Source organism: Geotrypetes seraphini, chromosome 12 (genome assembly GCF_902459505.1).
Source record: "Geotrypetes seraphini chromosome 12, aGeoSer1.1, whole genome shotgun sequence".
NCBI lineage: Eukaryota > Metazoa > Chordata > Amphibia > Gymnophiona > Dermophiidae > Geotrypetes > Geotrypetes seraphini.
Window position 1 is genome coordinate 15,974,402 of NC_047095.1, and position 144,179 is coordinate 16,118,580.

At 42.2% G+C, this 144,179-nt stretch overlaps 1 protein-coding gene across 2 annotated transcripts; it reads right to left on the reverse strand.

Annotated features, from left to right (window-relative positions):
* Window positions 1–7,982: 7,982 nt before the first annotated feature.
* Window positions 7,983–105,741, reverse strand: PLPPR4 (phospholipid phosphatase related 4). Of its 2 annotated transcripts, XM_033916595.1 has the most exons (7): window positions 105,664–105,741; window positions 65,664–65,849; window positions 46,535–46,664; window positions 34,571–34,766; window positions 25,456–25,513; window positions 15,535–15,708; window positions 7,983–9,821 (listed from the first exon to the last, which is right to left on the reverse strand). In XM_033916595.1, exons 1-7 carry the CDS (start codon window positions 105,739–105,741, stop codon window positions 8,487–8,489), a joined length of 2,157 nt encoding a protein of 718 aa, XP_033772486.1. In that variant the 3' UTR covers window positions 7,983–8,486. The 2 variants fall into 2 exon arrangements, with proteins under 2 accessions (XP_033772486.1, XP_033772487.1); XM_033916596.1 differs by lacking the exon at window positions 15,535–15,708.
* Window positions 105,742–144,179: the final 38,438 nt, after the last annotated feature.

The window sequence follows — 144,179 nt, forward strand, 5'->3', positions numbered from 1 at the left end:
ATGTATCTAGATATCTTAACCCAACCCTTCCCCCTTCTCCTAGATAAATTCTCCCCCAAAACCTCCACTTAAATAATCTCTTCCTCCCCAAAACACTAACCAAGTATTCAGATCCCTGAAATGTAACGTAATCTTATTTGTACTCTAACTGTAATCTATTTGTTATATCACACAGTAACGTACAGTCAATTTAATATCCAATTTGCAAGTTCTTCCGGAATTAATCCAGGTACCTCTCCTCCCTTGTAACCAAAAAAAAACAAACCCCAAAACTGTTGTAACTTCACTGGAAATGTCCAGTTAGCTTTTTTGTAATCCGCCTTGAACTGCAAGGTATAGGCGGAATAGAAGTCCCTAATGTAATGTAATACCCAGTTTCATTAATTCACACATAGCAGATGCCAACTTGGAGAGTTCTAGCTTTATTTTTGTGATGTTTAGCACAATAAATTCACACAATAGCATTGATCTTTACTTGTTTAACAAAATACATTTATAGTCATTTACAAATTTCTCAGTTTGAAAACCTTTGCATAACATTTTATGAAACACAATATTTTACATGTAGAGTCCTTATATAGAAAGACATTTAGTTGAATTTGCACAGGTGTTATCTGTAATTCACAGCTTAACAGGAGATTGTATCAGCTAAGCAAACTTTGAACTTTAAAAAGAAGATGGCAATGCTTTAATGATTTTTTTTACGTAAAGGCTCAGTTTAATGTAAACAAAGATTAGCTTTATAAAATCATCTTTATCAAATATTCATGCAAATGCCAGTTTATATTTTCATTTTTTAATCAATGTTTTATAATAATACATCATCATTTGATTAAGCCATCTTCAAAAAGAGTAGCATTTGGCACTTTCAGTATAAAATGTATCAATATGTATGTAAAGAAAAAAATTCTTAGGTATTAACTAAATGACTTAATATTTTATTTAAGCAATAGGAAAACTTGTATTATAAAAACAATTCTTCTGTACTTTAAATAACACAGCACATTTCAGATGACTAGAATGGAACTCTCGAGATGAATTACTCCTACTGAGAGAAGTTAATGAACCAAAAAGAAAACCATAAATGCAAATTGCCTGATGCAATACTGAGCAATCTTACTCTTTTCATCACCTTTTGTAAGAGATTAATATAATAAAATCTAACTACAGTGTGTAGGAAAAACACTGGTCACTGTGGGTAAAATGAAATCAGATATTCTACATCAGTTTTCACATACTGGCTACCACTCAATATCTGGATTCAGCGCTGACCTGGCTGTGTTATTCATTTACCCTGAATTCTATATATGATGTCCAAAGATGTGTGCACAATGGGCCATATTTTATAAATGGTGTCCCGATTGTAGGCAGTGGTAGGTCTCCTGTCGCTGTCCAACTAGCCAATAGGGATGCACATTTTCTAAAAAAAAGCAACCTGAGGTAGGCCGCCTACACTAAACAGAGTCTTGGGCCACTCCCATTGCATCCCAGAATGCACTGGGAAGGAGGCATAGAACTCCGGTTGACCCAGGTGCCTAAAGCCCCTCCTATGGGAGGAGCCTTAGGTGCCTGGGCCAAGCAGGATCTTAGGCCCCTCCCTGGTGTATCCCAGGATGCACCGGGAAGGGGAAGGCTAGCCATTCTGAAGAGGCGGGCCTGCCAGCCAGGGGGAGTAGGCATCCCTCCGGCCAGCCTTCCTGTCAAAGGTACCGGGGGGGAGGGGGGGTGGTCAGCAGGAGGGAGTGGGCATTCTCCTGCCAAGGACAGTGGGTGGATGGGGGAGGAGTTCAGGGGTGATGACGGGAAGGATTGGGCATCCTTCCTGCCGGCTGACTTGCAGTGGGGTTCAGGGTTTCCCTGCTGCTGCCGCTCATCTGATTGCGGCAGGGAGATTCCCTTGCCGGAATCAGCTCAGCGGCAATGTTATTCTCTAAACGGCGTCAGTATGGACACTGGTTAGAGAATCGGGGGTGGTTAAATGGGGTTAGGTGTTGTCCGTTAGGACAGACACGATTCTGTATAGGATGCCCGCGTGCAATTCTCAAAAGCCGCTTATGCGGCTGCTGAGACCGGGCGTTCTGTATAGAATCTGGCCCAATTTGTGCACATTGCTGATTTGTGTGCACAGCTTAATTGTTTCACAAACCAATCAGTGTTGATAATTGCTAATTCACAATTATTGGTGCTAAATTTGAATTTATGCGCACAATTTATTAAGCACATTCTATAAAGTGTTCGCATAAATTCTAGGGCATGGATCTCAAAAGGGGGAGTGGCAAGGGGGTTGGCCATGGGCATGTCGTGTGTGTTCCTAAAAGTTAGGAACACTGTTAGGCCCATATTCTACAAAAGGCACCTGACATAAGTGTCAATGCCATATAAAAGTGATTTAACGTAGTTTTAAATAAAAAAAAACTGTAGGTGCCTAGAGACATCTGCAAAACCAGCAGCTAGATCGCATTTATGGGGGTGCCTTAGAGCCCCTATAGATATAGTAGGAGTGGCTAATGCCAGAAATGACCTTAGGTGACCTTAGGTGTCCTTAGATGCCTCTGTAGACGCGATTCATGTCAATCATAGGTGCTGGACATTTCCGGTGCCTATGTTTGAGGTAGCTGCGATTCTACAAATGGCGCTGTTATGTGATTGACACACGATTAGTGGCTATTTTTTAGGCGGCCACCAATATCAATGCCGTTTATAGTAACATAGTAACATAGTAGATGACAGCAGATAAAGACCCTAATGGTCCATCCAGTCTGCCCAACCTTGTAGAATATGGCCAATCAGTGCACAACTCAGGCGTAGGCATTTGGTCCTGGCTGTGCCTATATGTTTTTCATGTGGATGGGCACTGTGTGTGAATCTATAATCCACGCCAGAGGTGGTTTATAGAATAGTGCTAAACATAGATTTTTTTTTTTTTTTTGGCACAGTTTTTTTTTGTGCCATATATAGAGTTTACCCTTTAGTGACCTCATTCGGGAACCCTTTAAGTAGAGCTTAGTTCAAGCTTAGCATGTGCTAATAGACATTAGTGTGCACTAAGGGTCCGATTTAATATATAACTCCTAAAAATTAGGCACTGGCTAGTACTGCCCTAAGCTTGACTTTATAAAAGTTATACACACTTTATAGAATCACACTTTGCACCACCTAAGCATGCTTAAGTGTCATCAGGTGTCTGAAATTTAGGTGTACCTTATTTACGCCAGGGTTTCCTTTGCCTAAATGCCTGGGCCTAAGTTAGAAATACCTAACTCAAAAACATGCCCACAATCCACCTCTAACCATGACCACTTTTAGGTAGGCACTTTGGATTAGGCACCTACTTTTTGAGTCAGGTGCCTAACTTTGAATTAAGTTGGGTAAGATAACTGTGTAATATTATTCAGTTATCTTTAAAAGGATATTTTGCTGCTTTATCCCAGGAAGGTGTGTGGTGGAAAATCTGGATAAGTCGAAGTACCATAAATTTAAAAAAAGATAGGGCCTGATATTCAGCAGGCTGAATCAATCCTGGATACTCAATGCTGGGGTATATCTGACCTCTTGCACTGAATATCCAGGTTAGTAGTACTGGGCACTGGCTGAGATTGAAAGTGGTGCCTGGTTAACTCAGCTTTTCAGCTGTCCTAACTTTTTCCGCTCACTTAACCGGTTAGCAGACTGCATATCACTGTTAATTGCTGGCTCCGCCTATACTCTGTCCCCAGACCCAAACAGCTAGTGCTTTGGCAGTCAAAGGGGATATTTAGCAATGGAATATCCAGGCCTGGCCTCCTCGGGTTGGAGGAGATCAATAGCAGCAGTGATAAAGAAGCTGGAGTTCAACCAGAGACAGAGAAGTATGTTGAAAGTGGATTGTCGGGCTAAAAGACGCATTTGCTAAAAAGCTAAAAGACGTGTATTGTTTCCAGAGAATAATAATTTTTCCATGGCTTGATTAAAGAGATTTATACTTTTTGTATGTTTTGATTTTTACTTGTAATTGCTTTGCAACTGATGATTACTTTTACTATGTTAGTTATATGAAATTTTGTTATGATTTTTAGGTGACTGTGTTTTACGTGTGTTCTTTAAAATTTTTGTTGTATATCGTATAATATACTTTTTGCAATTAGTTTTTAATGATAATGCATTCTCCCCCTCCTTTACAAAGCCACGTTAGTGTTTTTAGCACCAGCCGCCGCAGTGACAGCTTCAATGCTCATAGAATTCCTATGAGCGTCTGAGCTGCTACCATGGCGGCCGGCGCTAAAAAAACGCTAGCGTGGCTTTGTAAAGGAGGGGGGTATATAATATACAGTGCTCTCCCGCGAATTCGCGGTCCTATTCATTCGCGGTATTTTCTGACCATGAAGGGGAGGCAGCAGAGGGTAACTGGAGAGGCAGGAGAGGACAGCCGGAGTGCCGGCGAGTGAAGGAAATTACTAGCGGTATGCTCTGACCGCCTCTTCCTGTACTAAAGTCGGGCCTCACCAATCAGGAGCAGCGTGTCAAAGCAGCTCCTGATTGGTGAGGCCCGACTTTAGTACAGGAAGAGGCATTCAGAGCATACCACTGGTGATTTCCTTCACTTGCCGGCACTCCGGCTGCCCTCTCCTGCCTCTCCAGCTGCTCTTTCCTGTCTCCCCTGCCTAAAAACTGTATTCGCGATTTTTCAACATTCGCGGGGATTCCTGGAACGGAATCCACATGACTATCGGGGGAGTACTGTAGTTTATTTAAAATGTGGTATTGTAAACCGCTTAATCATATTTCTTATAATTAGCGGTATTTCAAATAAATAAACCAAATCAGATTGGATAGTGCTCTATAGAAAAATGAAACATTGGTTTGATGTCCTTCTGTATTTGTAAGGAAATACTTTTTGGCTGTTTTAGAGATAGTTGGGAAAGCAACTGAGGATTGAATGTGCCCCTGATACAAACAGTTGCTGAAATGGAGCCTATGCGGGTTTTATGTATATTCTTTTGTGGATAATAAAGTTTCTTTACACACACAAAACAAGAGAATTCAAGTAGATTCAAAAACACATACAGCAAAATGACGACAAAAAGGATAAATATACTGTAAATGTAAATATAAATGTATGCTCAGGGAAAGTTAAGGGGAGCTTTCAGAACCATTTGGATTTTACTGTTTTGGATGTGGAGTGTGTATGGACTATTTTTTTGGTGCAGTTTTGTTTTGGGCTCGATTGTCACTGACGATTTGGGGACTGAGGAACACAAGATTTTGTTTGCAAGATAAGACAGAACAGCATGGCACATTTACTATTACCTTCCTGATCAGGAGACGACATCAAAGAAAACAGCTGAGATAAGTATTTTTCTTACCTTTTTACTCTGTTTATTCATAATTTGAGGTAGGCAGGGCGTGTGCTATGATCTACATATTTAACATCTTTTTATATTTAGCCCTTTTGTCATCATTTTGCCATATGTGTTTTTGAATCTACTTGAATTCTCTTGTTTTGTGATTATATTGTTTTGAGAATTGAGCTATATATTTAGTTTAAAAAATTTTTTTCTCTCGATTGTATTTATTTTTGGATTAATAAAGTTTCTTTGCCATGCTATTTTGGCTCCGGTCAGCTGAGTTTCAGCTTCTTTATTGCTGCAGGTAGAATTAGGCTGGTGTTACTGAATGAATTTAGCTAGTTAGCATTGAATATTTCCTAACCTGCTAAATTTGAAAACTTACCCTAGGAATGCCTTTTACACACTTCTTTTTATTTTTTTTTTACCCAGGTTAAGGTCCATATATTTGCTACATAGGACAACTGCAGTACATGCAACTGAAGATGGAATGAGTACACCCATGTTACCTGCTGGTGCATTTAATGTGGTTGCGCCCGTGCTGCTCCTAAGTACAATCTTCACTTCCAGTCTTCCCCCAACATATCCTACTCCCTTACACCCCTCCCAGAAGTTCTACTGGGGCATGATGGGAATAGTCCTCCTCCTCTCCTGCCCCATCTGGCTGTGGGTATCAAAATGGCACCAATGCCCCTTAGCAGTCGATTTGTGCTATTAGCACTAAGGGATATCATTCCTTCATTTAAAAGGGAAAGGGTCATTATTATCTAATACAAGTGTACATATTTCTTATTTGTAATGTGCCTTTACCTTTTTTTTTTTTTTTTTGAGCATGGTGCTATTCTTATACATTGAGGTTCTCTTCTTAAAATAGCTATTTAGTTGTTCCCTTTTTGTCTAGCGGACTAAATATCACTACAGCAGACTCTCAGTTGACCAGCACCCATGGAAATTGGTAGATGCCGGATAAATGCAGTTTCTGGTTACATAACATAACATAATAGCAGATTTCTAGACCGCATAGCCATGAGTTCAATGCGATTAACAAAAGATTATGCTATGAAAAATACAGGAATAATATAATATACTGAAATCTAATTGATCAGAAATTTAGAAAAAAGAAAAGTTTGCAACAGTTTTCTAAAATGTTCGTCAGACGTGGATCTAATTAATAATGGATGGAAATCTTTGTCATAGTAAGCTGCTTGGTAGGAAAGACAATGCCTATGATGTTTCTTTTACAGCCCTTGGCTGAAGGGAACATAAATAGAGCATGAGATTTTCTACGGTTCTTATGCGCCACAATAACAAATCTGTCGGCAAGATATAATGGGGCAACTTGAGAGTTACTACTAAAAATATGCCTAATTAATACTATACCCCATACTGTGCCATACCATAAACTGTTCCAGACAAACTACTGGACATATGATTGTCATGTCAAGTTTATGCTTAAATTTCCACCAGAAATTGATTTTATTTTCATTTTTATTTAAAGTACAGTATTACATTATTTCTTTAATTTTTTTTCTGGTTGCTTAAATTTTTTTTCTGGTTGCTTGAGTTCCGGTTAACAGAGAGTCTACTGTATTTGGCTAAAGTCAGGAAATATCATTTAAGGGAAGTTGGGCTATTTTAGCATAGGGTCTAATTGCATAAAATGAGACCGCCTGCTACAATAATCCTACTTGTGCCAAAACTCAACTTAACAGTAGCCCACGTTGATAGCTTCCTTCCTTATTCTGCAAAAGATGTCTTAAACGGACACATTTATCCGAATAAGGTTTGTTTCCTGTATGGTGGAGGATCTTTTCTTGCGAGTAGTTCTGCTTTCCAGCCCTCTGTTGTGAACATTCTACAAGCCTATTTCTTCATAGCAATAACATGGAAGAAACACTTTAATACAGATTGTCATTGAGAAAGGAACATTACACAAACCTAATCGCCTATTTAGGTAAAAATGGCATTGACTTTAAGATAATGTAGTGTTTTGAACTTAAACCACAATATGCTGAGCCCAAAGTTGCTAAATCTAAGGTTGTGAAACCTAAATTTATGTATAAACTGAGACTATTTTGGTATAGTCTTTCCTTATCAGTGTGCCTCATGCGTGCAACTGCTATTAGTTTTGTGGAAAAAAAAAGGAGTCATATGGGATAGAAAATATTTGCAACATGAACCAATGTTTAGTATTTCAAAAGACTCATTAAAACAGTAAACTATTTCCACAAGTTCACCTAACTGGAAACAATTTTAGTCTTATCCTCACTAAGCAAAAGTTGAACAGTAGCAGCAGAACTAGTCAACGAGAGACAACTACTCCATTCTGAGTAGCACCCACAGACTTTAGTTGCAGTAAATAGGATTTCAAAGAACTATGTATCTTTCAAATGGGACAGGCTCACTATGATCTAATAAAAGTGTAAATATTTCCTATTTCTAAAGTAATGCAATCATCATTAAAAATGTGATCTAAGCAACTTTACTTTCTACTGAATGGCAGGTGTGTTTTGTAGATCTTAATGAACATGTAGATTGTAGGTATATAGTAAGCACCATCATTTTTAATAGCTTTTTAAAAAAGTTTTTATGGTGCAAAACCTGCAAATGTCAATATAATTACAGACTTACTGTAAAAAAATGAACTTATCTCCACTTAATTATAAAATACTTCATTCTGCAAAATTCAGAGGTGTTAAAAAAAAACCATGCACCAGGGATATTGCCAAATAGTCTCTAAGCCAGGTGGACTATCTTATTTGTAGCATAAAAAAGTGTCATGAGCTGAAAATTTCCAAATATTTGTTATTTTAAATTAGGTTGAAGAATTTTGCAGAATTTTAACCAAACGGAAGAAAACAAGAAAACATGAGTTGGCACATTGAGGAAATAAATTGTCCAGGAGTTATCATTTTGATTGATATTATACTTCAAAAAATGTCACTAATCTGAAGAAATTGATTAGGAATTCTTCTGATGCATCACATGATCAGGCCCTTGCATTGTGCTTATTTTTCTCCTTTCTTGAAATCCACAAACGCATCCATGCAACATTTATCTGTAATTTGTCTGGCCTTCATTAATTTCACATGTTGCAAATTTATTCTCCACTGGCTCTAAAATGAAGCATTTGTTTGACCACAGAAGACCAGGCCTCTCTGTTCATTCTTTGTAAACTCGTGTAGGAGATGTTCCTTTGTAGAAGATATTTCTGGTATTTTCTGGGCTGTTTCCTCTTTCAGGGATTAAAATAATATTTCCCTTTCTTCTAAGGGTTGAATCACGGCTAGAGGAAATTGAGACAGTCTCAGAACCAATTTCACTTCCCTCAACTGGGGTGACCCTAATTGTGGTGAAGCCGTGATGGTGGTGGTCATTATCAATGTTGCTTCTTTTCCTGTCAGAAGATCCAAAACTGTCTTTTAGGGATTCACAGCTTTCAGAGTCTCTGTTGAGATCATTCAACTCATAAGTTTGGCGCAAGCTGCCTTTCTCAGGGGCTTTCCATTTCCATGATCCACTTCCTTCACCTTCACCTGACATCTGAATTACAGGTCGGTTATTTTCTGGGTGAGCTTCAACTCTCACGATACTAGCTGGTTCATGCTCTGTTAGAGCTTTATACCTGATGGATCCAGTACATGTGACCGTACTGCTTTCTGAATTCTTAGGGCTGCTCTGAAGCATTCCTTGTTGCTTTGACATGGCTATAACTTGCATAATTCTTGGCTGACTGTTACTTCTACAAGCTACGCTTTTCTCAGCCACTTTGAGCCATTTGGATCGAGCAGAACTAGCTTTAGGGGATGTGTTGATGTTTTCATGCGTTTCTTCAGGAATATGTACTAGTTGTGAAGATCCAGGACGAGATGGAATAGAGACTCGAGGTCCACCAGACATGCCACTGTTGTTGCACCCAGGTATACTGCCAGGCTGCATTTTTAAATATGGATTGCCTGGACCATGGTGCTCTCCATTTACACCCACCCTAACTGGTTCAGAGCTAGATCTCATTTCCATGACTCGCTGAGGAGAAAGGCCAGATTCAGTTTCAATGACCTGCAAAGACAGCTTTCGGCTTTCATGCTTATTTTTCCACTGAGAAAGAAGCTGCTTAGACCGTGCAGAATCCATAGAAGCATGGATGCTTGCATTTCTTCGAGCTGTCTCGTCCATTGATGAGTTGTTCACCCTAGGTAAAGTGTTGCTGAACGTGACCATGTTTTCCTTTCCCATGGGACTCCGAGGAGTTATGATCTCAACATCAGCGCTTGCTCTCTTGATATTTGTGAGTGATCCGGTTTCTCTGTGGTTCCTGTTCAGAATGCCTTCTGAATGATGAGAAGAGATTCCATCAGTACTGCTGCCATTTTTGCCAGGCAAAGCTCTGTTGGTTTCTTGACTGAGATCCGTTAAGGATCGTAATGGTTCTCTGTGCTGATTTTGATAAGGCATATTCTCTTCACTCGGCTGAAAGTTTCCCACCGCATAAAGGCCCTAAATGTGAGAGTAAACAAATATATAGACTATAAATTAAATCTTTCAAAAATAAATTTCTTATTAAAAGAATTCATTTAAATTCACAGAACTAAACTAAACTAAACCTTAAGTTTGTATACCGCATCATCTCCACAGAAGTAGAGCTCGGCACGGTTTACAAGAATTGACATAGAAAGGAACTACAATGAAAAGTAGAAGGACTTAGTAAAGAGAAGTTTAGAGGGACTTAGTATATCGAAGAGGGAGGGGTCATTACATTTGACAGCATTTTGAGAGTATATAAGTTTCACATGCAAATTAATGCAGTATATAAAGGGCCCATAGCACACTTTTTAAAACCACGGTGAAATCAGTTAGTTTAGCGGGGTTAAAAAAAAGAAAAAAGACTTGAATAATTTCCTAAAAGAGAAGTCCATAGGCCATTATTGAGATGGCTTGGGGAAATCCACTGCTTATTCCTAGGATAAGCAGCATAAAATCTGTTTTACTATTTGGGATCTATCTAGGTACTTGGGTTGGCTACTGTTGGAAACAGGATACTGGGCTTGGTTGACCTTCGGTCTATCTCAGTATGGCAGTTCTTAAGTTCTTATGTACATGTCAATTTCACATTAGTAATGATTTTCCCTAATTTCACCTTTATATTTCTAGCTCAGCTGGAAATGGAACTGGGATTTGGTTTCATGAGCATTTGTATCTAAATGGGGTATTTTATCCCCTATTTTATATATCCTCCTAGCACTCTTGCAGGTCTACTCATATGAAGCTGCTTTGGGTGTTTAATAAGAGTTTAGTGTGCATTAAACACTTAGGGCTCCTTTTGCAAAGGTGCGTTAGGGCCTTAACGCGTGGAATAGCGTGCGCTAGCCGCTACCGCCTCCTCTTGAGCAGGCGGTAGTTTTTCAGGTAGCGCGCGCACTTTTGTAAATGGAGCCCTTAGAAGCAAATTCTCTAAACAGCGCCATCAGTTATGTGGCCGTGAGCGCCCTATCGTCACCTAACTTGATCGGTTTAATTGGTTCCATCGGCACAGTAATGGATTGTGCCAATTAAAAAACCAATTAAAATTCTGTTAAAAAAAATAGAGGCCATTAAAACCCTGGCCTACTTTCTGGTGCCTATCTTTCGCGTAGCTGCAATTCTCCAAACGGTGCCATTGCATGATTCACCTGCCGATGTAGGTGCCGTTTGGAGAATCTGGCCCTTAGAGCCCCTTATACTAAGCAGTGCTAGTAAATGGGCTTTCCGTGTCCTAACACAGGACTCCCCCCACATGCTAAGCCCATTTCTAGCATGGTCTGCAAATCTGGATTTTTTTTTTTTCTTCAATTATTTCATTTTCTAGTTATGCACCATTGTTAGCATTAGTGTGCAGCCACGGAAAAAATTAGATGCTGGAACACTTACTGCCTCCTATTTAGGAGCTGCTAAGGACTCCTGCGTTGTCAGTGTTATTTAATTAGCCCACACTAACTGTGCTAGCTGAAAAACACTTCCAAGTCCATTCTCTGTCCCTGACATGCTCTCTCCCCTTCCCCCCCCTCCAAATAAATAAAATAAAAACAATGTAAATGCCTTAGTGGTTAGTGCATGCAACTGTCATAACTAATGCAAAAAGCTTTACTGTATTCTATGTTGAGTCATTTTTCTTGCATTAAGTGTGTATTAGCACTTAACACAGTTTAGTAAAAGGCGGTGACATAGCCAGACAGGTAATTTTGGGCAGACCTGAGCCCAAAGTGGACGGGCACAAAGTTTTCTGTGCAGCAGCCGCTCTCTTTCTTTCCCTCTCTTCCCCCCACCCCAGCCCATGCTGCATTTCTTCTTATGCATTTCTTCAGGTCACCAGCAAACACATCACATAAGTCACCAGTAGCGCATAGGAACCACTGCCAGTGACCTGGAGAGAGATTATCTAAAGTTCTCCGCTGGTGGGTGCATGGGTCTGAGCTCCAACTGGGCCCACATAGGCCTGCCTCTTGGCTATGATCCTGGTAAAAGGACCCCTTAGAGGGTAGCTTGAAAATTGGACCCCACTATTCAAGGGTCCCTGAGGAAACATGGAAGGAGCCTATATCATAATGGCACCTGGGCACACAGATTCTTTTATAGAAAATTAGTGTAACTTTGTATCGGTGTGCCTAACCTTTATGTCTCTGAAGTACATCAGTCATAGTGCTGCTGAATGCCAAGATTGTCTGAGGGAGTTATGGCAGGTTGCAGATATCTACAATAGAGGTCGACCAAAATTGGGGCTTTTGGGATTTGTCCCAGATCAAATCCATGGCTAAAATTTGTTGCTTGGTTTCAGCAGGAACCAAATCTGAAACCAAAACCACTGTACCTCCCCCGGCAGGAGATGGGTTCCACCAGGTCACTCCCCTGGGTAGACTGTGGGTCCTCCCATGCCGCTCCCCTGCTGGATAGCTGGCACTCCCCCTGAGCAGTCTGCTTCTCTGGGCCTACCATAATAAGTCCTGGAGGTCTAGTGGCCTCTTCAGGGCAGGAGTGATCTCCACTCACTCCTGCCCATGCCAACCTCATGAGACTGCCAAGGGAGGTCACAGCAACCATTTCGAGATTGTCCCTGCCTATGTCATTTCCAATCTCCAGTCACTTCTGCTTCTATCAGCTCCAATGTAAAAACGGTTGTTGTGACCTCCCTCAACAGTCTTTCAAGGCTACCATGGGAAGTTGCAGCAGCCATTTTGATAGTGTAACGGGCACAGACGGAAGTGAGTGGGGTTTGCTCCTGCTTCAATAGGCCACTAAGTCTGGGAGGGCCTATGGGTGGCAAGGGTTGAAGAGTGGTTGCTGGAGGGGGGGGGGGCACTGGTATTTTCATCTGAAACCAAAGAATGGCTTTTTGGAATGTTGCAGTGCTAAAACTGAAATGTACTCGGTCCCTAGTCTTCAGCTGGCAGGGCTTGTGCTTATCCAACATCTAGTTCCATGGAGCACCACTGTTGGGTGGGTATTAGGTAAAAGAGGTGGACCCAGTCCTTCCCAGGCCCACACATGGTTATGCCCCTTAAGGCACCATTTTGGAGTAAGGTCCATACTCTAAAATGTGCAGGCCTCGGACTGGCAGGCACCTTTTTTGTACTCTGATAGGGGCAGGGGTGATTGGGCATTGCTTCTACCTTTCAAGATTAAAAAATGGGGTAATAATGGGTGACTGAGGGAGCTGTGGAGAGGGAGGGGCTGTGAGTAAGCCCAGGAGAGCTATATGAAAATATTGGTAGCACTTCGGTGTTGTTTTTGTAGCCGGGGGCTGAAGTTAGTGCTGGCTGCAGCTCCAGTTTGAAAGTGAAATCAAATAAGACATTTTGTTTGAGCTTTCTTGTTTGCTTCAAACAAAAGCAAATCCTTAGTCTTCATAATTAACAATGAATACCCTTCCCAAAGGGAGTTATTACTATATGACAGTTTATTAAAAGAGGCAATTATCATTAACATTGTGAACAATTTAGTAAGGTGAGTCATTTTTGCAAGATTAATGCCCTGTCTTCCATCCAATTAGATTGTTACTAATTATATTAAATAGAGTATCATTTAGGGATGTATACAGAGAAAAATATCTTCAATTTGTTTTCAGAATTTTTCACAGTTTTCAGGTATTAATTTTGGTTTTTGATTTGTTCACACTTTCATCTTATTAAAGTTTTTAGAAAAGCACATTAGAGATTTTTAATGCATGCAAGCCAATTGAATACATTATTTCATAGGCTAATGTGCATGAAATCGACTTTTCACGTACTGATTTTTTTTTTTTAAGCACACTAACCAACCAACACCCCCTCACACACACATACACCTTTGACTAAGTTGTGGTAGAGGTTTCTACTGTGGCCTGGCACGCTGAATGCTATGATTCATTATAGATAGATTGTGGAGAAGGGAATTAAGATTCCAGGTTTAATTGTTCCTATATTTTAGAAAAGCTTTTCCAATTGCAGAGCCTCTTATAAAATTTGTATAAGGTTCTGCAGAACTGCACATGTATTTGCTGGCATGTCCAGTGGGATCAGTGATTAAAAAAGCTAGCACAAGTGCATACATCAGGGCTAGTGTAAAGGCCAACATCCCAATTTTTGACCACCTAAACCACATCCTTGACATCTGGATGTGATGTAGGTCTCCAAGCATAAATACTGGCTTTCTAAGAACTCCCTTTATGAAGGTGCACTAATGCAGTGTTTTTCAACCTTTTTACACCTATGGACCGGCAGAAATAAAATAATTATTCTGTGGATCGGCATTGGTCCGTGGACCGGCGGTTGAAGAACACTGGGCTAAGTCAAGGGCCAGACCCCGCCCATCTCTACCCAATCTCCACCCCAGACCCCGCCCCCATAATAGTACTAATTGCACCTTGCACATCCCGTGCCTCATCTGGAAGCCTTCCCTCTGACGTTGCAACGTCAGAAAGAAGGCTTCCGGTTCAGGCGCAGGATGCCCGTAGGAGCCACTGCCCATGGCTTTATGCACTGAATCAGTTAGGAAGAGGGAGCTGGCTCGAAGATAACGCCGCATCGATCGCACCGTGGACCGGCAGTTGAAGAACACTGTTTTGGGCCTGATGCACATGCTGGCCCTGTGGACTGGCAGGAAATTTCTATGGACTGGCACTGGCCCATGGACCGGTGGTTGAAGAACACTGCACTAATGGATTTAGCATGCACTAAATGCTAAGAATCCCATAGGAATAAAATGGACAACTTAGTATTTAGCACATGCTCATCATTAGTTAAAGGAGCCCTAAAATTGCTATTTGTATGTGCGACCGATCTACATGTGCAAATACCTCAATTTATACACAAGTATACTCTTAAAATAAGGACCTATACCTCATCCAACTTTCCATCCATATCATTTAATCCTACTGCAATTGATAGTTATAATGATTCATAGACAAATTAATTTTGTGTGGTTTTCTAAGACTGAGCATCTCTTCTTCATCTTCTCGAAGGCAGAGAAGAATATAATAATGCTTTAACAACTGGATAGAATAATTTTTTCTCAACTTCACATTCATATGTCTACCTTCCTTTTCCTTTCATCTGATTTCATCATACACTTCTCCCTCAGTATTCGCGGGGGATGCGGGCAGAATATAGCCCGTGAATACCAAAAAAACGCAAATAACTTTTTGCATGCTATTCACGTTTTTTCGGTAAAATAGACCTGAAAAAGAATAACCTGACCTTCGATTTGCTCCGTACAACGCTGGCAGCGATTTCCTCCAGGAACCACCAGGAGCAGTGATTTCCTCCATGAACCACCGGGAGCAGTGATTTCCAATGTGAAACGCCGGGTTCAGTGATGAAAATTAGGGGGCGGAGTCAGCAGCTGAAAAATCATGAATAAGCGAATCCGCAGATACGGAAACCGCGGATATGGAGGGAGAAGTGTATATTTTTGGGTGCTTTTAACTGAAGTGAGAATACCTATTGGGGAATCTCTTTCTGTGTTTCTGCCTGTTTGTATACCTATAGGTAGGTTGTAGGAACCATGACTATGGCCAACAGGTCTTTGCATAATGCAATAGGGAGATGAGGAATGGGGAAGGGGATAGAGGGGAATAAAGAGAAAAGGGGAAGGGAGTAGAGATGAGATTATAAAAGGGACAAGGTTTTGAATTATGGAACATACTATCTTGTGTTAACTAATATTACCTGTATCTAGATGACAATAATGTGATATTTACCAGATAGACAGCAATGCCTCCTCCCAATAGAAAGCCACAGTAGACATCAATTGGATGATTCTTATACTGCGTGATGCGTGTCAGTCCACATATAATGCCACAGATGATGAAAGCAAAGACCAGGAGTGGTTTCAGCAGTTTGGAGGAATCTGTCAATGTGGCATTGAAGTACATCTTTAAAAAGAGAACAGGAAGACATTAAAAAAAATATTTTGAGATATACTTTTATTTCGTTTATATTAGGTAATTAATTTCCTAGTGTTTGATCTGAATAATACTCTAGGAATTTTACCATAGAAACAGAATGGAGAAACTCCTGGAGAAAATCTACAAACACATTGTCTGGCATGAATTCATAGAACATACTACTCACCATTGCATAGTGCTGTTATTTTCCCTGAGTCATGAAACATGAAGCTTCTTTTATATGATGTAACAATTTTTGTTTTTGTTCATGGGTAATCAGTGTTCTTTCTTAATTGTCACAAATGTCTATCATTTTCTTCAAACTTTGCTTTTGTGACCAGAACATTGATATTTTGAAATTTTCCTTTTTTGTTCTAATTTTGGTCATAGTTCTTAGTAAAAGGGCCCCTTAGAGTAACTTCAGAAACGTTCTAGAACTTTCCATCAATATAAGTAGTTGTACAGTATAACTATAGAGATATTAAGCTCAGTTCATTTCCAGCTCCTAAGTGGTAACATATCTGCATTGTTGTAGATGGCATCCAGAGGCTGCAAACATCCAGCAGATGCATTTTGCTATATATGTGGCCAATTTATCAAGACGAGAGGGAAAAAGTACTTCATAGAAGCATCTGCTTAGATGTGCGATGCCCACAAGGCATATTTCAGCATGCTTGTTGGGGATCAAGACAAACTTTGGGCACCTCACTTCACAAACTAACGCTGCCAAAATACTCTGAAAGGTAAGACAATTTTGTTTCTCACTAGACTGGTAGTATTTTGTGCTCTATAATTTCTTAGAATGTTTAATTTTAAAAAATATTTCTATTTTTAAATTTTCAACGTTATTTGAAAATATATCATCTAATATAATAAAACGCTAGGCCGCGCATGCGCACTTCCTATGTGTGCGCCGGTTTTCCGTGAGCTGTAGCGACACAGAGGAAGTGCGCATGCGCGGCTTACGCTCTGTCCTGCTCCCTGTTGAAAGACGCAACGTCTCCCTTACACTAACTTTGCCGTCGCCGCCTCTCCGCTCTCTCTCTTCCTCCCCCCCCCCGAGGCGGATGGCCAGCGGCTTACGCGCATGCGCTGGCTTGGCGCACCAGAGGGCAAGATGAAGGAGGTGCGGAGCACGAGTCCCCCCTCCCACATCAACTGCTGCTGCTCCTGTTTGAAGTGGCCTGCTGAGGTTTGCGGCTGGCTGTAGCGAACCTCGCAGGCCGCTCTCCACATGGAGCATGTTCCCTCTGACGCGATTGCGTCAGAGGGAACATGCTACCATATGGAGAGCGTCCTGCGAAGTTCACTACAGCCGTTCGTGAACCTAAGCAGGCCGCTTTGAACAGGAGCGGCAGCGGCGGAAGCAACCATGGGTGGATGGAGGGAGGGGAAGAACGGGAGGGGAAGCGAAAAAGAAGGGCTATGGAGCAGGCAGGAAAGAGGGCTGCTTTGGGGGGAGGTGTGTGCTGGGGCCAGACAGCAAACGGGGGGGAGGAACAGATGGGGGGCCATGAAGCAGGCAGGCATTGCACAACAGGGGGAAAGGGGGCTGCTTTGGGGGGAGAGTTGTGCTAGGGGCAGACAGCAATCGGGGGGAGGGAGGAACAGAAGGGGGGCCACGAAGCAGGCAGGCATTGCACAACAGGAGGAGAGGTGAAAGGGGGCTGCTTTGGCAAGCAGGGGGGGGGCCAGGGAGACAGACAGAAAGAAAGACGCACAGACAGGGGACCTGGGAGAGACACAGACACAAAGAATGACAGACAGACAGCGTCCAGGGAGAGAGACAAATGAAAAAAACAACAACACACCATATATACAGACATCTACTCTAGCACCCGTTAATGTAACGGGCTTAAAGACTAGTATATAAAATATTTTGTTAGAATCTCATACATTATTCATAGGTGAAATAAATTGATTGGAGTCTTTCAAATGTCAAACTGACACGCATGCATCTGCAATCACATATCTGAAAATTCCTTCATCCATTGCCCCGGTGCTACATTGCCCTGAGTTCCCCAAACCTACTCCTCCAGAGAGAGAGTAGTTGTCTTCAGAAGAGAGCGGGAAGTCAGAGAGTGAGGGAGATGATGTAGATCCAGTTTACAATATTAGTGATTCAGCTGATGAGAGAAACCCATACTATCCAAACCAAAAAGACCTCAATGACTGAACAGAGATCTTGGTCTCACCAAGGCCAATGCCGAAATTTTGACATCTAGGTTCATGCAATGGAACCTGTTAGAAGAAAGTGTGCAAGTCACAGATCACCCATTAAGTTGGGCTCTGCTTCTGCCACAATGGGACCAGTCTGTTTGAGGCAATTGGAATCAACTGAACCCCAAAAGGGTGACGGGTCAAAAGCGCGCGAGGACAAAGGTGCGCCGACAACCCAACGCAGACAACTGAGCGCAGGGCTTGATCATGCTGAAGAAAAAATGTATTTTAAAGGGCTCTGACAGGGGGTGGGGGGGGAACCCTCCCACTCTACTTAATAGGGATTGCGCTGCCTCATGCTGCCATTTTGGGGGTGTGGGGGGAAAAACAGGGAAAAAGTTAAGTTTCCAGTATCCAAACCCCCTACAATGCCAGCGTGATCTCTATTAAGTAAAGTGGGGGGGGGGGGGGGGTTCCCCACCAACACCCCCCATTGGAGCCCTTTAAAATAAGGTTTTTCTTCGGTGTGATCAAGCCCTGCGCTCAGTTGTCTGTGCTTGGTTGTCAGCGCGCCTTTGTCCTCGCGTGCTTTAGACTATGAACCCCCCAAAAGAGTGGCATCTCTTCATTGACAGCTCACCCAGGAGAATCAACCTGCTCTGTCCAAAATAGGAACAAGAAACTGCCTCTTCCACTGACTCACTCAGTGTATCCCTAGAAGTTAAGGAGTTGGAAGCCTTCAAGTACTTCAAGACATCTTCCCTAAGCTATCTGGGGCAAAGGTCAAAGCTGGTGTCTTCGTCTTGCCACAGATAAAGAAGATCCTGGAGTGCAAAGGAATTTCCCCAAGCAGCTAACTAGGGAGGAGAAAGTGGCTTAAAAAAGTGGTTTGAGGCTTCCTAGGCAATCACAAGGCTGAAAACTGTGTGTAGTTGATTGAGAATCTGGTAGAAAATTACAGTAAAATGGTCTGTAGGATGTCTCTCAAAGTCCATGTCCTTGATCCTCATCTTGAGACATTCACGGAGAACATGGGAGTGTACTCAGAGGAGCAAGGTGAGCACTTCCACCAGGCTATACTGGACTGCAAATGCTGCTACTAAGGACAATATAATGGGAATGTAATGGGAGACTGCATCTGGGGGGTTGATTTGTGAAACTGACTTACAATATCATCGCAAATCTAAAAAAATGACTTACTTCTAAATCTTCTGCAGGGGGAGTGTGGTGCAGTGGTTAAAGCTACAGCCTCAGCACCCTGAGTATTAGGTTTATTAAAGCAGAAAGTGCCTAACAGTTTCTATAGCAGTGGTTTTCATGTCTGGTCATCAAAGGCCACCAATAGGCCAAAGATTCAGGATAACCCCAATGAATGTGCATGACGTAGATTTGCATACATTGGAAGTAGCATGCATACAAACCTGTCTCATGTCTGCTTATCAAAGCTATCCTGTCAAGTTAACCTGTTTTCACTCTTTTGAGGCATGTCAGTGAATCTCACAGTCCTTGTGTTAAACTATCCAATCTCCTCTGAAACAATCTCTGCCTTCCCCATATCACTACTTTAAGCCTGAATCCATCTTTCCATCCTTTGTGAAACCCTACTAGCAAATATCTGATGGTCCCCCTTATTATATAGCTGAGCGGTCAAAACTCTTGTCTATGTGATTGGTGAGAGAGAGAGAGAATGATTTTAGTACTGTAATTAAACTCTGGGATTTGTTGCTGGAGAATGTGATGAAATCAACTTAGCAGGGTTTAAAAAAGGTTTGGATAATTTCCAAAAAAGAAGTCCTTAGGCCTTCTAATCTACTGCTTATTCCTAGGATAAGCAACATACAGTGGTGCCTCGCATAACGAACGCCTCGCACAGCGAACGCTGCACACAACGAACTTCATGTCTTGATTCATACAACGAACTTCGTTTCACACAACGAAGTCGCCCGAGCTGCCGATGTATTGCATCCTTCCGCGCAGGCACTGCAGGCAGTCGTTAGTCACTGCGCTTAACTGCCCTCTCTCACAGCCCTTCGCCTGGCTCCCTGTGCAGTGGCGGACCGTCGGCTCGCCTCCTTTTATGGAGGGGCCCGGCGCCTACTGCTGATGTGTTGGGGGGGGCGGAGCTACTCTCGCCGCTTCCCCGATGCTAGAAAAAAAAAAAGAAAAGTTAAGTCTCAGTTTTTGCCGCTGAGACTCTGCCCTCTCTCACTGTATACAGTCGTCCTTTTAAGATAAACTCAATATTTTTTATACATCATGGCTTCTAAAAAAAGCAGGAAGGTGATTTCTGTTGAAATGAAACGGGAAATAATTAGAAGGAGTGAATGTGGGGTAAAACAGTGTGACCTCGTCAAAGAGTTTGGCCTCAGCAAGACCACCATTTTCACCATTTTGACAAATTTATCTTTTTTTATGTCATCTTAGCATATTTTATGCTGCAGAACGAATAATTTTTTTTAACATGTATTGTTATGGGAAAACGCGTTTCACATAACGAATTTTTCGCATAACAAACTTGCTCCTGGAACGAATTAAGTTCGTTGTGTGAGGCACCACTGTACTTGGGATCTAGCTAGGTACTTAGGACCTGGGTTGGCCACTGTTGGCAACAGGATACTGGGCTTGATAGACCTTCAGTATGGCATTTCTTATGTTCTTATGTGTGGCCTCAGCATCCTGGGGTTGTGGGTTCAAATCCATGCTGCTTCTTGTGACCCTGGGCAAGTCACTTAATCCCCACATTGCCCCAAGTACAATAGATAGTGCCTGCAGGGACAGACAGGAAAAATGCTTAAGTACCTGCATAAATTCATGTAAACCATTCTGAATGCCCTTGGGAGAACAGTATAGAAAATTAAATATGATTGTATGTGTCTTTGAGCAATGTGTGAGTTACTATTATTTATTATTTCTACTTTAATTAAGGTTTGGGTTAATTCAGGGAGTCTCAACATAGTCTGTGCTGCATACTTAGTCTGATTTCCAGCATATTCATAATAAAAATGTATTTTCAAGCTCTGCCTCCGTTGTGTGAAAATCTAGCTCATATTCAGTGTGGATCTACCCTAAAAAGCAGACTGGCCGAGGGTATCCTGAAGGCTGGGTTGAGAATCTTGGCTTCTCTGTCTTTGGAGGTTCTAATGGTTTCATCAGTAAATGGAGAATTGGAGATGCCCAGCTTCAAATCCCACTGGTGCTCCTTGTGATTTGGAGTAGAGAATGTCAAGGGAGACAAATTTTCCCCCGTTCCTGCAGGAACTCAATGTCCCCATCCCATCCCCGTGAGCTTAGTCGCTGTCCTTATCCCTGCCCTATTCCTGTAAGCTCTGCCTTAACTGCACAAGCCTCAAACACTTATGATTTTAAAGTGTTTGAGGCTTGTGCAGATGAGGATGGAGCTTAGGCATTGGCGAAATGAGGCATTATGACATCACAATCTGAGCTCTAGAATGTTGCTACTTATGATTTTAAAGTATTTGAGGCTTGTGCAGGTGAGGACGGAGCTTAGGCATTGGTGGAATGAGGCATTATGACATCACAATCTGAGCTCTAGAATGTTGCTACTTATGATTCTAAAGTGTTTGAGGCTTGTGCAGGTGAGGACGGAGCTTAGGCATTGGCGGAATGAGGCATTATGACATCACAATCTGAGCTCTAGAATGTTGCTACTTATGATTCTAAAGTATTTGAGGCTTGTGCAGGTGAGGACGGAGCTTAGGCATTGGTGGAATGAGGCATTATGACATCACAATCTGAGCTCTAGAATGTTGCTACTTATGATTCTAAAGTGTTTGAGGCTTGTGCAGGTGAGGACGGAGCTTAGGCATTGGCGGAATGAGGCATTATGACATCACAATCTGAGCTCTAGAATGTTGCTACTTATGATTTTAAAGTATTTGAGGCTTGTGCAGGTGAGGACGGAGCTTAGGCATTGGTGGAATGAGGCATTATGACATCACAATCTGAGCTCTAGAATGTTGCTACTTATGATTCTAAAGTGTTTGAGGCTTCTGCAGGTGAGGACGGAGCTTAGGCATTGGCGGAATGAGGCATTATGACATCACAATCTGAGCTCTAGAATGTTGCTACTTATGATTTTAAAGTATTTGAGGCTTGTGCAGGTGAGGACGGAGCTTAGGCATTGGTGGAATGAGGCATTATGACATCACAATCTGAGCTCTAGAATGTTGCTACTTATGATTCTAAAGTGTTTGAGGCTTGTGCAGGTGAGGACGGAGCTTAGCCATTGGCGGAATGAGGCATTATGACATCACAATCTGAGCTCTAGAATGTTGCTACTTATGATTTTAAAGTATTTGAGGCTTGTGCAGGTGAGGACGGAGCTTAGGCATTGGTGGAATGAGGCATTATGACATCACAATCTGAGCTCTAGAATGTTGCTACTTATGATTCTAAAGTGTTTGAGGCTTGTGCAGGTGAGGACGGAGCTTAGGCATTGGCGGAATGAGGCATTATGACATCACAATCTGAGCTCTAGAATGTTGCTACTTATGATTTTAAAGTATTTGAGGCTTGTGCAGGTGAGGACGGAGCTTAGGCATTGGTGGAATGAGGCATTATGACATCACAATCTGAGCTCTAGAATGTTGCTACTTATGATTCTAAAGTGTTTGAGGCTTGTGCAGGTGAGGACGGAGCTTAGGCATTGGCGGAATGAGGCATTATGACATCACAATCTGAGCTCTAGAATGTTGCTACTTATGATTCTAAAGTATTTGAGGCTTGTGCAGGTGAGGACGGAGCTTAGGCATTGGTGGAATGAGGCATTATGACATCACAATCTGAGCTCTAGAATGTTGCTACTTATGATTCTAAAGTGTTTGAGGCTTCTGCAGGTGAGGACGGAGCTTAGGCATTGGCGGAATGAGGCATTATGACATCACAATCTGAGCTCTAGAATGTTGCTACTTATGATTCTAAAGTGTTTGAGGCTTGTGCAGGTGAGGACGGAGCTTAGGCATTGGCGGAATGAGGCATTATGACATCACAATCTGAGCTCTAGAATGTTGCTACTTATGATTTTAAAGTATTTGAGGCTTGTGCAGGTGAGGACGGAGCTTAGGCATTGGTGGAATGAGGCATTATGACATCACAATCTGAGCTCTAGAATGTTGCTACTTATGATTCTAAAGTGTTTGAGGCTTCTGCAGGTGAGGACGGAGCTTAGGCATTGGCGGAATGAGGCATTATGACATCACAATCTGAGCTCTAGAATGTTGCTACTTATGATTCTAAAGTGTTTGAGGCTTCTGCAGGTGAGGACGGAGCTTAGGCATTGGTGGAATGAGGCATTATGACATCACAATCTGAGCTCTAGAATGTTGCTACTTATGATTTTAAAGTATTTGAGGCTTGTGCAGGTGAGGACGGAGCTTAGGCATTGGTGGAATGAGGCATTATGACATCACAATCTGAGCTCTAGAATGTTGCTACTTATGATTCTAAAGTGTTTGAGGCTTCTGCAGGTGAGGACGGAGCTTAGGCATTGGTGGAATGAGGCATTATGACATCACAATCTGAGCTCTAGAATGTTGCTACTTATGATTCTAAAGTGTTTGAGGCTTGTGCAGGTGAGGACGGAGCTTAGGCATTGGCGGAATGAGGCATTATGACATCACAATCTGAGCTCTAGAATGTTGCTACTTATGATTTTAAAGTATTTGAGGCTTGTGCAGGTGAGGACGGAGCTTAGGCATTGGTGGAATGAGGCATTATGACATCACAATCTGAGCTCTAGAATGTTGCTACTTATGATTCTAAAGTGTTTGAGGCTTCTGCAGGTGAGGACGGAGCTTAGGCATTGGCGGAATGAGGCATTATGACATCACAATCTGAGCTCTAGAATGTTGCTACTTATGATTTTAAAGTGTTTGAGGCTTGTGCAGATGAGGACAGAGCTTGCAGGAATGTGGCAGGGACAGGAAAAGAACTCGCAGGGGCGGGATGGGAAAAACGAGTTCCCGCAGGGACAGGGTAAAATTTGTCCCTGCACCATTCTCTAATTTACACCAACTGAAACCAGGTGTAAGTCCTTGTGTGCAAGTAGGGTGCGGAACCCACAATTTCTCTAACAGTACATGTATTTTAAGGGAACACTCCTGACCTGCCCATGTCCCGTTGCTATGCCCCTTTCCTATCTGGGTGGAAACACACAGGCGCTATTCTATAACAAAGCTCATAAGTGTAGTTCTGTGCCGAACTGCTGTTTTGGTGTCTTGCTTCTGTTATAATGCTGAAAAATTGGCGCTTGACACCATGTACCAATATAGAATTTCCTATTACGAGCTTAGGGCCTGATTCTATAAATGCCTATAATTTAGTCTTAAGTTAGGCACTATTTATAGCCATGCCTAGCGACACCTAAAGTGGACTTAGGTGCCAGTAGGTGTCTAACCCTTAGGCTCATCCTATTTATGCCAGGGTTTTCTTGGCCTAAATACCAGTGCCTAAGTCCAAAACAGGAACTTATATGCAAAACACACCCACGCTTTTCCGGAGAATGTTATAGGGGAAAACACTCTCCAGGGATTCAAGACAAAGTTAGACAAGTTCCTGCTAAACCAGAACGTACGCAGGTAAGACTAGACTCAATTAGGGCACTGGTCTTTGACCTAGGGGCCGCCACGGGAGCGGCCTGCTGGGCACGATGGACCATTGGTCTGACCCAGCACCACCCAATTATTTTTAATTTAATCCAATTATGAGGTACCAATTGCTTATCAGTACCGATTAAGCTTTTTAAATAATTAAGTTAGGTGCCTAGATTGAATAGGTATGCCGATCTAGGTGCTTAATTTTAGGCATCGTTTATAGAATCAGGGCCTTAAAGTGTTTTTCAACCTTTTTACACCTATGGACCAGCAGAAATAAAATAATTATTCTGTGGACCGGCATCGGTCCGTGGACCGGCGGTTGAAGAACACTGGGCTAACTCGTGGGCCAGACCCCACCCATCTCTACCCAATCTCCACCCCAGACCCCGCCCCCATAATAGTACTAATTGCACCTTGCACGTCGCTTGCCTCATCTGGAAGCCTTCCCTCTGACGTTGCGACGTCAGAGAGAAGGCTTCCGGTTCAGGCGCAGGATGCCCGTAGGAGCCACTGCCCGTGGCTTTGTGCACTGAATCAGTTAGGAAGAGGGAGCTGGCTCGAAGATAATGCCGCATCGATCGCACCGTGGACCAGCGGTTGAAGAACACTGTTTTGGGCCTGATGCATGTGCTGGCCCTGTGGACCAGCAGGAAATTTCTGTGGACCGGCACTGGTCCATGGACCGGTGGTTGAAGAACACTGATTTATTATATTCTGTTGTTGTAATTTACTGGTTTCACATACAGATTGTTTTGGTTCCCTTTCAGGAAGAAACCCAGTATATAAACCAAAACAGCAAATGCAAGCTTTATCAGTGTGGAGGCATATTCATACTAGTAATGCATTCTGCCTGTGAAGCTGTTGTGCTAATTTCTATCTTAATGAATTTCAGTATGAATCCCAAGTCCTATATTATCTCAAGCATTTTCAGCAGCAGTAATGAGAAAAATGTAATACTTACAGAAATGTACACAGCGGCAAAGGCTGCAAGGGTGGCATGTTGAGAAGGAAATGACTTTCTGCCAAGGAAGGACATTCAAATTACATATTCAATTTCACACACACTTCTGTTCTGTAGCTTTAACTTGCAAAGCAGATGCATGGTAGAGAAATCATTATGCGCACTTTTCGATTCTATTCAAAGCATTCTGAAAACACTGGTCATCTTATGCATGCTAACGGAGTCCACAATCACATTAGATTTTGGACATTTTTCTTGTTAGGGGATCCTTTTACTAAGCTGGGGTAAAATGAGGCCTTAGTGTGCTGTTACATGAATCTTTCCTGCTCTAATTCTGCATTAATTTGTTAGTACCGTGTTTGCCCGAAAATAAGACACTATCTTATATTAATTTTGGGCCCAAAAAAGGCACTAGGTCTTATTTTCAGGGATGTCTTATCTTTTTTATGTACAATGATCATCTCTCCCTTCCTCTCCTCCACCCCAGTTCTTCCTATTTCCTTTCTCTCCCCCACATGTGCAGCATCTTTCCTAACCTCTCACCCATCCCCTTGTGCAGTATCTTTCTATCCCTCCCTCCCATCCCTTGTGCAGCAGAACCCTTGCAGCTTTTATCGCTCCCTCCCATCCCTTGCAGCTTCTATCCCTCCCTTCCTCCCATCCCCCTGTGTAGCATCTTTCTTTTCCCCCCACCACCGCTACGCGCCTCCCGTCTCCTCACCCCTCCACCCCATCTCTCCCTCCCATCTGAACCACGAAAACAAAATAAATACCTTATAACAAACCGGCAGCGTTGGCAGCAATCTAGACAGGCTGCTTCGCGGCCTTATATCGCCTGAGCGTGCTGCGTTGCTGATGATGTAATCAGCAACATGGCAGAGGAACCCCGGGTGATAGAAGGCCGTGAAGCAGCTTGTCTAGATTGCTGCCGACGCTGCCGGTTTGTTATAAGGTATTTATTTCGGTCTCGCAGTTCAGATGGGAGAGGGAGATGGGTCGGGGATGGGGGGGGAGTACTACTGCTACTGCCAGCGATTAGGGCTTATTTTCAGGGGGAGGGCTTTATTTTCGGGAAACACGATATATGCCCCATCCACTCTCTTCCCCTTCTGAGAAAAAGGAGCCTTCAAAGTAGTGCAGCAGTGCTGTTATCTGATGTGCAGCACTGTTTTAATTAATTTTGCATGCATGCAGAACAAAAGGCATAAAATTTGAGTAAGGCTATTGCTTACAGTGTTGCTTATATATGTTTAATAGCAATTGTAGTGGCAGTTAGGGCTTTTTTTTTTTTTTTCCAGAGGGTGATTTCTGTGATTAGTAAGGGGGGCATGGGGTCAGTCCGCTTTGGGACCATGTCGGTGGGGGCTCCGGCACCCCTCCTCCTCTCCACCCCCCTGACTCTTCCCATTCCTCCCCTCCATGCATGCACCCCTTCCCTTCTCCCATATTTCTAGTTGAAGTTGCTGTTTGCAACGGTTAACAACATGTTCTTCGTGACCCTGTTGGCTTTTCTGCTGATGTCACTTTTTTTTTTTTTTTTCAGTTTTTCAGCTTTCTACCATGGCGCCTCGGATGTAAAGCAAAACTAAAACATTCCAGGCACAATTTGCGGCATTTGCAGAAAAGAAAGAACCCCCTGAGGAAGGCTTACATTGCCGAAACACGTGTCGGGTCTAAGTTTCAGTGCCTGTTTTCATAAATTGAAATCAAGTATTTTGCATTCTTAACTCCTGTGTCCAAGGACTGGCTCCATGTGGTGTGCTTTGTGGATGGCTCCGATTCGTTTATGGAAGCCTGGCCTTTTGCCTCTGTTTTTGGGATCGCTTATCTCACAGTGGCCCCTTTCAGCAGATTTGTGGATTGTGCATTTAATTTCTTTGTGCACAGAGCGACTAAGATGATAAAGGGGATGGAACTCCTCTCGTATGAGGAAAGACTAAAACGGTTGGGGCTCTTCAGCTTGGAAAAGAGACAGCTGAGGGGAGATACATTTATGATTGAAGTCTACAAAATCCTGAGTGGAGTAGAACGGGTACAAGTGGATCAATTTTTCACTCCGTAAAAAATTACAAAGACTAGGAGACACTCGAAGTTACAGGGAAATACTTTTAAAACCAATAGCAGGAAATTTTTTTCCACTCAGAGAATAGTTAAGCTCTGGAACGCGTTGGCAGAGGATGTGGTAAGAGCAGATAGCGTAGCTGGTTTTAAGAAAGGTTTGGGCAAGTTTCTGGAGGAAAAGTCCATAGTCTCTTATTGAGAAAGACATGGGGGAAGCCACTGCTTGCCCTGTATTGGTAGCATGGAATATTGCTACACCTTGAGTTTTGGCCAGGTGCTAGTGACCTGGATTGGCCACCGTGAGAACTGGCTACTGGGCTTGATGGACCATTGGTCTGACCCAGTAAGGCTATTCTTATGTTCTTATGGGCTACAAATGTCTAGTAGTACTCTAGAAATGATAAATATTAGTAGCACTGACAGAAATTTAAATGAAATTAGATTTACAATTCAAAGTTATTACTGTAGGTATGACATACAAACTTAGGGGAAAATAGCCAACCAGCTAGAAGCCCAGAAGATCTTATAAGGCCAGTTTTCCTTATAAGAAACATATCTAAACACAACTCCAAATGGAATTGGCAACAGCATAACATTCTTTGGGACCTGTTTATTAAATTCCATTAAACGCACCTGGTAACCTGCTCATGTGCTACTGCACAATGTTTAACACAATATTCTCTAAGGCGGTGTGTGTTGCAAATTTTTAAAGCTGCGGCACACTAATCTCGAGGCTGTGGCTGGAAGGCACCCGGAAATGGGTGGATTTTGACGCAGTGACGTCACGTGCATGTGTGACATCATCACGTCGATGCCCACACACGCGCGCGTATGTCTTCCAGCTGCGGCCCTGAGCTTCCTATTACCGCCGGTGGGAGAAGTCCATAGGCCATTATTGAAATGGCTTGGGGAAATCCACTGCTTATTCCTAGGATAAGCAGCATAGAATCTGTTTTGCTACTTGAGATATAACCAGGTGCTTGGAACCTGGGATGGCCGCTGTGTGGCAATTCTTATGCCCTTATGAGGACAAGGAGCAGAGGCGTTGGTGAGGATGAGAGGTGCTGGCGCCTGCTGACTGAGTACAGGACGAGCCTCTCGCCACAAGTGGCACGTCCTGTAAGCAGTAAGCTGGCACCAGTGCTTCTCCTCCTCGCCAGCATCTCGAGGCACACCTGGAATCTGCTGGGGCACACTAGTGTGCCACGGCACATTGTAATACACTGCTCTAAGGGGATAAGAATCAGTGTCCTGCCATAGGTACAAGCTCTGCAAGTAGTTTTTACCCATAAGGGCCTAGGCTCTTCCAGGCCCAGCTTTGGCTAAGCTCATCCACCTCAGGTGCACCCAGCAGAGGCACACTATTAGTGTAACTGGTGGGAATCTCCAAAGCCCATCGTGAAGTCAAAAATTGCAGCAGTCAGGGCAGCAGATATCAGTATCCTGCAAATGCTCTAATCTCATGCATGCTAAGTTCATGCAAAAGAATTGAGCATGCATAGGGTGCTGGCATTAGGAGTACTGACTGCTGACGTTTTTGTTGGGGGTTTGAAACTTTAGCAGGTTGCTGATGTTTTCTCCTTATTGGGTTTGGGGATCCCCCACTAGCTAAGGTATTTAATTTTAAAGTTTGGTGGGGGAGTAACAGGTGGGTTGGGGGCATCCAGAGGGAAGGCATTGTGTGTGTATATTGGTAAGGTGACCATACGTCCCGTTTTCGGACCAACCGTCCCGTTGTCCTGACCCACCGTCCCGTTGTCCTGACCCACCGTTGTCCCGACCGAAATGTCCAGTTTTCAGGGACAGCGTCCCGAAGCTGTGCGCGGGGACACCAGGACGGGCGATTCTAACCCTGGGCCACCGCTGCTGTTTCTCCGGGGAGAGGACGTTCCGGGCCAGCCAATCGCTGCCTGGCTGGCCCGAACTTCCTCTCCGACGTCAAAATTGACGTCAGGAAGAAGGGAAGAAGCAGTGGTGGCGGCCCAGGGTTTGAATTGGCGCGACAGGGAGGCAGACTGGCAGGCAGTGGCGGTACATGGGCGGACGGACGGGCGGTTTGAATCCGGGGGGGGGGGGTTGAATCGCGGGGAGGGGGGGTTGAATCAGGCACTGGAGGGAGGGAAGGAGGTAGGCAGTAGAGAATGACACGGTGACAAAATTCATCACCGTTCCCATCCCCGCGGATAACCGCGGGAAATAATCCCATGTCATTTTCTAGTGTCTATTTCAACTTCAGTCCTTTTACACCAGCATTCTTCAAAGCAAAGCTTGTGGGTCAGTGGTTGTGGCCATTCATACTCTGATTCTTCCCTCTCTCCTTAAAGAATGACATGAAGATGGTTTCCCGCGGGATGGGAACGGTGATGAATTTTGTCACCGTGTCATTCTCTAGGCAGGCAGGCTGGCTTCGGGGGAGGGACAAAGGCAAGGGAGGCACTGGGAGTACTATGGACATGGGAAGGAGGCACTGGGGCACTAGGGACTTGGGAAGGAGGCACTGGGGGCACTACGGACACAGGACAGGCACTGGGGGCACTATGGACATGGGAAGGAGGCATTGGGGGCACTAAGGACACTGAACAGAGACACTGGGGGCACTAGGGACACAGGACAGGCACTGGGGGCACTATGGACATGCGAAGGAGGCACTAAGGACACTGAACAGAGACACTGGGGGCACTAGGGACACAGGACAGGCACTGGGGGCACTATGGACATGGGAAAGAGGCATTGGGGGCACTAGGGACACAGACTGAGGCACTAGGGACACAGGACAGAGGAATTGGGGGCACTATGGACATGGGAAAGAGGCACTGGGGCACTATGGACATGGGAAGGAGGCACTGAGGGCACTAAGGACATAGAAAGGAATGAGGGAGGGAATAGAAAGGGACAATTGTTGGGCCTGAGTGCAGAAAGAAAGAAATGAAAGAAAGGATACACAGTCAGAAAGAAACACAACCAGAGATTCATGAAATCACCAGACAGCAAAGGTAGGAAAAATGATTTTATTTTTAATTTAGTGATGAAAACATGTCAGTTTTGAGAATTTATATCTGCTGTCTATATTTTGCACTATATTTATCTATTTTTCTATAGTTACTGAGGTGACATTGCATATTTTAAAGTCATTTGCCTTGATATCTTTGAAACCCCCCAAATATAAATGATAATTAACAGTGTATAGTGTGCTTTGTAGTTTTTTCAATTTTAAGGTTACCATTATGAATTAATATGAAGATATTATGTGTACATGAAAAATGAATTGAAGAAATTGGGGGCGGGGCTAGGGCGGGATTGGGTGCGGGACTGACAATTAATAGATGTCCCCTTTTGATGAAAAAAAATAAATGGTCACCTTATATATTGGGAATGGCAGGGAAAAGAAATAAGTGCCTAGTAAACCCACCCCTTGGTCCATCTAAAAATTGACCTCTGGTTACACTGCTGGTTACAATAATTAAAAAATTAGTTACAGTCCATTCATTATTTACATGCTCCCGATGCGCAATTTTACATGCCCATGGCTGCATCTATTCTGATTAATATTCCCTATTTGTGCCACTGTGTTTGCGTATTCATGAACCTGCTCTTAAAAAAAAAAAAGCTTTCTTTACTTTCATTTTCACTTTGCGTCTGACATTTGCTTCAAAATATGGCCCTCAAGTGTCTAAAGAGTGAATTACAAGCATCTACAGTGCTGTTCCATGCAGGAACCTAACCCTATTTTCTCAATAGAATCCACTGTTGACTTTCCGCAATTTTGAGGCGCAATGGGTACTGCTGGAACCTAACCTCTATTTTCCCATAGACTCAAAATTTCATTATTTACGATTTCACAGTTCATGAACATGTTCGGTAACCATACTACCGTGAATAATGAGAACGGAGTGTATACAGATTATTCTGCTTTGATGATTGCGCCTTCAAAAAATGCTTGCAGGCATTTGCGCCTAGAGGTAGTTTTTCTGGCCCTGACAAGGCACATAGTTTTGAAATTGCAAACACATGCGTCCTGTTGCCTTCTCCAACTGAATCTTGCCTGATGGAATACCTACAACCCACATGAATAAATCATGTGCAGTGTTTAACAATGTCTGTAATTTTACCTGCATGGATGGTGGGCACTTTTCAAAAAGCCCTGTTTTTTTTGAGTATGATGAGGCTTTACCTGTGGAAATGTTTGGAATATTATCTTCCGTCCAAAAGTGGCCTTGATAGACAGTATATATTTAATGTAGCAATTTAAGAATTTTTAAGGTTTGCTGAATTTTCAAACTAGAATAGTTTAGGAGGAGGTGGAGGACCAATGATTATATTATGGTTTTTATTCAGCTGAATAGCTGTTTCAGCTGATTTATATGATTAAAAAACCTGTCTGAGGTCCTTTCTCTTTGAATAGAAATAATGATTAATTAATTGAGAAGAAACCTTCTCCTTTTGATTGATCACATATTTCTATTTTTGAATTCTAATTTTGAATTCCACTTTTGGACGTAATTTGTTATTTTGGAGTGTGGAATTTGCATAAAAAATATTTTTTGGTTTGTTTGTGGAATATTATCTTCTATAGACTTTGCATACTTTAGTGAATAGTCAACATAAATTTTTATTTGGCTCTCACCTTTTTCGGTTGTACTCAAGGTGAATTTTGAGTACATAGACCCCCCCCCTCTTTTACAAAACTGCGATAGCAGTTTCTAGCGCGGGGAGCCGTGTTGAATAGCATGCGCTGCTCTCGACGCTCTTAGGAACTCAATGAGCGTCGGGAGCAGTTTCATAAAAGGAGGCCAGAGTGCTAAGAAAGTATAATTTATATAAGAAAAACAAATATTGTGGTGTGATCAGGTGCCAATATCTTTTATTAAGTCTCTATACATGTAGGAAGTAGTTCTATAACTTACACTCTTTAAATTAGGCACCATAATGGGATGCAATGGGAAGAGTAGTGAATGGGAGGAGTAGCTTGAGGGTTAATGCAGTGTCTTGAGAATCAGGGGAACTGGGTTCAGTTCCCACTGCAGTTCCTTGTGACCCTGGGCAAATCACTTAACCTTCCAAAGCCCCAGGTACAAAGGACGTACTTGTATATAATATATATACCACTTTGACAGTAACCACAGAAAAGCAGTATATGAAATCCCATCCCCTATATTCAGACTGCTAACCAGATGAAGTTAGGACAGCAAGAAGGCTGTCACAATTAACAATTTATGGTAACAGTGGCTTGCGTTGACACAGATTTTTGAGTGATTCACATTGAAGTGAATGATGTGGTAAGAATAATTCAATATAATAATCAACATATTTACCTAGTAATACAAAAATTCAGACATGGGATAACATCCACATTAGCATGCATTAATGCTAGGTTAATTGGTGTCAATTCCTAACACATTAATTATACAGTATTTAGTAAATTGGCCACTGTTACTAACATTCTAATAGAATGTTAGAATGTTAACAGAACAAAACTAACATTCTGTAGAAACTATTTTTTTTAAAAAAGATTTTCATACTTTGAAAGACACACAATGTATAGCATGGGGCTGATATTCAGAGTGATTTAAACGAGGAGAACCTCGTTAAATCACTTCCAGTCACCTAAGAAGGGATATTCAATGGCACTTAACCAGAGAGTGCTGCTGAATATCCCCTCAGACTGCCCAACTAAAAAGTGGGCAGGTCAAGGGCAGCGCTGGAGGCACCAATGTCCTAAATCTGGCCGCTTAACTATGTGAGTGCTGGCACTGAATATTAGGCCAGCACTCGCAGAACTATTTTAACAAAAAAAAAAACCCTCCTAACACCCCCATGGATCTCTTGAAGCCCCTCCCTTCTCCAGTGATGTTCCAACTCCCCCTCCCCCTAAATGAAGCCCCCTCAGGCCTACCTGTTTACCTGGTGGTCTAGTGGGGATCTTCAGGGGCAGGAGAGTGGCCCCATCATTCCTGCCTCTTCACGGTTGCTATCCAAAATGGTTACCACATTTCATGGCTGCTCGCGGTACTTTCTGTAGTACCATGAGCTGCCACGAGAAGTCGCAGCAGTCATTTTGGATAGAAGCCACCTGTCCCTGCTAGACCATCAGGTACACAAGTAGGTCCAAGAAGGTCTACTGGATATCGGAGAGGGGAAAATGTGGTGCATTTGTTTGGGGGAGGGGTGGGGAAAGAGGGACTTGACACATCGCATGAAGGGTGGGAGGGGGGCTTCGAGAAGCTTGTGGGGGAGCCAGGAAGGTTTAAAAAATAGTTATGCAGTTCCGGTTCGATGTTGAGCTGAATATCAGCTGGGTCCACATAAGTTCTGGTAGCCTGCTCACTCTCAAATATTCAGTACTGGTGCCCAGACATGGCCCAACACTGAATATCGGGGGTTAATTCAGTGGGTGATGGTAAACATTTAAAAAAACACTGACCACTAATACCTGAATATTAGGGGGTATGTTTATATTTGTCCTATTCCAGTTTTGGACCTGTACATTAAGAGTTTTTATGAACAAGGATGACTTAAATGACCTTTGATAGACTTTGGGCTCCTTTTACAAAGGTGCGCTAGTGTTTTAAACGCACGCACCGGATTAGTGTGCGCTATATCGCGTGCTACCCAAAAAACTACCGCCTGCTGAAGAAAAAGCGGTAACGGCTAGCGCGTGCGGCATCTTAGCGCGCGCTATTCCGCGCGTTAAGGCCCTAACGCACCTTTGTAAAAAGAGCCCTTTATCTTCCTTCACATTCTTGAACAACTCATTTGTGATTCACTGACTAATAGAAATTGTGCAACAAAACTGGTAGAGCATGCTGCAGTCACAGTGTTTAGACAAAACAACCAGGTTCCAGTGTAGACCTAGGCCTCAAGTCCTAGATGCCTATATATGTCTTTTCCAGCAAACGAGACTATGGAAAACGCATGTCAAAGAGTCAGACTGGAGCAAAGTTTGAGACAAATTGAAATGGGCAGCATGATGGGAGTTTTAATACTACCGAGTCTCCTGTAGAAAGATGAATCATTTCTCATCGAGAGGAGAATACTAACATTGACCGTCACTAACCTTCCAGCATTGATAACAGCAGGATCGGAGCCAGAGCAGATATCTTCCAGCACATAAGAATTTTCTTTGCAAGACACATTCAGGGATGTATAGTTGGGTTTACAGACGGTCAGGAAGTAAGGTGCTTGATACCCAGTTGATAGTTGTATAATATCAGTGATGAGAGCAGTAGAACAAAGGCCAAATATATGAACACCTATCAAAAAAAAGGAAAGAATAGGAATGGTTATTTATCCATCGAATGGTTATCCATCGAAGATCAAAAGCTGCAACAATAACAATTCTTTAAATGTTATATGAAGGGGTAATTATATCAATTCAGTGCTAGGTATCAAGTCTATTCACCACCTATAATTTTAATGAGTCCCCTTGGAGAGTAATTTGACAGTATAATAGATTACCTAGGTTTGGAGGCCAAATAGGTTTGGAGGCCAAATAGGTGCAAATATGGTGCTTATTTCTGAAGCTCATGGATATTTCAAAAGGCCAAAATGGACATCCATGTGCTTGAAACACCCAGATGCAGACTAGAGACGTCCAACACTGCAATATGTTCAAATAACAAGGGGGCATGGCATGGGCCTATTTTGGGCAGGTTTAGAAAGCACCTGAAATCTGGACATCCAGGAGTGATTACTGAAGGGGGAGAAACATCCATTTTTTTAAAAGGAGGATGCCCTTATTTAGACCTGTTTCGGGCATAACTAGGGTACAGAAAAGTGCCCTGATTGAGCAGCTGTTCACTGGAAGGATTAAGGCATGACACCTCCCTAATTCCACAGTTATTGCTGTTACCCTTCCTCTCCCCTGAAAATGAAACCAAAAGGAGATACCAGGATCTAGGATAGCTTCAGGCATTAGGGACATGCCTAACAAAACAGAAAACAGGTCTGAGGAGATACCTAGTGGTGAGTTGCAGTGGTGTATACAGTAAGGGACCTGGGTTCAAATCCCACCAGCTCTATTTTTTGGTAATTTATTTATTTTTCTATGCTGTTCTCCAAGGGGAGCTCAGAACGGTTTACATGAAGTTATTCAGATACTCCAGCATTTTTCTCTGTCTGTCCCAGTGGGCTCACGATCCTGTCTCTGCTCTGCCCATATTTGCAAAAGTAATAGAAAAGTTAGTACTTGGTCAGACCGTGTCAGTTTTTAGAAAAAGCTGCAATTTTATAATGCTTTCCAGTTTGTATTTTGCTCAGCTCAAAGCACAGAAATATTACTTATATCAATGACTGATGTTATTTGGCAGGGTCTCAATCAGTGTGATAGGTATGTTATGAGGTTACTTGATTTTCTACTGCTTTTGATACAATTGATCATATTTTATTGAATCATCTTCGTATGTTTCATGTTCAGCATACTGTGTTTCGTTGGCTTCAATCGTATTTAGCAGTAATCTATCTTCCCCTCAGAAAATTAGTAAAGGTATCCCATAAGGGTCAGCCCTTTTGGTGATTCTTTTTGATATCTTTATGTTGGAAGCTAATGGAACTAAGGGAGAAATTCTAAAAATGGCACCTATATTTAGATGGCTAAGTAAATTACAAATGCTGTTTAAAATGGCAAAAAGGGCAAAATTAAAGTGCCTGCTAGAGCCTAAATAATACACACTGGAATCATGGCTAATGACGGAAGTGGCATTAGGCAGCCTTAAGCACCTACATACGTGTGATTCATGGGATAGGCAGGTGCTGGAAATGTAGGCCTGGAAAATCCTAGACTACATTTCTGGTGCTTATCTTTCACAGAGGCGCAATTCTGTATAAGGCACTATTACGTGATTGCAGTGGTGTACCAAGAGGAGGGGTGGGGGTGGGGGGGGGTGGTCCGTCCCGGGTGTACGCCCCAAGGCGGTGCACAACTGGCCACCCACCGGGGAATAGGCTGCCACTGGGGAAAGGCTACCACTGCCACCAACTACCACTGCCGCCCAACTCTCGCCACCCGACATCAATTCTGACGTCGGAGAGGACGTTCTGGGCCAGCCAATCGCTGCCTGGCTGATCCGGAACGTCCTCTCCGATATTAGAATTGACGTTGGGCGGCGAGAGTTGGTCGGCCCCGCGGGGAAGAAAAGCAAGGAGGGAGAACTTGGCGCCGGCCTGTTCCCGATGGCTGCAGTGGCAGCCTTTCCCTGGTGGTGGTGGCATCAACAGCATGTTTCCCAATGGCATGGGGGAGGGCAGGGAGAAAGAAAGAAAGAAAGGGGGCAGGGTGAAACAAAGAAAGAAAGAAAAAAATGGGGCACGGAGACAGAGAAAGACAGACATAGAGAAAGAAAGGGGGTATGGAGAGAGAAAGAAAGAAGGGGGCAGGGTGAAACAAAGAAAACGTTGGGGGAGGGAATGAGGTCTGGAAGAGAGGAAGCATACAGGAGGCTGAAAGAAGGGAAGAAATATTGGATGCACAGTAAGAAGAATAAAGTGCAACCAGAGACTGATGAAATTACCAAACAAAGGTAGGAAAAATGATTTTATTTTCAATTTAATGATCAAAATGTGTCTGTTTTGAGAATTTATATATGCTGTCTATATTTTGTACTATGGCCCCCTTTTACTAAAGTGCAATAGTGTTTTTTAGCGCAGGGAGCCTATGAGCGTCGAGAGCAGCGTGGGGCATTCAGCGCAGCTCCCTGCGCTAAAAAACAATATCGCGTTTAGTAAAAAGGGAGGGGGGTATATTTATCTATTTTTGTATAGTTGTTACAGAGGTGGCGTTGCATAAAGTCATCTGACCTCTTTGAAAACCCGCGGAATATAAATGATAATTAATATTTTCTCTGCGTACAGTGTGTTTTGTGTTTTTAAAATTTTATTGTTGGTAGATCATTTTGACTTGGCTACAAAGTTAAGGGGGAGGGAGGGAGGGGAGCTGCTGAAAGACATCTAGTAATCCTTGCAGACTTGACTGTGCAGGGAATTCTTTTTGTAAAATCATGTTTTGTTATGTGACTGGCATTATTTAGACTTTAATTTCTATGAATGAATAGAATGAAAATGATATAAAATTACTTGCTTGTTTTTATGTGCATGCGCTGAAGGAAAGTGGAGAGAGAGTGGGCTGAGGACGCTGAAAGGAAATGGGGAAGAGAGAGTGGGGAGAAGACGCTGATTTATAAATTGACAATTGTACAGAATATTGTTTCTTTTTATACTTTAATATAATAAGTTCAATATAAAACAATTCAAGGCTTGTGTGGATAGAATCAGGTGGTTTGCGGGGATGGGGACCGAGCTTACGGGGATTAGTCCAATAAAATGGTATTTTCTTATTTCTCATTATTTGTTTTATTTTTATTTGTTAATTTGTAAAGTGGTGATTGTTATGTATCAGTTTTTTCAAATTTACATCTACTGTCTTTATATTTTGCACAGTATTAGAGGACATGTGTTACTGTTTTTGTGGTGTTGTGGTGTTGCATTGTATGCAGAGTCTGGTTTCTTGGCGGTTCAGTTTAACTTTTGTCTACATATTTCTATTTTTAGTTTGTGATTATTCCATATTGGGCGAGGGTGTATCTCTGTTCTGTGTGTATGAAAAGAAGATAGTTTTCAGTTGGCATTGACTACAGGATCAATTGACTGTGCGGGATCTGGCTTGTTTAGTTTTACAATATATGTGTTGGTGTTCACTGCAGTGTTTAAGATGCTGCCTTTTCCTAGGTACACTCTTGTGCGATATGTGGATTGTTACTAAAAATCATATTTTTCATATAGATGGGGGGTGTGACAAAAAATGATGGGCCTTGGGTGTCACATATGCTAGGTAAGCCACTGCGTGATTGACACATGATTGGCGATCGCTTTTTAGGCGGCTTCTGATATCAGCACAGTATAGAGAATCGGGGTCTAAATGCCAATAATGTTCAGTTCTCTTTCTCATTTGGTGACGTTGTTATGAAACCATCAGTGTTTAGAAAATATGTTGGCTATGAAATTAAAAGAAAATAAACTTGGGCTAAAATGATCAAAAACAGAAGTTTGTAAGTATATCAAGCTCATTAGATGTTTTTGCCCAGATTGATTTATGTGGGCAGAAAGTTAACATAACCATCCAAGTATTAAAGGGTTGTTTTATCAAGCTGCGCTAGCGAGGTTAACGTGTCGGACATTTCATCACGCGCTAATCCCCACGGCCGGCTAAAAAACTAATGCCTACTCAATGCGGCTAGTGTGGCAGGTGGTTTAACGTGCAGTATTATGCGCGTTAAACCCCTACTGCAGCTTGATAAAAGACCCCTAAGTTTAGGAGTAAAATTGGAACCTAATCTGTTCTTTAAGCCACATATTCTTAGGGCTCCTTTTACTAAGGTGCTCCAGCGTTTTTAGCGTGCGCAAACCACACGCTAAACAAAAAAATACTAGCACACGCGGCATTGTAGCGCACACTAAGTGCGTGCTAAAACCACTAGCGCACCTTAGTAAAAGGAGCCCTTAACTTTTTCCTGTCGTAATAAATTTTACGTTACGCTGGTTCCAATCGTAATTATTTTAGCAAAGTTTTGTATTATTCACGGTTATCATTTACGGCTATTGTAAACATAATGTAAATAAGTCATAAGTCTGTAAATTCAAATATTTTGTGTTCCTGTCGTGTACTGTATGTCCCATGCCATGGGACATACGATGGCAACGACATTTTTGGAATGTCCCGTTAGCCGGGACACATGATAGGAAAGGGTTAATGTAGTGAAGGATTTTATATTGCTCTATATCTTGGCCTCCCATCACTGATGCTGCAGCCACTTCCAAAGATAATGAATGCCATAGCTCAGCTACAGATGGGATCCTCATGCCATTCAGTTGCACTGGTAAGTAGTGGAATTCCATATTAAATTTAAAATCTTGTTATTAATTTATAAAGCTATGAGACAAAATGTCCCCGTATTATCTTTCTGCCCCACTGAAGAGTTATCAGCCAATTTGTTCTTTATGAACAGATGGAGCATGCTTACTGACAATTGCTGCTCTAAGAAAGATCCATTTTCAAAAGGCCAGGAACTGTGCTCCCTATGCAGATCAGACTGCAAGTGGGAAATATCCACTGTAGGATTTCTTTTTTACAACAGTCTTTGGACAACTTGAAAACGCTAGAAAAGTGGAGGGTTTTAGTTTAGGTTGCTGGAGCTGGGAGGAGACTCAGGGCTCCTTTTAATAAGCCGTGTTAGGACTTTAACGCGCGGAATAGCACGCGCTAGACCTTGACGCCAGCATTGAACTGGCGCTAGTTCTAGCCGTGTAACGTGGGTTTAGCAGGTGCTAAAATGCTGTGTGTGCTAAAAATGCTAACGCAGCTTAGTAAAAGGAGCCCTCAGAGTATTTTTAAGAATATACTTTGTAATTTTGTATATTGTTATTTGCTGGGGAGAGTGCATGTGCGATTGGGGAGGGGAATATAAAGTAAGGACGTGTTTTTCGTAAAGAAATCAAAACATTTCTTTTCAAAAAAACACGTCCTTACTTAATATTCCCTCCCCAATCGCACATGCACTCTCCCCAGCAAATAACACACTAGTCATCCCCTTGAACCTCATTTACCAAAAATATCCAAACTCCTAAATAAGCATCTCCCTTAGGTATCCACTTAACTGATTCCTTCAAAGTTAGGTATCTTTCTTCAGTTGCCTATATTGTTTTCCTCACTGAACCTTGTAACTACTTGAACCCTGTCAAGTTATTCTATCGATAAATCCAGATATCTTATACTTGTATTTCTATACCATAACATGTAATTTACCTAAATCGTTGTAATGTAATTCTCTCGGTAATGTCCTGATCTCTTTTAACTGTAATCCGCTTAGAACCGCAAGGCACAGGCGGAATAGAAATCACAAATGTAATGTAATGTATATATTGGCAGTAATCAGTCTATGGTTTGATGGATGAATTTATATTTTTCATTGCTAATTATAATGCAGGAAATGCAGTGTAATAGTGAGCCCTCCAGGAACTTTACCTGAATATACACCACTTCTATAGCGTTAGGCTTGCAGGTGGGTTATATATTTAGGTACAGTAGATATTCTTCTATTTCTGGAGGGAGAGTGTGGCACAGTGGTTAAAGATACAGGCTCATCACCCTGAGGTTGTAGGTTCAAATCCCACACTGCTCCTTGTGACCCTGGGCAATCCTCCATTGCCCCAGGTTTTGTTAGATAGATTGTGAGCCTACTGGGACAGATAGGGAAAAATGTCTCGGTACCTGATTGTAAACTGCTTAGATAACTTTGATAGGCAGTATATAAATACCTAAAACAAATAAATAACTGTTCATATCCTGCTGAATATTAGCAGTTATTCAGCTAAACACTATCTGGCTAGGAGCTGTTGCTGGATGGTTCAATTGCACTGAACATTGGGGAGGGGCTGTAAAAAATATTTTTCCTGCCTCTGCACATTATTATTGTTTATTGAAGAAACTATCTTCAATAAACAGTTGATTCACAACCATTGCTTAAAATGGACTGAATTAATGGGAGAATGAAGATAAAAGGAGTGTGTGTGTAAAGTTGCTTATTAAAATTTGATGTGCATGCAATGTCAAATATTTCAAAGCGTATTAGAAATTAAAAATAGGGAATAAACCATATGGTAGTTTATTACAAAATAATACATACATACAAAATTCAGTACAGATACTAAAGGAAAGGGGGATGAACTACAATCGTTAAAGCAGAAGGAGAACATTTATGGGTAACACATCGGGGGAGGGGGGCAAAAAAGTGAAAGATAAAGAATGAAAGAAAGAAAAGAGAGAGAGAGAGAGAGAAAAAATTAAGCCCAATAGATGAGGACTGATTAAAACTGGATGTTAAGATATAAAAATATAAGATTTTAAACTTAAGCTGGTTGTCTTGTCTATGCCTCAAATGCATCCTCATACAGAACACTTTTTTAAAAGCCTTTGAATTTTCCTAACGAGGTTTCCCCACGCAAATAATTTGGTAAATTATTCCAGAGCTGAGGAGCTATAACTGAAAAAAATAGTAGATCTCCTAGTGCCTATAATTTTTAGGGAGGGGATAGGCAAAAGATGCTGTTCTGCTGATCTGAGTGTCCTAAATGGAGTATGCGGTATAAGAAGACGGTCAAGAAATATTGGTGCATTTGATTGCCGGATTTTAAAGGCTAATAATGCTCAGGTCCCAGCTTATGAAATACTGGTAAGGGGGTTATGCAGGCATTGGGCATATAGTAGGCGACTGCCTACCAAACTTGCTTCTTACATGTACTTTATAGAACAGTGCATAGCTGGATTTTTCTTATTTACCCATGCTTGTGTACTAAATCCAAACAAACATAAAGGGATATCAAAGACATAATGGTTACTGAAGATGGGCAGACTGGATGGGCCATTTGGCTTTTATCTGCCATCATGTTTTTATAATATCACAGGACATACAAAAAGAACACATAATGGACCTTAATAATGGTAAAATAGGGTACTTAATTAAGTTAACCCGACAAGGCCCATAGTTTGGCCAGAAGCTTGCAACAGGGAGTCTAAGGGCTCCTTTTACTAGCGTTTTTAGCATGTGCTAACCCCCGCGCTACGCGGAAAAACTAACACCAGCTCTATGGAGGCGTTAGCATCTAGCGCGCGCTAAAACCGCTAGCACAGCTTAGTAAAGGGTGCCCTAAGTCATGATGTATGCATGTTCCACTTAAGTTTAGGTGACTCCTTTTTGGAATTTCCTCCTTTTTCCCTAATTTTGCTATGGTGATGTTTGAAGCCTGTAAAGATAACCAGATATTTTTTCAGATTTTCTGCTTTGAATAAAAAAGTGTTCTGACCTAGCTCAGCTGGTCTGCAATCTTAAGGCCTCAAATATCACACATTCTATCACAGAAGGGTAGGACATTATTCCACGTGCTCTCCTGTTGCAACAGAAATGAGTCATTAGATAGTCTGGTGTAAGAGAGTCCTGTGAAGGAATAAATCACTTTTCAGTACAAAATCCTAGTTTTAGGGAGTGTTCTACTTACAGAGGGTCTTGGAATACCAGAAACTCAGGCGAGAAAGAGATTTATTTCAAAAGGAAAGATATCAATGGTTCTTTTTGTGGAAATAAAGTAAGTTCATCTTGAAAGAATCTAACATCTGGGGTACAAGGCAGAATGCCTGCTTTAACCTATGATTAACTGAAAAAAATGTAAAGATAGTAATTTACATCAGGATGCCACTAATTTCCATAATAGCTTGCTTCCATTACACAGAACTACTAGTCTCCAGTTAGAGAATGAATGGTATATTTCAAATAGGAACAAAATTACTGTTAATGACTAGATTATGAATCCTAACATGGGAGAGGTGTGTTACTAAAAAAGGGTGAGCATACATTAAGTAAAAATGCGGAATAAGGAATGACTAGAGGAATCCCTGCACAGTTTCACATGTAGAATCAGTAGGTCCTCCTCTAGTTAGATCTAGCAAAAATAGTGAGTCCACACTTGTTATATCGATACCTCATGGCTCCTTCTGCTATTAAATACTCTTGCCAAACATAGACTAATAATATAGGGATAGGAAGTATAAAAATAAAGATTTAATTTCTACCAAATATTTTTGGAAAGCGAAAATGTTTACATGCAGTTAAAACATTTTAGGGTCTGATATGCTAAATATTGGTATTAATCATCTAAAAGGTGTTTTTATTTTTTTTTAACTGCATATGGTAAAATAGAACTTATTTATTCCAATTTCTATTTCACTTCAGTGCACATTTACATAGATGTCCAAATCCTGATTTTTCAAAGCCAAGATATGAACATCTAAAACCGCAGAATGTGCATCTGGTTTGGGGACGTGGTCTGAGTATGGGCGGGCTAAAAATAAGGCTGTTAATTCCCCAGAGCAGAAGGGGAAAGAACATTCATGTCCATAAGATAGATTTTGGAAGTTAGATTTGCTATATGGATCTTTGTTGGAAGGGTCAGTAATTGTTTACACTTATGCTGTGTAAAATGTAACAAAGGGTAAGTAGAAAAGCCTGGGTGGTACATGTAGGGAATGTGCCCAGCATCTGCCCTGCATGTACTGCACAGGTCATATAGAACCCCCCCCAAACCCTACATACTGTGGTGGTACACTCCCAAACCTATATCCATACATCTGGCCACCCCTCTGGCAGACCCAAAGTGCCATCCTACCCCCTCCGTTAACAATTGTGATTCCCCTTCTAACCCCTATGGATTGCAATCCTCTTCATAACCCTCCCATGTGTTCTGATCTCCCTCCAGCCACACCCCCCCAGGTGTTCCAAACCCTCTCCTGACACCCAAGTTCTGATCTACCTCCTGACCCCACCATTTCCAATCCCCCACTGGCCTTCTCCAAATGAATCCCAACCCCTAAACAAAACCCCGCCCTGGACAAAAGAGCCACAGCACCCCAACCCCTCCCCCACCCACTCAGGGGTACATTAGAAGTACATTGTGGATTCCATTGGTCCTGAGCTGCAATGAACAACTTAAGTTTAGTGGAGTTGATTGGTCCTTAATTTATTGATTTAATGATGAAATCACCCATTCATAGTGTTGCAATGGATGCTTAAAGGATAGCTTGGAATGAATTTAACTCATTTAGAATCAATTGACCTTGTGTTGGAAGGTTCTATTTAAGTTGTGTAAGTTCTCTGTATTGATTAACTTGTAATGATTTATTAAATGAATAATCCTATGCGGTCTTTATAGGGGTTTTAATAAGGAATTACATATTTCAAGGACCCTGTTTACCTGTAGTAATACCTTTCTTTGTCTTCTACAAATCTATGTCTTACTGTATATATATTCATTGTATTCATTGTATTAATCCAGAAAACTAAGCAGGCTAAGAGACAGCTGGGAAACCTTGTTTTGTGAGAGGCATATAAAAAATTATTCACAGGACTACAGTACTTCTTATAGTTCAAATATCTGTTAGGATAGTGCTTCTCAACCCAGTCCCTGAATATGCATGAGATAGGTTTGCATGCGCTGCCTCTTCAGTAAGCAAATCTCTCTCATGCATATGTACTGTGGATATCCTGAAAACCTGACCGACTAGATGCACCCGGAGGACAAGGCTGAGAAGCACTGTATTAGGACAATAAGAAAAATGTCATAAGGTAAATACTGCTCTCCCTACGGATTTGCGGTTTCACTACTCGCAAATTTGATTATTTGTAATTTTTTTGCAGGCTGCCCGAACCTCCCTGGACCTTACCTGGTAGTCTAGTGGTGACGCTGGGCATGAGTGATCTTCCTATGCTCCTGCCCCATGCAGAGCCATTATCAAAAATGGCTGCCGTGAGTTCCCGTTGTAATCTCGTGAGACCACGGGAATTCACGGCAGCCATTTTTTATGACAGCTCTGCACTGGGCAGGAGCATAGGAAGATCACCCCTGCCCCGTGTCACCGCTAGACCACCAGGTAAAGTCCGGGACGCAAGAGGGAGGCGGGAGTGGGTCAGAGCTGGCCCAAAAAATTATTTGTAATTTTTCCCTATTCGCGAGCTGGCTCTGCACCTAACCCCCGTGAATACAGAGGGAGAAGTGTATTTGAAGATAATCAGTAGTTTGCACAGTTCAGGATTCAGTGGCACTAAAGCTTTAAACAAGGCTTAGTGGAAATCCCACATTTAGTTGGATTTTAGGGATACCCTTAATAAAATGCATGAGAAATTTATGCAACATCCGCTGAATATGTAACCGGCTATAGGATTCCACGGATAAGTTTGGGAAGTCCTGCCCTAAATGATCTTCACTCACTTTGCGCTCAGGTTTGGAAAAGATATGGAATTAACCCCCTCCTTTACAAAGCTGCGTTAGCGTTTTTAGCGCCGGCTGCCGTGGTAACAGCTCCGATGCTCATGGAATTCCTAAGAAGCATCTGAGCTGTTATCGCCGCAACCGGCGCTAAAAACGCTAGCGTGGCTTTGTAAAGGAGGGGGTAAGGGAGAAATTCATCAAAGGGTGCTAATTGTGTTTGCACGTGCTAAATGTTAATGACACCTGAGCTCAAATGGTATAGAAAACTGAATAAATAAATGCAGTGGTACCTCGGAATCCGAACACCCCAGAACTCGAACAACTTGGAATCTGAACTATTTTTTAAATTAATTTTTGCCCCGGAATCCGAACGCTGCTTTGGAATCCGAACGTACGGAAACTGCAAGTTTTGCTCAGCCCAAGGCATCCCCTCTGATGCAGCTTCCTGTTTCCGCCTGGGCGGTTCGCATCAGAGGGAAGCGTTGGGCTCAGCACCACTTGCAGTTGCCATTGCCGATCTTGCTGCCTATGCCGGCGGGGGCCCGATCTTGCTGTCTCTGCTGGGGGGGGGGAGGGCTCGATCTTGCTGTCTATGCCAGTGGGGGTCCGATCTTGCTGCCAGGGGGGCCCGATCTTGCTGTCTCTGCCATTGTGTTTACTGTTAAATTTATTTGAAAATCTGAGTTTGAAGGACCAAGGAACAGATTAATCCAGTTTCTATTATTTTCAATGGGAAAAATTGTCTTGGAACTCGAACGTTTTGGAACTCGAGCAGGGTTCTGGAATGGATTAAGTTCGGATTCCGAACATAATATTCCCATAGATGTCTTTAATGTGTAGCATGCGCCAGCATGATTAGCGCCCTCTGATAAATTCCAACCTAAATCTAAAATCCAAATCTAAAAGAACCAATCCATAAATGTTGCAAAGTTTTTACCAAGTTTACCACTTACAGTTTGACAATTAAAAAGAAGAATATGAAAATCACATTTTTAATTGTCTGTCCAAATCATGGAGCTAACTAGCCCCCTCTTTTACAAGCTGCTTTTAAATCCCTATGGACTTCAGGGCAGTTACCTTCGTAAAAGGGTTGGGGGGGGGGGAGTTAGATTATACAGTTAGAACAAACATATCATACTTTCACATTTAAGAAACTTATTTCTACTGTTAGGAACATTGCACTTGATGGAATGTATTGTAAACTGTGACCCACCTATAAACCTGACAGCTCTTCTGAGAAAAGAGTTGAAATTGCAGCCTCCTGCGTTGATGTTAGCCTCTGCTCCAATCCCGTTTCTTCTTTTAGACAAGCAGCAGTACAGTACACCTTCTCCCACCATTATCTAAAATGGGAAAAGCATAAATTGGTCAGTTTGAATGAGCGAACTGCACTGAGTAATCCTAAAAGGTTATTGTTCGCACCAAGTATAAGTTCACAGGTCATAATAACATAAGAATAGCCTTACTGGGTCAGACCAAAGGTCCATCAAGCCCAGTTGCCCGTTCTCACAGTGGCCAATCCAGGCTTAGTACCCGGTCAAACCCAAGGAGTAGCAACATTTCATGCTACCGAACCAGGGCAAGTAGTGGCTTCCCCCATGTCTTTCTCAATAACAGACTATGGACTTTTCCTCCAGGAAATTGTCCAAGCCCTTCTTAAAACCAGCTGCACTATTCGCTCTTACCACAACTTCTGACAATGCGTTCCAGAGCTTAACTATTCTCTGAGTGAAAAAAATATTTCCTCCTATTGGTTTTAAAAGTATTTCCCTGTTCTATTGGCTTTAAAATTATTTTCCTGTAACTTCAATCATATCTCCCCTCAGCCGTCTCTTTTCCAAGCTGAAGAGCCCTAACTTTTTAAGTCTTTCCTCATATGAGAGGAGTTCCATCCCCTTTATCATCTTGGCCGCTCTTCTTTGAACCTTTTCTAGTGCGCTATACCTTTCTTGAGATAAGGAGATCAGAATTGAACGCAATACTCCAGGTGAGGTTGCACCATGGAGCAATACAGAGGCATTATAATATTAGTCTTGTTAACCATCCCTTTTTTAATAATTCCTAGCGTCTTGTTTGCTTTTTTGGCCTCCGCCGCACATTGGGTGGAAGGTTTCAATAGAGGCGACACTGCGGGAGAAGAAAAAAAAAGATTTCCCTGCATTTTAAAAAGGGTTCCATAGTTCCTGATAGTAATCATTTCAAGGGATGGAGGAGGGGAGAAGGAGACAGATGTAATGCAGCAGAGTCAGGTCTATCCAGATTACATCAGGCTGATTCAGCAGGTTTTCATGTAAATCTGGAAGAAAAAAAGGAGGAGCCTAAAACACTTCCCTGGAAAGATATAACATACTCCTTAGAGCCCCAGAGGGAAAGGGTGTGACCTCTAGCTTAAAAGATGCTGGAGCAATAGTTTAAACATAAAGAAAACAGATCTTTTTAAACAAAATCCAACCCACAATTGTAATAATCAAAGCAAAATAGGGTCAATCGGAAATATAAATATCCATTCATTTAAGTATAATATTTAGCTCACAACAATTCTTCAAAATTTTCTTTATTTAATCAAATAAGAATTCAACATTTTTCTTCTGGTTGAACCAGTGTGATCCCGATTTGAAGTACACATTTATGTTTCACGATTGGCATATCCATTTTTTGGATTTGAAAATCACATACAATGAGGGGTCTTTTTCATATTCAAGTTTTAGAAAACCCACCGATAGGAACACACTGCTACATTATACAAGTCGTCATCCCTTACAATTGCGACAAAATATCCCGGTAGGTCCATTTCTTAGATTGCGACGTATTTGTTCTACCATAGAAGATTTTGAAGTTCAGGCAGAAATATTAAAAACTAGATTTTTGACACGAGGTTACCCATCTTCCGTTGTAAAATGAGCATACAAATGGGCTAGATGGGTCAAGAGGACATACCTCCTACAACCTCAAATGAAAGAACCATCTACACGCGTCACTCACATGTTACCTTTTGTCTCCGGGATTCATAACATCAAGCGTAGTATTTTAAAATTTTGGCACATAGCTTAGTTCCATGACATTTTTTTTTAGAGATACCTCAATTTGCATACATCAGAGGGAGAAATCTAAAGGAATTTCTCTCACCCTCCTTTCTACCAAAACAGGATACCGTTACAACAGCTGATAGTATGCTGGGGCATTTCCCTTGTGGTCAATGTAGCTTGTATAAAGGTTTTTTTGCAAGCCAAAAATTAAAATTAAATGCACTCATCTTAGTACTCAGCCATTGTGCTACCTGTACAACAGCTCAAGTAGTGAATGCCATTTGGTGCCCATGTAGTCTGGTATATAAAACTGATTGATCATCGCTCACATTTACAATAATGTGACATTGCTGCTTCTATCGTATCCCACTGACTAGAATTTAGACATTTCGATGTTTTGAAATTTGTGGTATTAGAGCGAACATCGGAGCTATCAATTTGTATGAATGCATGAGGTTTGCGTTAGGTGACGTCAGCCCGGTGGGCACGTTGTTTTCACGTTGCCACGTGGTGACGTCCTTAATGCGCGGCAGCGAACACAGCGTTACAAATGGAGAAGATTTTGGCAAGCATTTTTCAGCTCAGGAGAAACGCAGCTTGCCGCGCGCAAGAGAACATCTAATGACTGTGAATAGTTAGGTTGAGTCCCTTAGGAATGATTTGTTTGGGCATGATAGGTTTCCATTATCAATTATAAATCTTGGTAAGGTATTTTAACAGTATAACACTGGTATGTTGGTGGTTTATTCACATAAGAATTGTATGGAAGTAGGTAGCTGCTTGAATGGCTTGATTGTGATACATATGCATATTTTTGTTTTTGTTTTCAGTAATACAGCAACAATTATTTCCGCTGATGAAGGTCAGATGACTGAAACGCTCAAGCAAAAAGAGAGCGTCGGGTAGTTTGAACTTTGAAACCAATTGGCTGGATTAGCCAATTGCTATTTAAGTTAAGTGTTGCTGATTGGCAGAAAATGATAAGATTTTTACTAATGAGAGAATTTTACTAATGAAATTACTATAGTAGTAAGGACAGATGAATCAATTTTATCTAAGACATACAAATTATATTTTAAGTAAGGGAAACACACCAATAGTCCTACACAAACATATGTAGAAATGTTCACAAGATAAGGGAAGGTATGAAGGCACCGGTATAAATGATTATTGTTTGAAAAAAGGACAGAATGTGGACTTGTGATAACGTCGTACGTTATGTGAGGTCCTATGCACTGAAAACTGTCAACAATGTACGATATACCTGCCTCCTACTTGACCCCTTGAGGGTTGTCTTGATGGCATTTGTTATGTAACAGAAGGAAAATGTTGAATCCTTATTTGATTAAATAAAGAAAAATTTGAAGGCTCGTTGGGAGGGAACTAAATATTACTACAAACTGCTACACTGGTTACCAATAGAGGCATGAATTTTATTCAAGTTCTCTTGCTTTTTCTAGAAACTGGTGTTACCTCACTTCGAACTATACGCCCCCCAAAGGACAACCAGAAATCACAACCTCTTTGTCTATCCGAATACAGGATTGCAAATACAGGACCTTTCTGGACAGAACTTTTAAGTTTCAAGCTGGTAGACAGCAATACTGGTTAGGCAACTTCATTGATAAAGCCAGATCGACCTATGGCACTTTCCGGAAAGAAATTAAGACCGCTCTGTTCAATAGATTTATTACCTAGTTAGACAACTCCCTCCTTTTTTAAAGCTAATACTCATCATGTTGATACTGCGTATTCTCTTTAATTGTACCTGTACTCACTGAACGTTCAGTGACTTCCTCACCAACTGTATTCTGAAATTTGCTGGCTATCCAGCCCCCTTCACTGTAACATGTTGATATTATATTGTAACATACAAATATTATAATTCTTACTATTCTGTACTCTATAATCACTGACTGCTCAGTGACATCTTTCCCTATTTGTACACTGTAATTCGCTGATTGTACAGCTCTCTTCACTATGAACCGCTTAGATGTCGCAAGATTATGGCAGTATAGAAAAAATAAAGTTATTATTATTATTATTATTTCCGATTAACCCTATTTTGCTTGAAGCAATAGTTTGAGCACAAAGCAACCCTTGAACAAATGGATATAGGAGTTTCTCAGCCCTGTTGACGAGAACTTTGACACAAGGCAATTTTTAGAAGGCAGTGCCCTAAGCAGCTTGAGCGTGGAAAAAAAAACTTTCTTATGCAATTGTTTTTCTGAGGTCTAATGGTAATGATGAATCCAAAATTACTCTCTTTAGCTGAACGATTAACTGGCAGATCGAATGGAATAGAATCTGGCAAAATCTCAAAAGAATGTCTTAGCGGAAGAAATTTTATTTTATTACTTTTCAATTTTCACATTTGTGAAAGAGTTCAGATCTTTATCTTATTCATGCAATTTACTATCTCCCTCTTTTACTAAGGCGCGCTAGCCGATTTAGCCCCTGCTAAATGCTAACGTGCCCATAGAATGGATGCGTTAGCATTTAGCGCATGCTAATATGTAGCGCGCCTTAGTAAAAGGACTCCTATATGCGAATAGGTCTGATTTAAATATACAAGAGCTCCATCTTACATATTTCTTTTTTTTTTAAATTCTTTATTTAATTCTTTTCATTTAATACAATAATCTCAGTTCAGCACACAGTTAGTATGAGTATAATTTATAAACTAAATAAATTAGAAAAAACAGTGCATCTTATTAATAGTAAAGTTAAAAGAATCCCATTCCCTATCGCACCCACCCCCCTCCCGGGAGACCTGGTTCCATAATGATAGAATAATTATTTCATACCGCTTCTTTTTCTAGTTCGATATAACTCTCCCATATGTCATTAAATTTTGCCTATTGATTAGTTAAAAGGGCCGAAAGTCTATATTTTTCACAGACTATTCCTAAACGTTCCCTCACATCTCTTAAGGTAGGTACATTTAGCATACGCCATTGCTGGGCAAGTGTCAATCTAGCAGCTATAAATGCTAAATCCAAAAGTTTAGATCAAGAAGGTGTTAGCATCTTACATATTTCAAACAGTTTGAACTGCGACAGCTGATAGGATCTGGCCAGGGAGAAGGGGAGAGAGAAATGTTGAAAGAACTGGAAGAGATATTGACAGTGATAGCAAGTAGAACATGGCTTGGGATGCTTATTTAGGCCCCCTTTTATCAAGATGCAAATGATTACCAAGAACTGGAAAATTGGGACAGACTTAATTTTTCCTTTTGATGGGAAACTTTATGTTTATGTTATAAATATGAAAAAATGAATTCAGAAATATCGTGTCATAATAAACTATTTAAATTAACATGGGGTCCATTGACGAATTTTGTTAACTCTGATTAGTCGGATTATGCCTTTATTTCCTATTTGATTTGCACATCCAGGGAGGGGGGGTAATATATTTTGTTGTATTCATTGATCGATTGTAAGTGCTGTCTATGAGGTTAATTGTATGTATATATTTAATGCACTGTTCTTGAATTGCAAATTAATAAAGATTTATTTATTTATTTTTTTTAAAGATGCGTAAGAGTTTTTAAAATCTCAAACCACTGCGGTAAAAGCTCTGACACTCATAGGAATTCTGTGCAGCGGCCTGCATAAAAAATATGGCTTGATAAAAGGGGGCCTTAGCGAGGAGTGAAAGGGAGTTGTATGTAATGTGCTTGGTAGCAGAAGGTTGATGGGATCAAGAGAGGTTCAGTGAAGTCAGCTTGCTAGCCTCATAGAGGATATTGCCGTGGAGGAGATATGTCTTGTTTGCCTCTATCCTACGCTAATATCACCAACCTTATAAACCCTTAGTCCCATTTGCTGTCTCTCTTCAGCCCATTGTCTTTATCACTGGTGTCTGAGTGCCCATGTACATTTAATCTAAATTGCACATTTTGAAAGGACTGGATTAATGGATTAATCAGAAATAATGGGGCCCAAATGATATCTAAAAAGAAAAATCAAATCATGCCTGTCTCATACACACAGTAACAAATCTGCTTGCTTGCAGAATTAAGGAAGTATGTAGAGAGAGAGTTAAGACAGTTAATGGGGCTCGCACGAACAAGCAGCCAGACATATAGGCAAAAAAGGAGAACTTAACATCTGAATAAAAGGGAACTAAGAGAGTTGGCTTTTAAACTGGTTTACAGCTAGGCTTTGCAAAGTTTTGAATATTTATCCTTAGCAGAATTTGCAATATGTAATTAGGTCTAATTAAGGTTTGGAACAAAAAGATGTATAAGCAGTAGTGTAACATGAGAAATGTGGGGAGTTATACTTCCTGAGGTAGAGACGTCAGTCCCAGGATGTGCTCCCCAATCCTTTGTCTCCTTGTCTTTTGTAACTTTGTGCTCTGAGAGTGTGTGATTGTAGTGGTGGTGTCAGACCAATTTATTTTCTTAGTTTGCTGGTACACTGAATAAAGAACAAGAAAAAGATTATTGTGTGTGAGTGATTGTCTGACGATATCTTTTGTGTTACAAACCGGAGAGATTGGTAAGTTACGTGGGTGTAGGTGAGTTTTAGTCTTATTTACTGGCCCAGTGAGAGGCACTGCAAACAATTTCTATTCTGCCTAATTAAAAATCAGCTCAAGAAAGGGTACAATAAATAGGAACATTCTAATCCCACTTTGTATGGGTTTTGAAAAGCTTCTAGCAACAAGTGACGTTGGGACAGCATCTGAGCAAAGTGGGGACGACACGCACATGCGCGGATGCAAAGCGGGGACGACGCGCACATGTACGGATGCAAAGGGGGGGGACACGCACATGCGCGGATGCAAAGGGGGGGGGACACGCACATGCGCGGATGCAAAGGGGGGGACACGCACGTGCGCGCTTAATGATGTCTTATTACTAGAAAATTCAACCATCTAATACGTATATATGAATCGGGGCAGCACCATGTCAGATTTTAAATAAGCACAATTTAAAATATAGTTTTAGCAGATCCTGGCAGGCAATGCGATCGAATTAAAGAAGGTGGTTGCTGGTTCAACTGCACATCCATTAAAAATTAGTTTAGTGGCTGTGTTTAAAACAATTGGAGTCTCAACCTCTTCTCTGACAGCAGCCTCTGATATTTATTTATTTAAAAAACTGAATATACCACCTGGAGTCACAGCAGTTTCCAAATAAACATACCTAAAGCTATAAGATGCCACAATAATCAGATTGAGTCAAAACTATTTCTTGTACCAAGATCCTCAGATGTTCCACCAGAAGGCACATTCCTGTCCATTTGAAGTATCTCGGTTAAAAATAAACAAAACAAAACACTTTCTTCACAACATGGGAAATCTGAAAATCCATAAATAAAACAGAGTCTAATATTACTGCCAGAATCTTCAAAGATATATACAATACAGTTTCATCCCTAAGCTTTGCGAGCCTTCTCCGACCCCGACCCGATTCACTAACCTCCTGGCCGATCAACCTCCCACCTGATCTGATCCGCGCATGCAAATGAGAGGAAATGGCATGCAAAGTCGGAAGGCAGCGATTCACTAAACAGAAGAAGGGACACCGATAGGGCTGGCCGATTCAAAAAGAAGCGCCTGCTGAGGACCAGTTGCTCATGTCCTTGCCGACTGTCCTTCTCTGCTGCCCTGAAATCCCAGCCCTACAGCTTTGAATCCAAATATCAAACCAAAAATAAAACATTTTAAACACATCTCCCTTGTGGAAAAAACACAAGAAGACAAGCTCTGCCGACTCTCCTGCTCTCTGCTGCCCTGTTCCTGCCTACTCCCTTGCTCTCTTCCCTGCAGTGCGAGCCTGCAGTTTTAACACGTGGGTTAAAAGCATGTTCTGTTCCATCTGCAGCGTGTTCTGTCCTGGCTAAAGCGTGTTCTGTTCCATTCGGCATCAGCGTGTTTTGACTAAAGCGTCTTCTGTCCACTCAAAACTGCAGCCAATCCCCTCCCCTTTGTTTTGACCTCACTTGTGCGGTCTGCGCATGCGTATGGATCGCTCTGCAGCGATCCGTGTGGTCGGTATGGGGCGTGCCTCCGATCAAATAATTTGTGTGACAACTGTTTAGTGAATCGGTCGTCCAGCAAGACTCGGCCACGGATCGGATCAGAAAGGTAAGTTTAGTGAATCTAGGCCTTTGTCTTCTCCTAATTTAACTTAAGATGCCGGTGACTCAACTAGCCTGCAACCAAAGCATCGCTCTTATTTAACAAAGATCAGAACATCACTGTTTATTGGTCATCCTTAATTATTCACATCTATGTTTCTGTGAAACTCATGAGCTTTTTTTTTTTAGCTAGATTTTGAAGAGTACTAGGAGAAATTATTGCCTTCAGGGGTGGGATAGGTGAATGCAGGGCGAGGGGGAGGAGCTTTTGTACAATATTATGGTTCTTTTTTTCTTTTTTACTTGTTCTGTTAGGTCTGTGTGTATTTGGCGTGTGCATCTGGTGTGATCGTGTCTTTTCTGTTGTAAAACTGAAGTTCCTTTCTTAATTTAATTATGTTTTAACTAGTGTTTAAGCCCGTTACATTAACGGGTGCTAGAATATATGCCTGTCTGTCTTTCTTTCTTTCTTTATGTCTTTCTCCCTGCTCCTGTCTCTTTCTTCCTTTCTTTCTGTCTCTCTCCCTCCTGCTATTTTTTTTTCTCTCTCTCTCCCTGGCACCCTTTGTCTGTCTGTCTGTCTTTCTGTCTGTCTCTCTGGTCCCCTGTCTGTCTTTATTTCTGTCTGTCTCTCTCCCTGGCCTCCTTTGTCTGTCTGTATTTCTTTCTGTCTCTCCCCCCCCCTTTCCTTTGCAGAAGCAGCAGCGGTATTTCCCTTCCCCTCCAGGTCCCTGCTGAAGCAGTAGCAGCATTTTCCCCCACCCCCCATTCCCTTCTCTCCCCCCCCCCACTTTCCTTTGCAGAAGCAGCAGTGATATTTCCCTTCCCCTCCAGATCCCTGTGAAGTAGTAGCAGCATTTCCCCCCACCTCCCATTCCCTTCTCTCCCCCCCCACACTTTCCTTTGCAGAAGCAGCAGCGGTATTTCCCTTCCCCTCCAGGTCCCTGCTGAAGCAGTAGCAGCATTTTCCCCCACCCCCCATTCCCTTCTCTTACCGTGAGCTGTCTTGCTCCATTCGGCCCTTCCCCCTTCCCTTCCTGCGGGCTGGCCTGCAAGTTTCCAAAGTACCGGCGGCTCTTCTCACGATCCCCGTGGTGGCTGATCCTCCTGTAAAGAGCAACCTGCGATGGTGTCCGGCTTTAGCGAACCTCGCAGGCCGCTCTCCAACTCGGTAGCACGTTCCCTCTGACACGATCCCGTGCGTCAGAGGGAACGTGCTACCGAGGGTGGAGAGCGGCCTGCGAGGCTCGCTAAAGCCGGACACCATCGCAGGCTGCTCTTTAGAGGAGGATCAGCAGCAGTAGCGGCGGCGGTGGCAGCGGAGAGTTAGGGCGGGAGGTGTGTTCCCTGCTGAGGACGCGGCAGGGAGAGAGCTTGCCTGGCTTCCATGGCGAGTGAGGGCAGGAGGAGGGGAGTGGCCAAAATGTTACCTGCCGCCGGATTGGCTGCCACGGATCAGAAATCACAGCGGCAGGGATCACGAAATTTCAAGAGCACATGCACGCTCTAGGGTTTTATTATATAGGAAATTGTTAATATACAACAGGAGAACCAAATCCACAAACTCAAAGACGTGAAGCTGGGAGTGGAAATGTCCCCCAAAAAAGGTGGACAATATTTGATTTTAAAAAACCTTTTATTTATCCAAAAATGGCTCAAAAATTCAATGACTCGACATGTACATGTTTCGGACAAACTAGCTTGCCTCAGGAGTCTGGTGAGTCTTCAGATACAAGGATATATTTATCCAAGCGCTTAATGTATAGACGCTATAAATACAGCTACTAGTAATCAAATACAAACTTGTAAGGCGAAAGATGCTGGAGCTGGGATAATCCTATATCCTATCACCAGACTCCTGAGGCAGGCCAGTTTGGCCGAAACATGTACATGCCGAGTCATTGAGTTTTTGAGCCATTTTTTGATAAATAAAAGGTTTTTTAAAATCAAATTGTGCCCACCTTTTTTTTTTTTGGGGGGGGGGAGGGGACATTTCCACTCCCGGCTTCATGTTTTAAAATTGTTAATCACATAGACTTGTGTGGCAAACAAGGTGGTATAGAAAACTTTAATGATAAAAAATTAGCAGCTCCAAGGTTGTTGAATGCTCTTAATATCACACTTAAACATAAGCAGCAAAACTCTTTTTTGTTTGGGGGGCCTGAGAGCTCTGCCCCTGACCCAGCCCAATCTCAGACCCTGACCTGCCCAATCTCCGCCTTTGACCCACTCCCAGACCCCGCCCCTATAATAGTAGTAATTGTAATACAGTTTTTTCCATTCATTTTTCATATATACATACAATATAATCTTATTAATAACACATAATGGTTAACCACAAAATTAAACTACACAAAGCACACTGTATGCTTCTCAACATTCATTCCTACCAGAACACAGATAACCCCTAAGCAAATATGGGACTACAAACTAAAAGTACTAATATATAAAAATGAAACCCTAAGATGTAAGGCTCTGCATACAATGCAACACCACAGAAACAGTGACACATGTCCCCTAATACTGTGCAAAATATGAAGACAGTAGATGTAAATAGTAGTAGTAGTAGTAGTAAATTTGATATAAAACAATCACCACTTTACAAATTAACAAATAGAAATAAAACAAATAATGAGAAATAAGAGAATACCATTTTATTGGATTAATCTATTTTTCAATTAGATTTCAGAGGCCAAATCTTTCCTCAGGACAGTACAGTATACTGCTGTTATGGTATCCTGTCCTGACATGAGGAAAGGGATTTAGTCCCCCCCCCCCAAAAAAAAAAAAAATTCCTTATTTCCATTTCCTATTTATAAATTTTTATCAATACAGTTACAATATTTCTTGATTCTACAAAAAACAACAAAAAAATTATTTCTACCTTTTGTCGTTTCTGGTTTAATCATCTTCTCTTCACTTTATTTCTATGCAACATCTGCCCTCTCTCTGTACCTCTTCTACCCAGCCTCTGCCCTCTCTCTCTACCTCATCTACTGTCTACCCTCTCTCTGCCCCTTCCATCCACTGTCCGCCCTCCCTGCCCTTTCCATCCAGTGTCTGCCCTCTCTCTCTTCCATATGGCATCTTCCTTCTTTCTATGTCCCTTTAATAAACTGTATATCCTGTGCCCCTTCTCTCCTTTATACATGATTCATTTCAGCTTCACCCCCTCTTCATTTTTCTGTTTCCACCCCCTCACCTATGCTCTAACATCTCTCTCTTCTCCTTTCCTTCCTTCCTTCCCACTCCACCCCATGGTCTGGCATCTCTATCTCCTTTCCTCCCCATGCCATGGCATCTCTCTTCTCTCCTATCTCTCCAGCCATGCTCTAGCACCTCCTCTCTTTCCTTTCCCTCTGGTCTGGCATTTGTCTTTTCCTTCCTTCCCACGCCACCCCATGGTCTGGCATCTCTATCTTCTACCTTCCTCCCATGCCCTGGCATCTCTCTCCTCTCCTTCCTTTCTCTCCCTCCCTCCCTCCTTCCTTCCTTTCCCCTGGTCTGGCATCTGTCTCCTTCCCTCACCCCATACCCTGGCATCCCTCCCTCCCCCTCCATGGTCTGGTATCTCCTTTCCTTTCCCTGCCTCCCATGGACTTGGCATCTCTTGTTCCTCTCCTCTCCCTTTCCTAGTCTTCCTTCTCCCTCTTTCCCCCTCTCCCTTCCCAATTGGGTGCTGCAGCAGCATTCCCCCATGGTCTCACACAGTTGTCGGTAGCATTTCTCTCCTCCCCTCCCGGTCTCACACAGCCGTTGGTAACATTTCTCTCCTCCCCCCCCCCCCCGGTCTCACACAGCCATCGGTAACATTTCTCTCCTCCCCCCCCCCCGGTCTCACACAGCCATCGGTAACATTTCTCTCCTCCCCCCTTCTGGTCTTACACAGCCATCGGCAGCGCAGCATTCACAACTCGCTGCTCCTGCTTGCTTCGGGCCTTCCTCGCTGCCGGGTCCCACCTACTTTCTGTTCCTGCAAAGGCAGGACCTGGCAGTGAGGAAGACCCAAAGCAAGCAGGAGCAGTGAGTTGAATGCCTCCCTCCCTACCCTATCTCCCGCTGATGCTGCCCTAGCTAGCAAGCAACTTCGCCCATGCACCAGGGCTCTAACACTCTGCTTGCCGGCTTCGCTTCTCCTCCCTCCCCTCTCATAACGTAACTTCCGGTTTCATCGGAGAAGGGTCAGTAAGCCGGCAAGCGCAGCATTAGAGCCCCGGAGCATGGGTAAAGTCACTTGCAGGCTACTGCGGGAGATAGGGCAGCTGCCCTGTTTGCTCCCCTCTAATGCCGGACAATTTTTGAGGAGGCCATGGTCCCTGTGGCCCCCCTCTGTTCCAACGCCTCTGCACTTAAAGGTGTTAAAACATGTTTGAAAACTTGCTTGTTTCAGCTTGTTTAACCAAACTGTGATTAACCGTGAAGGATTGGGAAGCAATATTTGAAAATCTAATTGGTTCACTCTGTTCAATGCTCTCTGATAGTGATTGCTTTGCTAACGCTTTCTCTAATATGTATAAATGGAAACATATATGATATGATTGGCTAAACCTTTTCATGAGTGTTGGTGTTATAAGGGTAGTGGGGTTGCTCATTCTTAAAATCACATCTATAGTAGCGTTGTACCATTGTTCACCCTGTCAACTATAATTGTCACATTGCTGTGCCATTGCTGACTTTGACAAATTGCAAATGTGATCCTCTTTGCTCATGGGATATAGCAGGAGCTGCGTTTTAAATAATAATAACATGGAATTAGTCTCTTCCAATATACTTTGGGATCCTTTTAAAAAGTTGCAGTACTAAGGGCTCCTTTTATGAAGGCGCGTTAGCGGTTTAACGTGCGTAATAGCACACGCTAAACCACCGGCCACGCTAGTCGCTACCGCCTCCTCTTGAGAAGGCGGTAGTTTTTCGGCTAGCGCAGGGGTTAGCACGTGATGAAAAGTCGCGTGCGTTAAACCCGCTTACGCGCCTTCGTAAAAGGAGCCCTTAGTGCATTCTTATGTGGATTATTCCTGCATGCTACGGTAATGTTTACTGCAGTCAGAAAATGACCGATTTTCCATTTTCTGATTAAATGGCCTTATGCTAATGCTTCATACCATCACAGTATCCATAAAAATATATATAAATTTAAATAATTAAATGTGAAGTGCTCAGACCCACAACCAAACTATTCAGTGTAATCACCAAACTGAGGTTGCCATTGGGACCATCATCACCTTTACTGTCCCATTCTGCCAACAATTAATATTCAAAAAAGGAACTTATCTTGGCCATTACCAAATTTAGCACATGAGCCCTTACAGCCAACTACTTTGTAGGTGGTAAGGGCTCATATGCTAATTCTGCACATATCAGCTTGCGGCAATTTGGCAATTTAGATGCACTAACTGATTAGTGCAGAAACGCTGACTTTACTTCCCCAGATATGCCCCCTTCCAGAAAAAAAAAAATTAGTGCATGGTTTGTGCATGCATATTCAGAACTTACTATGGGATGCCACGGTGCACCCCATGGTAAGCCCTTTTAAGCTTTGGTAAGCCATGCTAGTGCATACCATAGCTTAGTATAGTTACCCTCTATCTGTATCCTTCAATCCCCTGGTTTCCTGAAGGTGAAGGGGATTGAAGGATACAGTTAGAGGGTAACTATACAGGTCACTAAACGAATAGGGAATACATGATTTAGGTAAAGGATCACTTACAGGTCATGGACCTGGGGGGCCGCCACAGGAGCGGACTGCTGGGCACGATGGACCCCTGGTCTGATCCGACAGAGGCATTGCTTATGTTCTTAGTATAAAGAGCTCTTTGGAAGGGAAATGTAGCAAAAATACTGTCTTCATATGAAAAGCATGAGACAACCATATCATATAGTTCTTCTTCAAAGGAACTATTAAATAAAGCAGGAGACAATGGAGAAGCTTGGGGAGCAGTGTATTATACTCTTCATTCCTCTGACATTTCAGAGCCCAGCTTAGATTTGTAAATTCTTTCCTTTACAAAATTTCCTAGACAAAACAATTTCCAATGCACTCAATTTCACCAATGAAAGCTCATGGTGAAATGCAGCAAAGACATACAACTGCATTCAAATAGCTTGCTTATTCTTGCCCAGGTGCAGGCAATCCTTAAACACGGTGGTTTCTGTGTTATGGATGTAAAATGGCATGATGGTCCAGAAATTGTTGTAGCTGTTTAGATACTAGAGCTTCTGTTAGATTCACTTATTGAAAGTTGGCAATAGGCCTATATCTTGAAGGATGTACTAAATTTTAAGTTAGGAATTTATGTCAGTATTATTTCACCAGTCAAACTGGGGAGAATGCCAGCATACAGAATAAAGGTCACTGACAAAGTCAATCTTCATAGGATATCAGTTGGAAGAGTTAAAAAATGATGTTGTTACAATTAGTTAATTTGTCAGTTCTCCAAGAACAAGCAGGCATTATATTTTCACATGTGGTCATCCATGGAACCTGGTATGGACACTGCCAAGTGCACTGTCGCTTTAAATCTTTAGGCAGTGTCCATATCATGTATGTGCCGGTGCCTTTCCACTTGACATCAGCTCGCAGGCCCATCAGTTCTAAGTTTTATGCAGAGCTGAGAAGTTGTTTGTTTGGTATCTCCTCAGCGTGTCAAGCTTTAAACCTTTTTGTGTTTTTTCAATATTGATTTATCATTCTTTTCTTTATAATTCTTCATTTCTATTATTTTTCATTATTTTCTTTGAGTTTATTTCATTTCTGTCAGTTTTCCAATTTTTGGCCTATGAGCCACTTTGAGGCCTTTTTTTCAAGCCAGGAAGCATCAATGTTTTTTGGAATACTTTCCACTCAAGCTCCTTGGGCCATCGAGTCATTTGACCACATCAGCTATTTTTCCCTGCATGTCAAAGAGGGTGCTGAGTGGCTTCAAGAAATGTACTCAGTGTAACCAGATCAAGTCAGGCTCTGACCCCAACAAGTGGTGTGTTCAGTGTCTAGATCCTGAACATTGGGGCATTTGTTATGAACTATTTCTACGTATGCAAGACAAAGTCCAACAAATTCAGTGTGATAAACTTTTTAGTTTAGCATTGACATTGAGCATGGTGGGAGATTCAGGGCTCGATGCTTAACCTTCATCAGCATCGGCATCAGTGTCGACACCGCATGCACTAATGCTGCATAGAGAGCGTTGAACATTGGACTCTCTTCAGATACAAGACTCAACATCCTCTTCATATATGCCTCATGCATCAGAGGATGCTTCATGTAAGAAAGCTAAGAAGCATAAACATTCCTTCCATTCTATGTTTGGCATGTCCTCTCAGACATCCATTTTCCTGATGCATAGTAAGCATTGACGGAGAAGGTATCACTATAGATAATGTCTTCTCCCAGGTTTGCCTTGACATCATGGTTTCCAATGTATAGACAACCAGCACCAATGTCGGCATCTGCACTAGAAAAGACTCTTAAGGAGGAGATCCAGACTATGCTCAAACAAGAGCTTTCAGACCTACTGCATGGCCTTTAAAGACTCCCATGCCTGCCTCAGCCCAGCCCAAGGATATGCTAAGGCATCAACTGAGGAAGAGGTCATGCACCCCAGCTCAACGTCAAGTATCGGGGTTGGCACAGTCCAATACACGATGCATGTTTAATCATTGAAGAGGAGTTATCTCCTAGGTCAGAGCATCAAACTCTGCCTTGATGCTCTTCAATGTACAGTTGACGCTCTTCTCAAATCATACCCTGTGTTTCATCTAGAAGAGAATATTTGGGGAGTCTGACTCAAATATCTCCAACTACTCTGATGAGTATCTGCCAGACTTATCAGCATAAAAATACTATTGCATACCTTCTGATCCTTCTCCTTCACCTCAAAGGCGTAAAAAGCAGTCCTCCACACCTTAGACTGCCAGTGCGCTCTGGCATACTATCTAGACTGGACTAAGCCTCATAGGAAATCCTCTCATCTCTTTGTAGCTTTTGACCCTAACAGATTAGGGATTGCTGTTTCCAAGAGAACCATCTCCACTTGGCCAGTAGATTATATCTCCTTCACATAATCTCAGGCTGGGCTGATGCTGCAAGGCTGTGTGACAGCCCACAATGTATGGGCTATGGCTGCTTTAGTAGCTCATTTCCGTTCTGTCTCTATTGAGAACATCTGCAAAGCAGCTACTTGGTTTTCAGTACATTGTCACAACCCCAGCCTTAAGGCTAAGCTTGTGCCAGGTAAATCTCCTCATAATCCAAGTCTTACCCTGAAAAGGGCTAACCAGTGTGACAGGTTAAACTCAGACAGACAGATAGGGTCTGAGTTCCAATTGAACCACCATGTTTCAGAACCCTGGGGAGGGGAAGATGAGTAGGAGAACAGCCTGGAGCAGCAGGAGGTGCCTTACAAAAAAGGACACAATGAGAGGCAGGCTCAGAGCTCAGGTAATGCACAACTGCTGGATCCAATTAAGGCCCAAAGGAGAACTCAGCAGAAGCAGCAGATTGCCCTTCCCTCTCAAAGGTTAGGGCGTGGCCAGTTCAGTGCTTTAGAAGCTGAGCTCAGAAAGACCAGATCAGTCTACCCTGGGTCAAAGGAGTGGGCTCCTGAAGTCCAACAGAACCAGGACATTGAAATGCTGGATGCAACTTCTGTCCCTGAGGCAAACCAGACAGCCAACCCGGATGCCATAGAGCTTATGGATACTTCCATGGAACCCGAAGAAATCCACATGGATGAGAGTTAAGTGGAATTTCCTGACTGTTTGTGGGTTTTGAATTTTGGTTTTTCTTTTGGACTGTCTGGAAGCACAAGGCGAGTGCAGGCAGCGTGAGCAGTGCTAGGCTCACGGCTGGATTTGGCGCCTTATTTTTGGGACATTGAAGGAAGTGTGTTTTGTGCATTTTTACTTTTGCCTTGTTCTGTTTGGATGGGACTTTGTTGCTGACCATGTGAAAGGGGTAGTAGTGGGGAGAATCCACTGAAGATCCTCGGGTGGGATTGTGGGGCCAATTTTTGGATTCAGCTACTCCCCTCCCCCACCAGCTGCTTGTTAAGTTGGCTGGGGAAGGCCTGTTAAAAACCAGGCCTGAGCAACACGTTCCAAAAGTGTGTAAAAATAGAGTGAAGAATCAGTATAAAGACTGAGTAGTTTTTGTAGCCTTATTTTGCCCTTTTGACTGTGGGACTGATAGGGCAATGCTACAATAGAACCATTTGGACACTTACCTGCAAGAAAGGTGTGGGCTGTGTTTTTGTAAGCCTGAATTTTATGTTCATGTTTTGAGTGCAAAGCCTAAACTGTGGCAGTTTGCTATTTAGGAAATAAAGTTGGACTCAAGTTCTTTTGAAAAGCTTTATTGTTCCTGACATTTTTTTTTTATTATACTCATCAGAACCAGCAGGACCTTCAACTTCCTTTGAAGGCACGTCAAGTTCGGTATTTGCTGAGCCCTGGTCAGTGGCCAGTTGTAAAACCCGGCACCGGCAGGCTCACAACATACATTACTCCTCATTACTGTTTAGAACAAAACTGCAGAAGAGACAGCCAGTTTGAACAAGCAATTCTGCAAAATCTTTTCACTTTCTAAGTGCCAACTTTCCCTCCAACCTTGTTGGCATATGTTTATTCTATATTTAACTTCTTCCAAAGTCATGATCCTGACATCTTGGGAGTCCCACATGTGAGAATAAGAGGCAAAATTAATGCCATCGAATTCTGGAACAAGGCCTCTGAAATGCTAGGTACCACTTCAACCAGCCTCTAGCTTCACTCAACAGCTGGAACAACATATTATAGCAAATCCTCAACTCTATTACACCATTATGTCGCAAAAGCCAAAAATCAACCAAGCCTTCACCGTGGTTCAAAGATGCCCTAAAATCAGAAAAAAACAGCCTTGTAGAAGACTGGAAAGACAATGGCAAATGATCAATCTCCCAGAACAAAAATCAGCGTGGAGATCAGCTATCAAAAAATACAAATTCAATATTGCTGAGGCAAGCTCCCCCCCCCACACACTACACCCTCGAAATTGAGAGCAAGAACTATAATATAAAAAAATTATTCTGCCTAATATGTACCACAACTTCACCCCTGGTGTTAGGTCAATCAGACATTGACTATCAACCTAATGTGTAGACCTTAGCAGACTTCTTCCAAAAGTAAATCAGAAGTCAAAAAAGCTACTGTCACTGCCCCTATATCTCTCTAATCAAATTATACACCTCTGGAATTGAACCCAGAAAACCGAATCTGGAGCACTTTCCAGCTTTTATCCCAAACAACCACTACTCTTGAAAAAACTGTCTACATGCAGCATTATACTTGACCAAGGCCCTAATTGCCTACTTGCAGAAGTCCTTGACCACATCATAAAATGACTAACAAAACTCTTAAACAATCTTCTTTATCATGGCCAACTTCCATCCCAAATGGGGCAAATTGCCCTCGTGCCGATCCCCATAACCCAGAACATAGATCTTTGAGTCCTTCTAATTATAGACCCAAAGCTAGAATCCCAATACTAACCAAACTTCTCAAAACGTATGTCTGTAGAATAAAATCTTTTCCAGAGAAAGGAAAATGGTAAAACCAGAGGATATAATTTGAGGTTGAGGGGTGGTAGACTCAAGAGTAATGTAAGGAAATTCTTCTTTACAGAGAGGGTGGTGGATGCCTGGAATGCGCTTCCGAGGGAGGTGCTGGAGAGGAAAATGGTGACAGAGTTCAAAAAAGCATGGGATGAACACAGAGGATCTCAAATAAGAAAGTAATGGTATATATTGAAGAACTAAGGCCAATACTGGGCAGACTTGCATGGTCTGTCCGTATATAGCCATTTGGTTGAGGATAGGCTGGGGTGGGCTTTGATGACTGGAATGGTTTAGATGGGCAGGAGTGAGATTTGATGGAGACTTCAGTAGATGGAACCTAAGCACAGTATCGGGCAGAGCTTTGAGTTCTGGCCCAGAAATAGTCAAGAAAAAGGAAAATGTTTATTAAAATCTTTATGTACCGCATATACAGCCAAAAAAGATCAAAGCAGTTTACAAAATTTAAATTAAATCCGTAATTTAAAGAAAGGGTAAGGTTGGATGGACCATTCAGGTCTTTATCTGCTGTCATTTACTATGTATGAACAGCCCTTTACAGATGGAAAAGCAATAAAAAGTCTTGAGTTAACAAATTTTTTTAAAAAAAGATCCGTAAGATACAACAGATATCCTACCGTGGCTGCAGGTCCAGCAAAGGCCAGGCTCAGCAACATCAGAAATGGAATGGACTCCTGAGCAGGATCAATGTAGGGCATGCTAAGGCTCCTGTCATAGCAGCTGAATCCTGAGTGAACAGGTTTGAAGATATCCGTCAGCTCCAGAAAGTATAGGCTAACCACAGATGAGGCCAGTATCGGTAACTATGTAGAAAGGGGAAAAAGGCAGTTAGTGATTGGTTCAGTGCATATACTGTGTGTAGCATTCACTAGAAACATGACCAACAGTCATCAAAGAAACATGTTGTGTGAAGTAATTAGGAGGTCTTTTCAAAAAGCTCATGCTAAAATATTTTTTAGAATGCAAATCCATAAAATGTAATTTAAAATGGAATGTTTAAACTATTATGAAATCTTTCCCATGATAGTGGCTTGCCTGGTAACTGAGATAACTATGCCAAACATACTTGTTGGAATCTCCCATGCCAACTAACCCAAAAGACTGTTCCGCATAAGGGATTCTCCCCCAAACCTGCTGAAATAATAGGGGCCAATTCCAGAGTCAATTTCACATGCACAGCATTCCCTGATGGCAGTAAATCCTACCTTTTGAGAGAGGCATCCCATCAGCCCCAGAAACACAACTGTGTTTCCCACCATTGCACGTAAGCATAAACCTCCTCCCCGTTTACTAAAAGACCTCTAGCATCTTCAATAGAAACTCCAGAGAAGGACCCCCAACCTACTCCTCCAGAATCTAATTTTTACTGGCCCAGAATGAGAGGATCTTCACAAGCATGAAGGATATTGGAGCACTTCTTCCTGCATTGCAGGAAGTTGCCCAAAAATGTCATGGTGAAGTGCATCCTAGTGACAATATTTGGTGGTGGTTGCAATGTGGGCAGAAGGGCCCTGATGTTCCTTCTGTCAATTAAAACTCTTCCCCTTTGGACTGGTAAAGATTTATTTCCAAAGAGGTAGATGGGCATTGGGGGAAGAGTGTGGGAATTCATTGGAGGACTGGTGTCTCCAGGAGGGTAGAATTACTATTGAAGGTGAGGTTTGCTGCTAGGATGGGGGGAGGGAAGATCTTCTATGAGAGAATGCATCTTGGGATAGGGAAAGGCTATCTGGGAGATATCTGTCTTGAGGTGGGGGATTTCTCCTTTTGTCAGAGATAGTACTTGGACAGGGGCTGGGTTAAGGACGGAAACATTTTCACTTCAATAAGTTTGGAAGATGGGGGATGGGAATGGAGTAGGACAAATTTCTCTTCTAGGACTAGAACTGATGTGTGTTTACTGGTTAATGCATGTTAATGCAATTTAACACATACTAAATAATACAAGCTCCTTTATTTTCAATGGAACCTATTCACTTACTAAATGCTTAACTTGAATTAATGAATGTTAATGAACCTTAACATATGTTAACTAGCACTAGCAATTCTTTCCCTGAACACCAGCCTTAGGGCTCTATTTTCTAACATGATAACCATTAACCTGGGGATTCCCTGAAAGTCTAGTGAGAAGAGAGGGGAGTGGTCGTCTGCTCTCACCCTATTTTGTCTTGCCCTGGGTATCAAAATGGTGCTGATGATACCTAGCAATAGTCTCACAGTACTACCACTAGGGGTCATTCTTATATGGAAGGATGAAGGATGAACCCTAGCTGTAGCTCTTTAAGACTATCTCTGGGAGGTATTGGTGCCATTTTGACACTTGGAGACAGACAGGGTGAGAGCAGAAGAGGATTGCTCCCATCCTGTTCCACTAGACTACCAGAGAATGGAAGGTTGGGGGGTCTCCTCAGTGGGTGAGGATTAGAAGGGGTATTTAATGGGGAAGATCAGAATGGGACTTCTTGGCGGGTAGGAGATGGAAGGAAGGAAGGGATAGGAGGGAAGATTGGGAGTTATTTTATGGGAGGATCAGAAGAGGAGAATTTGATTGGCAGGCAGATCAGAAGGAGGGTACTTGTGCCGGGGGGGGGGGGGGGAAAGGAGGGGGAATCAGAAGGGGTGAACTGCTGCCTCCATAGCTCCAGCTTTTTTGACAGTTAGGGCAGTGCTGGGATAACCGCATTATAAGCACCAGCAGGAGACATGGTTGCATTTTGGAAATGAATGTAACATGGTCGTCAATAAGTAAAGACTAAATTCAGTAGATGGTACCCAAAAAATTTGCAATTTTATAAACCGTGCTCCGAGTTGGACACCATTTATAGAATAAGTCTTCAGTGCTGGGATCCATGTTCAATTTTGGGCATAAATATATTTATACCAACTGAAACCTGGTGTAAATCTTCATGCCTAACCCCTCACTTTTGCAAAACCATAGCGTGGTTTTTAGCACCGGTAGCGGTGATAACAACCCCGATGCTCATAGAATTCCTATGAGCGTTTTAGCTGGTGCTAAAAACCGCTCTAAGGTTTTGTAAAAAGGGGAGGGGCGGGGGGTGGAGGGTAAATTAGGTGCATATATTCCATAGTCTTTAATACTTTATGCATCTTTAGTGAATGCCTCTGACCGACCCAGGACCACGCTCCTTTTCAGTTGCACACTTTATTAATGTACACATATTTATAGAATATATGCAGACATCTTTGTAGAACAGTGCCTATCAAAATGCATGTGCAAATTCAAATTGTTGCCAATCAGTGTCAGTAATTGATTGCTGACTTTACTCAATGAAATTGCGTGCGCAAATTGACTGGGCGCCCAAATTCGTGTGTGCAATTTTGAATGCATTTATAGAATTTGGGGGTAAGTGTCTGTCCTATGTGGTAAATGCAGGGCAGAAGGTGGGCCCGCCCTCTACATTTAGGCCCAGATTCTATAAAAGATGCCTAAAGTTAGGTGCCTAGATTGGTACGCCTGACTCAATTGCCCGCCCTTCTCTGTTGTAAACTGTATTCGCTGATTCTTTGTTGTATCTGTATTCACTGACTGTAACTATTCGCTGATTGTCCAGCCCTTCTTTATTGTGAACCGCCTCAAACTACTACGGCTTTGGCGGTATATAAAAAATAAAATAATAATAATAATAATAATTATTTATAAAACGTAATTGTTGCCAATAATGAGCAATTAGCAGCTCATAATTTACTTAAATTAAAATTAATTGGATGATAGGCACCTAATTCGGTACCACTTTTAGATCAGCACCTAGTCCAAGGTGCCTACCAGAAAGTAGGCATGATTAGGGGCAGATCGTGGGCATGTTTGGCATGGTAGGCGCCTAATCTGGACAGGTGCCGGCATTTAGGAGTGCCTAAGGTTAAGGTGCCTGTGCTGTGCGCTGCGTTTCATGGCGTCTTCTTCTCCATTCGTACATGCTTTCGTTTTAGGCGCTAGGTACCCTTGCACGCACTATGCCTTGAATTTTTTAAATGTACTGCATCTTTATGTTTATGGGGGTCTTTTACTAAGGCATGCTATCTGATTTAGCACGTGCTAAATGATAATGCATCCATTATATTCTATGAACGCGTTAGCATTTACCGCGCGCTAAATCGGTTAGCGCGCCATAGTAAAAGAGGGGGCATGTTTGTTCAAATTTACTATACCACTTTAGGTAATTAGCAGGTCAAAGCGGTTTATAATTCTAAAACCAAAAATATATAGAAAAGGGAAAGGAGTACAAAATTTGGACAAGAAGAGGCTACACATTCAAAACAAATTTTTTTTTTTTTTTTTTTAAAAAGCAGGTAGGGGAATAGTTAAAAGGAGGGGCTAGGAAGGGCAAGGAAAACCAGTGTTAACATAGGAAAAACTATCCTAGGCAGGGGCAAAAACTTTCCAGATGGTATGACTCCTGACCCAGGAACATAAGAACATAAGCAATGCCCGCACCAGATCAGACCGTGGGTCCATCTAGTCCGGTGGTCCGCACCCGCGGAGGCTCAGCTAGGTGTTCCCCGACAAGGACCTTGGTCACTCGTATCCCTCAATGTGTCTTGCAAGAAGATGTGCAGGAGATCCACTCAGGGCTAGATTCACTAAGCCCACCGATTAGCTTCCGACCACTTAGCGACCCCTTTGCGACCTGATTTCCCTTCGACCCAATTCACTAACCTCTGTCCCGATCATCCTCCGATACACGCATGCAAATGAGGAACGGCATTCAAATGCAGGCAGGCAGCGATTCACAAAAACAAAAAAAAATGAGGGACACCGACTGGGCTGACCGGTCAAAAATAAGCGACTGCTGCGGACCAGTCGCTCAGGTCCTTTCTGCCGCCCTGCTCTCTGCCCCGATCTTCTCTCAGCCTCGATCTCCTGCTCTCGCCCCGAATCTCCCCTGCCCTTCCCTGCAGTGCAAGCCCATGGTTTTAACCTGCAAGTTTAAAAGCGGGATAAAACCATGGGCTTGCAAAGAAAAAAAAAGTGGGTTCCTGCTCTGCCGGGCATGGAGGGCCAGCACATGCGCAGACCATCTACAGATAGTCTGCGCATGCATCGGGATCGCTGTAGAGCGATCCAAGATGGTTGGTTGGAGGCGTGATTCCGATCGCCCTCTTTTGCATGAGGGCGATTCATGAATCAGCTCTTCGGACATGGATCGGATCGCTCATGGATCGGATCTGATCCATGCCCTCACTCACTAAACATATATAATATCCTGCAAGCAGATTAATCAACAGTTTGCCTCATTAGAACTACAGTGGTGCCTCGCATAAAGAACGCCTCGCACAGCGAACGCTGCACACAACAAACTTCATGTCATGATTCATACAACGAACTTCATTTCACACAACGAAGTCGCCCGAGCTTCCACGATCGCTGCCGATGTATTGCATCCTTCCGCGCAGGCACTGCAGGCAGTCGTTAGTCACTGCGCTTAACTTAAGCACGTATCACGGCAATCGTTCTTCATTACGAATTAAATCACGCACGCACGCACGTATCACGGCAGTCGTCCTTTTAAGATAAACTCAATATTTTTTATATATCATGGCCTCTAAAAAAAGCAGGAAGGTGATTTCTGTTGAAATGAAACGGGAAATAATTAGAAGGAGTGAATGTGGGGTAAAACAGTGTGACCTCGTCAAAGAGTTTGGCCTCAGCAAGACCACCATTTTGACAAATTTATCTTTTTTTATGTCATCTTAGCATATTTTATGCTGCAGAACGAATAATTTTTTTTAACATGTATTGTTATGGGAAAACGCGTTTCACATAACGAACTTTTCGCATAACAAACTTGCTCCTGGAATGAATTAAGTTCGTTGTGTGAGGCACCACTGTACTTCTCAAACACCACTGCAACAAACTCTTTTCTTTTGGCATGCCCTGAAGGAGTTTGCTGCAGTGGCTTTCGAGACGGAGAACTAGCATGGCAAACTGTTGATTAATCAGCTTTCAGTATGTTATATAGTATTTATCGAAAGGGTGGATTTCAATAATTGCTCCCTGATGCACGCATTTATGCTGAAACACGGCCCAAGGTGGGCCTCTCATTAAAGAACCACTTTGTTATCCTAATCTGGAAGGCCGTTGTTGCTTTTTTTTTTGCTGCTATTTCAAATCTGCAGCGCAGGTTAATGAGCTATCCCAAAAGAATCACAAATAAACCTCTTTCTTTTTTTTTTTTTTAAACCTAAGCTTTTAAACACAAACATCTATAAAAAGATTCAAGAATAGGATTATAATTTTCATCTACAAATCAAAAAGCAAAAAACAAACAAAGCAAAAATTGCATCCCAATGTCCACTATACGGAATGAGAGAAGAATAAATCATAAGAAAATGATGCTCTAAAGCAGTGATTCCCAAACCTCTCCTGGGGAACTCTAGCCAGTCAGGTTTTTCAGGATATCCACAATGATTATGCATGACATAGATTTGCATACCAAGGAGGCAGTGTATGCAAATCAACCTCAGGGATTTTCATTGTGGATATCCTGCAAACCTGAGTGGCTGGGGCTCCCCCAGGACAGGTTTGTGAATTATTGCTCTTCAGATATGGAATAATTCCTGAGTCAATTTATATTATAATCCCATTAATCTCTTATTTCTTCATCTGACCTAACATTAATTTAGGGCTCCTTTTATCAAGGCGTGGTAGGGGGGTTTAACGCGCGGAATACCACGCGTTAAACCGCTTGCCGCGCTAGTCGCTAATGCCTCAATTGATGAGGAGTTAGTATTTTGGCTTGCCGCGGGGTTAGCGCATGGTGAAATGTCAGACGTGCTAACCCCCGTAGCGCACCTTGATAAAATGAGCCCTTAATTATAATGGGTCAAAGAAAACAAATCTCATACCTGAAAAAAACACCAAATATGTATAGAGGTACTGCCAAACAAATAAAAACAAATCTAGAAAACCCCTGTATCCATAGATCACAAAACAATACGCTCTTAAATCTTCAAACAAGCTTTGAAAACCAACAGTTTATCTTTCTCTGAGGAAAAAAATAGCCAACAACGTAGCTTAAAAGGAAATAATATTGAGAATCTTAAAAGAAAGCAGCAAGGCTTATGCTCTTCTGAGCATCGGCCTGATCTCTGTTCCTGTCAAAGTTACACTCCCCAGAGGGGACAATAGCAGCAGAAAGAAAATCCCCAGAAAGACAGTAGCAGCGGGGTTAGATATCTGTGTAATACCTCCATAAAGAACTTCCTCAACAATATATTAGGTGTGAGCAAATAAATCTGAGGAAAATTAAGGAACCTAAGGAGTCCTTTTACTACAAAGCTTTAAGAAATGGGCTTGGTGTGTTTTAATATCAAACTTTTTCACATGGCCCAAAATAGGGATTTTTTGCAGGTCCCACACAAATTTTTCCATTAGCGCAGGGCAGCTGCAAAAATCTTATTTAAGTCTGTGCTATACGGTTAGAGCCATATTCTATATATGGTGCCATAAGAATTGAAGCTGATCAGAATGGCACTTAGGGCTCCCTTTATTAAGCCGCGCTAGCGGGGTTAACACGCACAACTTTTCATCACGCGCTAACCCCCGCGCTGGCCTAAAAACTACCGCCTGCTCAAGAGGAGGCGGTAGCGGCTAGTGCACCTTTTGTAAAAGGAGCTCTTAGTGTGATTCTATAAAAGGCTCCTGATGTATATAGAATTGTGCTTAGCAGCCATACATTGAAAACCTAGGCACTTACTTCACCTATATTTTGAATGAAGAGTACTATCATAGATCGATCCGTTCATGCAAGACGTTACCTCGCAAGTCTGCCCCACTTCATTCTACGAGCATTAATAATGTTGGTTTTTATGGGTCCTCAGAGGGCCACCACGCACTCAAATATATCTCATAGTGCGGGGCTTTATGCACCCTTTCGTCACTGGACCTATATTTTTATGTCTCATAAATGCTATTAACTTAACTTAGATATAAATATGCTAAAAGTACTTAGCTTAATGACGCTAGTCGGGAGGGTAGAAAACATCAGTTGTCCAACATGTTTCGCCCAAATGACAGGGCTTTATCAAGGCTCCCTCTCCCTAGAAAAATAAAAAATATATATGTATTTTTCCTATATGCCTAGCCTTTTACCATATTACTTATATTAGGTGTACCATATTCATTGTAAACTTTCAACCTCTTACCGTTTGAAATCATATTCTCCCTCCAATGCGTCAGAGACGAAATGGAGGTCACTCTTTTAGTCAGCTGTTTTATACATATACACGACAACCACGTCCCATACTATTGGGGACGTCATCGTGTGACGTAGAGTTTGTTAAGCTTACTCCTCCCCTTTAATACTGTTTACCAGGTTAATTATACCAGACTAGATTCACAAACGTCCCCCAGACCTAAATCATATTAATGAAGCCCATTCTAATTCATTATTTAATCCCTTAGGAACCACCGTGTTCAGGCGGTAGATCCAACGCTGTTCAGAGAAGTTTAACCTCCCCTCCCAATCACCCTCCAGCTCTTTATCACTCATACACTCTATCACTCTCCATCTTAAATGCTGGATTTCATGGCCTTTCTCCAGCCAGTGCTGGACTATAGGGGCCTGCAACGTCCTGGTATTGATACGAGATTTATGTTCATTCAACCGTATGTTAATCGCCCGTTTTGTTCGCCCCACGTACACCAAGTCACAGGGGCAAACAATAATGTATACCACCCTGATCGATTTACATGTCGTGTTTGACCTGGCTTTTACTAAATATCCTGATTGGGGGTCAATCCATTGAGCCCCCTCCAACTCTTAACCCCAATTTACAGTTTGTTCCTCATTTTAGTAAAAGCCAGATTGAGTTTTTGGACATACTTATAAGTAAGGATCATCTAAGGATAGAGACCACTTTGTATAGGAAACCGGTGGCCCGCAACACCCTCCTTCATTTTGACAGCTATCACCCCTATCAATTGAAATACAGTCTACCGATCAGCCAGTACCTGCGAGTGCGCAGGATCTGCTCCTCGCTAGAAGAATTTAAGAGAATAGCTAAGGATTTGGGAAAACGGTTTCTAGAGAGAGGGTACCCCAGAAGTTCTATTAGACGGGCCTATTTGAGGGCCCGGTACGCCCATAGGGAGTTACTACTTGTGGATAAACCTCGAGCACAGGAGGAAGAAAGGATGATTTGTGTTCTCCCTTTCTCAAAGGCATCGGGGGTGCTGACCTCTCTTATTAAACAACATTGGCATATCCTAGGCTTACATGAGATTTTCTCTGAACCACCTCTATTTTCGTACCGTAGGGGTAAGACCATAGGTCAGACCCTTAGGAAAGTAACACATCTAATAGAATATGCTGAGCACAACAAATGTCATCAGTGCCAATGGTGTGATCTCACGCTGGAGGAGGCTCAATGGATTGACCCCCAATCAGGATATTTAGTAAAAGCCAGGTCAAACACGACATGTAAATCGATCAGGGTGGTATATATTATTGTTTGCCCCTGTGACTTGGTGTACGTGGGGCGAACAAAACGGGCGATTAACAAACGGTTGAATGAACATAAATCTCGTATCAATACCAGGACGTTGCAGGCCCCTATAGTCCAGCACTGGCTGGAGAAAGGCCATGAAATCCAACATTTAAGATGGAGAGTGATAGAGTGTATGAGTGATAAAGAGCTGGAGGGTGATTGGGAGGGGAGGTTAAACTTCTCTGAACAGAGTTGGATCTACCGCCTGAACACGGTGGTTCCTAAGGGATTAAATAATGAATTAGAATGGGCTTCATTAATATGATTTAGGTCTGGGGGACGTTTGTGAATCTAGTCTGGTATAATTAACCTGGTAAACAGTATTAAAGGGGAGGAGTAAGCTTAACAAACTCTATGTCACACGATGACGTCCCGAATAGTATGGGACGTGGTTGTCGTGTATACGTATAAAACAGCTGACTAAAAGCGTGACCTCCATTTTGTCTCTGACGCATTGGAGGGAGAATATGATTTCAAACGGTAAGAGGTTGAAAGTTTACAATGAATATGGTACACCTAATATAAGTAATATGGTAAAAGGCTAGGCATATAGGAAAAATACATATATATTTTTTATTTTTCTAGGGAGAGGGAGCCTTGATAAAGCCCTGTCATTTGGGCGAAACATGTTGGACAACTGATGTTTTCTACCCTCCCGACTAGCGTTATTAAGCTAAGTACTTTTAGCATATTTATATCTAAGTTAAGTTAATAGCATTTATGAGACATAAAAATATAGGTCCAGTGACGAAAGGGTGCATAAAGCCCCGCACTATGAGATATATTTGAGTGCGTGGTGGCCCTCTGAGGACCCATAAAAACCAACATTATTAATGCTCGTAGAATGAAGTGGGGCAGACTTGCGAGGTAACGTCTTGCATGAACGGATCGATCTATAGCAGCCATACATGGCATAACATTTAGGTGCACCTATGTAGGCCAAGGAAAACCAGGCCTGAATACTTGCGCCAATGTTGTGTGCAAATCAGGCGTAGTCTATAAAGTGCACCTAACTTTTAGGAATGCCCATGATCCGCCCATGCTTCCCCTCCCACCCGGCCACATTCCCTTTTTTTTTTTGGTAAATCTTTATTAATTTTCAAATATTAACAGTGCAATACAATGAATTTAAACATAAATAAATCAAGAAACGCACTTTAAATATACAAATAATTCAAAAAACAATCATTTCTCCCACCCTCCTCCCCTTAACTAATAAAGTAGAAATACATATATAATTTCAATAAAACCTTTTCAGATTTATGCACTGGAAGTGATGTGCACAACTTTATAGAATGTGGCTACAAAGTTGTGCATGTAACTTCTAATTAGTGCCAGTGTTAATTATTAAGTGTTAATTGCCAATTATTGGTGCTGATTGAACAATTAAGCTGCAGGTGCAAATTGGCTGTGCCCACTGATTTGTGTGCTAATGCTACATGATAGTTGTATATTTTCTTCCATGCCCATTCCCTGCCCCTGACACAGCCTCTCCCCCAGAAGTATGTGATTAGTGTGCACTGACAGTCAAATTACCACTACACACATGTAGTAAGCCTTTTTTCTCATGTTAAGAATGTGTTAGCACTTAACTCAGTTTAGTAAAAGGCTCCTAGGTTTCTTAGCTTAAAATAAATTATCAAAGGATTCCAACTTATGGTGGACACTATAGCTAATCAAAAAAACTACTGGCTCAAAATATATATATAACACCGTCCCCCAAAGAGTAGAACCAAACAACTAACAAAATAAGGAGAACTTCATATATGAAAAAACTTTCAACCATAGAGGTGCTCAGAACCTTGAAAAAGGTGGTGAAATCACAAACCGGGGATAAGCCCCTGTAAGTGTTTCAATGCTCTATCATCGCATCATCTTTGTTGGTAGAAATAATTCTTTAAAAGCTTGTGAGATGAAATTAACTGTGATAACAAAACTCTATAATCAATAGTGTCTTTAACATTTCAAATGTTTGAAAAAACTTAAACTTGGCTTGCACGGGTGGATAGGAAGCAGTCTCACTCTAGCGGGCTCTAACGCGTTTGGCCGTTGGCTTCTTCAGAGAGCGATTTATCTTTGTTTTGGTAGGAAGAAGTTTCACTCTGTTATCGATCAAGCTTACGGGGGCTCTCTGAATAAGCCAACGGCAAAACGCATTAGAGCCCGCTGGAGTGAGACTGCTTCCTATCCACCCGTGCAAGCTAAGTTTAAGTTTTTTCAAACATTTGAAACGTTAAAGACACTATTGATTATAGAGTTTTGTTATCACAGTTAATTTCATCTCACAAGCTTTTAAAGAATTCTTTCTACCGACAAAGATGATGCGATGATAGAACATTGAAACACTTACAGGGGCTTGTCCCCGGTTTGTGATTTCACCACCTTTTTCAAGGTTCTAAGCACCTCTATGGTTGAAAGTTTTTTCATATATGAAGTTCTCCTTGTTTTGTTAGTTGTTTGGACACTATAGCTATGCATGATGGCAGATATATTTTCTGCCTGCAAAGCCTAAACAGTTTAACAATATTCTCCTTAAAAGTCCTTAAATGGATGAAGCCAGTGGCATAGCCAGGGAAGTTTGTGCCCATGGCAGAGGTGCATGGCATCGTCACACTGTGCACTCCCCCCTTCCCCACCCCATGGCATTGCCTCACATTACTTCACCATGTGCTGCCCCTTACCTCTTCAAATATTCATCAGCAGTGAGCAGCATCTCCTACCTACTGCGCCTGCCAGCTATGCCTTTCCTTTGATGTCACTTCCTGCTCTCGCAAACAGGAAGTGACATCAGAAGGAGGGATGAGGCTGGCGCGAGCAGTAGGCAGGAGATGTAGCTCATTGCTGGCGAAGATTTGAAGAAGTATGTGGGGGAGGGATGCATTGAAGAGACCCCTTCCATCGCCGGGGGGGGAAGAGGAGAGGTGCTGGTACCCTTGCCAAGACGGCACCTGGAGTGTTCTGCCCCAACCCCCTTACTACATCTCTAGATGAAGCTTCCTCTGTGAAAGAACATAGCGGAATGGTTGTTTCTTTCAGCATCAGTTCTGCTCCAGAAACTACTCTCATATATATTCAACAAGAAAATCTTATGAAATATGATTTGATCTAATTCTAAGGAATAATAAGGCAAAGGAATTGGTTCAAAGACCAGACAGCAATAGAGCCTTAAGGGATATCCTGAGTAATTTACTCTGCCCAGAATCCCCAACTGAAAAAACAACTTCTCCCATAGACTCTAAAGATGTCCCCATTATGGAGGCAAATGATAGGAAAGGTGAGGTCCTGCAACACAGCTGAAAGAGACCTCTTCAAGTCTATCCTCATGGAACTTGACCACTAATCCCCAAATTCTCTACATAGTGCCATAAGTTGTGCGCATAAATTGGTGCATACAGCTGATTTGCACACACAAATTAATTGTTTAAGAAGACCAATTGGCGCTGATAATTGGCAATTGCTACTACTACTTATTTCAATAGCACTGCTAAAAGTACATAATTAATACCCCTTAATTGGCACTAATTAAAAGTTATATGCACAATTTGGCAGGCGCATTCTATAAAGTGGTACGCATCAGATCTAATGTGCACATTTCTTAGATGTGCTTGGCCTCAGTGCGTCTATCCTTTTGAACCATTAAAAAAAAAACCTCAACGCACATCCAAAAGAAAAATGCACAAAACAAGCCATTGGAATGTCGGAGGGACCAGAATTTTTAGTAGACTGGCCACACAGACATCCCAGCAGAACTAGAGGGCACTGCATTGAACATCACATAAAATGACCCAGGTATACAGTATATCTCACCATAACCCCCTTATAGTATATGGTGAGCCCTCCAAAACCCACCCAAAATCTATTGGATCCAACTGTACACCACAGCAATAGGCCTTAGGTCTGCAGTTGTCACCTATGTATATGTAGCTACAGTGAGAGTTGGGTGGATTTTGGAAGGCTCACATAATCTACCATAAGTATAGTAATTAGAGTGGGATATGGGGCTGGGTCCCCATCTCTATCGTCCACTGCATTATCCACTAGGCTACTCCAGGTTCCTGCTTGCTTCTTTACTAGGACTAGCCATAACATCTGAAGCTATTGTATAGGCAGCTATATACTGTTTCATTCACATCTTTGGGGGTGGGTGGGGGGAGAGGTCAGTAACCACTGGGGGAGTGTGGGGGTCATGCTTCCATCCCTCCAGTGGTTATCTGGTCAATTTGGGCACTTATTGGCATTTATTCATTGTTGAAACAGGTCTAACCCCAAATATCCAAATTGTGCCCGGGTAATTTTCTAAAATTTTGACTGTTGCAGAAAAATGTCCAGATCCTAAGCTCACCCTAGTACCACCCAAACTACACCTCCAAGACGCCCCCTTCAGATTTAGATGCACTGCAGACAGCCATCATAGAAATTCATCTAGAAAATGGGTTTTGAAAATGGCAAATTGGGAAGGGCCTGGCAAGAAAAACACCCGCCTGCCCCTTTATGCCACTTTTTGAATGGTTTTCTTTTTTGAAAATGAGCCTCAAAGTCAAGTAATTAAGAGGTAGCTCACACAAAGATGGATGAGGATAGAGCACAAACACCAACAAATGGAAAACAAATAAAAAGTTAAAATGGTTACAGTTTATATGACAGATAATGGCAGGGCTTGCTCAAGGGACAGTGATGTCCTGGGCTAACTTGTTTCAGAACCCCTTTGCATTACTTTAGTCCCCCCCCCCCCAATGTGTCCAGCATCTCTCCCTTCCTCCCTCAATCTAGCATTTCTCTCCTTCTCCCTCCACCCCTTGATCTAATCTCTTGCCACCCCCCCCCCCGAAGGCCTGCCATTGCTTCCTCCCTTCTCTCCCCCCATCCATCCCTGGCTGAAGGCAGATGACCAATACAAAGTTTACAAGACAGCATTGAAAGGTGTGAGAGAAGAGAGAGAATAATGCTGTACCCATGGGGGAAAGAAAGAATGGACTGGGAAGGGTGGGAAGTGAAGGGGAGAGATGCTAGATTGAGGGGGGAAGAGAAGGTTAACCTTTAGACCAGGTGAGGCACTGGTGGTGGTGCGAGAAGCTAGGGATTTTGGCACCCTATACTGCTGGTTAAGCCAGTCCTGGATAAAAGTGCAGGGAAGAAAGATCAAACAAAAGGAGTCATTCACAGAGACAGAACAAGTCTGAGTAGAAGAGAAAGACTCAAACTAGCAGAAAAACCTGAGTAAAGAAATAGACTTTTAGGGTACTTTGAATTTTGACCCTATTTGTGGTGTCAGCATTTGATCATGATGAAGCGTAACCTGCATGGAGTGGTAGATGCGACTCAGGTCACCTCGTTGGGCAGACTAGATGGACCCTATGAGTCTTTATCTGGCTGTCTTATAGTACGCTACTATGCTACGTATTATGTCTGTTGCCTTGTGCAGTTGATGGTGGAGGGATCTTACAGGAGATAGATGGATTCATGGTCTTCCAAGAGTAATTTTTTCATTAGCAGTGCCTATCACTGATTACTTCAATGCTTTATTGCATGAGACTCCCAGAAGGATTTATTAGGAAGGTTCACCAGGTCCAAAAAGAAGCAGTGAGGATGGTTAGGGAATAGGGAGCAATCTTTTAGAGGGAGGATTTCTCCTTTGTAAAGAACTGCATTACTTGTTGGTTTTAATGAGAATTAAATGGTGAAGTATTTAACGGTGAAGCTGAAAAATATATTCTAAACCAGTGGTCTCAAACTCAAACTCTTTGCAGGGCAACATTTTGGATTTGTAGGTATTTGGAGAGCCTCAGAAAAAAAGAGTTAATGTCTTATTAAAGAAATGACAATTTTGCATGAGGTAAAACTCTTCATAGTTTATAAATCTTTCCTTTTGGCTAAGTCTTAATAATAATATTGTCATTTATAGCTAAAGAGACATATGATCAAGAAACTGTTTTATTTTACTTTTGTGATTATGATAAACATACTGAGGGCCTCAAAATAGTACCTGGCGGGCCGCATGTGGCCCCCGGGCCGCGTGTTTGAGACCACTGTTCTAAACTGATGCTTCAGACCTAGTTAGGATTTATTATTGGAGATTCCTACAGTTCAGGACTTTAAAGGAGAGAGGTTATGAAGTAGGATGGTTTCGTGTCATGAACTATTCAGGGATATCCAGCTGGAACTGGATGTTAGAAAATGTGGAAAATTCAAAAATTAGAAGTTTTGTAATTAGAAATAGGAAGATTGAAGATAGGCTAGAAGTCTTCCTTTACAGTTTAGAGGTAGTATAAAAATTGTTACTTATTTTTTTGGATGCTGTTTTGATGGGGGAGTTAGGGAGGAACGGGATCCTCTCATAAACCCAAGGGAAGGGACTAGCATGGTTGTTTTTGCTTTTGCTTTTGCTTATTTTGATCTGTTTATGTATATCTGTTTATGGATTTCATGGATGTCATTGTGTACTGTAAACCAATTTGTTTGCATTGGGGGGATATAAATTTTAAATAAGCATAACCTTGATTGCCTCTGCTCCGCTGTCAACTTGTACTGCTGGCTTTGGAACAGCAGCAGCAACAGTTATGAAAACATAAAGAAAGGTCTGCACATGCAGTCTTGAACCCTGCGGAGGCCCTGTGTGGCTTCTACAGGGCCTGGGACTGTGAACAGACTCTGCGGCACCATGCAGGGCTTTTGTGCAGTTCAAAAGCTGATGTTGCTGCTCTTGAGTAAACTGCACAAGAAAACTTGGCATAGGGCAGATCCAGGTGAAGGCAAAACTGTGGCAGTAGTTCATTGGCACCTGTCAGATGTTGGCGCTGAAAGCCTGTATCTAAATCTGGGCCTGATTACCACGTGTTAACTGATTAGGAAACATTAGTAAATGAAGCCCTTAGCTTGTAACTGAGATGACATGGGGGGAAAAGTAAACCAAAGGTATTCCTTGTATCATGAGTAGGTAATATTTAGAAAACCATTGATGGACGTGGCAGAGAGAGACTCAATCTTGGAGGAAGTCTGGGAAGCTGTTAGCTCCTGGACTTTGCTGCCAGTAGCAGTACCAGCTTTCTCTGGAATAGAAACAACTGGGAAGGAGCTAATGGTTGTAACTTCTGTTAATGAATCTAAGACGGCAGGAATTGGAGACTGACTCGTTAAGAGTTAATTTTAAGTTGAGATCATCTGGTCATCAGAGTATTAAACCTTCATTAGTGACACTGGATTCAGTTCTTGTGTATTTGGAATCTTCAGTAAAGAAATGTTCCAATGAAGTGAGAACATTTTCAACTAAGTTAGACTTAAATGTTTCTCAGCAGGAAGAGAAAATGAGTTCTCTTACTCAGAGGGTGGTGAATTTAGAACAGTGTGTGGAACAATGGGTTAACCTGGCAAGTTCTGTTGCTGAAGATTGGCTGGTGTCTCATTGGAGAATGGAACCTATTGAAAAAAGGATTAGACTTTGGAACTTAAGATTTGTGAATTTTCCTAGAGTACCCTATTAAAATTCTAAAGATACTTTAAAGAATTGCTTTTATAAGAAATAAGAATTTTTGGTGGGTGAACGTGTGTGCACCACTTACAGATATGAAAGAATTAATGCAGAGTGTAGGGGATTTAGTGGTGTATTTAATAAAGTTTCGAGCCCATTGACTAAATTTGTAAAATTATAATAATGTATATTTATCTTATCTTTCCTTTTGTTCATTCACCTTTACACATCCATGGGGGATGGGGGTTGGAGGGAGCGGAATAAATATTGATGGTGACATTAGGGTAACTTTATTCTTCATTTATACCAGGGATCTCAAATTCCCTCCTTGAGGGCCGCAATCCAGTCGGGTTTTCAGGATTTCCCCAATGAATATGCATTGAAAACAGTGCATGCACATAGATCTCATGCATATTCATTGGGGAAAACCTGAAAACCCGACTGGATTGCGGCCCTCAAGGAGGGACTTTGAGACCCCTGATTTATACTATATATTATGTTATTCTTATATGTAGGAAAACCGAAAATCTTGAATGATATATATGTTACCTGTTCAGATATTAGTGTAATGTATGTAATACCTACTGTTTGTTCATTTGTATGACACTGTTTTAGATTAAAAATCAATAAAGATTAAAAAAAAAGAAGAAAATAAATACTTTTTAATTATTTTGAAGGTTCCAGTAGATGCATTACCATCTATAGCTAAATGTTATTATTTGATGGCGAAGACACAGCAGAGAACAGACGATCAACTTGCAGAAGTTCTGGGAGCGTGGCAGAGGGAGGAGCAAGGGAGGCAGAGAGGAGAGGGTTGCCGGCGCCCATAGCAAGATGGCACTCAGGGTGGACCGCCCCCCCTCCCCTTAATACGTCACTGATCTCAGGTTATATCTTTGAATCCAGTGGAACCACTTGAAGATGTTTAATTGTATCTAAAGTTATGATGGTTATAATGGAAAGTGCTTAATTTAGAGGGGGGAAATTCAGGTATAATTTCCTTTAAAGGTTTTCTTTTTTATCATTATTCTCCACTTTTCTTCTCTTATATCCATCTTCGATTAGTTCTAATAGGATTATATTGAATATGGATCTGTTTCTTTAATAAAACGGTGAAGATTTTCAATTTGATTTCAAAATTGACTTTTTTTTTCTTTATTTGTTTTCTGAATATAATACTGTTGCTATTCAAATGTTTCATTTGATGTAATATGAAATAATTAAAATTGCCATTAAAAAAACATGACAGTAAGTGAGCTTTTTTTCCCCATTAAAACCTTTTGGGGCTCTTTTACTAAAATGCAATAGTCCATCTCACATTTGGTAATCGCAGTAATTACTTTTACAGTATTTTCAGGGTTACTCCACACTAAGGGGCACTTTTATTAAAGCTTAGCACACACTAAAGGAATTAACACACAGTAAATACTCTAACAAATTGTATCTAAACTCAAATAACTTGTACTTAAACTAAAGTACTTATACTTAAACTCTACTCTTAATTTGCTGTATACTCCCTGTATTTAAATTACTACACAGTCTTGTATGTCCAAACATTTAAATCTATTGTACTTCTTATATGTCTAATTACTCTCCATTGTGTATGTTCACTTGTAGACCGTTCTGAGCTACTGGGAGGACGGGATAAAAATCTAAATAAATAAATAAATGCTGCATTTGGTAAAGAGGAACCTGAACTATAACTATGTGATGCAGGCCGGGTTCCATATTATGAGTCACTGCCCAGGAAAAAGATTTCGGTGTCATTGTTGAGGATACGTTGAAACCTTCAGTTCAGTGTGGCAGTGGCTATAAAAGCAAATAGAATATCAGGAATTATCAGGAAAGGAATGAAAAACAAAGATGAGAATATTATAATGCCCTTGAATCATGCCATGGTTGCACCTGAAATACTGTGTGCAATTCTGGTTGCTGCATCTGAAAAAAAGAGGTGGCAGAATTGGAAAAGGTACAGAGAAGGGTGGCAAAAGGACTTATTTATTAGAAAAGGCTAAAGCAGTGGTCTCCAACTCGCGGCCCGGGGACCACATGCGGCCCGCCAGGTCCTATTTTGAGGCCCTCGGTATATTGATCATAATCACAAAAGTAAAATAAAACTGTCTTGATCATATGTCTCTTTAGCTATAAATGACAATATTATTATTAAGACTTAGCCAAAAGGAAATATTTATGAACTATAAAGAGTTTTACCTCATGCAAAACTGTCATTTCTTTAATAAGACATTAACTATTTTTTCTGAGGCCCTCCAAGTACCTACAAATCCAAAATGTGGTCCTGCAAAGGGTTTGAGTTTGAGACCACTGGGCTAAAGTAGGGATCTTCATCCTGGAGAAGAGACTGCTCAGGGGAGATATGACAGAGGTCTGTAAAATACTGAGTGGAGTGGAATGGGTAGATGTGAATTGCTTGTTTACTCTTTCCAAAAATACTAGGATTAGGGGGCATGCGATGAAACTATTAAGTAGTATATTTAAAAGAAATTGGAGAAATTTATTTCTTCACTCAGTGTGTAATTAAACTCTGGAATTCATTGCTGGAGAATGTGTTGAAAGGAGTTAGCTTAGCAGAAAATAAAAAAGGTTTGGATAAAATTTTAAAAGAGAAGTCCATAAGCAGGGCAGGATTAATTCATCGAGGGTCCCTAGGCACACAAGTACACTGGGCCCCCGGCCCGGCCCCACCCCACCATGCACCCAGGCAGAAACAGGAAGCTGCGTCAGAGGGAAGCTTTGGGCAAGCAACACCGCTTGCACAATTACAGTTCCCATTGCCTTTCTTACCTGCGTTGTCTTACTTTCCGTCGATGGAGGGGGGCCCACTTTGCTCATTGGGGGGGGGGGGGCCCGCATTGCCGATGGGGGGGGACGCATTGCCCATCACCGTTTGGAAAAAACAATGTTGATGCCCTCCTTCATCGGGCCCCCCTGACCATTTTGGGCCCTAGGTACATGCCTACTGGGCCTATTGGTTAATCCTGCCCTATTCATAAGCCATTATTAAGATGGACTTGGGGAAATCCACTGCTTATTCCAAGGATAAGCAGCATAAAATCTGTTTTACTCTTTGGGATCTTGCTGGGTACTTATGACCTGGGTTGGTCACTGTTGGAAACAGGATAATGGGCTTGCCAGATTTTCAGTCTGCCCCAGTATAGCCACTTTTATATTCTTATGCTCTATACTGGCTTCTCAGTATACTTATTTCCTATGTTCCCATTGATATTTTGCATTCTCTCATCAGCATGCAAACATCTGGGCACCCACTTGGCTGACAGCTTCTGCATACCCAGCTGCTCATGGATTATACACCCAACACATTCCCTGGATATCTGTAGTGTCTCAGAAATTATATTAGCTGATATTCACTAATCTGCCAAAATCAGATCATGGTGGAGTGAGCTAAATGAGTGGTGAGAGGGAGCCTTGATAAAGCCCTGGGGATTGACCGGGCGAAACATGTTGGCGACATCTGTTCCCTCCTGACTAACGTCGAACATATTAAGCTAAGTATTCTTAGCATATATTTAAAATCCATTTATATTAAGCTTTACCTTCAAAAAATTAAAAAAGAGTATATGGTCCGATGAGGATTTGGAGCGTAAAGCCACATACAATGAAAATGTTTGAGTATGTGGTGGCCCGCTGAGGACCCATGAATGATATTGAACCGAACAGATTGAAGTTAATCACAACAGTAAGATTGTAGTATTGGTTAAAATCAGATCATGGACATAGTAAACAATTTCAGGAGTTGACACCATTTGAGGTTTCCTAGGCCTTGCTGCATCATTGGTCTTGAAATCTGCACACCACTCCTTCAATGTGGAGTATGATGGACATTTGTCATTCAATGTTTGCATCATACGTTCATGGATTTCATTTGGAGTTTTCTTCTGCAGGAGTAGGGAATGGAAGGGGGGGACTTGTACACTGCCTTTTTGTGGCTTTGGCATTTCAAAGCTTACATTCAAAGCAGTGGGTACTAGAGGATTAAGTGACTTGCCCAGGGTCATAAGGAGCAGCACTGGGATTTGATCTCACAACCTCTTGGTTGCAGAGGCAGCAGCTCAACCAGTGAGCCACAGCCTTTCCTCATGATGTCTTGGAGCTCCACACTTGAAAATGCCACACTTTTCGTTGACATGGTTCAATCAATGATCTGAAATAATATCAAAACATAGCATTATGATTCTGCAAATTGACACTTTGCAAAATAAAATAAAACTCTTTTCGGTGCAGTGGCAAAATAAAGTTCAAAATTTAGGAAGTTGGTTGGGCTGAGATGTTTTCAGCATCCCCTTGTATGCTTTATTCAAAGTATAAAAAGGCTGGTGTAGTGCTTGCATCGGCCTGCCAGGTTATAACTGAGCCCAGCCCTGGTCCCAAACCAAGAAATAACTTGTATGCCCTTTTCCCCTCATCCTGGGCTTACATTAGGCAGTCACCTAGGTGTGCAGGAAAAATGTCTAGAGTTACATTATGCTATCTGTTGGATTAATGAGTTATTTTTCTTTCCTGTCTGTTTACTACCGTGAGGGTGTTGTAGCTTACCACTGCAGTAGCTCATCATTTTCTTATCACATTAACACCTCCTCCCTGCCTTCTGTTTCTCATTATTATCATAAGTTTTATTATTTTGATTTGCTTTCTTTTCTTTTATATTAATTAATGGAATATTGTAATTCAGGCCTTCCTTGTGTTTCTTCCATACTACAGTATTGGTACCCTTATTCTATTTTTATCTTTATTTTCTTTATCCTCTGATTTCTCTTTTGTTTCTTTTAAATGCTGTCTTGTTTCCTCTTTCCTATTAATTATTGTAGTTCTTGTTCTGGCTTGCCACCGTAAACCACTCAGGAGGCTTGCTGATGGTCTGGTATATTAAATTTCAATAAACTTGGAAACTATTCCACTTTTGATAATGTAAACCACTTAGGTAGTTATGCGAGGGGCCGTATATCAAATAAAGATAAAATTGTAAATCGATGCATTTGTAAAATTAACTAACTACAGAGGAAGCCATATGGGAATTAATATGATCCTTAGGGGCCCTTTTATTAAAGGAAGTTAAGCTCTATTGAGCATTTACCCCCAGAGTCTATATATTACGACCACAGTTGCATGTGATAATTGCCAATTAGCAAGCAATTATTGGGACTAATTGGCATGGCCATTACTGTGTGGGCCCTTACCGCCACCCATTCCGTAGGCAGCGACAGCCAGATTCTGTATGGATGCCTATTTTAGGCACTGCTAGACCTCATAATCAAGGACTCTTAGGACTTCTTTTACTAAGGTGCACTAGCGTTTTTAGTGCGCACGAAAGGTTAGCACGCGCTAACCACGCGCTAAATGAAAAATACTAACGCAAGCTCTATGGAGGCGTTAGCATTTAGCGTGTGCGGCATTATAGCGCACGCTAAGCATGCACTAAAACCGTTAGTGCACCTTAGTAAAAGGAACCCCTAGTAAAGCCTAACTTCGGAATCTGCTTGCAACTTTTTTGTAATTTGGCTTAATTGGAATGGTTTTCAGCCAATCATAAAAAAAATAAATTAAATTAAAAATTAAGAGTTTGGCACTGAACTTTTAGGATGCCTAACGACACCTACCTGAAAAGTAAGCATGGCTAGCTGTGAAGAATAGACAACGTTGACAGGTGTCATTTAGCATCTGAGTTAACACCGGTAAATCAGGCCAAGTAAAATCTGGCCTAATATACCAGCACCTACCTCCAGGATGCATAGTGGTTGATTGACAGTTGCATTGAACGGCACCTACAATGTAGGCATTGCTAAGTTCTGTGTATCTAAACTGGCCCTAAGGGCTCACACACTAAGCATATGCTAATTAGTTAGTGCATGCCAAAGTGGCTGTGCTGATCACCCCTAGACATCTCACCTGTGAGGAAAAATAAATTTTATTTTTTAGCATGCCAATAACACGTGCACATGTTTCAAGTACTGTGAGAAACCGTTTTAAACTGTGGTAAGTATAGAGTACATTAGGGTTTACTGCAGCTTGCTAAAAGGGCCCCTAAGTGACATTTTAGCATGCATGTTACATTTTTTTTGCATATACATGCTAGAACATTTTTAGAATTGGGTTTACTCCTGGAGTTACTAACATAAATTACTTCTTTAGCGTGCATTAATACAGCTAATACCTTTTAGTTTGCTGCAGGTCCCATTTTATGCAGCTGGGCTTTATTACTAATACTGCCCTAATGCGTTAAGCATATGGTAGTAAGTCTAGTTTTTAATGAATATCTAGGGATGTGCCTAGTTGCAGTTTTTATTTAAGTTTGGTGGTTGTTTTTGCTTGTTTGGTTTGATTTTTCCTTTTGAAACGGAATAAGGCTGTTTCACTTGCCTTTTTCATTTTGTTTCAAAAAGAATGTGCATCCTTATCTGAAACCGGACTTATAAAGGTAAACCATGTCCTTGGATTAAAGTTAGTCTAGGACACTTTTGACACACAGCTAAACATATTTGAAACTTAAAGCAATAAACGGCATTAGATATTTAATTTATGGCCATAGATAATCTAAATAAAAAATTAGGAGGGCATACTTTAATAGGGCATCTGGCTTCAAAAGTATACTTGTTCTTTTTTAGTCTATAGAAGCCTTGCTAAATTCAAAACATAAGGTAGACAAGAAGGTGGGGGAGGGGATAGTCTCATCAAATGGCATAGTTTTGCACATAATTCCAAAATTGTTAAAGGAAAATGTCTAATATCCAAAAGATGGCCAATAAAGGTAAATCGATGACGGATATGACAAAATCTGTTATTAATGCATGCAATTCTATTTCTGTCGCTAAGCTAACTGGGGAAAGGCCTTAAACGCCCAAGTGTTTGAAAATGCTAACAGCAGAAACACTTTAATGGGGCCTTGAACATCATCATAGGTCATAAAACCCCAGTGTATTTTTTCCTTTTTTGTTTGTGTAAATTACACCTAAATTAAATGTGCTTTAAATAAATATACTTGCGTGATCAATTTCTGACAGTTTCAAGGTAATATTCCTTAAATAAGTCTCATTTTTTGAATAAGACCTTTAGGGGCTCATAATCGAAAGAGAAAAACATCCAAAAACTGGCCTAGGTCGGCACTTGGACGATCATAAGTCAAAAACGTCCAAGCGCCGATAATAAAACCGAGTTTTGGACGTATTTAAAAATGACATAGGCCTTCATAGTGCCACTGAACGACCAAAGCTAAGCAGGGCGTTTCAGGAGGAGTGTCGAGGGCGAGAGTTGGGTGGGACGTGGGCCAGCTTAGACTTAGTCGTACAGCATGTATAACCGAAAGTTTTACAACAGAGCCTAGACGGAACTTGGACGTTGTGACTTAGACCATGTCAAACATGATAAGAACATAAGAACATAAGCAGTGCCTCCGCCGGGTCAGACCATAGGTCCATCCTGCCCGGCAGTCCGCTCCCGCGGCACCCAAACAGGTCACGACCTGTCTGAATCACCAGAAGGGGCTCCCTTGCCACCTTGGTTTCTCATTGAAGTCCTATCTTCCCATCGTAGTCCTAATCCTCCGGTCTTGCACATGCACGACCTGTTGGGTTTCTATACTTATTACCTGGTTAGCTTTCTATACTTGTGTTACATCCCAGCTCCTCCCTCAGTATCCCACGATCCCTTTATCCCTCAGGAATCCGTCCAATCCCTGTTTGAATCCCTGTACCGTACTCTGCCTGATCACTTCCTCCGGTAGCGCATTCCAAGTGTCCACGACCCTTTGGGTGAAAAAAAACTTCCTTGCATTTGTTTTGAACCTATCTCCCTTCAGTTTCTCCGAATGCCCCCTCGTACTTGTTGTCCCCTTCAGTCTGAAGAATCTGTCCCTATCCACCCTCTCTATGCCCCTCATGATCTTGAAGGTCTCTATCATATCTCCCCTGAGCCTCCTTTTTTCCAGAGAGAAGAGCCCCAGCCTATCCAACCTCTCGGCGTATGGGCAGTGTTCCAGCCCTTTTACCAGTTTCGTTGCTCTCCTTTGGACTCTCTCAAGTACCGCCATGTCCTTCTTGAGGTGTGGCGACCAATACTGAACGCAGTATTCCAGATGTGGACGCACCATCGCTCGATACAATGGCATGATGACTTCCCGCGTCCTGGTTGTTATGCCCCTCTTTATGATGCCCAGCATCCTGTTGGCTTTTTTCGAGGCTGCTGTGCACTGTGCAGATGGCTTCAGTGATGCATCCACCAGCACACCCAAGTCTCTCTCAAGTCTGCTGTTTCCCAACAATGCCCTCCCCAATTTGTAGTTGAACAACGAGTTCTTTTTCCCTATATGCATGACCTTGCATTTTTCCACGTTAAAGCGCATTTGCCATTTGTTTGCCCAGTCTTCCAGCTTGTCCAGGTCCCTTTGCAGGTCCTCACACTCCTCCCTGGACCTAACTCTACCGCACAGTTTGGTATCGTCTGCAAATTTTATAACCTCACACTTTGCCTCCTTTTCCAGGTCATTGATAAATATGTTGAAGAGTAATGGCCCCAGCACCGATCCCTGTGGCACACCGCTCGTGACTCCCCGCCAGTCAGAATATTGGCCCTTCACTCCGTCCCTCTGCAGTCTACCCGACAACCAGTGCTTGATCCATCTGTGCACATCCCCTCCCACCCCGTGGTTCCACAGCTTCCTAAGCAGCCTTTCATGTGGCACCTTGTCGAAAGCCTTTTGAAAATCGAGGTAAATGATGTCTATGGGTTCCCCATTGTCCACCCAACTGCTTATTCCCTCAAAGAAGTACAGAAGGTTCATTAGGCACGACCTTCCCTTACAGAATCCGTGCTGGCTTGTTCTCAGTAGGCCATTCCTCTCGATGTGCTCGCAAATGCCGTCCTTGATCATAGCTTCCACCATCTTCCCTATAATTGAAGTCAGGCTCACCGGCCTGTAGTTCCCGGGGTCACCCCTCGATCCCTTCTTGAAGATAGGTGTGACATTCGCCAATTTCCAGTCCTCTGGTACCTCACCAGTTTTCAAGGATAGGTTGCAAACATGCTGGATTGTGCCCGCTATTTCTTGTCTTAGTTCCTTCAGAACCCTTGGGTGGATCCCGTCCGGGCCCGGTGATTTACCGCATTTTAGCCTGTCTATCTGTTTGAGGACATCCTCCTTACTTACCTCTATGTGTTCCAATTTTTCGGCCTGTTCCCCACTCATGAGCTCCTCTGAGTCCGGTATATTAGATGTGTCTTCGCTCGTGAAAACCAACGAGAAGAACGTGTTCAACCTCTCAGCTACCTCTTTTTCCTCCTTAATCACTCCCTTCCTATCCCCATCATCCAACGGCCCCACCTCCTCTCTCGCTGGTCGCTTCCCCTTTACGTAACTGAAGAATGCCTTGAAGTTTTTCGCCTCCCTGGCCAGCCCCTCTTCGTATTCCCCTTTCGCTTTTCTAACCTCTTGGTGGCATTCCTTTTGGCATTTCCTGTGCGCCTGGTGATTTTCCTCCATTGGGTCCTTTTTCCATCTCCGGAAGGATACTTTTTTGTCATTTATTGCCCTCTTTACTTCAGTTGACATCCAAACCGGGTCCTTTGATCGCTTGTTCTTGCAGCCTTTCCTGAAACTGGGGACGCACATTCTTTGTGCTTCCTGCAGGGTGTCCCTGAATAGGGTCCAGGCGCTTCCCACAGTCTCCATCCTAAAGATGTTTCTGAGCTTCCTCCCCACCATTTCCCTCATAGCAACATAGTTCCCTTTCTTGAAGTTGAGCGCAGTTGTTGCGGTCCTCCTTACTATGGGTGTCCCCCTTTCTAATGTGAATCTGATCGCGTTGTGATCACTGTTGCCTAGTGGTCCTCCCACTTCTACCCCTCTTGCAGGCCCCCCTAATCCGTTTAGGATGAGGTTAAGAGTAGCACCGCCTCGCGTCGGTTCTTTGACTAGTTGCTCCATGAAGCAGTCCCTCACAGCTTCTACAAATCCTGTTTCCCTAGTGCAGTTGGAGTGACCCGTACTCCAGTCTATTCCCGGGTAGTTGAAGTCCCCCATCACGGTTACACTTCCAGTCCTGCATTCCTGTCTCAATTCCGCTTCCAAGTCGTGTCCGACTCCTTCTGGCGTACCAGGTGGGCGATAGTACAGCCTCAGTTTTATGCCTGCACCCTTGTTTCCCGGCAATTTGACCCATAGCGATTCCAGCCCCTCTGCCTTCGTTGGCATATCCATTCCGACCGAGTGGATAGAGTCCTTTATATATAGTGCTATGCCTCCCCCCTTCTTGTGGGTCCTGTCCCTCCTGTAGAGCTTGTACCCCGGCAGCGCCACATCCCATTGATTTTCCTCTGTCCACCAGGTTTCTGCAATTCCAATTATATCTAGGTCCTCCTCCTTGGCCACAACTTCTAGTTCACCCATCTTGGCCATGAGGCTTCTTGCATTTGCGTATAAGCACCGCAGGTCCCGTAGGTCCCGTCGTTTTTCCTCCACCTCTGCATTTACCTGGGCCGCCTGCCCTTGGATTTCGGGCAGTTCTCCCGTTCCCTGTGCTTCTGCTTTGCCCTCAGCCTTTACCCTCTTAGCTTTCAGCTTCCCCACATTCCCGCCACCCCACTTCCCCGCTTTTCCTCTGGGTTTTCTAGCCCTACCGGCCCCCTCCTGGGCTATCATCCCTTGAGCCTCTGTTTGATCCCCCTCGCCTTGTGGTACCTCTATATTGCCCTCAGCTTTCGCCCTTGTGCCACCCAGTCCCCCTGTGTCTCCATGCCCCTTAGTCTTCTCCCAGCAAGCTCCCTTTACCTGATGTTTCCCTCGCTGTCTGATCATAAGATCCTCTGCTTCCTCCCTGCAGTCAGCCCGTTCAGCATCTGTTCTGGATAGTGTTGTCCGAAGCGTCAACATCAGATCAGCTGTCGGCTTTCCCCCTCTCCTCAGTTTAAAGCCCTCTCGATCTCCTTCCTCACATTGGCTGCCAGTAGTCTAGTTCCCGCTGTGCTCAGGTGCAGGCCGTCCCGCCGGTAGAGCTTGCTCTTTCCCCAGAAGGACGTCCAGTTCCTCACAAAGTGGAAGCCCTCCTCCTGGCACCATCTCCTCAACCATGCATTCACAGCCTGGAGGTCTGCCTGCCTCTTTGCATCTGCTCTCGGTACAGGCAGGATCTCCGAGAATGCTATCCTCCGTGTGCTCCGCTTCAGCTTTCGTCCCAGGACCCTGAACTGGTCAGTCAGTGTGGCCATGCTGAAATTCCTCCGGCTCACATCATTCGTTCCGACGTGGATTATTACCGCAGTCTGCTCTGTCTCTGCTCCGTCCAGGATCCTCTCGATCCTATCAGTGATGTCTCGTGTCTTGGCCCCTGGGAGACAAGTCACTAGCCGGTCCTCCCTTCCTCCAGCTACGTGACTGTCTACCTCTCTCAAGATCGAGTCACAAAATCCCACCTAAAGTCACTAGAAAAGCACTGCAAACACATAAAACAGACCCCCACACACTACTCCGGTAATCACCGACCCCCCCCCCACCCCAGAAAAATCATAATCACACCTTTAAAATTCAGCCTTCAGACCATCATCACCTTGCAGCCTGGCATAGAAAAGCCTAGTCGTCCAGCACAGAGGCGGCTTAAGCTGTCTTGGGGGTGGGTTAGGGACTCGTGGAGAGGAGGACCCATGCCCATAAGCCCCTGTAATCACTGCATTGATACTTAAACATGTGCAATCCTCTATACACCCCCAAAACCCTTTTTTACTGGCATATAAGTGGCTCCTGCAGCCATAAGGGCTATTAGGGTGGTAGATAATTGGGACCAGGGGATTCTGGAGGTGGTTTGGGGGGCTTGCCGTGACCTATAAAGGAGCTTTAGTGAGGAGAAGACAAGGCACCCTTTTTGTGAAGTTCACAGCAGTGCCCTGTAAGGTACCCCACTATATAGGTGCCATGTCTGGGTGTTCAGTCCATCACTTTGCAGACCCCTCCCACGTCCAACAGAGCTTGTTCTAGGCATTTTTGACTTGGATGAAAAGTTGGACGAAAATGTGGTATAAAAATGGCCGATTTAGCTACTTGGACGATCAGATCTGCAGGACGTATAATTAGACGATTTTCATAAAAAAAAAATTTTGGACGTATTTTTCGAAAATGTTTTTTACTTTGGACGACTTGCGACTTAGACGAAAATGGACTTAGACGAAAATGGACTTAGACATTCCTTTCGATTATGCCCCTCTTAACATATTGCATTTTGAATTTCAATTATTATGTAGTAAAGATAGTGCTTAGCTTGTTCCCAACAGAACTTTGGACTGTCCATCTCACTGTTAAACGGCTTCTTCAGGGGAAGTGCTTCATTCCACAATGCAAAGTCAAAAATATTTTTGTCGACCAATTACGAGTGCACTGGTTGTTATGTTCTAAAGCCAACTGTATACTGCCTATGTTTGGGTATGTAGAGTATGATCTCAGATGCAGGTTTACTGCTAACACGTCCCCTAATATTTGCATCGTGCCAAAGAGAGCTTAACTTCTGGAGTTCATAAGATGTAGCATCTATAGGCAACCTATTAAGGGGTGCTTGAAAATGAACATAGTAATGTAGTAAATGATGGCAGATAAAGTCCTTCATGGTCCATGCAGTCTGCCCAACAGTCACTTTCATTAGCAACTCACGAGTAAACCAACAATCCAATAGTATTATTAACAACATTTTACTAAGGCCTAGTTTTACTAAGGTGTGTTAATTGATTAGCGCGCTAAACGCTAATGCGTGCATGTTAGTCTATGGATGCGTTAGTGTTTAGCGCACGCTAATATGATTAGCGCGAACTAATCGGTTAGCGCACCTTAGTAAAACATGGGGTAAGTTCCACTTTAAGATGTCTTCCTCTCCTCCACTGAGATATATAGCACCTGAACTCATATAATATGAATGTGGTATAAAATACGCATGATTGATCCTGATCTGCCTTTTGCCATTTTCAGGGCTTAGATCACAAAAGTCTGCCTGGCACCGGTCCTACTCCCCAATATGATAGGGAATATTTCTGTACCTTTCTGTCATATATTTCATGGTCTATAATTGCACTGCTTGGTACTTGAAAATTTCTCTCTCAGCTCAATGCACAGAATGATCACTTCTTAATTGACACCTCTATTATCAGAGCTGTTCTCATATTTTCTCCTTTACCGCACGGCCTGGTTGTCTTGCATCACGCTTTTCATTGATTGATTTGAAGATCATCTAAAATGCTAAGGGGTTCATTTTCAAAAAAGAAAAAAGCACGTCCAAAATATGACATAAAGGGCACATGACATAACATAAAAATTTTATTTATACGCCTGGAAGTTCCATGTGGCTTTTTGATTTCATGAACACGGGGGCTATTTAGGGTGATAGCGGAAACAGATACAAGTGCAGGAAACTACATTCTACCGCCTTCTCATGTCATTCTGAAGATAAGTGGTTCATTGATTATATTTTTGTGAACGTAACACATAAAGCTATTTATATATTGTTTTCGAAGGCTGGATGAGGGACGTTTAACAGTGTCATGATGGTCCCCATATATAACCGGCGCTTGTACTTTTATTAGTACTTTTTAGCACTTATCAGTTGGTGACTGAGCACTTTATTAGCACTTGCTGCACGTCATCTACTATGTTACTATAAGGAAGAAGGTGTTGATGCCCCTGTACAGGTCATTGGTGAGGCCTCACTTGGAGTATTGTGTGCAGTTTTGGAGACCGTATCTGGCGAAGAACGTAAGAAGATTTGAAGCGGTCCAGAGGAGGGCGGCAAAAATGATAGTATGAGGAGATGTATGAGGAGAGACTGGAAGCCCTGAATATGTATACCCTAGAGGAAAGGAGGGACAGGGGAGATATGATTCAGATGTTCAAATACTTGAAGGGTATTAACGTAGAACAAAATCTTTTCCAGAGAAAGGAAAATGGTAAAACTAGAGGACATAATTTGAGGTTGAGGAGTGCTAGATTCAAGAGCAATGTTAGGAAATTCTACTTTATGGAGAGGGTGGTGGATGCCTGGAATGCGCTCCCGAGAGAGGTGGTGGAAAAGAAAACGGTGACTGAGTTCAAAGAAGCGTGGGATGAACACAGGGGATCTAGAATCAGAAAATAATATTAAATATTGAACTAAGGCCAATACTGGGCAGACTCGCACGGTCTGTGTCTGTATATGGCCGTTTGGGGGAGGTTAGGCTGGAGAGGGCTTCAATGGCTGGGAGGGTGTAGATGGGCTGGAGTAGGTTTTAACGGATTTTTCGGCAGTTGGAACCCAAGCACAGTACCGGGTAGAGCTTTGGATTCTTACCCAGAAATAGCTAAGAAGAAAAAATTAAAAAAATTTAAATTGAATCAGGTTGGGCAGACTGGATGGACCATTCGGATCTTTATCTGCTGTCATCTACTATGTTACTATGTTTTTATACATACACTTTTAACTTTTTTTTTCTTAATTTTGTACAATTATTAATTTGTGGAGTATTTCTAGCATTATCTAAAGTCTGAATATAACCAGTGCATAGTACAGTACAGGTGAAGAACAATTATAATGAATGTTCTGAGGGCTGAGTAGTCAGTGAGATGAAAGGATACACAGGTCAATGCTCAGTCAGAAACATATTGTACACATGGATTTTTTTTTTTTTTTCCAAATCCTTCCAATTCACCATTTTCTAGGTGGATTTCTATGGTGCTTGTCTACAGTGTGCTAAAAGGGGGCATGGTGTGGGTGAGACTAGGGCAGACTTAACCCCATTCTAATCCTACTGCACCACATATAGGTATCACCTATTGGAGTGGTGTACAGTTGAGAACAGTGGGTTTTGGAGGGCTTACCATACAATATAAGGGGGTTATGGTGAGACGTGTACCTGGAACTTGTTATGTGAGGTTCACTGCAGTGCCCCTTAGGGTGTCCCACTACTCTGGCTGGGATGTCTGTGTGGCATGTCTACTAAAAATGCTAGCCCCTCCTATCCCAATGGCTTTTTCTGTGAGTTTTTTTCTTTTGGACGTTTTTTTTTCCTTTCAAAAATGGTTCAAAAAGATAGACACACTGAGCACAAACATATCCATTTTCAAAAACAAAAACAAGATAGACGTTTCACAGTTTTGAAAATGAGTATGTTTGGTACTGGAATTTTGTGCTGTTCCGCAAAATGTCTAAACTCAGATTTCAACTTCATATCGACAATGGTCCTCTTTACCCCCCAAATTCTGTATATGGCGCCTAAGGCTGTGTATGCACATTAATGCGCATAGCCGATGTACGCGCACATTGGTGCCAATAATTGGCAATTATCATGTTGCAATTGATGCTGATTGGCACAAATTAAAAGGTATGCATACATCTCAGAAAGCACAGTTCTATCAAAAGAATGCACCAGTTGCAGTGCATGAATTTGGAATGGGGATGAGGCCAGGGTGGATCAGGGGTGTTCCTAAAAGTTATGTGCATTGTTATAGAATACGCCAGATTTGCATACAACTTACAGTAGGTGCAAGCATTTAGATTTGGTTTTAACTGGCCTAAACAGGTGTGCCTAATTTATATGATGCACACAGGTGCTAAGCACAATTCTGTAAAAAGTACACACACCTTGAAGAATCATGTTAAGCGCTAATTCTAATCAGCACCAATATTTTGGGCACTATACAGTATATAGTATAAAATCAAGCCATACTGTATATAGAAATAAACAATGGTATAAAGTAGCTAAGTGGGTAGCATACCAATTACATGCCCACATTTTTGAAAATTAACCTTCCCCTTTACTAAACCGTGGTAGAAGTTTCTACCGTGGCTTGCAGTGCTAAATGCTCCAATGTTCATAGAATTCCTATGAGAATCATTTATTGTCCCGGGCTGCGGTAGAAACCTCTACCGTGGCTTAGTAAAAGATCTCACTTAGTAAACGATCTCACTATCCCGCTGCGGAACTTGGGCTCCCTCCAACTGTTCCGAAAACAATTGAAAACCTGGCTTTTCTCTAACATATAACATCTCTTCTCCTGCCTACATCCCCTCTTTTCATATGCTCTTGTAAACTCTCTCTCCCCTCTCTTCTTATATTTTTAAGCTTTGTAAACCGTGTCGAGCTCCACTTCCGTGGAGATGATGCGGTATATAAACTTAAGGCTTAGTTTAGTTTAGTTTAAATACATACAAGTAATTTTCAGCCATGCCCTCAAAATCTCTTCTGGCACATTTTTGAGGAAAGGTTTCCAAATGGATTAGTTTTGTGCAACCTATGTTAATGAACTCTGTGGCATCCAAAACAATGGGAAATAGTTCTGTATCTTTCTCTTTGGGGCAATTTCATGTTTTTTCAAAGATGGCGCTGGGATAGGTCTTAGGTGGTGGTGCCTCCCTCCCTTGTTTCTCTTACTTTGATTTTATTTCTATCTTTATTTTCTTTGTTTTTGTTCTTTTAACTTTTCTGCTTGTTTCTAACCCGATCTGAGCTGAATTGATTGGACTAGAGGGTATTTTTAAAAAATTTTTATTTATTCCCCCATGTCTAACCATTGGTTCTGTGGCCTAACGGTAACAACAGTAATAAGCCTCCTGCCTGCCTTTTGCAGCTGGGACAGAGTTGTTCACCGGAAGATCACGTCCCGCTGTTTGCTGGTACAGTGCAGTGCGGTGAAGGGGGAGGAACTATGGTGATGACAGCAGGGGATCACTGTTCTCATCAGGTGGCTTATCAGGGTGAAGGCGACACATCATGGAGGGTGTTGAAGCTGCGCGTCGGTGGAAAGGATGGCTCTCAAAGGTCTCCAACATGCGTGGCCAAAGAAGGTGCAGTCAATCCACCTTAAAGCTGGTCTGCCCTGTGGTGATTGGAGGGAACTGTATGGGGGCGGTCCTGATCCATTGTGCAGTTGGTATCCGTCTGAGTGTCCATGATCCTGCCTGCCGGCCATGCCTTTCCTGCACTGACGTCAGGGAGCCCTGATGGCCTGCATTGGAGTTTTGTCCTCCCTGCTCTACCACATTGGTTTGTTTCATCGATCCTTCATTCAGCCATACATCAGACTGACTGGACTTTATTTATTATTTCACTTGTTTTATTTTAGTTTGTTTTATTTCTGTTGTGATGTATCTAACCCTTTGTCTTCCTGTTTTATTTCCTTTATTTTTTATTCATATTTTATTTTGCTGGATATGTATACACAGTATTTATAATGTTGTTCATTTTTCTCTATTTCCCTAGGCAATTTAGCTTAGAATGTGAGCCCATCTGGGACAGAGAGGGAAGTTTTTTTCTTAAAGTGCCTTAAATCAATGCAATTTACATACCCCTCCTTTACAAAGCCAAACTAGCATTTGTAGTGCCAGCTGCCGTGGTAATAGCAACGATGCTCATAGAATTCCTATGAGTGTCCGAGCTGTTACCGGTCCAGACAGCGCTAAAAATGCTTGTGCGGCTTTGTAAAGGAGGGGGATAAATTGTAATCCCCTTAGGTATAAGTGGAATAGAAATGCTAAAAATAAATAAATGTTTTTATGGAACGCGCTCAGAACTGTGGATGTAGCGGGATATAAATTTTTTTAAATAAATAAATTTCTCTGAATGGATTAGCTCTGCACATACCATGACAGGAATGAACCTTACTCTTAAGTCAGGGCATATGGAGTACAATATCTGTCTGTGTGGTATATGTATTGTAGATCTAGTCATACATTCAGGCAATTAAAAATACACTTAGCCATATAACATTTTGGAATAGGTGTATAGATTCTGACAAAGCTTATGAAAAATTAAATTTGCGGACGATACAAAATTATTCAGAGTAGTGAAGACACAGGGGGATTTTGAAGATCTGAAATGTGACATAATCAAGCTTGAGAAATGGGCATCGACATGGCAAATGAGGTTCAACGTAGATAAGTGTAAAGTGATGCATGTCGGTAACAAAAATCGAATGCACTTGGAGAGACCTCCTAGGAAAGAGACTTGGGAGTTCTGATCGACAAGTCGATGAAGCCGTCTGTGCAATGCGCGGGGGATGCAAAAAGGGCGAACAGAATGCTAGGAATGATTAAGAAGGGGATCACGAACAGATCGGAGAGGGTTATCATGCCGCTGTACCGGGCCATGATGTGCCCTCACCTGGAGTACTGCGTCCAGCACTGGTCGCTGTACATGAAGAAGGACATGGTACTACTTGAAAGGGTCCAGAGAAGAGCAACTAAAATGGTTAAGGGGCTGGAAGGTTGTTGTACAGTGAGAGATTGTAGAAACTGGGCCTCTTCTCCCTTGAAAAGGGGAGACTGAGAGGGGACTTGATCGAAACGTTCAAAATACTGAAGGGAATAGACTTAGTAGATAAAGACAGACTGTTCACCCTCTCCAAGGTAAGGAGAACGAGAGGGCACTCTCTAAAGTTGAAAGGGGATAGATTCCGTACAAACGTAAGGAAATTCTTCTTCACCCAGAGAGTGGTGGAAAACTGGAACACTCTTCCGGAGTCTGTTATAGGAGAAAACACCCTCCAGGGATTCAAGACAAAGTTGGACAAGTTCCTGCTAAACTGGAACGTATGCAGGTGAGGCTGGACTCATTTAGAGCACTGATCTTTGACCTGAGGGCCACCGCGTGAGCGGACTGCTGGGCAGGATGGACCACTGGTCTGACCCAGCAGCAGCAATTCTTATGTTCTTAACATTCAGTATAATGTCTAATTTTTATGTATATTTCAAGCATGTAAAATCTGGGATGCCACAATGTCCATATCATGCCAGTGATCACAAAGTTTCAACTGATACTGTCGAGAAAGCTGGTTATTAATTGATGTAGGATGGTAAAAACAATTTGTTATTCACTTGAATTTGTTATTCACTTGATCTGTTGGAGAGAGAATCCAAGTTCTTGGCTCATTTTCCAGATAATGAACAAAAACAGCTTTGAAACATCCCTTATCCATATTTCATGTTAACAAACTGTTCCAATTCTGCAAGTAAAAAAATAAAAAAACAATTTCTCAGCAAGAACAGCTCCAAAGAATATTTTTCCTCTTATGCTGAGTTACAAATCCTGTACAATAGTTGGGAGCTGCTAAGTGAACCCAGTGTCTACCTTTTGATTTCTGACCTGGTACATTTACTACTTGTAATTCTGATCTGAAATGCAAGCAGCAAGACTCCAAATGTCCTGATAAGGCTCATAATCAAGTTTGAGAAATAAATAAATATCCCAGGATATTTTGATATAAGCTCAAAAAAAAAGTCAATAGTCAAAAGACTACTTTCAGAAACTGAGTTACTCAGCAACCCTGTTAATTTCTCAGTAGTTCAGCCTCATCTGCTGTAAAAAGGGATATGGCAAATTCATCCCCCCCTCCTCTTTATGAAGCTGCATTAGTATTTTTTATCACCAGCTGTGGCGGTAAAAGCTCCAACGCTCATAGAATTCCTATGAGTGTTGGAACTCTTATTGGCGTGGCCAATGATAAAAAACACTAATGTGGCTTCATAAAAGGGGTTGGGGGGCAAGTTTAGTTTCCTGAACCTACTTATCATACTGAATTGTAAACATTTAATTTTGTAAGACACTGTTGAGGAAAAGAAGGGAGGAAGAGAGGGTTAAATCTCATCTTTTTTTTTTTTCCTTCAGCGCATATCACTCATATCATGCACTCCCGCCCTCTATGTTATATCCCTTCCCTCTATCTCACTTCTTCTAAGATTATGTAACTTTTTCCCTACCTCCCCATTTACCCTCACTGTCAAGTCCGTTCGTATGTTTTATATGTCGTTATTTTTCTCACTAATCTTCCTAAAACTCTATTAAATATTTCATTTCTTCCTATTTAAATTTTATTGTTAACCGGTCAGATATTTGTTTTATGGTCGGGATATAAAAAAAACCAATAAACTTGAAACTTGAGAAGATAGTAAGGGAAAGTGTCAATAAAATACTATTGGGGGGAGACATAGGATAGGAGGAACTTATTAAAAAAAACAACCAGGTAGAGCAATGTTCTTCAATGCATGGCCTGGAGGTCAATGGTGGCTTTTTTCTGTGACTGTCTGCCTTTCTTTCCAAGTTCCTGACAGAAAGAAGGAAGTGGATGGGAGGAAGAGCCAAATGCTTTAAAGACAAGGAATATATCATTAGGTGAAGGGAATGCATTTGGAAATGCCCACCTCCTTGAGTAGAGCAATGTTCTTCAATGCATGGCCTGGAGGTCAATGGTGGCACTTGGAGACATCATCATTCTGGCTTTTTTCTGTGACTCTTTGCCTCTCTATCCAAGTTCCTGACAGAAAGAGGGAAGTGGATGGGAGGAAGAGCCAAATGCTTTAAAGGCAAGGAATATATCAATAAGTGAAGGGAATGCATTTGGAAATGCCCACCTCCTTGAGTAGAGCAATGTTCTTCAATGCATGGCCTGGAGGTCAATGGTGGCACTTGGAGACCATCATTCTGGCTTTTTTCTGTGACTCTCTGCCTCTCTATCTAAGTTCCTGACAGAAAGAGGGAAGAGCCAAACGCTTTAAAGACAAGGAATATATCAATAGGTGAAGGGAATGCATTTGGAAATGCCCACCTCCTTGAGGATATGCCCAGTAAATATTTTGAGAGAGGGCTGGTGGAGTGGATGATCATTGACACACACTAGTCTCCATGTGAGGTCACAGCATTGCTGAGATATTTGGCAGCTCTCCTTTTTGCTCATTGGATCCGAAATGGCCCCGACTTAAAAATTGGTGAAGGTCACTGAGGTAGAGTATAAACAGTTTAAAAGGTCTTGCTAAACCCTTCAGAAATACAATATAATACATAACAAGAATGTTTGCTAGCCTCTTGTTCTAAGAAATTTATTTTAGATCTTTCTTCCAGAATAATCCTTAATGCTTCAATATTAAGAGACAATCCTAGAAAACATTTTCCATATGTAAAACAGGTGAGCCCTCCCTCCGACGTCAGCACTGACATCGTGGAAGACTTCCGTTCCGATCGGCTGTGTGCTGCAGCAGGGCAGGTAGGGAGAAGACGAGCCTCGCATCCAACCCCGCAGGAACCCCGCGACCCTCGGAGGCATCCCCACGGGATCCCCGTGACCCTAGGGGGCATCCCCACGGGATCCCCGTGACCCTAGGGGGCATCCCCACGGGATCCCCACGACCCGAAGGGGGAACCCGCGGGATTCCCGTCGTCCCCGTTCCCGTGCAGCTCTCTAATCTGGGCCTGATTCTATAAAAGATTCTATAAAGTAAGGTACCTAAATCTGAATACCTAGCTGATTTGGAGTCTGTCTTACTTTTTAAATTAATTTAATTGGTGCTGAAATGACCAATAATGAATTCATAATTGCCAAAAAATGAAATTAATTGGGTGGTAGGTGCCTAACTCAGTAGGCCCAACAAATGCTTGGAAAGTATATGCTAGCCATAAACTTTTCCTCCAGTGGCTGACACCAAGTTAGCCAAGTAAGACTAACCCCCACTTTTACAAAGGTGCGCTAAGCTTTTTAGTGTGCGCTAAACATGTGCTAAATGCTAACGCATGCATCTTATCCTATGGACGTGTTAGTGGTTAGCGCACATGTTGATTTAGTGCATGCTAAATCCACGCTAAAACGCTTAGCGCGCCTTTGTAAAGAGAGCCTAACCCCCTCTTTTACAAAGGTGCGCTAAGCATTTTTAGCATGCTAAATCTATGCACGCGCTACACGCTAACGTGTCCATAGACTAGCATGCACGCATTAGCGTTTAGCACATGGTTAGCGCACGCTAATATTTAGCATGCGCTAAAATGCTTAGCACACCTTTGTAAAAGGAGCCCTATAAGAAAAAAGAGAACCATTTGAAGAATTATGATCATTCTAGATGATCCAAGGTCCTATATAGTGGAGAAGACAACCTTATTATAGAGGGTCAATACATATTATCTATTTGCATATTTTCTTCATTGTGGAATCCTTTCTTTTTTTTCTAAATTTCCCTCTCACCCCTTAAACCAGATAATGAGTAAGCCTATGGTTGAAGTTATCTTGTGGAAAAGTGTGGGTACTCATTAGAATATGATACACCCAACACCAATAAATGTCTTCTTCAATACGAAAAAAGCATTCCAATCCAAGTCTAAGAATTGTGTATTGATTACATTTAGGCTATTACAAGTACTATTTGTTGCATTCAATCTGAAATGTTCAGACTGGACGCAAGAAATAGTACATGAATTATTTCCAAACATAAACCACGTGTGGTGTTATTTCTCTCATCTCTCCGTAAGACCTCTCATTCCTGCCCCTATATCAACGACAGCATATGGCAGAAGCCCTAGTAGGGACTTGTTCACTGCTATATGTCCAGTGAGTCAGTGCAATGATTATTCTAAGGCTGGCAACTCTTAGTGTTGTTTTGCCACCAATAACTACCTCTGGTCAAGCTAAACACATCATCTTATGATTAATGACCACTCAGATCTTATAGAAGGACAGAGAAGTTGTCTTTTCGTACATTTAAAATGCTGTCTGGATCTGGGTTTTTTTTTTTCTACAAATAAACACCTGGTGGTCTGATTGAAAATGTGGCAGGGATGTTGTCTGGTTTTTGCCCAATATTTTTTATCCTAAATGCAATTAACAATGTTAAGGATAGCAATGAAAAGAAATCCCAAATTTATGTATTCAACATAAAAATGGAAAGAACACAAAATTTTGCAAGTTTCTACACTGCTGTAAAAATATTTACATCTGCGGTAATCATTTCTGAGGAAGTCAAAACCTGGGCAAATGCATCTTTCCTTGTTAACGGTGAGGTTCAGGGATAATGTCGCTGTTTAAAAAAGAACTAATTGGAAATGTGTTTTCTCATACGAAAATGTATAGGCACAATTCCACTATGCCACTGAAGTCAACATTAGGAAAAACAGATGTGCACGCTAACCTCTAGATACAGGATGAAATGTTGAGTCCATTAGTAAATGGAAAGTGAAAGTATGATTTATAATCATTTGTCCTTCCTAATAAATTGCATGTCTGATATTCAGCTAGTTGAACAGGGAGAACTTCCCTGAACGTCTTCCCACAGTGATTAACCAGAATCTCATTATTCATTTGCTCTGAACATCACATTTCTTAAAAAAAGAAAGAAAGAGCTCCTCTAACCTGAACTAGTCCTAAATTTCTAGTGTAATATGAACAGAGCATGTATGGTGATGACTTTCAGATTCAGACCTGATCGTATGCAACACTGCTCAATTATTAGCATGATTCATGTCTAGAGATAAAGCTCTTTTTAAACGAGGATGATATATTTTCCTGTTTGTTCACATTAATAACGAGACGGTGCAGATCAGTATTCAAAAGCTTGTGCGAGCTCCATGTACAGTCAATGCATTGCTCCTCAAGCTTATGTCTCGTTAAAACACACATGCATGCCCACTCCCCGACATGCACCCACTGCATTGCATTACAGCTCTCGTCAATGCACACTTGCCACAAATCCTCTGTTATACAGTTAATCCCCCCTCCAAAAAGGAGCGACGAGGCATTTCTACCATACTATAAGTAAAAATAAAATACCATCTCCAAAGCAAATTACCAGGACATCTGCAAATTCACTCTGCATTGCACTATAACAGTCTGATCAGAAGCTCATGTTATCTTCACTTACCTCCACAAAATAAAAGCAAGGCAGTAAAGTGACACTATCCTTGGTCATTCTGTGTTTTTGTCTGTCTAAGGCAGACATGTCTGCTGTATTTTTCTGCCTCGGTCCTTTCTTGCAGCTACAAACCACGTTTCAGTCTGACTGATTCAAAGAGATCTTCCTCTTGCAAACCTAATCCTCTCTGCTCGCATCTCCTTCCCTGCTGCCACCTATGGAGCGTGCAGTATTCAGCTTGTCTCTTGCAGCCGTTCAAGCTCCCACATGGTCAGAGAAAATCATTCTCTGCAATCTCCAAAAACAGCAATGGCTTCCACAGAAATCATGTCATGCTTTCTATGTTCTTGCTGCTAATCATTTATTCATCATTCAAGATCGGGGGCTATTATACCCTGAAGGGAGTCTCATTGTTTTTTAGGGTTGATGTCAAAGATGCTATAGGAATATTCTTCCATTTGCTTTGTACCTAGGAGAATAGGGCTCCCAATATGCTAACCAGTTCCACCCCTTCTCCCTTTCTCTCTGTGCATTATACTTAGCCTTTTCTAAAGCAGCTTTTGAACAGGTTGGGAACAGGGTTTGCTTGTAAGAAGAACAATAGTGAAGGGGTGGGGAGAAGTAAGTCGGGTATTTTCAGTGGTGAAAAATCAGCCTGGTGGATGTGCATACTTGCACTCAAATCTGAGCACTGAAGCACCAGGGAAACAGAAAAAAAAGGAACAGCAGGCCCCTAATAAAAGAATCATAAGGACAAAGAAAAACAGAGGAGAAAGTTGAAAATCCAAATCAAAGAGATAGGAGGGGAAAGGAAAAAAAACAACCTAGGTAAAATAAAAAAGGAGTATTAATCAAAGTGAACAACAGGATGAGTGGGTTATAAAAACAGATTAGCATAAAGGCCCCAAAATAGAAAACAATCCGAGCCTAGTTCAGATAAAAGGACGACCTTTGATGTGAAGTTGGATTGGTTGAGTTTGCTCCTTAAATGCCACTGAAAGATCTGGTTTTCAGGATTTCTACCATGGATAGTAAAGAACTATATATCCGCTTGGATGTAAGGCAAGAACTAAATCAGTATATATAACGTTATCCTTAAGGATGCCAGTGGGTTCAGGTTTTCAGGATATTGGGGGGGGGGGGGGAGACAGTGCAGTGAGAGACAGCATGGTTAACAGGTGAAGTGAAAGAGGCTATTAGAGAAAAAAAAAAAATCCACCCTTTAAAGAATGGAAAAAGGATCCACATAAGAAACTAGGAAGAGACAGACACTGGCAAGTTAGATACAAAGCATTGATAAAGAAAGCTAAAAAGAATATGAAGAGAAACTTGCAAAAGAGGCAAAAACTCAAGAGTAACAATTTTTTTTAGGTAGATCAGAAGCAGGAAACCATTGGCTGATCAAGGAGCAAAAGGGGCGCTCATAGCAGAGAGACTGAGGGCTCCTTTTACTAAGGTGCGCTAGCGTTTTTAGCGCATGCAGGATTTTAGCACGTGCTAAACCCCGTGCTACGCTTTTAGAACTAACGCCAGCTCAATGCTGGCATTAAGGTCTAGCACGCGTAGCAATTCAACGCACGCTATTCCGTGCATTAAAGCCCTAACACACCTTTGTAAAAGGAGCCCTGAATGAATTCTTTGCTTCGGTCTTTATGGAAGAAGATGTAAGACAGGGGTGTCAAAGTCCCTCCTCTAGGGCCACGATCCAGTCGGGTTTTCAGGATTTTCCCAATGAATATGCATGTGATCTATTAGCATACAATGAAAGCAGTGCATGCAAATAGTTCTCATGCATATTCATTGGGGAAATCCTGAAAACCTGACTGGAATGCGGCCCTCGAGGAGGGACTTTGACACCCCTGATGAAAGAGATCTACCTGAACTGGAAATGGTTTTCAAGGGTGATAATGCGAGGAACTTAAAGAAATCTTGGTGAACCTGGAAGAGGTTGAAAAGTTAAAGAGTGATAAATCGCCTGGACCGGATTATATACATCCCAGGGTATTGAAATTGCTGATCAATAACCCCCTCTTTTACAAAGGCGCGCTCACGCATTTTAGTGCAGATTTAGCACACGCTAAATCAACATATGCACTAATGTGTCCATAGGATAACATGCACGCGTTAGCATTTAGCACGTGTTTGGCGTGCACTAAAAAGCTTAGCGCACCTTTGTAAAAGAGGGGGTTAGTGATCTGTAACTTGTCACTAAAATGGTATATAGTACTTGGAGGGTGGCCAATATGAATGCTGATTTTTTAAAAGGGTTCCAGGGGAGATTCTGAAAATTACAGACCGGTAAGCCTGACTTCAGTGTCGGGCAAAATAGTGGAAACAATTATAAATAGAGTAGAGTCAGCATGGGTTCAGCCGAGGGAGATCTTGCCTCACCAATTTGCTTGACTTCTTTGAAGGTGTGAATAAATGTGAGCCATTTGATGCAGTATATCTAGATTTTCAGAAAGCTTTTGACAACGTTCCTCATGAGAAGCTCCTGAGAAAATTAACGAGTCAAGGGATAGCAGGCAATGTTCAATTGTGGATTAGGAATTGGTTATCAGACAGAAAACAGAGGGTAAGGTAAAGGTTAAAGGGCCATTTTTCTCAATGAAGGAGGGTAAATAGTGGATAGCCACAGGGATTTGTACTGGAATGATTAAATTTGCTGATGACACTAAACTGTTCAAAGATATTAAAATGCAGGCAGGCTGTGAAAAATTGCAGGCAAAGTCATGCACATAGGGAATAATAACCTAAATTATAGTTACTAGACACTAGGGTCCAACTTGGGTGTTGGCGCTCAAGAAAAAGATTTGGGTGTTATTGTAGACGATATGCTGAAACTATCTGTCCAATGATTGGTGGTGGCCAAAAAAGCAAACAAGATGCTAGGAATCATTAGAAAAGGGATGGTAAACAAGACTAAGACTGTTATAGTTCCTCTGTATCACTCCTTGGTGTGACCTTACCTAGAATATTGCATTCAATTCTGGTTGCCTTATCTATCTATCTATCTATCTAAACTCGGAATAGTTGAAAGAAGAGCAACCAAGATGATAAAGGGGTTGGAACTCTTCTCTTATGAGGAAAGACAAAAAAAATTAGGGCTCTTCAGCTTGGAAAAGAGATGACCGAGAGGACATACACTATGTATGATTGAAGTCTATAAAATCCTTAGTGGGGTAGAATGAGTACAAGTAGATCAATTTTATACTCTAGCAAAAATTGCACAGACTAGAGGATACTCAATGAAGTTACAGGGAAATATTTTAAAACCAATACGAGAAAATATTTTTTCCACTCAGAGAAAAATTACACTCTGGAATACGCTGCTAGAGGATGTGGCAAGAGTGGTTAATGTGGCTGGTTTTAAAAAAAGGTTTGTACAAGTTCCTGGAGGAAGTCCATAGCCTGCTATTGAGAAAGACATGGGGAAAAGCACTGCTTGCCCTGGATTGGTAGCATGGAATATTGCTACTTATTTAGATTTTTGCCATGTCCTTGTGACCTGGATTGGCCATTGTGAAGATGGGATACTGGGCTAGATGAACCATTGGTCTGACTAATCAATTGCCTAAACCGGAACAAATTAACCAGACCAAGGAGAACTCAGACCCCGTTTACCCACCCCTCAATCAAAGGTACACAGCGCAAAAAGATGTATGACAACCTACTAGCAATGTAAGCAGCAAAACTTGATCACCACCTCTCCAACATGCTGACAACAATGACTGACTACAAATCATTTCGAAAATAAATCAAAACCCTGTTATTCAAAAAATTTATCAAGAAATCCTAACACATCTCCGTGACTATCCCCACTCTTGTAAGTTTCCCAGCAAAGTCTCAACCATGTAAACAGCACCCTAATTTGTAATTTTCCTGGAAATGTCCAGTTATCTTCTTTTGTAATCTGCCCAGAACTGCAAGGTATTAACGGAATAGAAGTCACTAATGTAATGTAATGTAAGTTCTTATCCTAGAAACCCCAAACTAGTTGCTGGCCCCTGAATGTATGTTCACGAATGTCTGATCCAAAGCAAACAGAATATTTATAAAGTCTCATATCCCATCCATCTACATATCTGGGCAGCTAACAAAAATATACATAATTCAACATAAAAAATATAAAAAAATATAAACAAATTACACTAAAAAACCGGCCTTTATCCACAAACTTCTTATCCCACATGAACCTACAAGAGTCCTAAGATCCTCTTCCCAGCATCTTCTTCATACACCATCTTTGAAAATCATTAGCACACGTCAGGCCACCTCATTTGCAATTACGGCACCTACGATATGGAATTCCTTACCTCTTTATATCCGGGCAGAAAAAAATATAGATAAATTTAAGGGAAATCTAAAGAGTTACCTTTTCCAAGATGCATTTGACTGTTAAACAGACTTGGTTACAGCCAGAGTGATTCAATTAATTCTTATTCCCTATTTTCCCTATTGTGGTTTATCTTTTATGTACTCTTTACTCATAATTTATAGTTCTCCCAATTTTCCTATTATTTTATGTTGGTCAAGAATTGCTCCGTGGGTATTTATTTGTTTATTGTCTCCCCCTGTTTAATACAAATTATAAAACACTTAGAAGCCTTGATTTGCGTTTTATCAAAATTTTTATAAACTTGAAACTTGATTTATTTATGCTTATTTAATCTGCTATTTGGGATCCATCATGGCTGTGTGTCAAAATAACAAAGCATATATAATTGGGCAATAAAACTTCAGTATATTAAAGGAAACTAACCCCTCCCCCCTTTTACAAAACCACCCTAGCATTTTTAACGCTAGCCATTGCAGTAACAGCTCTGATACTCATAGAAATCAATGAGCGTTGGAGATGTTACCACAGCGGACAGCACTAAAAATCGAGGGGGAGGGGGGAAGGAAATGATACTAAGGGCTCCTTTTGCTAAGGTGCGCTAGAGTTTTTAGCGCATGCAGGATATTACCGCACGCTACGAGGCTAGAACTAACGCCAGCTCAGTGGCGCCATTCTGCACATTAATGCCCTAACGCCATTCTGCACATTAATGCCCTAACGTTCCTTAGTAAAAGGAGCCCTAAGTGTAACTGTAATAGCAAAGCATTCCTCAGAATTGGGCCTTCAATAGCTGCCTGATACATATTTAGTCTTACATGTTGAAAGGAGGGAATGCCTAGAACAGGGATCTCAAAGTCCCTCCTTGAGGGCCGCAATCCAGTCGGGTTTTCAGGATTTCCCCAATGAATATGCATTGAAAGCAGTGCGTGCACATAGATCTCATTCATATTCATTAGGGAAATCCTGAAAACCAGACTGGATTGGGGCTCTCAAAGAGGGACTTTGAGACCCCTGGCCTAGAAGGTTCTTTTCAATTAGGAAGATAAGAACCCATAAATGTACTGATAGATCCAGATTAGCACAAGCATCAAGTGGTGAAGAAAAATGTTGGGAATTATTAGATAGAAAGTATGAAGAAGAGTAAAAATAGATTTAAGAAAGAGAAATAAAAAGCAACTGAAGATAAAGATAAACTACTGATATAATTTGAAAGAATATGCCTATAGCAGGGATGTCAAAGTCCCTCCTCGAGGGACGCAATCCAGTCGGGTTTTCAGGATTTCCCCAATGAATATGCATGAGATCTATTTGCATGCACTGCTTTCATTGTATGCTAATAGATCTCATGCATGTGCATTGGGGAAATCCTGAAAACCCGAACGGACTGCGGCCCTCAAGGAGGGACTTTGACACGCCTGGCCTACAGGGTTTTTGCCACTTATCTCGCTGCACTGGCTGTGTAATGAATGTCTTAGTGGGGTGATTCAGGGCTCCTTTTACGAAGCCGCGTTAGCGGTTTAACGTGCGTAATAGCTCTCGCTAGCTGCTACCGCCTCCTCTTGAGCAGGCGGTAGTTTTTCGGCTAGCGCGGGGGTTAGCGCGCGCTAAAAAGTTGCTTGCGATAAAGCCGCTAACGCGGCTTCGTAAAAGGCGCCCTTAGCCTTCCTGCTTTTCTGGTTTTGCATCTTTTTTGCTACCTTTGGCCAACACCCAAAGAACAAAAGCATAATAAAAACACAAGATGCAAATAAACACTTGTTAAGAGTCTCTGTTGGTGCACTACCCAGGAAAACAAGAACTGTTTAGGGACAATTTTACCACCATCTTGCATTCAATGAGAAGTTCAACAAGGCTAATGATCTATTTGGAAGGAAATCATGTATTAAATGTCTGCGCCTGTTAAGTACTCTTCAATTTTTCTGTGTAAGAATGGATCATGAGGGGCTCAGGTGGAGGGCTACAACTAAATGAACATGTATTTCACATGGTATAAGCAGTGAATGTATTGCTTCACAATTCTTTCCTGGTGGCCCCCCTCAGCTGGCTCGGTTTTCAGGAAATCCACAATGAGCATGCATAAATCTTTACATGCTGGAGGTAAGAGATGTGCGTGCATTACTAGGGTATAGTATGAGTACATTTGCAATGGATTTGCATTTTTAAAATGAAATACGCAAGTACATACATAGATTACATGCACTAACTGACACCATCTTCAGATCAGGTATACATTTGTACATATGAATTTATGCATCACTTAGCTTAGTTTATAAAGACTCATAAGGGTCCTTTTACTAAGGGGCGCTAAAGGATTTACTGCACACTAATTCCTAGCATGTGCCAAATGCTAAGAAGCCTATTTTATATCTACGGGCTTCTTAGCATTTAGCATGAGCTAAATTTGTTGGCACATCTTAGAGAAGGATCCCATAGATACCTATGTTCAAGGCTCAGGGTGCCAAAAGGCTGCCTCACCAGCTCAGCCTTTAGAGCTGTGAATGTGAGATTTTTCTGCACAGTCACTAGCATTGCTACAGGTTTAAATATGAGAAAATATGTGAGGGTGGGGGGGTGGGGGGGGGTGAGAGAGAGTGTGCCAGAGCAAACGTTGGCTTACCAAGATAGTCAGTGCTAGGATTTGTACATTCCCTGGCATTCAATAACCAGAGTTACTTCAACTCATGGCTGGAAGCAGTTTGCTAGTCACTTCCCACCATGGGCTGAATATCACTCCCAAAGATTTTTTGTAATTTACAGTTAGAAAATTTTCTATATAAAAGGCCATGCAGTTTAAACTGGGTGGCTAACAACATTGGGCAACATCAAAAGCCAGGCACGAGGGGTTAAAAGATGGAAAGGGGAAGAAATGGGAAGGGGGTGAGGATAGGTAGCAACAGGGAAAAGGCGAAGACTGATTGGTGATGGTGGCAAGTAAGGGATGGGGGGATAAGAAAAGGGGGAGGAGTTGAAGAGGTGAAGGAACTTGAGAAATTTGGCGAGCAAACCAAGTGGCACTGTGAGAGAACAGGCGAGGAAAGTCAGGAAGAATTTGAGCTTTTTCCTCCTTCCTCCCACCCCAGGTGGCAGTTAGGGTTGGGGGAGTGGTAAGTTGGGGGTTGAGGTTGGGGATTGGGGGGTGTTGGTCGCAGCTTGGTGGTGGGGGACCTAAGGGCAGAGCATTTATCAGAGGCGGATTGAAGTGAAATACCTATGATCTGTGAGTTGTAAATATGTACTCGTGGGCAGCGCCGCGATGAGTCCAGTTGGCTTAATGACGCCGTAAGTCACCAGGAGATATAAGAGAAAGTTATGGGGATAAAGGAACTAGTTTCGACACTGATTAGCTCTCTGAGGTAAATTCCAAAAAAGGTTAAGATTTGGGGTATTGTTACATTTACAAGAATGTTATATAAGTTAATATTGGAAATAATGTTAAGAACATAAGAAGTTGCCTCCGCTGGGTCAGACCAGGGGTTCATCGCGCTCAGCAGTCTTCTCCCATGGCGGCCCATCAGGTCCATGACCTTTGTCTAAAACCTTTCAATCCCCATTATTCTTCTATCTATACCCTTTCATAATCCTATCTCTACCTCTATTTATATCCATCAGTCCCCATATCCTTCAGGAATTTGTCCAATCCCTCTTTGAATCCTCTTAATGTACTCTGTCCTATCACATCTTCTGGAAGCATATTCCAGGTGTCTATCACCCTCTGAGTGAAGAAAAATTTCCTAGCATTGGTTCTAAACCTGTCCCCTTTCAATTTCTCTGAGTGCCCCTTGTTCTTGTAGTTCCCAATAGGCTGAAGAATCTGTCCCTTTTCACCTTCTCTATGCCCTTCATGATCTTGTAAGTCTCTATCATGTCTCCTCTGAGTCTCCGCTTCTCCAGGGTGAAGAGCCTCAGCCTTTCTAGCCTGTCTGCATATGAAAGGTTTTCCATACCTTTTATCATTCTTGTCGCTCTTCTCTGAACCCTCTCAAGTATCTCCGTGTCCTTCTTTAGGTACGGTGACCAATATTGGACACAGTATTCCAGATGCGGGCGCACCATCGCGCGATACAGCAGCATGATGACTTCCTTCGTTCTGGTTGTAATACCCTTCTTAATAATACCCAACATTCTGTTTGCTTTCTTTGCGGCTGCTGCGCATTGTGCCGTTGACTTCATTGTTGTGTCCACCAGCACACCCAAGTCTTTTTCAAGGTTATTTCCCTCTAGTACTAATCCCCCCATTTGGTAGCTGAACATCGGGTTCTTTTTCCCTATATGCATGACCTTGCATTTCCCTACATTGAAGTTCATCTGCCATTTATTCGCCCACTCCTTCAGTTTGTTCAGGTCCCTGTGGCCAATCTTTGCCCAAATTAGAGGGTGTCTTGGTATTATTTGATAATGTGACCAGCCAGGCTTAGAGCATGCCGTGGTCCCTGATAAATCTGGTAGGAAGGGTGGTAGAAAGACCAAAAAAGGGATTCACAAAACCCACAAACCATACTATCAGATAGACCAGCTTGAAGATTTTGCAGACTCTGAAGGGGAGGACAGGGAAACCCTAGCAGTCATTACACTCCACATAGCAGTGCTAGAAACACTGGTTTTAAACCTAATCCTGGTTGGGGCAAGCCAGGTAATTTTTGCAGCATCCACCGGGGAAGCCCAAGAGAACCACAAGCTAGAACAAGCTCAGGTAGGTTAGGGTGTGGCTCTCCCCCCTGAAAAGTCTGCAGATTTCTCTAGGCTGTTAGAGAGGATAGGGAAGAGGAAAAAGCCCTACTGAGAAGGGTTCCAGTTCCAAGCAGGGTAATGACCCAGTCCCCATGGAAATAGAGGAGGCTGGCTCCTCTATGGACTTGGCAGCAACTTCTCAAGAGGAGCAGATGGAATTAGGGGAAGAGCTGATTCCTGCAGGTCTGTTCCAAGAATCTGAAGTAATGGACGTGAGTGTGGTTACTAAGAACTACTGAGAACATGGCTGTGTGTGGTTTCTGAGCTTGGGACTCTTTTTGGAATAACCCTGTTTTGCTGATTTTGTTTGTCCTTTGGTAACTTTTTCTTTTTTTTTTTTTTGGTTACCTGAGCAGGACTGTTTGTGGGGATATTAGCAGGTTCCCTGTGTTTCAAAATCCCAATTGTTTGGACTTTGTATGGGGTGGGGCACTAGAAGAAAAGGACTGTGGATTTTTTTCCTCTCTCCTTATGATTTGTGCACTGCTGTTTGCTGGCTGCAAGAGATTCTGTTGTTACCTTCCAGTAAGGATTGTGGAGGGAGCTGAGTCTTGCCTTGATGAGGGAGAGGTTTGCCACTATCTGGGTGGGCATTTTGGAGATGATTACTGAACTGCAACTTAAAGCAAACCTTAGGCAATTCTCCCGGCCCCAGCACTGTTTTTCTTTTCCTTAGCTGGAGGCTTCTGTGTGTTCAGGTAGTTTTGGAGTGCTTGGACTACTAAAGCATATAAAGACTTACCTGGAGTCTGCATTAGGTAGGCTTGGTGCAAAACTCTAAAAACTGTTTAGAAAAGTAAAGTTTTCTTTTTGCAGGAAAATCCTAAAAGCTTCACAAGGTTTTTCTCTATTGGTTGTTTTGCTACATCTGAAGCATTGAAGTGCTTTGGGCACATTCTGTCATTAAAACCCTGCTGGATTGCTTGTAGTGAGAACTTTGTGATTTGTGGTTTGTTTTTTTTAAAAACCCTGCAGGGCTAACTCCCTTTTGAGTAGAGCACCTGAGTACAGTGCTTGCTGTGGTCACCTGGGGCGCTGTTGTCCTGTTCCTGGGAACCCTGGTGGCTATAATAAGAGTAGAAGTATAAATGAGAATGGCTGATGTATGAGTCCCAATGTTATGGATTGTGCTAACTTAATTTGATTTGAGCCTCAGTCAAAGAACCAGAAGCTTAGTTTCTTCACTTACTATCACAACATACAATAATAGCAATACAATAGAGCATCAATGTCCTTGGTTGCTCTGTGTTTTGTCTATCTTTTGCAGAGGTTTGCTGTATTTATCTGCCTCCAAATTCTCTACAGTTGTAAAACACTGATTCAGTCATTTTTCTTCAGTAAACCTAATCATTTCTGGTTGCCATCTATGTAGCTGCAGGATTCAGCTTTCTCTTTTTACCACCTCCTTTATTAACGCTTAGCGCGGGTTTTAGCACCGGCAGCGACGGTAACTGCTCCGACACTCGTAGGAATTCTATGAGCGTCTGAGCAGTTACCACCGCTGTGGATGCTAAAACCCACGCTATACGTTAGTGAAGGAGGGGTTAGTTTATCAGATGCTCAGAGAAGACAATCGCTAGTTTTTACATAGCTGTGGTAGAGGTAATTACTGAGGGCTGGTGAGGTAAATACTCTGACGCTCATAGAATTCCTATGAGCGTCAGAGCATTTACCTCGCAGGTCCGCAATAGAAACCCTTATCGCAGCTTTGTAAAAGGAGCCCAATGCTTTGCAATGCGCAGTAAATAAAGCAGCAATAGCACCCAGACAAAACACATACACTTCTCCCTCCGTATTCGCGGTTTCAGCATTCGCGGTTTCGATTATTCACGGTTTTTAGCTTCCTGGCTCCTCCCCCCAAATTACATCAGCTTGCATAGAGACATCGCTGATTCCAAGCTTTTACAGAGAAAATCACTGATTCCCAGCACTTTCTTCACCGTGTATTGCCTCTCCTTCAGGAACAGGCCAGGTCCCCCACCATGTTATTTGTGGTTTCATCATATTCACAATGGTTTTTAATAGAAAACAGCGAATAACATAGGAAAAAGTTACTAGAGGTTTTTCTGTATTTGCGGTTCTGTTAACCCCCCTATCACAGCGAATACGGAGGGAGAAGTGTACACTCTTTCATTTTCCAACTATTCCAAGATGTTTATTGGCACTTTAAAGTGTAAGTGCACAGAATTTCTCAGAGCCTTGATAAGCTTCTTAAATTTTAGGAAGATTTTCAATTAATTTTAAGAACTTGAGTTTTCAGATGAAAATTAGACTAATAATTTAGGGATCTAGAACTCAAGAACCTAAATTTAGACCTGCAATTTATATTCCTAGATTTAATTTGTAAAGGACTAAAATCGGGGTACATTGGATTGGTGTAGTATAGAAAGAGAATATAATCAGCATAAATATGAAATGAAGTAGTAAATTCTTGGATGAGTATTACCAACGGACTTAGAAACAAATGCAGGCTTTTACAATGCTGTGGTAGAGGCTTCTACCGTGGGCTGGCAAGGTAAATGCTCTGACACTCAGAATTCCTATGAGTGTCAGAGCATTTACATTGCCATCCCCCAGTAGAAACCTCTACTGTGGCTTTGTAAAAGGAGCCCAAAGTAAAAAAAAAACAAAAGCCAGAGGAGGGAATATAGAGCAGTGGTTCCCAACCCTGTCCTGGAGGACCACCAGGCCAGTCAGGTTTTCAGGATAGCCCTAATGAATATGTATGAGAGAGATCAGCATATAATGGAAGTGCCAGACATGCAAATCTGCTCCATGCATATTCATTAGGGCTATCCTGAAAACCCGACTGGTCTGGTGGTCCTCCAGGACAGGGTTGGGAACCACTGGTATAGAGCCCTACAGCACTCTGTAATACAGAGGATGAGTGGTTGATTCCGAAGATATGTCAACAACCGTGAAAGATTGATCTTGAAGAAAAAATTGAAAACACAGCAAATCTATACCTGTTAAGACTAAATCCTAGGGAGATAGAGGGGCATAATCAAAACATACGTGAATGGATGGCAATAGTGAACAGAGCTCTATTTTAAACTGGAGTTCCTTTTCTCATTTAAAATTTTAGAGTTTTCTTTTTATCGCACACCACTTAGGTCCATTGGTTACAGTTGGTATATCAAGTTATATTAAACTATAAATTGCAAAGGTTTTGAATACTAGCATTTGGGTGCATATGTGCGAACATAGCCATGTAAGTACTAGCAAAGTGCCAAAATACAGAGAGGGTATTTGCATTGGGGGGGTGGGGGGGGGGCATACACAGGGGCAGAGCATTGGCAAGATATAGGTAGGGCTCCCATTTACCTGCATAACTTACAAAATACCACATTTATTCACCCATGTATCTCGTCTAACTGGGTGACTTGATGTAAGGCATGTTGATGCCAAGTTATGGTAATACGGTTATATTCTGTAGCAGAGCCAAGGCAGGTTCTATTATAGGATAGACACCTACCTCAAAGGGGCCTACACAGAGGAGCCGAGCTATAGATTTGACTCCAAAGTACCCACAAAATAGCAGCAAATAATAATAAAACAAACACACATAAAACCAAATAAGGCAAAAACAAAATAACAAAGTCAAGAAAGGCATTGGAATCCTGATTTCTATTTTCAGGGACTCTAGCAATTAGGCTGCTCCTCCATGTTAACTTAAGGGCTCCTTTTACAAAGCCGCGGTAGCGGTTTTATCGCATGCACCAGATTAGCGCGTGCTAGCCATAAATCTACTGCCTGCTCAAAAGGAGGCGGTAGCGGCTAGCACGTGCGGCAATTTATTGTGCACTATTCCGTGCGTTAATGCCCTAGCGCGGCTTTGTAAAAGGAGCCCTTAGAGTTTGCCCAAATAAAACTCCAAACTCACTCCTTTCAAATATTTGCATGCTGCAGGTTCATACGTGTAAGTAGCAGCTTTTAAAAAAATTGTTACTTCTTTCAATAACCTATCTATGTATTTGTGTTTTTATTGATTAGTCATTGGGTGGGTGGGATAAAATGGTTGTTCATGTATGTTTGTAAGATAAATGTGCTTTTCTTGATTTATTATGTTTATATATTTGTGTATTGCACTTTTGATATTTGGAAAATCAATAAAGAATTTTTAAAAAATGTAAAAATAGTTACTTAATCTTGAGTGCTCACGTGTAATTAAGCTTTGCCCATATGTAATTAAGCTTTGCACATGTACAAATGATATCTATAGTCCTTCAAAAAATCACCTCCAGTCCATTCACTAAACACTGAGCTCACTTTGTACCTGCTATTTTGTTTAGGTGACCAAGAAAGCAAAATAGCATGCATACATTTGGCAATGTTATATAACTGCTGTTTTTTTCTCCTTTGACTCTAAAATACAGTACCTCTTGTTGATCATCCTTATAATCTGTATATGTCCATGTTATGCTGAGGCAGGCAAATTTCAGTCTGGGCAGTGTAAATGTATTAGATTCTAGATTACTTTGAAATTTTCCCCAAGTGTGGCGTGCCATGGAGATTATTTTTTACTTCAAAAATATAAACACAGAATCTGAAACATCAGGAAGAGCAGGATACATTTCAAACACATCAAGCAAAACAGAGTCAGATTTTGGCATTTCAACATAGCAACTTGAGTTACAGAGAATGTTCTGCAGATTGAATGTCTGTTAATTTAAAATGCAGTAACAAGCAATATGCCATCAATTAAAGCCTACCTCCTACCTAAACAAGCCAACTGTGAACCTTGCAAAATTGATTTACTGTAGGAAGAGGAATAAGAAAAAGGTCTTTAACTATATAATTTTCAGGAAGGTTGGAGAATGCAAAAAAGATAGTGTGAGTGACTACCATGTTTCCCCGAAAATAAGACAGTGTCATATTAATTTTGGGACCAAAAAAACACATTAGGGCTTATTTTCGGGGGATGTCATTTTTTTTTCATGTACAACAATCATCTCTCCCTTCTTCTCCTCAACCCCAATTTTCCTCTTTCCTTTCTCCCTCCCGTCCTATGTGCAACATCTTTCCTCCCCATCACCCATCCCCTTGTGCAGCATTTTTCTATCCCTCCCTCCCATCCCCTTGTGCGGCAGAACCCCACTGACCCTCCCACCGTGAGACTGATATACCTCTGCTCCAAGGCCTCCAAAAATAGCAGTGAGAGCAGCTGTTTTTGGAGGACTCAGAGTGGAGGTATGTCAAGTCTCACCTGGGTGGGGGGATCGCTGAATTGACAATTCCGATATTTTTGGCGAATCAGGCAGCACTAGTGTCAGGGATGGAGTCAGGGAGCATTGGGAACATTCGTGGAGGGGGGGAGGGGGCTTTGTGGGTCATTCTTAACTAGGGCTTATTTTTGTGGTAGGGCTTATATTAGAAGCATCTTTAAAAATCATGCTAGGGCTTATTTTCGGGATAGGTTTTATTTTTGGGGAAACAGGGTACTTAACTCCAGGCCATTAGGAACAGGAAGCCAGTCCTGAAGGGAAGGAATATACAGGTAGGGCTATACTACCATGTTTACAGAGATTAGGAAAGCTGGCAAATTAGGGAACAGTATAATAATGGGTAATTTCAATTACTATATCTAATAGGAAGAGGTGTGTTTAGCTGACATAAATGCACACACCCAAGCTGGTTAAAACCAGCTCAAACTCCATCAAGGACCATTGGTTGCTCGTTGAGGCGTGGATGAAGCTTAAGTTTGGATGTATTTGCTTTAAGGCATTAACAGGTCTCATCCCAGAATATCATATGGAATCTTTTATCATCACGAATTCCAAACATTCTAGGAAATCTCATGCGTTATTCTCTTTTCCATCTGCAAAGAGTTGTAAATTTAAAAAATTCCAGGAGCGTCTGTTATCTTTTCAAGCAGCTTTTTGGGCTAAGAACCTGAATTACGTATTTACATCTTCCAACTCCTACCAACAGTTTTGACGTGCTTTAAAAATGCATCTTTTTATAGAATCTTTTGGAAGTTAGCTCTTTGTTGCAGTATTCGCCTGTATTCTTTATCTTTTGTGAACCACATAGAACTTTGTGGTATTTGCGGTATACATAATGTGATCATACGTCCCGTTTTGAATGGGACCGTCCCGGTTTTAGATCCCCTGTCTCATTGTCCCCACACACAGCTTTGGGATGCCAAAATGTCCCGTTTTCAGAGAAAGCGTCCCAAAGCTGTGCGTGAGGACAACGGGACAGGCGATCATGGAGCCTGGGCTCTCTCCCTGCTTCCTTGCCTGCCGCTGCCGCAACTGCAGGAAAGGAAGGTCCAGACTTTGGCCCACAAGCTCAACGTCAATTCTGACATTGGAGAAGAAGTTCCGGGCTAACCAGGCAGTGATTGGCTGGCCTGAACCTTCTCTCTGACGTCAGAATTGACGTCAGGGGAAGGCTTGCGGGCCGACGCTTGGACTTTCCTTTCCTGCAGTTAGGGCAGTGGCGGACCGGGGGAGGGGGTGTTGTAAGCAGAAGAATTGACAGTAGGCCAGGCTTCGGTGCTGGAGGGAGGGAGGCAGACAGTCAGTCTGGCTTCAGCACGGGAGGGAGGGAGGAAGGCAGGCTGGCTGGCTTCAGGGGAGGGGTGGGACAAAGACTGGAAGGCAGTGAAGGGGACATAGGAAGGAGGGAGGGAGAGAGGAAGGAAGGAGAGAGAGAGGCAGATAAGGGGGGGTGTAAGCAGAAGAAAAACTAGAGAGAGAAAGGCCTGGACCATAGGTGAAAGACAGGAGACAGATGCTGGACTATGGGAGGCAGACATAGGGGAAGAGACCCTGAGGAGGAACAGAGAGATGGAAGATCATAACAGAGGAGAGAGAGAGAGAAAGAGAGAGAGAGAGAGGGAGACCTGGAACAAAGGTGGTGGTAGGTACAAAGGAGAACTGACACTGGATCTGGTGAGGGTAACGAAGGGAATAGAGAGAGAGACCTGAACCCAAAGGGGATGGGGCTAGATTGTGAAAGAAATGTTGGATAAGAAAGAAAGAAATATTGGATGCACAGTCAGAAGGAAGTGCAACTAGAGATTCATGAAATCACCAGACAAAGGTAGGCAAAATGATTTTATTTTAAATTTAGTGATCAAAATGTGTTAGTTTTGAGAATTTTTATCTGCTGTCTATATTTTGCACTATATTTGTCTATTTTTCTATAGTTATTGAGGTGACATTGCATATTTTAAAGTCATCTGCCTTGACATCTTTGAAACCCCCCCGAAATAAATGATAATTAACATTTTCTCTGCGTACAGTGTACTTTAAAAAAAAAAAAATTATGGTTACCATTATGAATTAATAAGATATTGTGTGTATATGAAAAATGAATGGAAGAAATTGGGGGCGGGGCTCAGGTGGGATTGGAGGTGGGGCTAGGGTGGGATTGGGGGCGGGACTGAAAATTAACAGATGTTCCGTTTTGATGAAAAAAAAATAAATGGTCACATTAGGTATACAAGTGAGTTTTAAAGATATATATTATACTAGTCTTATAGCCCGTTACATTAACGGGTGCTAGAATATATGTGTGTGTGTCTCTCTTTATTTCTTTCTCTCTCTCTCTCTCCTTAGCCGCTTTCTTTCGTTCTGTCTTTCTTTTTCCTTGGCTGTCCATTCTTTGCCTGCTCCCCCTGTCCATTCTCCCTTCCTTTGACCTCCCCTGTGTCCACCACCACCCCTTCACAGGTCTCCTTATGCAGCAGCAGCCCTTCTCCCTTTGTTTTACCTCCCCCCTGTCCAGCAGCACCTTCCTTCTCCCCCTCTCCAACATTAGGCCTCCGTTCCTTTTTCTTCAAACCCCCCCCGTCCATCAGCACCTCTTTCCTTCTCCCTCTGTCCAGCAGTAGGCGTCCCTTCCTTTTTCTCCCCCCCTCCTCCTTCTTATCCCTATGATACACTTACCTTGCTCTGCCCGTGATCAGAGGCTCCCGACAGCCGCCCAGTTGCACCCATTGGAAAAGTTCCCTCTGCGGCATCCCACACCCCTCCTGACGTGACTCCCGCTGTCCCGCATCTGCCCCTGTGTCTTTCTTCTTGTCTTTCTGTGTCCCTTCCTCCGTCTGTATGTCCAAAGCAGCATTTCCTCCCCCCACACCAGTTCCCTGTGCATCTGCCCCTGTGTCTTTCTTCTTGTCTTTCTGTGTCCCTTCCTCCCTCTGTCTGTCTGTCCAAAGCAGCATTCCCTCCCTCCACACCAGTTCCCTGTGCACCTGTGTCTTTCTTCTTGTCTTTCTGTCTTCCTTCCTCCCTCTGTCTGTCTGTTCAAAGTAGCATTCCCTCCCCCTTCCATTTCCCTCCCCCACACCAGTTCCCTGTGCTTGCATTAGCGTTTCCTCTACCCTCTTTCCCTTCCCACAGTCGCGACTACAAACGCAGGCCCGAGTCCTTTGCCCCTTCCCTTCCCTTCCCGCGGGCCCGACTACACATGGCGATTCAAGCAGCGTGTCAGCACTCTTCACACGCTGCTTCGGGCCCTTCTACTGCCCTGATTTGCTCCGGACGTGCCAGAGTAAATCAGTGCAGTAGAAGGGCCCGAAGCAGCGTGTGAAGAGTGCTGACACGCTGCTTAAATCGCCAGGCGGGCCCGCGGTAAGGGAAGAGGGGGGGGGAGGGGTGGCAAATGAGTCAGGTCCCGGACAGCGGAAAATTGCTGGTCTCCTCGGTGTGGCCGCAATCCCTCTCCTCCCAGACCCCCCCCCCCCGGAGGAATGGAGATCGATTTGCCGCCATTTTGAAGATCGTTCTGCCCTGCTCCTTGCCTTAATATATTTTTAAGTTGAAAGACACGGCGGTGGCGGCTCCTCTCAAGATCCCCGACTGCATTGGACTTCCGACGCAGGTGGGGATCCTGAGAAGAGCCGCTGCCTGGTCTTTCAACTTAAAAATATAGTAAGGCAAGGAGCAGGGCAGAGCGAAGAACACTGATTCCCATAAGATCATCCGCCTCGGGGGAGTCAACCGCTGCGTCCGACATCAGCCTCGGGGGAGGAGAGAGGACTTCAGGCAAGGAGCAGGGCAGATCAAAAAACAGCACGGGCCGACAGCCGCTGTGTCCGATATCCGTCTCTGGGGAGGAGAGAGAGAGTGTTTCCGGCGCACTCCTATCTGAGATGCTGTACATCTCACAGAAAACGGACCCACGCGATGGAACTGCGCATGCGCGGCCTAGCGTTTTATTATATTAGATGTTGGAGAAAAAGACTTCAGTCTTCAAAGGTCAGAAAAACTTCCACCACATATAATCCATAGAAAGTGTATTCAGGTAACTAGTGAAATCCTCTATACAAAAATACCATAATCTTCTTTCTGGGTCTCCAGGGTTCAATTCAAATAATAATCAAGAACAGATACACACCAGCATGCTTAAATAACCAAATCAAAGCACTTAGCTGAATAGAGCACAATTTTATAAAATGTATTTTCTGCATGTGACTCATGCCTTAGTGCAGTGTTTTCCAATGCAAGGCCCAGAAACCAATGGCTACCTTTGGAGACATCGGGGGTGGCTCTCATCATTCTGGCTTTTTTTTCTGCTACTCTTTTCCTCTCTAGCGTGGCTTTGTAAAAGAGGCCCTTAGTCTTTCTTTCCAAATTTCAAAGGGTTTAAAGTCCTGTTTCTTTTCGCAAGCCTTTAATATGTTTACCGTATTTTCACGCATATACCGCGCGCGCTATACGCGTTTTTACCTACCGCGCATACCCCTCGCGCGTTATACAAAATTTTTTTTACATAGTTCCCACCCCGCCTGACGCCCGATTCAACCCCCCCAGCAGGACCGCTCGCACCCCCACCACGAACGACCGCTCGCACGCGCTCCCACCCGCACCCGCATCCACGATCGGAGCAAGAGGGAGCCCAAGCCCTCTTGCCCGGCCGACTCCCCAACTCCCCGACAATATCGGGCCAGGAGGGAGCCCAAACCCTCCTGGCCACGGCGACCCCCTACCCCCACCCCGCACTACATTACGGGCAGGAGGGATCCCAGGCCCTCCTGCCCTCGATGCAAACCCCCCTCCCTCCAACGACCGCCAACCCCAAGAACCTCCAACCGCCCCCTCAGCCGACCCGCGACCCCCCTGGCCGACCCCCACGACACCCCCACCTCCCTTCCCTGTACCTTTGGTAGTTGGCCGGACAGACGGGAGCCAAACCCGCCTGTCCGGCAGGCAGCCAACGACGGAATGAGGCCGGATTGGCCCATCCGTCCCAAAGCTCCGCCTACTGGTGGGGCCTAAGGCGCATGGGCCAATCAGAATAGGCCCTGGAGCCTTAGGTCCCACCTGGGGGCGCGGCCTGAGGCACATGGGCCCAACCCGACCATGTGCCTCAGGTGAACGGAGAGTCGGGACAGCGCACGGAGAGTCGGGGCAGTGCACGGAAAGTCAGGGAGGGTGAACGGAGAGTCGGGACAGCGCACGGAGAGTCGGGGAGGGCGAAAGGAGAGTCGGGGTGGCCAGAGGAGAGTCGGGGCGGGCGAAAGGACAGTCGGGCTGCATGCGCAGTATACCCGTGAGCGTGGTATACAAAAGTTTTTGTACATAAAATCGTGGTTTCTGCGCGCTATACCCGTGTGCGCGTTTTACACGGGTGCGCGTTATCTGCGTGAAAATATGGTACTTGCTTGATATTTATTGTTGAGACTGATTTACTCCATTAAGCTTTTGGACAAGGCTTCAAATCCTCTAATTTTTAAGGTATGGATTTTTTTTTTTTTTTTTTCTGATACAAAGCTTTGTTATTCTTTTCCATGCAGATCTCCCATAATTATATTCAGCTCAGGATGAAAGTCTTAGATTCACATAGTACACATCTTAGTCTGTCATCTTTGGTTACAAATGACCTGCTTTCCTGCTGCGCTGGGGCATTCCAGGACACTTATCAGATAGTTGCAAGTGACTGTAAAGGAAGTACCAAATAAACGGCTCCTTTGACAAAGGCGCGCTAGAGGTTTAACGCGTGTAATAGCGTGCGCTAAACCGCTGGACGCGCTAGCCGCTACCGCCTCCTTTTAAAGCAGGCGGTAGTTTTTGGCCAGCGCGGGGGTTAGGGCGTGATGAAAAGTCACGCGCATTAACCCCGCTAGCGCGCTTTTGTAAAAGGAGCCCATAATCATACATGCTGAAAAAAACTTTGTAATAGTACGTCCTAAGAAAAACTGCAATCTTGGTTAGGTGAATATATCCTTCAAGCCCTGTCATATAGTTCTTTTCAAAAATGAGTTAAGAAAAATTTGTTTGACAAATTTATTACCTAAATTCGAGTCTTTTAAGATTGTAATTAGTGTATCCATTGTGCGATTGTATTTTTTACTGATTGTCCAGTTTCTCTTATGTAAACTGCCTAGAACTGCTGGTGATGGCGGTATAAAAGAATAAAGTTATTATTATTATTAGAACTGATATACCTGAAAAAGAACATTTCTCCTACTGTTTCATCATAATGTTTTCTCAGACAGTTCCAAGACTGTACAACAGTTGGTCATTTTCTGGAACTGTCTGTACAAGTTTAGACTTATCTTAGTTCTGATTCGAGCTAGAACTGCCACCATTATGCCCACATAAAATATTTCCAGAGCTCCAAAATCTGGACATGCATTTGTTTTTTGATCCCTTCTGCTTTACCAGATTTATGGGTGGGGTGCTGTGAACTCTGCAAATGTAAAATAGGAGTAATGATCAATTACGAAAGCCTTGCCATAGCTTTCAGAGATGTACTGCAGTACACAGAATCACTTCAAAGTGCTCATTAGCGAAGGATTCATGACTCATAAGCCAGTTGGTGCTTTATAATCTGTTGCTATGGTATACCCGTTGTGTAGTCATGCATGTCTGTGGTATGAAGCAACACAAAATTTGGGTTAGAGGGTGAGAAGCGCCCCTCCTCTGCCCTTGTCTTTGTCCCCATTCCTTCCCTCATCCTCCCCTTCTGTGCACGTGCCCCCCTTCCCTTTCCCCGTACCAGTTATTCACTGCCGCGAGTAACAGCTTCAACATGCGCCTCGTGACTCCGCCGGCTCTCCTTCTGATGTCACATCCTATGCGCAGCATCCGAAAGTGACGTCAGCAGGAGAGCTGACACCGTCGCGAGGAACACGTTGAGGTTGTTGCTCGTGAACAACTGGAGGTCCGGGGGAAGGGAAGGGAGGCACGGCGTGGAGGGGGCAGAGAAGAGGAGTGATGGCGCCCCCACCAACATGGCACCCCTGGCGGACCACCCCCCTCGCTCCGCCTTACTGTGCCACTGATGGAAACAGCATTCAAATTCTAGAATGTCCAACAAAATAATGTTACTAATTAGGCTTTGAAAATAGAAAATTTGTAACAGTGTGCACTGGAAAGTTTTTTTTCAATTTTGGTTTATTTAGTCGGTTTTTTTTTTTTTTTTTTCAAATATGTATTTTTTTTTTTTTAATTCTGTTTTATTTAGGGGAGAAATTATAATATGGGCTACTGTTAAGACAGGTTATTTTACCATAAGTCATACTGCATGACTTGTGGTAAAATAATCTATCTTAACAGTGTCTACATCAATAACTTCCCCCCATAATTTAATTAAAGGCAATTATACTAAAGCTTACACTAATTCTGTTACTCCCCCTTTTACAAAACCATAGCACGGTTTGTAGTACCAGCCACGGCGGTAACAGCCCTGATGCTCATGGGAATTCTATGAGCGTTGGAGCTGTTATTGCCATGGCTGGTGTTAAAAGGAGGGGGGGTTGAGGTTAGTGTGTGATAAATGCTAAGAAGCCAATTTTATACTTCTGTGCTTCTTAACATTTAGCATACACTAAGCTTTAGCAAAAGGTTCACTTACAATGAATAAAAATTCAAAATGAAGAAAAAGAAAGTCATCTAGGCCCATTCTTAAAAAAAAACCAAAATACCTCCCTAAGCCCTCTATCCTATACTCTCTCCTGTGAGATCCCATCTATGTGATTCATAGTTTGAAACAGGTGCAGGAGCAATCCTCTGTCACACCTGCCCTGGAGGTGCTTAATCTTGAAAGAAATACTGAAATTTAAAAAATAACATGAGAGAAAAATCCTATGGCCTATCCATGCTACTCATCTGTACCAACTGCTTATCGCTCTTTCTCTTATTCAAAGATTCTCCGTTCTTATCTCATACTTTCTTGAATTCAGATGCTGTCTTTGTCTCCACCACTTTCACTGAGAGGCTGCTCTATGCACTTATTATCATTTCTGTAAAGATAGATTTCCTTAGTTGACTTCTGAGTCTATCCTCTTTTCATTTATAGAGGTCCACCCCAATGCATTTGCATCTTGGAGGTACTTAAAGTTCTCTATCATCCCATCTTTCTTCTAAAGTATATAGGTCTTACAGTAAAGTCTGTCTCTATAGGCTTTGTGATGAACACCATTGATCATTTTAGTAGTCATGCTGTGGAAATGGTGAAGAATGGATGGGAAATGGAATTGGAGTGCTTGTTGCAGTTAATGCATGGTGTTTTCATGTGTTAACTGTGTGAAGTACATGATGGATAATGCAGATCACTTAACAGGTTCTCAAAATGTGGAGGTGAATGCTAGACATGCTTCTAAAATTTAATGCAGAGGATTTGCAGTTTCTGTGTGGTAATTTGGGCAATTGCAACATGATAACTGCATTTTGGTAATAGGGTCCCTGCTGAAAATTTAGCTCAGAAAACCCTTACTGGCAAAGAGGATGGCAGTGGATAACTGAGATAAGCCGCATGGATTGAACAGCAGTGGTCTGATTGCCCTGGAACCTCTAAGGAGACAATGGGGTAACTTGTACAGAACAGAATTTACAATCCCAAATAGAAGTGCTGCAACAGCATCAGGTTTCTAGAATATAAGAACATAAGAGTTGCCATATTGGGACAGACTGAAGGTCCATCAAGCCCAGTATCCTGTCTCTAACAGTGGCCAACCAAGGTCACAAGTACCTGGCAAGATCCTAAGGACTAAAACAGATTTTGTGCTGCTTATCTTAGCAATAACCTGCATGGAGGGATCATGGGTAAAAACTAAACTTCAATGAGCATGTGGATATTTTTTTAAAGCCTGCATGAACCTTGCTAATGGTGGGGTTTATTATAGAACTTGGTAATAAGACATAAATAAGAACATGAGAACATACGAATAGCCTTACTGGGTCAGACCAATGGTCCATCAAGCCCAGTTGCCTGTTTTCAAGGTGGCCAATCCAGGTCCCTAGTACCTAGCCAAAACCCAAGGAGTAGCAATATTCCATGCTACCGATCCAGGGCAAGGAGTGGCTTCCCCCATGTCTTTCTCAATAACAGACTATGGAGGGGGCATTCGGAGAAACTCAAGGGAGATAGGTTCAAAACAAATGCAAGGAAGTTTTTCTTCACCCAAAGGGTCGTGGACACTTGGAATGCGCTACCGGAGGAAGTGATCGGGCAGAGTACGGTACAGGGATTCAAACAGAGACTGGACAGATTCCTGGGGGATAAAGGGATCGTGGGATACTGAGAAAGTATAGAAACCCAACCAGGTCGTGCATGTGTAAGACCGGAGGGCTAGGACTTCGATGGGAAGATAAGACTCATCAGGAAACCAAGGTGGCATGGGGGCCCCTTCTGATGATTTAGACAGGTCATGACCTGTTTGGGCCACCGCGGGAGCGAACTGCTGGGCTAGATGGACCTATGGTCTGACCCGGCGGAGGCACTGCTTATGTTCTTATGTTCTTATGACTTTTTCTCCAGGAACTTATCCAAACCTTTCTTAAAAACCAGCTGCACTATCCGCTCTTACCACATCTTCTGGCAACACGTTTCAGAGCTTAACTATTCTCTGAGTGAAAAAAATATTTCTTCTTGGTATCTACCTAAAGTGAAAATGTCTCAACTGGGCTATTTTGACAAGAATTAATCTCTAATGTGGCTCTCATCCTTTTCCCCTAATTCTGTTTATGATGCCTTACATTGTGCATGTAAATTGGTGTGCACAGCCGATTTGTGCACACAACTTAATTATTTAAAAAACCTAAGTGGTGATGATAATTAGAAATTAACCCCTTGCAATTGATGCTACTCGTAATTGGAACTCATTTTCCCATCCCAGTGAGTTTTTTTTCCTGTTCCTGCCCCATTCCTGCAAGCTCGGTCCTTATCTGCACAAGCCTCAAGCACTTTAAAATCATAAGTGTTCGAGGCGCGTGTGTTTAAGGTCAAGCTTATAGGAATGGGGCAGGGACAAGGACAGCGAAAAACTCATGGGTTTGGGACGGAGAAATTGAGTTCTGTGATGATGGGGAAAAATTTATCCCCGTGTCATTCTCTAGTCATAAACCTGAAAAGCCGGTGTGGCCAGGGATGGGGAGTATAGGTGGATCATGGGTGTTTCTAGAATTTATGTGCACTGTTATAGACTATGCCTGATGTGCATACAAGTTAGGTGCAGACATTTAAGCCTGGTTTTCCTTGGTGCTAAGCATGATTTCATAACTTTTACAGATTCAAGTTAAGCGCCATTCTAGTCACCACTGATTTTTTTGGGGTGCTAAATATAGAATCAGACCCTTTGTGTGCTTTGTTCTCCATTTTCCCAAACAAATCTATTGCTTACTCACAGTGACATAGCGATGGTATGAGGCGAACAGGACAGAAGTGCACCCCATTCCTTACCCACCCCTGCTGCATGTGCGCCTTCCCTTCCCTTCCCGCTCCTCTATGGCTCATTGCCAGCGTGAGCAGCATTTCCAACCTGCTGCCTGTGTTGTCCTTAGCTCTCCCTCTGATGTCACTTCCTGGTCCCGTGACCAGGAAGTGATTTACAGAGGGAGAGCCAAGGCTGATATGAGCAGCAGGTTGTAGATATTGCCGGCACCACCACGAAGATGATGCCTGGAGCGATATGCCTCCCCAGCCCCACCCTTACTTCTTTCCTATGTAAACCCAAGTGCAGTCTGGTAGAAGGTCATCTTCTACAGCAACTAAACTGTAGGTGTAAAATGTGATGAAAGCATGAAATGATAGAAACAAGATATGAAAATCCAAGTTATTATTATTGATAATAGTCCAGCAATCTCTTTAGTTTCATTAGGTTGTTGTGTTTCCATTTGATAGCTAATGGCAACAAATACCTCCCTGAAACAAAAGAAGGCTTCTACACTAGTTTGTGTTTTATTTATTTAGGAATGGTCCAGCTTCTGGTCTGTACCCTGACCAGATCTTGTAACTAAGGTATTAATGTCGGTATCAGTAGCAATCTCTAATACATGAGTTACTCTATTTGTTGGTGGCTTTTTTTTTTTTTTTTTAGGAGATAAAAGGGAATTAGGTTCAATATTCAGAGGTGTGACCACTGTTTAAACTTATGGTATAGCGGTATATAAGAAATAAAATTATTATTACATTTAGGGGTCCTTTTACAAAGGTGCGTTAGGGCCTCGCGCGCTAGCCGCTACCGCCTCCTCTTGAGCAGGCGGTAGTTTTTCGGCTAGTGCAGGCTATAGCGTGCGCTAATTTGGTGCGTGCGCTAAAAACACTAGCACACCTTTTGTAAAAGGAGCCCTTAAACTATGAGAGTTTAAAGTTATATCTATTTTCAGAGGCATAACCCTTCTAGCGCCATCTTGGAAAATTCATATGTAGCTATTATTTAGCAAACACTCTATATAATAAAAATACAGCCATATAATAGATTAATGTCTCGGGGCTCAGTTTTATCCCCCTTGCTATTTAATCTCTTTCTCAGGCCTTTAGCTCTTCTAACCCAATTAGCTAATTTTTCTATGCAGATGATATTCTACTAGTTCATTATACATTGCCAAATATATTAGATTTATCCCCTCTTTAGTTATGTCTAAAATCAGTAGCTAAGGGGCTGTGATAGCGGTTTTTGCGTGTGCTTAGCGCACACCGAATTGCAGCACGCACTAGACCTTAAAGCCAGCATTGAGCTAGCGTTAGTTCTAGCTGCCTAGCGCGGGTTTAGCTCGCGCTAAAATCCTGCGCGCGCTCAAAACGCTTTCGCAGCTTAGTAAAAGGAGCCCTAAGTGGCTAGAAGAACATCATATGATCCTCAGTCCTGAGAAAACTACTTCATGTTGGGTCACAGGCTCAAGTTCACCACCATCTGTCCCAATTCTTTTTGACAAACCAATAACCCTAGTGCAGGGGTAGGGAACTCCGGTCCTTGAGAGCCGTATTCCAGTCGGGTGAATATGCATTGAAAGCAGTGCATGCAAATAGATCTCATGCATATTAATTGGGGAAATCCTGAAAATCCCACTGGAATACGGCTCTCGAGGACTGGCGTTCCCTACCCCTACCCTAGTGTCATCTTTCCGTTGTTTGGGAATAATATTTGACTCCTCTCTTTCCTTTACAAAAAATTCTCTAACTTAGTTAAAGTGGGTTTTTACACATTTTATGCAAGCTTAGAGCAGTATGTAACTACTACACCAGGGGGTCTCAAAGTCCCTCCTTGAGGGCCGCAATCCAGTCGGGTTTTCAGGATTTCCCCAATGAATATGCATGAGATCTATGTGCATGCATTGCTTTCCATGCATATTCATTGGGGAAATCCTGAAAACCTGACTGGATTGCGGCCCTCAAGGAGGGACTTTGAGATCCCTGTACTACACATTCATAAATTCCAAATACATTTACTGCAATGTAATATATGCAGTTTATTCAAATCTAATCTTAAGAGACTACAGACTTTACAGAATACTGCCGCAAGAACACTTTCCATAAAATATTAAACACAGGAATTATGGACTAACAAGAGAATTTTGAACTGAACTATAAAATTGTATTGGGAGTCAATGAAGTCTGATCAAATCGTCGTGCTCTGCATAAATCATCGCTGCATTGATTATTCCAAATACTCCAAGGCATACATTGAGATCTTTGATAATACATTAGTTATTTCCCATCCATCAAAAATAAAATGGGATTCAACCAGAAAATAAGAATTTTTGGATCTTTTCCAGATAAGCCCTGCCACTAATGGAAAAAGTGGGCGCGCCGAAAGTAAAGCACCACCACTTTTTGCCAGCGCACGCAACCTTAACCAGTGAAGTTCTCAGCACAACGGCCCCACAACGCGGCGCGATGTGTATAAAGTAAACTGGGGGGTTCCCCCCCACGCCCCCCGTCGGAGCACCCAAAAAAGATTATAAAAAAGAGGATATGAAACTTAACATTATAAAAAAATAGGATAAACTGTCGACCATTTTTTTAAGGGCTCCGACGGGGGAGCGTGTGGGGGGGGGGAACCCCGCCACTTTACTTTTTACAGATCGCACCTCTTTTTTATAATTTTTTTTGGGTGGCGGGGGTTAACTTTTTGGCAGGGCTTATCTGGAAAAGATCCAAATTTTTCACCACAGTTCCTATGCTATGGAATTCACCCCCCCATAATTTAAGATTAGAACAATCATTCCCTATTTTTTGTTCACCGCTAAAAACCCACCTTTGCAAAAAAGCTTTTCAGTGTTGCTAATTCTGCACGAGGATTGCACCTGGGGAACTATTACTCTTGAGAAATCAAGGTCTGACTGATTTTAGATTAACTGTACTATTTTAGGAATATGTTTTTTTAATGGAGATCCTTTCCCTATATATTTTAAAATTGCAAACCGCCTTGACTTGCTCGGCAGATAAGGCATCATATCAAATATAATAAACAGTAATGCACTTACCAAAATAGTTCATTAATTAGCATGAATTAACTAATGAGCTATGTTTTAATTTTCTTACAAAATGCCAACAAATTTGTATCCGAATGTAACTCTAGAGGCTTCACATTCTGCCAGACTGAGCCCATTGAACAGGGAGACATTTAGGGGCAAATTCTTCCCCCTCCCTATTTGCGGTTTCGGGGTTCGTGGTTTCGATTATCCGTGATTTCTCTTTTTTAGGACCTTCCCGCCTTCAGCATTTCTCAGATTACTCCTTATCTGGTGGTCTAGCGGGCTTTTGTGGCAGGAGCGATCTTCCTACGCTCCTGCCCCATATAGATCGCCAATAGGAAATGGCTGCTGTGAGCTCCCGTCGTAGTCTCTAGAGACTACGGGAAGAGGTGAAAGTTACAGTACATACCAGGCTCTTTGACAGCTATAGATATAATGGGCCATTTCCCTTGGAGCAGCAAGCAAGTCCCCAGAGTAGCCTAGTAATCAGTGAGGTACACTAAAGAGAAGAGAACTTAGGCCCATATCTCACTCTAGCTGGTTCACTTGTGATTGAAAGTATGAGCACCCCAAAACGCACTTTCCTTTTTAGAGATGCATTTGCAAGTTAATCTTTTATCTTATTGTTTTGATTATTTTATTCCCCTCAAATGTCTTATTACCCTTTGTTTTTTCCTTTGATGTCTTCTCTTTACTTTACAAATTGTATTTCATCCCTCCTTACCTTGTGTTTAATATTGTTAATTTTTAGCATAATAAGTTTATTTATCAATTGTATGGTCTGTTTTGTTACCTAATCTATGTAACTTTTTAAATGTACACCGCTTAGAAACTTTGTTTAAAGCGGTTAATCAAGCCATCTAATAAACTTGAAACTTGAAACTGAACCCACATATGGATGGCACCTGCAGGCATAAGGACTATGGGGGTTTACAGTTGGGCACAGTACATTTTTTGCTATTCTTGGATGGCTCACCATACAATATAACGAAGTTATGATGTGATGTGTATCTGGGACCTTTTATGTGAAGTTCACTGCAGTGCCCCCCTAGGCTGTTTCACTGCTCTTCTGGGTTGTCTGTGAGACCAGTCTAGTAAGACTGCTGTATCCCAGACATCTCAAAGGCTTGTTTTTATGCATTTTCCCCTTGGAAGGGGTTTTTTTTGTTTAAAAATGACCCTTAAAGATAGATGCAGTGAGCACAACATCTAAAATAGGGAAATTTTCAGCCAAAAAGTAGTCATTTTTCTGGTTCAAAAATGATCATAATTGGCACTGGATTTTGGGACTTTTTTTCCCCAAAATGTCCAAAATCAGATTTGGACATCATATTAAAAATGCCCCTTCATGTGCCTTTGTGACATGAAGGGGCATAAATGTCAGAACCATGGGCTCCTTTTACTAAGTTGCGATAGCGTTTTTAGCACGCGCAGGATTGTAGCGCGCGCTAAACCCACGCTACATGGCTAGAACTAGCGCCAGCTCAATGCTGGAGTTAGGGTCTAGCGTGCGCTGCAATTCAACACGCGCTAAAACCGCTATTGTAGCTTAGTAAAAGGAGCCCCATGTCTACCTTGCAGGTGCTTTTGAACAGCCCACACCAGATTATCTTATTTTATAATTTAGACGCAAACTTGACCTGTGCTGTATCCAAACCCCACCCCTGTATGCACCGTCATGTCAAAGCATGTATTTTTACACCAGTCAGTGTTTTATGTGAGCCTATTTTCATGTGAAAATGGTTTATAAAATGACCCTCTTAGTTAGACCTGGTAGTTGATGGATAAACTGAATTTTGGTGTGAATGTGAACCAGTGAAGGCCACTGAGGATTGCCACAGCTTGAAGTCTGTATCCCTCTGCTAAACACACTGTATCCAAGCCAGGTTTTTTGTTTTTGTTTTTTTTTTATTGTCTTTGCCCTGCGTCAAACCACACTCATAAGAACATAAGCCATGCCTCCGCTGGGTCGGACCTGAGGTCCCATCGTGCCTAGTAGTCTGCTCACGCGGCGGCCCAACAGGTCCAGGACCTGTGCAATAATCCTCTATTTATACCCCTCTATACTCCTTTTCTGGAATAATACATTTGACTATTCTACGTATAAAATGATCAAATTCATCCATAAAACTACCAGAGTCTAATAAAAATTGTGTGGTCGGCAGAGTCACTGACTGAATACATGCCTTTGGCCTCACTGTATCCATGCAAACCACTTCAGGATCAATAATGTATTCATTTATATGGATCTCTTTATGCTTAAAAAAAACAAAAAACATTTTGCATTCCAGCCTAAAATGTTTAATTCTTCACATGTAGTAATCGAAATAAAAAAAACCATGCACCTGCTGGGGAGTGTAAATGTGTTCCATTTAATCCAGTTAGTGCTATATAACAGAGAAGTGAGAACTGACTGCAGAGTTCTTACAACTTTTGAATATGGAAGAATATCCAGTGCCTCCCACCCTTAGATTTTATGTTGCTGCAGTGCTAGCCGATTAGTGCATGTGCCTTTCTGCCTACAAAATAGATGGTGGCAGGGGTTCATGACCTTATGGGAAAATTAGCACATGGCCATTAATAGAAAAAGCAGAAATTCAGCCATTTTACTCGTGAGGGAAAAATAACCTTAACACGTGAGAATGACCCACATAAGCATGTGCAAAGGGCACTTTTTATTGCAGTTTGATAAAAGAGCCCCATAGCCTATATTTGTAAGTAAAGCATACACAAAGGTAGCATATGGGTAGGATTCGCATATCTGTGACATTTATAGTGGCGTGTGGTGAGGGTTTTCAGGGGATTCAGTGAATCCCCAACTCTACAGCTCTGCTTTTTTATTCAAAATGAGTTAACCAGCTGGGAACAGCTCCCGATTGGTTAACTTGCTTGTTTGCAGCTATCCAGTCAGTTGCAGTAGCACTTAACCAGTTACTGCTGCTGAAAATGATTGGCTAGCGCTGAACTTCAAGCTGACTATGCTACAGAGATTCCAGGGACAGAATCTGCTTATGTCCCAATATTCAGATGTAACTGGCCAGGTTTAGCAGATAAATAAGACTGCATAAATAGCTGTCCTATCTTTGGCCCCCTTTTATTAAGTAGCAGTAAAGTGTTTTAGCGCTGGCCGGCAAGGTAAATGCTCCAACGCTCATTCAAGTCCAATGAGCACTGGAGCATTTACCTCACCAGCCAACACTAAAAACACTCTACCGCAGCTTGATAAAAGGGGGGCTTTAATCTGCTAACCCATGACTAGTTGAATATTAGCTTAATCAGTCATGCACTAGGCTGGCTTTTATTTTTATTTTTTTTTTTAAAAAAAGGAAATTCAATGCTAAAGCCTAGACAGGGCCTGCACTAAATTTCCAATTTTAGTGCTTACAGTAGACAAAACCAAAAATGTTGTCTGCCACCTGCTGAATATCGGAGGAACTTTATAATGCCATTCTTGGGTAAAACTTTAAAACATACATACATATTCTTCACATAAGAGTTTCTAGAGCCATGAAACATTAAAAACAATTAAAAATTAAAAATAAATTCTCTACATTGTGCAACCAAGATGGGAGATCTCAGAATCAACCATTCTGTAATAAGTCCATTCTGTAATAACCATTCTGTAATAAGTCCATGATGTGGATCATGTTTGAAAATTTTTAAAAAACCAATCCTGTCCTTTAATTATATTCCTACAGTTAACACAGTGTTACCTGATAAACCTGCTCCCATATCTCTACCCAGGCACAGGCCAGAACCAATTAATTAATTAAAAGAAAGAAGAAACCAGGTTACTAGCAAAGAAAAAATAGATGTGAGATTTTACTCCAGTTTAAATATCTTTAATAATTTGAGCATCCTACTACGGTATTTCTGACAGTTTACAGAGGGAAGCAGAGCTGTCCAAGGTAAGAATGTGTGGCTGAACAATTTCTATCCACTCCTTTCTCACCTTTGATGTGCATTTGGAAACTAGCAAATGTGGTGGTTCTGTTATCGCCCGCATTACGAAATATTTCAGTTGGATATTATTACAGAGGATCCAGTAGCCCCAAATGAGACTAATATTATGAGTTTGTTAGCAGTGCAGGATGAATGATGGCAGAAGTGTGAGCTATCATTTTTTATGGCAGCAGCAGGTGCATTTGATAAGTGTCCTGGAAAGCCCCAGAGCAGAAGGAAAGCAGGTCATTTGTAACCAAAGATGACAGAGTAAGATGTGTGGTGTGTGAATCTAAGAATTTCATCCTATCTCTGAATCTAAGCTGAATGTATTTTTTTCTAGTGACTGGTTACGTTGGAATGATGTAGTATGTTCTTATCCCCAAGATGAATTCCTTGTTGTGTGCAAAATTGAATGCATGGAGTTAAAATTCTTACATTCAGAGTTTATGAAGAACATTTTCCTTTGCAGTACTGCCATACTGATAAAATTAAATTACACTTTTGACCAGTCATCTTCTTGTCACAGTGCTGCAATATTTGCTTTATATATTAGATATATCTTATATTTTCTGTGGCCCATTACTGAGAAAAATGGGAAAAGTATGACCTACTTGTTTAAAGATTATGTTTAATTGTGAGTTTGGTTGATTTGACCCTGCAGTGTTCTTCCTGCTCCTTTGCACTTCCAGCTCAACCAGAACCAGGACAGTTGCAACAGACTAAGAATTCTTCTCTTATTTTATTGTCTCCATACCTAGCCCCCCCAATATACTGAGTTTGGTCATTACAGCGACAGGCTTGGGCCAGGGACCATGTATCAAGAAACCTTACAATAGTGAATACTGAATTTAGCCACTAGGTGTCACCCTAAAGGAGTGTTTTCTATAGCATTTCCAACCAACTCCTGCTGCCAAAGGAGTGCCTAAGTATAGTTATAATGATAGAATTAACGCTTTTAACAGGGTAATTCTATTACAGGTTTCTAGAAATAGGTGCCAGAGGAGTACCTGATAGGATCTTATTCTATAAAGGAACAAATTCACCTGCTTCCTTTTATACAATGCTAACCTAGCAATCAGTGCTTAGACCACCTCAGCACTATATGTAGGGTGGAGTTTAAAGGCAGGGTCTGGACAGAGCCTGGACTTACCCAGTTGGTGGCGATTTTCAGCACACTAATCAGGTACCTGTCCAGATGCTGTAAAACTAGGCAGCGAAAAAGGCAGGCATAATTTTATCCAGGTAGATATCCCAGTGCTGAATATTGCTGGTATGCAGATAAGTGCCAGCAGCTCCTCGGTCCTGAATGTTTAGTGTAGGTATCTGGGAATGACCCAGCACCAAATATTTGGGTATAAAATGTCCACAGTCACCAGCATTTAAAATAAACAACAAAGAATGCTGAGAGCTGACTATTGACCAGATAGTTCTTGTTTTATATATACATAGCACATAATATAAAGATAGGTATACACTTCTCCCTCCGTATTCGCTGTGATAGGGGATTAACAGACCCACGAATACAGAAAAACCGTGAATAACTTTTTCATATGTTGTTCGATGTTTTCTATTAAAAACCATCGTGAATATGGTGAAACCGCGAATAACATGGTGGGAGACTTGGCCTGTTCCTGAAGGAGAGGCAAAACACGGTGAAGAAAGTGCTGGGAATTAGCTATTTTCTCTCTAAATGCTTGGAATCAGTGATTTCTCTATGCAAGGTGACAAGTAATTTGGGGGGAGGAGCCAGAAAGCTAAAAACTGTGAATAATCGAAATCACAATTGCTGAAACCGCGAATACGGAGGGAGACGTGTACATAAGGACTTACTATCAGATGCTAAACAGGGTTGGGCTTGGCTAGTACCTGGATGGTGGACCACCTGGGAATACCAAGTGCTTTAGGCTGAGGGGCCCTATGTTGGGCAGCAGTGACATAAGTGGAGCCACACATTACGCAGGAGAAGGCAATGACAAACCACTCCTGTACTCTGCCATGAAACATCACAGGGTAGATTCCTCATTGTGCATGTCCAAGTTTCAAATTTAATATAAATTTGATTGATCGCTTATTCAAAATTCTAAGCGATGTACATGTTGCCATGAGTCGATGGCCAACTCAGTGGCATAATCCATCATCCATCCATATGGACAGAGAGCCTGAGCAGGGCTCTCACACACATACATTATAGAATACAGTACCCACCCATCTCGATTGCTGGTGTTAAGTGCTTGTGCCTAAAATTATGCACCTGTGTCTAACCTGTTACATTGATATCCTAAAAAGGAAAGTTGGCATCAACTTTCCTTTATAGAATATGCAAAACAAACAGTAAGTGCCCTCTAGGCACCTAAATCTAGGTGAAGTGATATTGTGTTGCCATCTTAGTGTAAGAATTTTCAGTGGGACCATCTATAAAGGGGTAAATTCTATGTAGGACACTAAATGTTAGATGCCAAAAAACTGGGCACTAAGCTAATATTCTATGATGGCAGACTTGTGCATCAAATCTCTTATGGAATACTGGTGTAAGTCCGCATTTATGCACCAAATTTTAGGCATGACTGTTTATGCCTTTGTCTATGGCTAGGGTAAGTGCTGGCACCTAAAACCAGCAGTTGGGTCTGTAAATTGCACGCAAGAATAGTTGGAACACCCCAACACACTAATGACCCTCCCTTATTAACTCCCCCTTTGCAGTTGTACATTGGCTCCCGGTTTATCTTAGAATTCAGTTCAAATGTGCCTGCATCTCTTTCAAAATTTTATATGGTATTTTTCTTGTTCCCTTATTATGGAACGTTTACAGAGTCTCCTATACAAGAGGCATCCAACAATTCAAACTCTCCCTTCCTTTCTTCCAGGAAAGGAATTAAAGGAGTTAAGATCTTTAGTCAATCTTTGGCTTTTAAACGTTCACAACTATGGAATGAACTCCCCTTAACTCTAAGGAGCCCCAGTCCTTTCCAATCTTTTCTTAAATTTCTAAAAACTTTTCTATTTTCTAAACATTTTGAAAATTAATCTCTTTTGTAACCTCTATCTTTACTTCTTTCTGTTCTCATTTAATTGTTGTAAACCAAGTCGAGCTTCCTTAGGTTGATGACCCGGTATATAAAGTTAAGCTTTAAGAACATAAGAACATAAGAATTTGCCTCTGCTGGGTCAGACCAGAGGTCCATCGTGCCCAGCAGTCTGCACCCGCGGCGGCCCATCAGGTCCATGACCTGTCATGTTATCTTGATTTAGCCCTATAGCCCCCTTGTTTTTATCTATACTCTTTCCATACTCTTATCTACCCTTATCTGTATCCCTCAATCCCCCTATCCTTCAGGAATCCATCCAATCCCTCTTTGAATCCCTGTAGTGTACTCTGCCCGACCACTTCCTCCGGGAGCGCGTTCCATGTGTCCACAACCCTCTGCATGAAGAAGAACCTCCTGGCATTTGTTCTAAACTTCTCCCCTTCCAGTTTCTCCGAGTGCCCTCTTGTGCCTGTGGTTCCCCGTAGTTTAAATAATCTATCCTTGTCTACCTTCTCCATGCCCTTCATGATCTTGAAAGTCTCTATCATGTCCCCCCTAAGCCTCCTCTTTTCCAGGGAGAAGAGCCCCAGCTTGTCCAGCCTGTCAGCGTATAAACAGTCCTCCATACCATTTATCATTTTCGTAGCTCTTCTCTGGACCTTCTCAAGCATCGCCATGTCTTTCCTGAGGTACGGCGACCAATATTGGACGCAGTACTCTAGATGCGGGCGCACCATTGCACGATACAGTGGCATGATGACTTCCTTCGTCCTGGTTGTAATTCCCTTCTTAATGATGCCCAGCATTCTGTTAGCTTTCTTTGAGGCCGCTGCACATTGCGCTGATGATTTCATGGTTGTATCCACTAGCACACCCAAGTCTTTTTCAAGATTACTCTCCCCCAGCAATAGGGACATGTCAGTTCTGTGTGCAACTGCTAATTAGTGTCAATTAGTGCTTGAAAACAGAAAAGGCAACCAAGTGGTACTCAATATCTTTATTCTATGAAGACTCCTGAGGCAGGCCTTCGGGCCGAAACACGTAAGTGTCGAGTCTTCATAAAATAAAGATATTGAGTACCACCTGGTTACCTTTTCTGTTTTCTTTGAGTATCTGCCTTGATAAGATAGAATATCCTATTGCTTTGTATCAATTGGTGCTTGAACATGGCTCAGCATTAAATATCTGGGACTAATTCCATCCATGGCAGTCAGAGTTTTAAAAATGACTGACCATCAGAAGCTGAATATCTATTCCTTTATTATTATTATTATTTATATATTTTCTGAAAACCCAGAAGCTAGGAAAGTGGTATACATTCAGGCTAAAGTAGGATTTTTTTGTAATCCCTAGAGGGTTCACAATCTAGCTTTCCTTTTTACTAAGCTGTGGTAGAGGTTTCTACCATGATCTGGAGCACTAAACGCTCCAACGCTGCTCTGAACTTTGGTACACTCCGAATTTGCCGAAGAAATCCTAAAATAGTGAAAACAAAGAGGCAACCAAGTCACATCAAGGTTTGTGTGAGGGACGTTCAGGACGCCAAAATTGGCTCGCAACTTACAAACCAAACTGGAGAAATATATATAATGGACGATATATAATTATATATAATGCATTATATTGTGTTATAGGGTGCTCTCAGTGTGAACCCTCAGTGATAGGAGCATAGCTCCGACACTTCACCTCTGGATCAAGGCGGTAAGCCTCCACCCACACACCATCATCGAGCACCCCAGGTGTGCTGAAATTAAACAAATCAACCAATCAAAAATGAGTAAATCAAACTCAACACAAACAACCTGAACGTCCCTCACACAAACCTTGATGTGACTCGGTTGCCTCTTTGTTTACGCTCTGAACTTTGGAGCAGCGTCGGAGCATTTAATGCTCCGGGCTGTGGTAGAAAGTGGTAGTAAGTTTGTACCTGAGGCCTGTGTCTAGTTCTAATAGATTTTATTGAAAATGTTTGTATAAATGTTACAGAAATATAATCATTCATTTTAAGTGTATCAGGATATCACAAAAGAATAAAATTATATCAAGACAACTAACGGCCTCTTTTACAAAGCCACGCTAGCGGCTGCTGTGTGGCAACAGCCCCAAAGCCCTTTATATCTCTGTGGGCTTCGGGGCCGTTAGCGCAGTGCAGCCGCTAATGAGGCTTTGTAAAAGAGGCCGTAAGTGTACTAATAAATCAATAGTATATGAGATTCTACATTGTGTTCACAAATAATAAAATCTTTGGAAAATGTAATTATGAAGTGATACAAAATGTTGATAAAGGTTTCCATATTCTTGAAAACTTATTCATTGTATGTGATTTTTCTGCAATAAAGTATTTTCCACCATAACATACTGTTAACTTTGCTGTTGTTTTCCCATTCAGTAATGATTATTTTTACTGCAATTGATATTAGTATGTCCAGTAATTTGGCTTGATCAGTAGAAAGTAAGTCTAGACGACAAATAGAATGAAAACTTATGGTTTGCATAGCAGATTGGGGATTTGATAGGTAAAATTTGTGATTTTTGCATCCAGACCTCCTGCCAAAAAAGCCTTGTCTTATTACAAGAGAAAATGACATGTTGGAGAGTACCAAAGTTTATTTGACAAGACCAGCAATTAGAAAGGAAAGCATTTGCCCTATTTTGTCTAAGGTGTTCAAAGGGCTTTGTGACTTAAAAAATATAAATGTTGTAATATGGTTTCATGCTCAGTGAGCCTTTTGTGATCATTTTGCCTTGTATATCCCTTTTCTGACCTAGATGAACTAAATAAAACTGGCTTTTAACTTTGTGCAGGAGTTTTGGAGGTGGGGTTGGCCAGTGGCGTACCTAGGGTATGTGGCACCCGGGGCCCATCATTTTTTGACACCCCCCCCCCCCCATGTAAAAAAATTTTTTTTTTTTTTTTTTTTTGCAATAACCATGAAATGGAATAAATGGTCAGAATAGAAACAGGCAGTGAAAATTTTCTTTTATTGAACCTCATATATGTAACCATTATTCCAAACATAACATAACATAAATTATGTCTAAATTGTCATGACATTAGAAGTACATATGGAGTAGTTGCAGGTGATGCTTGGGACAGTTCTGATTGTGTTAGTTCGGTTTTATGTGTTTTTTGAATAGAAGGGTTTTTATTTCTTTTTGAAGGTTTTGCAGTCTGTGGTTGATATCAATTGGTTGTAGAGTTGGGGGTCGAGTGTTGCAGCTCGAATGGCTAGGAGGTTGTCGAACAGTTTTTTTCTTTTGACGTTTTTGGTTGGAGGGTGTGTGAATGGTGCACAAGTTCTCCTATGTCTGTTTGAAGTGGATTGAATTATTTAGCTGAAGAAATTAGTTACCCCCCATTCCACACACATGAATTCTCTTCCATTTTTGTTCCCATTATAAAAAACACTGATAAGTTCCCAGAAAAAAAATACATTAAAATAAGAAGTGAAAACAAAGGCCTCTACAGATGAGAACATAACATAAGAATAGCCTAACTGGGTCAGACCAATGGTCCATCATGCCCAGTAGCCCATTCTCATGGTAGCCAATCCAGGACACTAATACCTGGTCAAAACCCAAAGAGTAGCAACATTCCATGCTACCGATCCAGGGCAAGCAGACACTTCCCCCATGTCTTAATAACAGATTATGGACTTTTCCTCCAGGAATTTGTCCAAATCTTTCTTAAAACCAGCTACACTATCTGCTTTTACCATAACTTCTGGCCACTTCATTTTTAAGTTTAGATCTTTCCTTTCAAACAGAGACCTTGCTAGATGTCAAATACAGCACAAGGTAACTTCACATGGACTTAGCTGTGCAGGAAAT

What these genes read in the sequence shown, in the direction of transcription:
- PLPPR4 (XM_033916595.1), bottom strand. Translation starts at nt 105,741, where the DNA reads ATGTCTGCCTTAGACAGACAAAAACACAGAATGACCAAGGATAGTGTC. An exon ending in CTTGCTTTTATTTTGTGGAG is followed by an intron (nt 65,850 to 105,663) that starts GTAAGTGAAGAT and finishes CTTTCTACATAG; the next exon opens with TTACCGATACTGGCCTCATC. An exon ending in AAGAGCTGTCAGGTTTATAG is followed by an intron (nt 34,767 to 46,534) that starts GTGGGTCACAGT and finishes TTTTTTTGATAG; the next exon opens with GTGTTCATATATTTGGCCTT.